This window comes from Triticum aestivum, chromosome 2B (genome assembly GCF_018294505.1).
Source record: "Triticum aestivum cultivar Chinese Spring chromosome 2B, IWGSC CS RefSeq v2.1, whole genome shotgun sequence".
NCBI lineage: Eukaryota > Viridiplantae > Streptophyta > Magnoliopsida > Poales > Poaceae > Triticum > Triticum aestivum.
The window spans coordinates 164,201,430-164,345,608 of NC_057798.1; positions in this window are offsets into that span (position 1 = coordinate 164,201,430).

Consider the following 144,179-nt stretch of genomic DNA (forward strand, 5'->3'; position numbering starts at 1 on the left):
GAACCAGGAAAAGATCTGCCGATATTGGAGCAGACGCGGGAGGCCGATCCCCACGAGACAGAGAGCTCCAAGAAGATGGAGGCAGCCACCAAGCCGACCCCATATACGCTCATGGCCACTACTGAGATGGTCAACACCCCGTTTGAGGTTACAGCCCCCGTGGCACTGCAGGACCAGTTTTCCCCCTTCGAGGATGTGTCCCCCCCGCTGAGCTGCCAAGGTGATTTTCTTCTTTGCCGATCTCGATTGTGGTTTTTCATCTAAGTATGTGGTGATTAATAATGCAAAATTTTATTAGCTTCGATGCCATGCTATACATAGTGGTTTAAATAACTTGTGTTTCTTATACTGAAAAGTAATTCATAATTTGTGTTTGTTTCATTTAGAACCCTGATGGAGACAAGGATTGTGTGGTTGCACATGTCACTCGCTATGAGGCGGATGACCTGAATGTACACACTGGGAAAACAGAGTTCTTAGGCTGTTGGATCCTAGAAGCCATTTGCGGTTATACCAATGAAGAGTTGTATTTCAGCCTCACTGTTGTCAGGCGTGTTGTCCATGGTGTACTGAAGCACAAGAAGTTCAAAGCTACTCCTTCATTTGTGAGGCATACTGTTCTTGTCAAGCTTACGCAGGAAGATGATGTGGCATGCCTGCACAAACAAGTTTATCAGTGGCAAGGCCACAAGGTTGTCTTCATGAAGGTTCACAGGATTGAGCTGCTGCGGGACGTCCTCGATGATGTTCATGGCAAGTTCCGTCTTGTGTCCAGCCCAAATTAGATCGAGGCATGAAATAGTTGCCCCAGCTAGTGTTTAATAGTAGTTTGGATTGTGTCTAATTATCCGAACCTTGCCTGTTATCGACCCCTCTCGCGCTAGTACTCTGTTTGGATCTGTCCATGGGAACTTCTGCTACTTTTGTTTGCCCGTGAATCATGTGAGAACCATCGTAATTGTTGCCGAAACAGATGCGTCCTCACTAGTTTTTTCATGAATATGGCATGGTGTCACGGTTTATCATATGAGCAGTGTGTGTTTTGATGAAATAGAGCACTCGTTTGAGAACTGTGCGTCGACGTATACATAAGTACTTGTAAACACTATTGGTGCTACCCCACTTGTAAGCAGTTGTGCAAAACATGGCACATTGGCTCAGCTCGCTTCAACACTAGGCTATCGACCAGCTAATAATCAACAATCTGCTGTCTGACATATAAGTAACTATGTATCTTGCTACAGTGGTTCATGCAGTTAACTGAGGCCACAATGTAAATTCCAAACATTCACACGCTAGTCCAGCGCCCATGTGGAACACTCACATTAAACGCGTCTTCATAAAAAACATGAAAAGCATAAGTTAAGCAATTTTATACATCTAAATGATTCATAGAACATAACAAACATATACTAGTTCAAAGCAAAAGATAAAGTTGTGAGAAGGTTTACAAATCAGGAAAAAACAAGCAAGGCTTCTCTGAGCAAAGGGCCTCCTGGCAGGCTTAAATTTCCTGGAGTTCACTCTGGTTTTTTCTTGTTGCCACCATCCAGGGTTAGGTTCTCTCATTCCAGACTAACCAATTATAATTATGGTCTCAGCTGGAATGCTGAACCGAACCATGCAGTGTACTGACCAGGTGAAATTCTTGTGCATTCCACTAAATTTAAGCACCGCTATTTGCAGAAATAAGCAGACCACAATGCCTCTTGGCCGCGCACCTGTCCAAAAAACCGCTGTGCAGCCATGCCAGCTAGTCCTTGGTCCATGGATGAACTGGTAGAAAGTGCATTCCGGACTAGGATGCAGTTGTTTTCGCTCGTCCCTGCACTTCAACCAGGAAGTAAAACGTATGAATCAGCTTCTTTTAGATTGCGTTGGTCATTCTACCTTAGTTACTACCAATGTAGGAATACCTTGAAGACTGGAGGTTAGACGATGGCAACAAGGGATAGCCATCTCATTTTGCGTAGTTCTACTAAAACTAAGGTTTGTGCTTTTGATTGCGTGGATAGAAACGATACGGAGACAGACATCCCGAAACGATATGGAGACGGACATCCTTGTTTCACTACTAGAGAAAAGCTTAGTAGTGGCGCTAGTTTTTTACATACCAGTAGCGCGGGCACCCGTGCTACTGCTAGGGCGCTACAACTATTATTTAAAAGTAGCGCGTTTCTGAACAAGTGCTGCAGTTAAAATACTTATTAGTAGCGTTGCTTCCTCCACCAGCGCTACTACTATCATCACGTAGTAGTAGCGCCCTATTTTCTCCCCATGCTACAACTAGGCAAATAGAAATAAAAAATAAAAAAAAGCAGTCAGGTGCAATATTCATGGGTCCAGTGCAAATAAACTAAGTTCACAGAACCATCTCACAAACATTAACGACAATACCACATTTAATATAACCACACAATCTCACAAACTCATATAGTAGTCAACAATGCATGGATAGATCATAGTTGATAAGTCTACTAGGTAGTCATACTAGCATATATATGGTTCAACAGCCACACGCATGCATATGACGTTCTAGATGATTGGAGCACCACGCTACTGCTAAGCCCACCAGCTGTAGCGCCCTTCCAGAACAAACGCTACAGCTAAGTGGGCTACAGATGCTGCCCTGCGGCCCATGTAACAGTAGCGCGTCCCAAACAAACAAACGTTGCTGCTATATGTTAGTAGTAGCGTGTTTTCTACACAGCGCTACTGGTAATTAATAGTAGCGTGGGGTCACAAAAACTCGCTACTGGTAAACTTCTATCTATAAGCATTTTCCTAGTAGTGTTTGCGCGAATACGAAGTATGGTTATTTAAACAGTGACAGATATTTGCAGTGGCGTATGATTAACAGCAACATCTATTGTGTTATAATTGGCACTAGATTGACAGTATGAAGAGTCCTTAAGTAAGTAGCATCACATCACATCAACAATGCCACTAGATTAACATGCAGAACAATATCATTGGTATTACTATCATGAGAGTAGCACATGGTCAGTAAATGTGCAATCAAATTTGTGCAGTTCCACTAGGATGAAGCAATGTTAGCGGTGTGAGATTATTCGTAACTGCAAAAACACAACTCATGGGAAATAAACCAAGAAGGAAGCACTTAATAAAATGGTGGTGGCATTGCTTCAATTTATCGACAGCACTAGACCATTACTTATGGTGACATTAGGTGGCATTGCTTAATGCTTCATGTGATTTTACATTAACGGTAGAGATATGGGCGTAGGGACAGCGAGGGCATAAAGTGGTTAGGCAGATGTGGCTGCTGAGAGCGGCAAACACTCGGGCAGAATGTCTGCATTTGTCCCATTTTTTATCTCCTCGGCGACATTTTCCTATGTGAGAACAGGAAATCTAGACCTGCTCATTCTCATTTGCTTGTCCCCCAACATCCTGCTTATCACAGATAAGATTGATTAATGCCCGTAACAATCCATGTCCTTAACAAAGGGTGCATGCACGTATAGGTTGAGCGTGTGTCTTGCGTCGTGTGCTGTGTGCATGCAGGCGTGCGAGTGTTGCGTGCATCCAAGGGTACGTTTCCGTGTTGCATGCATGGTGCGTATGTGCGTGTGTTCGTGAGTGCATGTGTATGTGTTAGTGTTGCACGCCTGCATGCGTGCGTGTGTATGTTATGTGTACGTGTCAGTGTTGCACGACTGCATGCGTGCGTGTCTTGCATGCGTGCATGTGTACATGCGGGGTGAGGCTACACGTCAGTCGACTGACTTATTCATCTCTGATCATTAGATTTTGCAGCCGTTGTATACGAAATCAAGGGCCTCCGGTTTATCATCAAACTCGACCCCCCTGAGCCGCCAGCCACCACCGGCCAAACCTCCGGCCCCGCCTCCCGCGGCCGGCCCGCGCGGCCACGCCGCCCCGCCCTCCCCAAAACCAGTCCCCACCGCCAGTCCACCGCCGCACCAGCCATCCCTCTAGCCCCCCCCCTCCCCCCCCCCCGCGCCGAGCTTTTTCTCCGACGATCCCCACCCCACCACCAATCAACGCCCCCAACCACCGGCGACTGCCAACCAGAGGTCTCACGACTTCGAATACCCACCGACCACTAATTTATTACCATTTCTGTCCTTCATATACGCGCTAACTGGTGGGCCCTATGGTAATGTGCGCTGCTGAATGTGAACCGTTTGGCTGGTCAATTGATCGTGTTATCAACAAATTACAGAGCTGTATGGTGAGCCAGTGACCGTATGATCACCCTAAAATGTACTCCTATTTTATTAACACAGTACAGACTCAAACTACCATTTCTTTCTTTCATATACGGGTTGACAACTGGGCCCCACGGTTACGTGCCCCGATGGTGCAACACTAGTTGCGCCGCGTGGAATGTTTGACTGGTCAATTGATTGTGTCATCAACAATATACGGAGTTGTACGGGTGAGCCAGTGACCGTATAATCATGACATGTATTTGTTTAACACGGTACAGACGCAAGGGCTCATATATACGCGCAAGCACTCACCTCTATAAGCGCACACACGTGGACCCTGCCCCTATGAGCACCTTCGAGAGAGTGGGCCAGCATATATGATCTTGAGATTTTACGAAGTCACCATAGGTGCCTCGTAGTCGAGTGGAACGTCTCATCCCACTCAACGCACATCGCCGGAAAATACTGAAATTAAACACAAGATAAATGCGAGCCCCGGGACTTTAACCTTTTTGGGCTCGAGAAACCACTGTCCTCCTAACCATCCAACCACATGTTGGTTAGCACGACAAAATGTATGTGGTGACCATTAAGCTTATTCTGAAGTCCAGTGACCATATCGTGCTTTCGCTTCAAATACAATGACCGCAAGTGTCGTGAACAAAATACGGAGCACGCATTAAATGCAAAGTCTGTCAGTGTCATCAACAAAATATGGAGACGTATCGTGAGCTAGATACCGTTATACTATTGTATATGCTTATTTTCTTAGTGGCCGATTGCGTGTGTGGTGTGGTGGGCACATCATTTCTAGTTGTGGTGGGTCAACATGAAGACTCATGGGGTGGTTCCATCCTGCACCACATATAGGTTGGACCAAGACACGTTATACGAAGACCCATGTGGAGGACTCGGCGTACAACATGAAGCTACCAGAGTCGGGGAGGACTCTGTCACCATTGGTGATAAGCCTACTATATATGATTTGTAACCCTAGGCCCCAGTATGTTATAGAATCTTGGGGACTAGTTCGTCGATAGTATACACACACGCACAATGTCTGGTATTCACGTGTACTTTGTACACACCCCTATCACTAATATACAGTACCAGGAGTAGGCTCTTTCTTCAACTGCAAGGGTCCGAACTAGGGTAAAACTTTTCCTCGTATTACCATCCAGCCTAACAGTCAGGGATATCCTACCGAATGATATGATGAAATCATATCTGCCAACTACTAAGAGAGAGGTGCGTCGGGGGGGCAATGTGTGCGAGAGAGGCCTAAAGATAATGTGCATGCGGGAGACACGTAGGAACATATATGTGCGTATAGAGGGCTAGTATGGATCGTGCGTGTGTATATATGCATGTGAGAGAAATAGTGTTTTCCAACAGATATTAGTGAAAAGAGTGGTACATAGTAGTCAGAAAGAGAGAGAGAGAGAGAGAGAGAGAGAGAGAGAGACAGAGAGAGAGAGAGAGAAACAAATAGAGCATGTGCGTGAGACACCCCGACACCTTGACAGAGATTGTGAGCATGTGTGAAAGAGAATGCCGATGCATATAAAGTGTGCGCACTTATGCGTTAGATAGAGAGATATATAACACATTTGTGAGAACGGGCCAAGGCATAGTGCATCTACGTGTAAAAGGCGGTTCTACGCATTAAATTAAAATATAAATGGCATTATTATTTTTGGATGAGATCATGAATTTTGCAAATTGCGTATGGACGAAAATCGGTCTATCAGACACCCATACTCTATGGAATTCTAGCATGTGCATGTGTTTATTTCATATTATCGATCCATAGAGTGAGAGCGGTTTGAAATACAGGCAATGGATGCTTTTGCAATTCATATATAAACATTGAATTCTAGCATATGCATGTTGTTAGTGTGAAGCACTTTATACATTTGTCACTTGCATGGATACATTCCAAATTGCTAGCTACGAAATAGAATACATGTCGAATTCAACTTAAAGGGGGTTTCGAAGATTCGAATTCATAGGAAGTGCATTCGTCTACTTGAACCCGAGATAATGGCATTTGTAAATCAGATGTAAAAGGGGGCATCAATCTTTGTTGTGAGTTTGAACATGCTATATATATTCATACGCATATCTAACTTTTTTTTGTAACCAAGGAGATTATATCTGGAACCATGCATGAACTAAGCTAAGTTGCATATTTTTTAATATATACTCGTGTACAATGTATATTCAAATGTACCCCCTCCATTCCAAAATAATCGTAGCTTTAGGATTTTCAAGAGTAAAGATTTGTGAAGTTTGACAAATCCTGAAGGTTCAATTCAAGAGAACCGAAAACGTTAATGCTTCTGCTCCCAAATATTGAACGAAGCGCCAAATAGGCCTATGGTCACTCGAAACCGCGCGATACTAATGTTTGGTGGTAGGAAATTACTGTTCTGACTCTAGCCCATGTAGCCTATCGGCCCGATGTCCAAAGGTCTAAACCGGGGTAGGTTTGTAACTTCACCAAGACACCAATCTCAACCGCCTCCGAGAAGCATTCATACGCCGTGGGTGCCTAAACACACATGTGCTCGGCCAAAATCTATCCCGCCCACATTTGGGACACCTGAGATTACTGTCCTACCCCCAACCCGCAATATGTCAGAAATTGGGCAAAGTTTGTAACTTTCCCCAAATTTCAAACAAGCGCGTCTCAAACTGAAACATTGTTCCCCCTTAGTTCCCCGCCTCCCTCCGTTTCCCGATTCATACTCTGTGGGCGCCAAAACGTCCTCTCCACCAGCCACGAAACCCCAGCCTCCTCCGTCCTCCACCCCATAGAGGCCAATCCACCGCCGCCCTCCTCCATCACGCCGGAGCCGGTACCCCGACGTCGTCGTCCAACGCAACCGCAACCGCAACGCCCTCAAGGACTTAGCAGCTGGAGCCGAGGCAGAGTTTCCTCCACGGCACCAATGCCGACGTGTGTCGTACTAGAACCACTCCGACCACACCGTCCTGCGCCTCACTACTGCCGCTCCACTGTCGCAACCATCCACCGCACCGGAGCTGTTCCCGCTACACCGTCATTCGCCGCCTCGGATATTATTTCCCACCGCCGACAGACGGCCACCGCACCACACTCAAAAACTTGCCCATGGGTTCGTCCAAGGCTCCACCGTCCTCCACAACTTCTCGCTTCCAGCGAACCACAAGAAGATCGTTGGAAAAACAGAAGGAGGAAACATCACTGCCAGCAGAAAGAGGTACTCCTCTTCCCTTATTCGTGCAAATCTTACGTCTCTGCTCACACCGTATTCATCCCATGAAAGAAACTAGTTGAGCGCTTCTTACTACATCTTCTTCGTGATAATAAATGCACAAGGCTTCCTCCTTTACTATTTCGTCTTTGCTAGAGGTCAGTAGCCCGCCTGGATTTCAATCCAGGGTCAGTCGAACCGCAATTAAAAGAAGCAGCACCCGCTTAGATGCGCGGAGCACCTAGTCCGCCTGTTCCCCGGGGAAGCGGCGCATCGGTGTCTATCATAGGGGTGTGGGGCGCAGGAGCTGCTTACGCCCGATCTGGAGGTCGGCGGGGCTTGAATGGATGGCCGGGGGGTGGTGCCAAGCACGACGGTGCGGTGAGGTCGAGGGGAGGGCGCAGGCAGGGGAGGAATACTGGGCTGGTGGTCGCTGGCGTTTCGAGGAAGATCGTCAACACTGACTGGCTGGAGGTAGATGAAGGCGATCTGCCCGTTCTTTGTACATCGGACGGTGCAGAAAAAATGGACTGGACTATTTGTTTTCAGTCGACTGTTATTATCATAGAATCCTGTAGTAATTTAGTGTGCCATGCATGTTGTAGAGCTATAATATGTCTCCCGTCATTTATTTCTCACCGACCTGCTATCTGCTACCTTTACACTGTACTAATTGTGCACACACTTCACCCATACTCACACTATTTTTTTTATGCATGGGTATTTCAGACTCTGACGCAGTGTTGATGAATGCAGAAAAGAAAAGACAGAAGTCGCTCCAGTGTAATTCAAAGATAAGCACTAAGCGTTTCAGCGCTCTAGTGGGTGCAGTGTCAGCAGTTGGAGACAGTAAACGTAGCACTGCAGTTGATGATCTCAATTGCCACACACAACCATCCCAGGTGCTTGCTTTAACTTCGCACTGTCAAATGTGGTTCCATGTTGCATATGGTGTCCAGCTTGTATTGCTTCCAATTTAGTTAAATTGCATCTGCTTACTTTACACATTATACCTTTGATAATGACATGCCTTCCTGTTTTTGATACATACTACATATGTCTAATCGCCATGTTCGTACATCAAACTAATGCTCTTTTGTATCCCTCGTCAATCTTATGATGAGACAGTCACCCAGGTGGGTTACTGTGAGACGCCCTACTCGTTAAAGAGTGCAGTGTCATCCCCCCCACATGATTCTCAAGAAACAACAAGCCTAAATGAAGATAGTCAATGTAGCTCTCTAGTTGATCACCGCAACTCCCCCACACCACCATCGCAGGTGCTTGCTCTTACTTGGCAGCGTGATATGTGGTTGCATGTTGCATATGGTGTCTACCTTGGAATGCTTCTAATTAGGGTAAATTACATCTGCTAAGTTAACACATTATACCTGTGAATATGACATGCCTTCCTGTTTTTGGTACATACTACGTCTTTCTACTAACCATGTTCTTACATCAAACTACTTTTCTTGTGTATCCCTCATCATTCACTTCTGACGATACACCTTCAAGTAGACTGTGTAATTTTGGTTGCATCTTGCGTATCATTTCAAACATGTATTGCCTCTAATTTGTTGAAGTGCCACTTATAATGAGACACATCTAACTTGTTAGAGTGATTTTGGTTAGATCTTTCATATGGTGTCTAGATTGCATTGCTTCCAATTTGTTGAAATGCCTTCTACTTAGCGTTTTCCATACATATTCCATCCTCCTACAATGTGGTTGCCATACATGAAAGTTGTGTTTGTCAGTATCATGCATCAACGAATTTGGAAGTGCAAATTTCATTCATTTTTCTTGTGTGTTTACTTGACAAGGCAAAATCTGAAAGGACGAAGGCACGGAATGATGGTGGTCCTCTGGAGCAACCGAAACAGATGATCTCTGCAGATTCTCCTGCTACTCATACTGTAGTGCTAGTTCCAAATCTCATCTCCCCTACTCCACAACCCAAGGTGCTTGCTCTAACATGGCAGTGTGATATCTGGTTGCATGTTGCATATGGTGCCTAGCTTGTATTGCTCCTAATTTGTTAAATTGCATCTCCTTAGCTTACACATTATACATGTGAATATGACATGCCTTCCTGTTTTTGGTACATACTACATTTGCCTATCACACCATGTTCTTACATCAAACTAATGTTCGTGTGTGTCCTACATCTATGCTTATGATGAGACAGTCACACGCGTGGGTTAATATGAGACGCACTACTCTTATAAAGAATGCAATTTCATCCTCTCCACATGATTCTCAAGAAACAGCAAGCCTAAATGAAGATATTGAATGTAGCTCTGTACTTGAAGACCGCACTTCCCCTACACCACCATCACAGGTGCTTGCTCTAACTTCGCAGTGTGATATGTGGTTGCATGTTGCATACGGTGTCTAGCTTGTAATGCTTCTAATTAGGGTAAATTGCATCTGCTTAGTTTACACACTATACCTGTGAATATGACATGCCTTCCTATTTTTGGTACACACTACATCTATGTGTTAATCTTGTTCTTACGTGAAACTACCTCTCTTCTGTATCCTGCATCAATCACTTACAATGAGTCACCTTTATTCGTTGCATATTGCATATTATTTCTAGCATGTTGCCATGTATTGCTTCTAATTTGGTCAAATACATTTGTTAGGGCACCCTTTTAATTTGGCAGAGTGATATTGGTTTCATCTTTCATATGGTTTCTAGCTTGCGTTGATTCTAACAAGTTCAAGCACCTTGTGCTTAGTTTACACTTTATACAACATACATGTCAATATGTCACGATGTTCTGTTTTTCATACATATTCCATCCTCCTATCATGCGGCTGCCTTACATGAAAGTAGTGTTCATCAGTATCATGCATCAATGAGTTCCGAAGAGCAAATTTTATTCCTTTTTCTTGTGGGTTTGACTTGACAAGGCAAAATCAAGAAATAGGAAGGAAAAGAGTAAGGAAGGCGATGATGGTGGTCCTCTGCAGCAACGTAAACGGAGCATCTGTGTCGATTCTCCTTGTACTGATAGTGCATTACAAGGTCCAAGTCTCCGCTCCCCTACTCCACCATCCAAGGTGCTTGCTCTAACTTGGCAGTGTGATATCTGGTTGCATGTTGCATATGGTGTCTAGCTTGCATTGCTCCTAATTAGTGTAAACTGCATATGCTTAGCTTACACATGATACATGTGAATATGACACGCTTTCCTGTACATCTTCTTAGCTTACACATGATACATGTGAATATGACACGCTTTCCTGTTTTTGGTACATACTATATCTGTCTATCACACCATGTTCTTACATGAAACTACTCTTCTTGTGTATCCTGCATCAGTCACTTATGATGGGACACCTTTAAGTTGGCAGTGTGATATTGGTTTGCGTCTTGAATATGATTTCTAGCATGTATTGCTTCTAGTTTGATGAACGCCAGCTATGACGAGGTAGTTTTAATTTGGCAGAGTGATATTGATTCCACCTTCCATATGGTGTTTAGTTTGCAGTACATCTAATTTGTTGAAGTGCCTTCTGCTTAGTTACCACATCATAGGTGTGAATATGTCAAGCCGTCCATTTTTTCGTACATATTCCATCCTCGTATCATGACTTTGCCTTTCATTAGAGTAGTGTTCGTCAGTATCATGCATGAATGAGTTCTGAAGAGCAAATTATATTCCTTTTTCTTGTCGGTGTGACCTCACAATGCAAAATCAATAAACTTGAAGGAAAATGGCAAGGCATTGGATGATGGTGGTCCTTCCGAGCAACTGAAACGGAGGTTCGCTACAGATTCTACTCCGCCATCCTCCCAACAAGATTCGCAAGACAACGCAAGGCTAGACAGTCAACGTAGTTGTGTAGATGATGAGCACATCTCCCCTACACCATCAAAGGTGCTTGCTCTAACTTCTCACTATTATATGTGGTTGCATGTTTCGTATGATGTCTAGCTTGTATTGCTTCTAACTTTGTTGAATTGCATCTGCTTACTTTACACATAATGCCTGTGAATATGACATGTGTTCCTGTTTCTACACCAGACTACTGTTCTTGCATATCCCGCATCAGTCACTTATGATAAGGCACCTTTAAGTCGCCACTATGATATTGGTTGTGTCTTGTATATGATTTCTAACATGGACTGCTTCTAATTTGTTGAAATGCCATACAGTTTGAATTTGGCAGAGTGATATTGGTTGCATCTTTCATATAGTGTCTAGCTTGCAGTGCTTCTAATTTGTTGAAGTGCCTTCTGCTTAGTTACCACATCATAGGTGTGAATATGTCACGCCATCCTGTTTTTCATATATATTCCATCCTCGCATCATGTGTTTGCCTTTCATCCGAGTAGTGTTCGTCAGTATCATGCATGAATGAGTTCTGAAGAGCGAATTTTATTCCTTTTTCTTATCGGTTTGACTTCACAATGGAAAATCATTACAGCTGAAGGAAATTAGTCCGACAGTGGATGATGGTGGTCCTTCGGAGCAACTCAAACAGGGTCTCTACAAATTCTACTCTGCCATCCTCCCAACAAGATTCGCAAGACACAAGGCTGGACAGTCAACGCAGCTGTGTAGATGATGAGCACATCTCCCCTACGCCACCATCACATGTGCTTGCTCTAACTTGGCACTATTATATGTGGTTGCATGTTGCATATGATGTCTAGCTTGTCTTGCTTCTAACTTGAATTGCATCTGCTTACTTTATACATAATGCCTGTGAATATGACACGTGTTCCTGTTTCTAGAACATACGTGTACATGATGAGCACATCTCCCCTACTCCACCATCACAGGTGCTCTTACTTGGAACTGTTATATGTGGTTGCGTTTTCCGTATGATGTCTAGTTTGTATTGCTTCTGATTATGTTGAATTGCATCTGAGTAGCTTACAACTTATGCCTGCAACGATCACTTACCCGTAAGACACATTTAAATTGGGACTGTGATGTAGGTTGCATCTTGCATTGTCTTCTAGCTTGTACTGCTTCTAATTTATTGAAATGGCACTTACGACGAGACACTTTTTACCTGATAGAGTGATATTGGTTGCATGTTCATATGGTGCCTAGCTTTCATTTCTTCTAATTTTGTTGAAATGCCTTCCGCTTACTATTTTTTCATACATATTCCATCCTCCTATCGTACGTGTGAATATGAAATGCTGTCTTTTTTTTGTATATATTCCATCCTCATATCCTGCGCTTGCCTTACATCAAAGTAGTGTTCGTCTGTATCATGCATCAACCAGTTATGCAGAGCTAATTTTATTCATCTTCTTGTGGTTTTGACTTCATAAGGCAATATCAGAAAATAGGAAGGAAAAGAGTAAGTTAGGGGATGTTGGTGGTCCTCCGCACCGACGCAAACAGAGACTCTTTAGATTTTCCACTGCTACTGCTAATGAAGTTGAAGTCCCAAGTCTACATGATGAGTTCATCTCCCATACTCCACCATCGCAGGTGCTTGCTCTAAGTTGATCGTGTGATAATTGGTTTCGTGTTGCATATGTTGTCTAGCCTGTATTTCTTCTATTTTAATTAAATTGCACCTGCTGAGTTTATACGTTATACATGTGCATATGACATGGCTTTCTGTGTCTAGAATACACTGCATCTATCATACCATGTTCTTACATCAAAGTACTGATGTTGTGTATCCCGCATCAGTCACTCATGGTTGGACTCTTTTAACATGGCAGTTTGATAGTGGTTGCATCTTGGATTGATTTCTATGTTGTACTGCTTCTAATTTTCCGAATTGCCACTTATGACAAGACACTTTTAACTTGGTAGAGTAATATTGGTTGCATCTTTCATATGGTGTCTAGCTTGCATTTCTTCTATTTTCTTGAAAATCCTTCTGCTTAGTTTGCACATCGTAGCTGTGAATATGTCATGTCGTCCTGTTTTTCTTACATATTCCATCCTCATACGGTTGTCTTACATCAAAGTATTGCTTGTTTGTATCATGCATCAATGAGTTATGAAGAGCGATTTCATTCTTTTGTGTTGTGGGTACGGCTTGACATCGCAAAGTCAAAAAAGAGTAAGGAAAATAATATAGTAGGGAGTGGTGTTACTCGTCGGGTGAAACGGAAAAGGATCTGCCGTCGAGATTCTGCTGGTACTTATAGTGCAGTAGAAGGTCCAAGTCCACTGGCTAAATCTACAAACACAGTATCACCTGCTCCACCAGCTGCAGCATCCACTTCAACTGTACTAGCATCTCAACGAGTTACTTGTTCGTTTGCTCCGGAACTGGCTAGTTCCCAAGCTGCCTTCACACCTAACACTACTTCCGAAGCACTACTGACACAACAGGACTTGGCAAGATCAGATGAACCTCATGAGCATCAACACTAAGACGGTACGTGACTGAGTCAAGTTGCAGTTGCATGCTCCTTTATATTTACTCTCACAGTTTGATGTACACTAACACTTTCCATATTCGTTGTTGAACTAGCACCACGGCGCAAGCGGAAACATACATCGTGGATAATGCTTGACATATTAACAAAATCTAAAGGAGGAAGAATGGAGATCCATTTTGAGGCAGGTTTAAAAAGGCCACGTGATGCTATAGAGTCAGCCATGTTAGTATCAGAGGCAGCCGTTGCCGTTAGGTGTCATGCACGTATCCTCCCAACGTGGATCCAGTACAGGAATAAGAAAGACAATACCCAGTTTAACACCTTCCTTGACCATTTATCCATAAATAATGTTATTCATCGCAATTAGTAATATTGTCTTGCTCTGTCCCATACTTTCTAGCTTCCTCCTAATAAGACTCACATTCTTTTTTCAACAGATGAGGTTCAAGTTGGACCCGAAAGATGATGCAACTAAACAAGCATGCACTCATGTTTTTCAGTCTGCTCTGCGACAGTATCGGTACCACCTTAGAAAATCTCACTTTGAAGGCAAGGCTAACAATGAAATCGCCCAAACATCTACAGTGGAATATATTACAGATGAAGACTGGACAACCCTCGTTAAACACTGGTCTGATCCAAAGTATCTGGTAGGCTATATATATTTGATCAGACCGAACTTGTATTTATGTATGTGCGTTACAAGTGTATCTTGTTCTAGGCTAACTGTTTGAAGAACAAAACCAACCACTCTAAAGTGAAATTCCAACAGACAACATGATCTCGTAGCTATATTGCACACTGCGAGGCTCTTGTAAATAGCTGCTAGTTCCTTATTTTTTTGTGCCATATTATCGTATCTATATTGACTTGTTCCAAATATAGAGTAAAGCCCGTGTGGACCAAAAAGAACCTGAACCGAATGCAGTGCAAATCTTCAAGGATTGCCACACCAGCAAGATGAAGGGCATGAGCACACCAGTTCAAGCCGCTGTTGTAAGTCCTTACTCCTCCTGCCTTTGAATTGATTGGTACTGTGATGTGTTCGTTTAACTACGTGGTTTGCAGCCAATGCCAGTTACTCTATTCACTTTTATACACAGTTGTCTTAACGTATCATTTCACATTACATGGCATGTTTGTTTTATATCTGTTTGCCCATGATATGAATGATGTCATACTATGTTCATCCTACTTTAAACCATGTCTCTTTATCCTTAGATGTCAACGAATGTGATGAAATAGACAATACAGTAGGCATGCTACATGGACATATCTTCCAAAAGTGATTTTATTATGTAGTTGGCACTACAATACATGCTAATGTATTACAGTAGTTCACAAAAATAAGTTATGTATAAACGTTTAACCTACTTTGTTTGTTTTTGTTTCATTAGTAACTTAGGTGACGAGGCTACCACAGGCACAATGTCACCTCTTGCTACAGTGCATCAGTATCTCTCCACTAACAGTGCAAAAAGGACCTTCCTACGTAATTCTAGGTTGGTTGTCAAGGTAACCTCATCCAAATCGCCTACTGAATAAAATCTTCCTGCTAGACAGAGTGATATATCTGTGCTCCAGACACAAGTCCAATCCCTAATGGGCGTCGTTTTGGAAACAAGAATAGTGGTTGACAAATGTCGTCAAGATATGAATGGTTTTGAAACCAGACTATCAGACATTTGCTTCGTTGTTCAAGAGCAATGGCGAAAAAAAGGTGAAGATCGTGCTGCTCCATCAGATTCTACAGCTTGAAACATTAGCACTCAGGTCAAATGATCTGTGCTTCTATACATCTGATGGTGCTTTTATCTGGAAGGACTGTAAACTTTATGCCAACAGGCCTTTTGTTGTATGGTTGGAATTTATTTTGTTGAGATACAACATTTATGATGCTGCCACAGGCTGCAGTAATTATGACACTATTTTTGTATCGTGTAGGTTTATCTTAGTAATGTATTCGGCCGAAAGCTTCGTAGGAACACAACATGCCAATATTCGTCGGGCCCATTCCAATTGGGCTAAAAATGATTACGGGCCGAAATTGGCATGTAGCCCACTAAAAATATCTGGGCCTAAATCAGCATAAGCTTTCATATTTTTCTGGTAGGCCTGTGCCCATAGTGGGCCTTTAACAGGCCTAAACATAATTTGGGCTGTCAGTAAAAATAGGCTGCTTATAGGTGTAAATATCTCGAGCCCATAAAATACATGGGCCTTTAATAGAACAAAAGTGAGATTGGGCCCTGATTGTGCCAAATAACCCACTGGTCCTAGCAGGCCAAAATTGTGGCCCATTTACGATGTGGATCTTTGACAGGCTGAAATTCGGACGGGCCGTAAATGCGCCGACCTAATACACGGGCCTTTAACAGGCCAGAACTTAAGTCGGGCTAGATTATTGTCAATTTTATATGGGCCGTTAATGGGCCTGATATGACGTTGGGCCACATATGGCCCATGGTTTTCGTCCGGCGTTAAAATGCCGAAAGTGGCCGAAATCTATAGTGGGCTTCTAACAGGCCGAATGTCAGACATGGCCGAATATGACCCAAATCCTTCACGGTCGTTTATGGGCCGAAGTTTTTGAAGGCCTGTAAAAGGCCCAAATGAAGCACGACCTTTAACAGGCCAGAAATACACCGGGCCATAATTTGGCCCAATTACTTAGTGGACTGTTAACGAGCCATAAGTGACCATGGGCCGCGTTGATGACAGTTTATGATAGGTCGTTGACGGGCCGATTTTACAGAGAATGTTGGGCCTTTAGCTGGGCTGGCCCATTTTGGTCTGCAAAATCTTGTGGGCCTTTAGATGGGCCGGCCCATAGTGGTCCGCTAAATCTTGTGGGCAATTAGCTAGGCCGACCCATTATGGTCTGCAAAACCTTGTGGGCCTTTAGCTGGGCCGGCCCATTATGGTCCGCTAAATTTTGAGGGCCTTTAGCTGGGCCGGCCCATTATGGTCTGTAAAATCTTGTGGGCCTTTAGCTGGGCCGACCCATTATGGTCCGCTAAATCTTATCGGCCTTCGGTTGAGCCGGCCCATTTAAACTATTATGGTAACACTTCCGCACTGCATGCTCAATGCAAGTGCACGTCATTGTTTAAACGAAGTGTGCTGCAGTGCTGAGGCGAGTGAACTTCCCATGGTAAAAAACTACATGCGGTGCTTTTTGGTACTGTTTTTGCTCTAGGTTTTTAACCGCTAATCGGAACGAGGCGTACAATATACCGTTGGAAAGCTATGGATTAGACGCAACTTCGCCATGTTGAACACTTTTCGAGATTCCTCACGGTTTAAGAGCGGTTTCAAAAACGGCGCGGCGGACGACGAGTGGCAGTGAGCGTATTTTCGTGATTTTTTTCTAAACCACTCGTCAGAATAAAGCAAATGATACGCCGTTGGAAAGATATCGTCGAGGCGCATCTTTTTTATATCTATTATTTTCTATAATTCCTTACCGTTTAAGAGCAGTTTCAAATTTACTAAATCACGGAATTCTGTTTTTTCAAATTTTTGGTACTGTTTTCACTCCAGATTTTTAACTGTTTGTCGAAACGAGGCGTGTAATATACCGTTAAAAAGCTATGAACCAGGCGCAACTTTCATATGTTGAAATATTTTTGAGATTCCTTACGATTTTAAATTAATTTTGAAAAAGGTGTGGCGGACGATGACTGGCAGCGGCCGTTTTTCATCAATTTCTTTCAAACTGCTCGTCGGAATGATGCAAATGATACATCGTCGGAAAGATATCGACGAGGCGCAACGTTTTCATGTAGAACAGGCTCTCTAATTCCTTACGGTTTAAGAGTAGTTTTAAAATTACTAAAATGCGGATACTGTTTTTTCGCGACACCAAAGTCGGCGTGTGTACTTCATCCGACAGAAAACCGCACTGCATCGGACGAAAAACCGCACTGTATCAGACATGTTAGAGAACTGCATGGTTTATTTTATTCAGACATAATTTTTTCAAGGACGAGAAAGTAGAGTGCACTTCACATCGGGTGTAAATGAACCACAACACTATCAAGAAGTGAACCGCATTACTTTTTTTCCGCTTCCGTAACAGTTTATTTGCACTTACGGGATGAACAACATCATACGGCCGACCGCAGTGCTTGAGACTGAAAACCGCACTGCATCGGACGGGCAAGCAAGCTGCATAATTTCTTTTGTCGAACGTAAAATTTTCCAAGAAGAGAAGTGTACCGCGCTTCATGTCGGGTTTAAGTGAACCGCAACTCCATCGAGAAGTGAACCACATTATTTTTTCCGTTTCCATAACATTTTTCTGTACTTCACATTTGAGATTAAGTGAGCCGCGACACTACCCAAAGTGAACCGCATGAGTTTTCCCTAACTTTTTTCATACTTATTTTTTTACACAAGCAAGTGGACCACATGGACCGAGCGAGTGAACTATATCTAGTAAGAAGTGAGCTTCTTTTGAGAAGTTTTGGTTTCTGTTTAACTTATTTGATAAACTCATGTCGACTACATGATCATTGTTTGTGAGCTGCATAAATGGGGCAAGTAAACTGCATCAAAAAATACATTTTGCATCAAAAGAATGTTATCGCCCACCAACATTCTTTGAATAATTTAACAAACAAGTTAACCTCACAAAACAAAAATAAAGTACTTCACAACCGAGCTAAAAAAACTGCACTATCTATGGCCGCTCATGATCCTCATAGACACAATACATCAATCCATTGGTTTACACAGACACACACATATATACACAGAAAATCAGCACTGGCGAGATCAAAAGAAAATGGACTTCGTAAGTTAACGGCATGATACGTCAACTGGCATCAGCAAGTTCATTTAGTCTGAGTGTGCAGTGCACTTCTTTTCTCTTTCTATGCTTCTTGGCTTCTCTCCAAAAGAAACACAACACAGAAATAAGTGCGTGACATCCCCTCTTTTTTTTTGGGCTGTTGACGCTGCCAGCAGTATCCTTCGGCAAGGGAGGATGCTAGTTGGAGGGAGTTGTGGAAAGAGGGATGTGACTAGGGAGCTCGCTACCGCCGATGGGCGCCAACACAGGGGAGGAGGCGAGCGAACAGCAGTGCTGCGTCAGGGGGGAGTGGGGATGTACTACGCGTGTGTCGATGTGCACTGCACGGAGGAGGTGAGATCTCGGGCCAGCCGAACTACACAGCTGCCCTTCCTCCTGGAGCAGCACCAGGCGGAGTCTCGCTGCAACGGCCGCCGCAGCACGAGCCCCCCTGCTCAAGGGAGCGTTGGACCAGGACACCACCGGATCCAGCGATGCAGCGGTGCTGGGAGTCATTGTGGGCGGCGGGGAAGGTGGTCCTCCGAAAGGGATTTGGGTACATGGGAGGAAGAGAGGAGTGGGTGCCGGGATCCGAGGGCCGTCGACGCGGCGGAGATCAAGGGCTTGCGGGGAGGCAGGGTGCGGCGCCTCAACGGGTGGGTCGGGTAACCGGGCGGAGCGGGTGCATGTGGTGCTGGGATCTGGGGCGCCCCCAACGAGGTGGTTGCCTGGGTGGGGGACGCGCCGCCGCCAGTGGTAGCCGAGGGTGGGGGCATCGCCGGGGGCCGCGACGCTCTGATCCGGCATCGAGTAGTTGTGGCCACCTTGGATCCAGCAAGGTTGAGGGCGGGGGCACGCCGCGGATGAAGCTGGCGCCAAGGGAGGTCGTGCACGGCGCGGTGGCCGAGAGTTTGTTGTCGGATGTCGCCTAAGGTCGGGGGTGGGAGAGAGGTTGTGGAGGCCTCGTCGGATCCTGTGGCGACCGGATCCCACATGGCCGCTGGGGGCGCCATAGGTTGGAAGGGGTTGGGGCGCGACGACCATGGAGGTAGGTAGGTGCGCGCCGGTCGTGAGAGGGGGTTGGGGGCGCGTCAGTCATGGGAGGGGGTTGGGGGTGCGCCGGCAGCGAGAGGAAGTGGGAGGAGGGTTGTGGTGCGGGGGTGGGGAAGATGGGTAGTGCGCTCTACGGGTGGGGTGGGATGTTTCTTTTTTTGATCTACGTTGTGTCCTGTTCGTTTCGGGGTGTTAGCAGAATAAGCACATGTGTTGTTAGAATAAGGTCTTAAGGGGTGTTGTTAGAATAGACCCACCCTATATATATATTAGCAGAATAACTATTCTGCACACCACTTCGGCACTGCACGCTCAACAGAAGCGCACTGCATCATTTTGACGACCAACACTTCAATAGAGACTAGTGAACTTCTCGTCGGAAAAAACTGCGCGCGTTAATTTTTCGGTACTGTTTTCGTTCTAATTTCTTAACCGTTTATCGGAATGAGGCGTGTAATATACCGTTGAAAAGCTATGGATTAGGTGCAACTTCGACATGTTGAACACTTTTCGAGATTCCACACGGTTTAAGATCAGTTTTGAAAATGGTTCGGCGGATGACGAGTGGAGCGTTTTTTTGCTTTTTTCTAAACCGCTTGTCGGAATGAAGCAAATGATACGCCGTTGGATAGATATCGTTGAGGCGCATCTTTTTCATATATAAATCTTTCTCTAATTCATTACGGTTTAAGAGCAGTTTCAAATTTACTAAATCGCGGACTCTGTTTTTCAAGTTCTTAAAAATTTTCGGTACTATTTTCGCTCCAGTTTTTGAACTGTTTGTTGAAACGAGGCGTGTGATACGCCGTTGGAAAGCTACGAACAAGGTGCAACTTTCATATGTTGAATTGTTTTGAAATTCCTTACAGTTTTAAGTTAATTTTGAAAATCGTGCGGCGGACAACGAGTGGCAGCGGCCGTTTTTCGCGAAATTTTTGCAAACCGCTGGTCCGAATGATTCAAACAATACTCCGTTGGAAAGATATCAACGAGACGCAACTCCTTCATGTAGAACACTCTCTCTAATTCTTTATGGTTTAAGAGGAATTTTGAATTGACCGAAATGCGGACACCCTGTTTTTCGCGACACCCAAATCGACGTGGGTACTTCATCCGACAAAAAACCACACTGCCTTCCGACCAAAAACCGCACTGCATCAGGCCGATAAGTGCACTGCATGATTTCTTTTTTGTGGGACATAAATTTTCCCAAACGAGGTAGCGAACCGCACTTCTTTAGACTAAAACCCGCACTTCATCAGACAGACAAGTGCACTGCATGATTTCTCTTTTGTGGGATGTAAATTTTCGCAAACGAGGTGGAGTGCACTTCACGCCGAGCGTCGGTGAACCGCAATACTACGAAAAGTGAACGTCGAGGCTTCCAAATTTTCCGAGAAGAGGTGGAGTGCACTTCACGTCGACCGTTGGTGAACCACAATACTACGAAAATTGAACCTCGAGACTTCCAACTTTTCCGAAACAAGGTGGAGTGCACTTCACGTCGAGCATTGGGCCTGGAAGTGGACCGCAGGGACAGAGCGAGTGAACTACATCTAATAAGAAGGGAGCTGCTTTTGAGATGTTCTTGTTTGTGTTTGCCAAGTGGACCAGGGAAAAGTTATATAGCGAACAACACAAGAGAACAAAGTGAGCTACAAAGCATACACAACTACTGATAGTTTTACACAGTCACACACCCATATAATATCTGCACTCTCCACCGGCCGAACGGCACAAAATTCCACGGGGTACACTTTCACTAAGACAAAACCATCATGGTAATGAAGTGCCGTTTTTACAATGAACTAATGAAGTGCAGTTTTCAACAACAACAAAATTGAGGAACGGGCCATCCAGCTGAACTGCATCACTTCACATTTAATGCAAAAAATAAGTAAACTGAACCTCAATAGCAAACCACAGCGGACTTCATTTTCCACCTTTTTCTGTTCAAAAAAGCACAAAAATCAATGAAGTGCAGAAGAGCACTATGCATCTCCTGATGCTCTACTCGCCATGCTTGCAGTAGGCCGCGGGGAAGGGCGATGCAGTTGGCAGAGGAGGCCCATGGGAACCTCCAAATCGATCCAGCGAGCTGCACACGATGCACCCATGAGCTGCACCCCAAGCGAGTGAAATATAAAATGACTAAAAAAACACGGTGGCATGTAGCCACCACAACGAACAGCAATCCTGCCTGATGCCCAATCTGCACTGCATGAGGAGTCACAGTGCAGTGCATGCCCATGGGCCGTGCTGATCCAGCAACGGAGGATGGGAGGTGGAAGAGGGGGACAGAGGGGCGGCGAACCACAAACTTGGCGGTGCCTGCGCGGGTACTTGGGGCGCGATCTAACCGGGGGTGCCTGGATCCATCGTCGAAGGTTGAGGCTGCTGTGCTCATTGGTGTGATGGAGGCGGGGCCTGGCAGCGCAGCGCTGTTTCCCGGCACGGCAGGGAGGTAGCCAACGGGGAGGGGGAGAGAGGCGAATCCCACGGGGACGACGACGCTGGAGGCGGACCCCACCGGATCCCATGGGGACGATGGCGCTTGAGGCGGATCCCACCGGATCCGGCATCGGGAGAGGCCGTGGTGGTGTGGTGACCACCAGGGATGGGGAGGAGGAGTTGTTCTGGTCAACGGAGCAGGGGGCAGTGGCCATCCAGGGAGAAGTTAGAAAAGGTGGGGGAGAGGAAGCTTGGGGTATTGGTTCGCCATGGGCAGGAGCAGGGCCATTGACGAGGGGAGCTCACGCAGGAGAAAGATGGCGCCACCATCGGGCCCCTACCGCTCAGATCTGACGCCATGGGGTGTGATTTCTGGGAGTCATGCGATGGCGCTGGAGATGGAAGGTGAGAGCGGTGGGAGGTGGGGCGGGCAGGGCGATGGGAGCCGGGGAGTTACTGGGCAGCGTGAAGTCAGAGTGGTGGAAGGCGGGGATGGCCGCGGCGGCCGAACAGGGAAGAAGAAGGTGGCATGGAGAGGGAGTGGGCAGGCGGCGCAAGGTGGTGGGAATGACCCGCAGAAGAAAGTGGGGATAAGGTTGGGCGTGGTTGTGGGTGTAGATATCTTTCTGATGCGGTTCGCTTCGGGTCTGTCTGAAGTGTTAGCAGAATAAGAGTTTGGTGTGCACAATAAGACTCTAGAGGGTGTTATCATAATAGACCCACCCTATATATATATATATAGGTGTTCGGTGTGCGTCACCGGCGAGCGTTGTAAACCTCCTTTTTCTGAGCTATATGGAGTTAAGTTTCTCGTATTTAGCTTTAAGTTTCTTTACCGTGAGCTCTACAGAAGGGTCACCAAATTTGTGTTGCGCGACTCTGAGGGAGTCCTGGATTAGGGGGTATCTGGACAGCCGGACTATATACATCATCCGGACTATTGAAGCGTGAAGATACAAGACTCAAGACTTCGGCCCGTGTCCAGATGGGACTCTCCTTTGCATGGAAGGCAAGCTTGGTGATCCGGATATTGTGTTTTCTTCCTTGTAACTGACTCCATGTAAACCCTAGCCCTCTCCGATGTCTATATAAACCGGAGAGGTTGGTCCTTAAAAGGCCGATCACAATTACAGTCATACCATCATAGGCTAGCTCTTAGGGTTTAGCCTCTATGATCTCGTGGTAGCTCTACTTTTGTACTACTCATATCTTCAATATTAATCAAGCAGGAAGTAGGGTTTTACCTCCATCAAGAGGGCCCGAACCTGGGTAAACATCGTGTCCCTTGCTTCCTGTTACCATCAGCCTAGACGCACAGATCGGGACCCCCTACCCGAGATCCGCCGGTTTTGACACCGACATTGGTGCTTTCATTGAGAGTTCCTCTGTGTCGTCGCTGCAGGGCTTGATGGCGCCTTCGATCGCCAACAACACGCTCTAGGGGGAGACTTCTCCCCGGACAGATCTTCGTGTTCGGCGGCTTCGCACTGCGGGCCAATTCGCTTGGCCATCTGGAGCAGATCGACAGCTACGCCCCTGGTCACCTGGTCAGGTTTGGAAACTTGAACTACATGGCTGATATTCACGGAGACTTGTTCTTCGACGGATTCAGGCCCGTGCCAGGAGCATCGGACAGTCGCGATGAGCACGGCCTAGACCTACCGTCGGACCATGTTCGAGTTATCACCCCCGCAGCGGCCCCGGACCTAAATCCGGAGCAGGCTGCGTCGCCTGAGGACGGAGGGATGGCCCCGCCCCGCAGGCTACACACTCATCGGCGGTGGATCCAAACACAGGTCCTGCCTTTGTGGAAACCTGTGACTCCGGAGCCCCGGACTCAAATCCGGTTGACGGTTCCAGTCCGCGCGCTCTCGAGCCAGCCAAGCTAGGTTGGGCTCCGATAATGGAGTTTACCGATGTGGATATCTTCCAGCACTCACCCTTTGGCGACATGTTGAACTCGTTAAAGTCTCTCTCTTTGTCAGGAGGCTCTCTGCTGAACTATGTCCGGCTTGAGTGGGAAGCAGGCGACGAAGGAATTCGCCGCCCACCCACCACCCACTTCATTGCCATGATTGATGATTTAACCGGCGTGCTTAACTTCGACTCTGAAGGCATCAAAGGTATAGACGATGATGCAGGAGAAGATTCAGAATCTCTCGGGCGCTGGACTACTACCTCGTCACACGATATATACATGGTGGATACGCCCAAGGAGGACGATAGCGGCAATCCGAAAGATAAAACTCCCAGGCAAAAGCCAAAACGGCAATGCAGATGCTGCTCAAAGTCCAGCAACAGTAAAAATAGCGACAAGAGAACAAGAAGGATCGACATACCAGTAAACTCTGAAGGAAATAACGACCATGAGGACCCAGCGATGGAGCAGGATGAGCCAGGTCACACCGAACCAAGTTCGGAGCAGACGCTGGATCACAATGATCCAGAGGGACGAGTTCATCAAACCGCCCCAGGACAAGAACACAGTCCGGACAATGATGCATTCCTCATTCCGAAAGAACGCATGGAACGAGATAACCTCCATAGAAAGCTTATGACCACAACGAGAAGTCTAAAGAAGCAGAAGCAACGGCTCAAAGCCGCACAGGAAACTCTTAATCGCAGATGGAATGAAGTGCTAGACACTGAAGAAAGATATGGCGACGATCGCCATACAAAGAGCTATCCAAAACGCAAGCTACTTCCAGAATTCAACGACGAGGCCGTTCCACCAAAGAATAATACGACCAGGAGACCAGACGCACCACTTAACAACCGCAACAGAACGGCTGCTGACGCCATGCACGATATACGTGAGCGTCTGGATAAGCAAGCTGGCGCGGCTAGGTCCATCTACGGATCTAAAGGACACACCCCGGCGAGGGACTATGGTCACCAGAATGATCATCCAAGCCAAATACCAGTTCGGAATAAACACCGGACACAACAACAGCCGACCGCATGCCACAGCGCGTCCAGATACAGAGGGGCTGCTCACCCCCTGTGCTTCACCGACGAAGTACTGGACCATGAAATCCCACAAGGTTTCAAACCTGTGAACATAGAGGCATACGACGGAATGGCAGATCCAGGGGTCTGGATCGAGGATTTTATCCTACATATTCACATGGCTCGTGGGGATGACCTCCACGCCATCAAATACTTTTCCCTAAAGTTGAAGGGACCAGCTCGACACTGGTTGAAGAGCCTCCCCGAAAATTCAATTGGCAGTTGGGAGGAACTCGAGGACGCTTTCAGGGCCAATTTTCAAGGGACTTATGCCCGGCCTCTGGATGCGGACGACTTAAGCCACATGATTCAACAGCTTGGAGAGTCTGCCCGCAAGCTTTGGAACAGATTCCTCACTAAGAAGAATCAAATTGTTGATTGTCCGGATGCCGAAGCCTTAGCAGCATTCAAACACAGCATCCGCGACGAGTGGCTCGCCAGACACCTCGGCCAAGAAAAGCCAAGGACAATGGCAGCCCTAACAAGCCTTATGACCCGCTTTTGCGCGGGTGAAGATAGCTGGCTAGCCCGTAAAGGCACCAGCGACCCCAGCACATCCAAAATAAGGGATGGCAACGGGAAGCCACGACGTAATAAAAATAAACGCCAAAACAAGGAAGAGAGCCCAGATAACACAAAGGTTAATGCCGGATTCAGGGGCTCTCGACCTGATCAGCAAAAGAAGCCATCTAAAGGCAGTAAAGAGGGGTCGTCCGGTCTGAATAGAGTCCTAGACAGACTGTGCCAAATTCATGGCACCCCTGACAAACCTGCGAACCACACGAACAGAGAGTGCTGGGTCTTCAAGCAGGCCGGCAAATTAAATGCCGAACACAAGGGAAGGGAAACACCAAGTGAAGACGAGGATGAACCTCGCCAACCGAACACTGGGGGACAGAAAAAATTCCCGCCAGAGGCTAAAACAGTGAACATGATCCACACGACTTGCACATCCATGAGAAGGCACGAACGCGTGCATAGAGACGCGCGCGATATAGAGCCCATCGTACCCACATCTAACTACTGGATGTCTTATCCAATCACCTTCGATCACTTGGACGGCCGAACTAGTATTCGGCAAGGAGGATCAAAGGCCTTGGTGCTTGACCCAATAATCAACGGATACCGTCTCACCCGTGTCCTCATGGACAGCGGCAGTAGCCTCAATTTAATATACGAGGACACTGTCCGCAGGATGGGGATAAACCCATCCAGAATTAGCCAAAGCAACACCGCCTTTGAAGGGGTGATCCCAGGCGTTGAAGCCTATGGCAGGGGCTCCGTCGTACTGGAGGTAACATTTGGCTCCCCAGGCAATTCCATAAGCGAAGAACTACTCTTCACCATCGCACCCTTCCAAAGCGGCTATCATGCATTGCTTGGAAGAACGGCCTTCACCAGCTTCAACGCATTACCGCACCATGGCTACCTTATACTCAAGATGCCCGGTCCACGCGATGTCATAACCGTTAACGGAATCACAGAGCGCTCTTCACGCGCAGAGGAACACGCGACGTCCCTAGCGGCCGGACTATAAGCGGCCTCCAATATTAAAAAGCATGACTGGTCATTAAGACCACAAACACGGTTAGACGAGTCTGGTAGCCCAGATAAAATTGAATCAGGGCACCCTATATGTAATCCCATAGCGGACACCAGGGGCTATAAATATTTAATACAGCCCCACACTTGGCTCAACCTTATTGGCAGGCCAGCATCTTACACTTTTATTATCCATCGCATACTTACGTTGTACTCTCTTATGAGTTCTCCTTTTCACAGACAACGTTTGTGCGATACCCTTCCAGGATACGGCACAACGGAGATAAAGGTGCAGACGTCTAGCAGGGCCCCGCTCAATAGGTTTCTTTTTAGATTAAGCCCCTGTGTAAACCTTTTCTATTGCCTCTTGTTTTTTAACCATCCCATGGGTTCCATACCCACAGAGGATACTGCCGTTATTGGCATTTCGCCATGATAGATCAACGCACGTACCTGGAAACACAGGGTTTATAATGAATGGGCATTCTTGAGCCCATCATCTGTTATGAAGTCCGAATACCTTCGGGAGTGTTCGGCGTCACGAGTTTGGCCTTATATGCATCAGCTCCGAATCATGTCTTTGGTCAAATGTTGGGTTTGCCCGGCTCCTGGGTTTGCCGCCTTATGTTCCGTTATTATCGGCTAAGGTGGCCAAAGGAGAACTACTACAATTGTGCCCTGGTTATTCCGGACGAGCACCTCAATAGAGAAAGCCGAAAACTGGCTGTCATGATACAGCGAGAGACTATTCAACCACTAAAAGACTTATCGAAATCTTTAGGATCCCTCCGCATTACCGGAGGACTGTTTCCCGGTCATGTACACACGCACCCGTATTCGGATGCAAGCGAAGGTACCAGGGGCTACATAGTTGCCCCACTGTTAGACTCCCATGGCTAAGTGAAAGTATTACAGCTATATAGTCCGGTTGCCTAATTCGACGTGCGATCACCTCCTTAATGGACCAAGACGTTGGATCAAGTGTGATTAAGCATATTTTTCGCGAACACCCCCGCATTGTATGCGTGGGGGCTGAAGCCAACGACTCCTAACTTTCAGATCACGGGAACACTATTCTGATCAGGGGATGAGAATAATATTCTGATCACAACCTGACCTGCCCCGATAGTAGTACGTTGAACTTTCCTGTGAACTAGGTTAAACTTCCACCAACATTGCCCAAATGGAGCTTGCGATATATCATTGGAAAGCTATGGACACCAGTATCATGACCCAACTTAAATTTTTGGCAAAATGTAAGCGGTTTAAGAGCAGTTTTGAAAACTGTTTTTTCTTCACACAAAAAATGTGAATCGTATTTTCGATCGCATTTCTAAACCGTTTATCGGAATGAGGCATATAATATGGTGTGGAAATCTGTTGCAAAACCGCTACTTCCACATGTTGAAAGTTTTCTCTAATTCTCTATGGTTAAAGAGTAATTTGGAAAAACGTAAAATTTTGCAAATCGAACAGCCGAGTTCGTATTTTTAATGTAATTTCTAAACGGCTAATCCAATTGAGACATATAATATGGCGTTGGAAAGCTTATGAAAATGTGCTACTCTTTCATTTTGAAAGTTTTTTATAATTTTGAACAGTTTAAAAGTAATTTAGAAAACGGTACCAGTCCTACCGAGTTTGTATTTTCAACCTAATTTTTTAACCGTGCGTCCGAATGCAGCAAATGATATGGCGTTGGAAAGCTTGAATAAATGTAGAACTTTTTGGTATGTATTATTTCTCCCAGTTCTTTATGGTTGTAAGTCAGTTTTGAAAATGGCCAAAAAGGTATTTTCGCCGTATTTTCTACAAACTTTATCGGAATGGCGCAAATAATATACCGCTGAAAAGCTATGGAAAATGCAAAAGTTTTTCATGTTGACAGTTTTCTCTAATTCCTAGCCGTTTTCAAGTAATTTTAAAAACAGCGAGATCATTCGTTCTGCCTTTATCGCGAAACAGATTCGCCAAAAATGCATCACGTGAAGTACCTGAACTTCTCGGTATGAAACCTTGAACTTCACTCTGTTTTTCACGTGCTTTTTTTCCTCGTATATATCTATCCAGTGCTCCTAGCTCTAGATCCACTCACCGGAATTGAGCAAGTGATATACCGATGGAAAGGTGCTGTAAACACACAACTTTCCGGTGTTGATCATTTTTTCATACTCGCAACAATTTTAAAAAAAATTCATCTGAAATTCATCCGGAGTAGTAGTTGAACTTCATGCTATTTCACGTTGAACTTCTGTGAGGTATTTTTGTTTGTACACGCGCGTGAACTTCCCTCTGTACGAACCCGACCTTCGGGCTATCTTTGCAACCGTGGCTTCCCCCGCGAATTATTCTGGTTAGTAGTGTTCTATATTATGTTAGTGTAATCTAGAAAGATTTTTTAGCAACTAAATACTGGTTTTAAATAGAAATCTCGCTTGCTGACGGATTTTGCTCTCGGGTCGTGATGAAATTGCGTTTTTTTGCAATTTTACTGCCTGATTTGTTCGACCTGAACTTCCCCTAGTGCTAGGTTGAACTTCCGTCAACATTGCCCAAATGGGGCTTGCGATATATCGTTGGAAAGCTATGGACACCAGTATCATGACCCAAATTAAAATTTTGGCAAAATGTAAGTGGTTTAGGAGCAGTTTTGAAAATCGTTTTTTCTTCATACAAAAAACGTGAATCGTATTTTTGATCATATTTCTAAACTGTTTATCGGAATGAGGCAAATAATATGGCGTTGGAAAGCTGCTGTAAAACCGCTCCTTCCACATGCTGAAAGTTTTTTCTAATTCCCTACGGTTATATCGTAATGTGGAAAATCATAAAATTTCGCAAACTGAACAACCAAGTTCATATTTTTGTTTCCATTTCTAAACGCCTAACGCAATTGAGACAAATTATATCGCGTTGGAAAGCTTATGAAAATGCGCTTTTTTCTCACGTTGAAAGTTTTTTTCTAATTTTGAATGGTTTATGAGTAATTTAGAAAATGGTACAAGTTCTACCAAGTGTGTATTTTCGATATTTTTTTATCATATGTCCGAACATAGCAAACGATATGGCGCTGGAAAGCCTGAACAAATGTGAAACTTTTTGGTATATATTGTTTCTCCAAATTCATTACGGTTTTACGTTGATTCTAAAAATGGCTAAAAACGTATTTTCGCCGTAATTTCTACAAACTTCATCGGAACGAGGCAAGTAATATACTGTTGAAAAGCTACAAAAAATGCGAAACTTTTTCATGTTGATGGTTTTCTCTAAATCCCAGCCATTTTCAAGTAATTTCAGAAATGGCGAGATCACTCGTTCTGCCTCTATCGCGAAACAAATTCGTCGAAAATGCATCGTGTGAAGTACTTGAACTTCTGTGGCAGTTCTGCTTGAACTTTACTCTGTTTTCACGTGCTTTTTTTTGCTCGTAGCTCTTCATTCACTCACCAGAATTAAGCAAGTGATATACCGATTGAAAGCTGCTGTAAACATGCAACTTTTCCGTGTTGATCATTTTTTTGTACTCGCGACAATTTAAAAGTTTTTCATCTAAAATTCATTCAACTTAGTAGCTGAACTTCCTGTTATTTTCATGTTGAACTTTTATGACGTATTTTTCGTTTGTAATTTTCTCATTCATTCGCAGTGTTACACAAAGGATATTTATTTTGTACAAACCTCTTTCATAATATATTTTTTAACTTTCTTCGACCGAGGACTTGAACTTATAACAACAAAATAAACTAGACCTTGCCTTTTAATTTATTTTCTCATATTAAACACACACCATGTAGTACACGAACTTTTTCCATTTTTATAATTTGAATTTGTTTAAATCAAATTGCTCCCAAATAATAACTGAATTTCTTTGTGGACTGAGAGATTTATTTTAAAACGCAAATAACATTTTGTGTATGTTTTTTTAACATGGAGATATAGGGCGAACCTCTCTTGCAAGAATTTTTGAACTTCCCCGAATAGAGCACTTGAACTTCTTTCAACAAATATTCTAATCTTTTATTTTGCTATACTTTTATTCTCACCTGAAATGCATTCCTTGCAGTACTTGAACTTCTCGATGGTTTCACCTTGAACTTCTGTCACATTTTTGTGTATATGTCGAATTACACGCAATTGAATGTTTGACGTCTTTTTTTGCCATTTTAAAACATGTAATTGGAGGTCGGACGTTCCGCAATATAAATTCCGAACAGTGCACAGAGTGTACGTGAACTTCTTGCAACAAATCAGAGTTTTTTATATACTTCAAACTTCTCTGTTATTTTAATTTCAACTTCTTAGTGATATTCTTAGGAAGGAAATATGTTTTAAATAAGCATCAAACATTTTTTTTGTAAATTGAACTTCATAGTTTTATTTTTCTTAAAAATGCTAATAATTTAAGTTTCTCGTATACATCGAACTAATCCTCTATTTAAATTTGAACTTCGTCATTTTTATTCTTTAGTAACAAGGAACATCTGAGATTTTGTAAATATCGAACTTCTCTATTTTCATAATTTGGACTTCTTAGTTTATTTCTTTTAGTAATAGAAATATCCTTGTTTTGTAATAATTATTGGACCGTCCATTTTTTAAACTTGAACTTCTAGATTTTTTTTGTTACTTAAGAAACGATGGAAGTACTTTTTAATGATTTTTGAACTTCTTTATTTTTAAAATTCGGACTTCATGTTTTTCATTTTCTAAGTGCTATTTTATTTTTGAACAACTACGTTTATTTTCGTTTGAACTTCTTGTGATATTCTTTAGCAGATTTGGATTTTCCGGCTTTTATAAATTGGACTACAGTATTATTTTAATTTGAGTTCTTGTTTCCATTCTTTAATAACGAGAAAATCTAGCTTTTTTATAATCATCGAACTGATCCTATTTTTTAATTTGGACTTCTTGGTTTTATTTCTTTTAGTAGTAACGGAAAAACCCTATTTTTTTAATAAACATCGAGCCACTCGATTTTTTAAAATTTGAAGCTCTAGTTTTAAAAAAACTTTTTAGGTACATTTTCACCTTTTTAGGTACATTTCTTCAATGTCAGGTTTGATTTTCCCGAACCTCCCGAATTCGGTTTATTATATGCATGAACTTTTCTAGGGGACAATACTTGAGCAATTTTTTAAATAGCATTATGTTACGTGTGAACTTTGCATTTTTACTCCTCGGGGACGCTGCATTTCTACTCCTCAGGGATGATCATATAAGCATCAGGAACCAGAGAACATGTACTTTTCAGTACATCTTTTTCAGAAATGCACCTTTTTTCTCTATGCGAACTTCAACTTTTTTATATCAGAGCTTCATTGTGAATAGTGTTACTCGTGGGGTGGGTGTTTGAATTTTTTGTTTTTTAAATGGGAAATCATTTTTAATAAATTTGTTTGAGATGTTCCATTATTTTAATTTGAACTTCTTTGTTTTACTTTTTAGTAACACAAAAAATCTGAGTTTTTTGTAAACCTCGAACTTCTGTGTTTTTTTAAATTTGAACTTCGTAGTTTTATTCTTAGAAAGAAAAAGTAACATTTTTTAGAATAAACATCAAGCCACTCTATTGTTTTTGTTAATTACTAACGGGAAAAAATGGTTTTCTTTTGTAAACATCGAACCACTCTATTTATTTTATATGAGCTTCTGAGTTTCTTTGAAATGGGAATAGTCAGATTATTTTAAAAATGAACATCGGTTTGTTTTTAACTTTGATTTTCTTGAATTTGTTAGAAACATGGAAAACAAATTATTTTAGCACCCGATCCCCCTTCTTTCATCACTAGCAGTGTTCCTGTAGATACTATTTTCTCGCAGGTACTATGTGCTGCAAAGTACATCCATGCACAAGGCCCTTGAATCAGAATAATAATAAAAGATTTTCGATGCAAATCACACAAAAAAGTAAATTGAGGATACATGAAGTCATGCATCCATTATCCACAATGAAATACTGTACAAAGTAATTTCACAAGTCTATACCCTAGCATGGATCTCCCGTACATATGTTCAGTGGTAGAACTCAGCGAAGCATGCATAACAAAAGCTATAAGAGATATCAGCAGTGGTTAAGCGATAAAGATTCAAGCTTTTCCCATGATTGCACTGTACATGCTCAGAGATTTTTCACCAGCATTTTTAAGTGTGCTGCCATCTAAACCTTGGCTCTAGTTGTCAATACATGCTTCAGACTCCATAGATCAGCAGCTAACTGATGGGATCCATGAATTCTGAGATAGCAAACACTGAAATACCATATAGATGTACATTGTAACAGAGTGCAAAGGGCTACACCTACCTACTTACCTCGTGTTAATGGATAAGTTTGTCTGTACTTATATGCCATTTCAGGCAACTCAGCTGCTCCCTGCACTTTATAGCAAAAACGCACCTAATGGACAGACATACTAGTGCAAGGTAGCAGAAACAAGATATTAGAATCACTTCATAGAAGATAAAAATTGTGAAGTCACTTCATAAGAGGCACTGAATGGAGATACCTACAGGGCATGTACGACGGTAACATTGTGTTCAACCTCCTCTTCATGCGTTGACCGCATCGTCGGCTGCACGAATGCCACCACCGTGCCCACATTCACGGTCGCTGCCAATAAGAAAGATGGCTCTTGGATCTTCAGCTAGCCAGCAACTCGAACTTCAGATTTCATCCGAACACCACGTTCAGACTTTTCACAAAGTAAGCAATGTCAATTCACCTAGGGATTCCAGCAAACATAAAACATGTGCTCCAAAAACTCTCTTACCCTTAGATTTCCAATTCTCTCGCTGCCATTTTTACTCGAACTGCCATGAGAATTTTACTCGACCTGCCATGGATGCTCTATGACCACTTTGATGGTGAACAACAGTAGCATCAGTGGCAGCAGGACTAGTCTGTCGACAGGCTCGTTGGAGTTGTGCTCGAGGACGAAGGAGCCTGCCTGAGCACCAGCGCTCCCACGCATGAGCATCCGCCAGATCCAGTGGGTCACGGCTATTGAAGGCGGCTGGAGATGGCCGTGCTCAAGGAAGAAGGAGCTTGCCGTAGCAGCACGGCCTCTCCCGCGTGAGCATCCATCGGGCCCATGGGGTCGCATCTGTTGGAGGTGACAGGAGACGACTGCGCTCACTGGATTGGGTGAACTTCCCAAGCCTCGGGGGTTCAAATGTATCCAGCTCGCCGTGCAGGAGGGGACGCCGAAGAAGGGAGCGGTGGTGGCGCTTTGAACTTCGAGCTTGCTGTGCAGGAGGGGCTCGCCAGGAGGAGGTGGGGCGGCGGCATGGCAGAGGAGGCGGGTCCGCGATGCGGCAGAGGAGGCTGGCCGGGGGCGCGCCAGAAGGAGGCGGGTTAGCGGCGCGAGTAGGAGGTGGCACCCGGAGGAGGCAGGGGCGGCGGCACGGCGCGCAGGGCTGGTGGGCGCCGAGGGATTGGGGCGGGCGCGGGGGTTGGTGGAGGTCGGGAGGTGGGAGACGCCGGGGGGTATTTTTCCTTTTTTTTAGTTTTCTGACGCTCTCCTATTCGAGTTCGGGAACATCTAATCCGCCCCTATATAGGCGAGCTATGATCAGAATAACTATTCTGATCCTGTGATTAGAATAGCCACACAGGGGACACAATCATATTTTCAGGCAAACAATATAAATATAGCCTCATAATCAAAATAAACATTGTTTTTACAATGATTCGATTCATCACTCGAACAAGACATTCTTCGAGCACTGCGCGTTAATTAGGCGGGCACCTTCTGTGACCTGTGCCAAGTAGTGCTCGACCAGATATTGGCCCCCTGCCGGATCCTGGGTCGCTATAATGGTGGCCTCCATATCCGTCCAATAGACTTTTACGCGGGCAAGGGCCATTCGCGCACCCTCTATGCACGCCGACCTTCTCATGGCGTCGATCCGAGGCACGGCCCCAAGGAATTGTTGCACCAAACCAAAGTAACTGTCTGGCTTAGGCCCCTTCGGCCAAAGATGGTCTATTACAGACCGCATTGCAAGCCCGGACAGCCTATGAAGCTCCGCTACAATAGCCATCTTGTCACTTAACGGCAGTGGGTGAGTGGGAGCATTGAATTGCGACCAGAAAAGCTTCTCCACTTCCTTATCACCCTGATCCTCGAAGAACTTGGCAGCGTCAGCTGTACTCTTCGCCAAATCCGCATATGCGTACGCAGGACTCCAGCGTCCATCCAGGGGAGCATACTTTGGATCGAAAACTTCGTCCGCAGCAAGTAGGAGCCCCAGCCACGATTTTACCATCCTGTTGAAGCTCCTCCCGCGCACCCCTGAGCTCGGTCCATATTTCCTTGGTGGCATTAAGTTCCTTGTTTAGGTCGGTCGAACTATCCATATGATCCTTTTTAAGGAGCTCATACCGGTCAGCGACATTTTTTAACTCCACAGCTATTTCGGCTATCTTTTCTTTGCTTCGGCAATGAGTAGCCTGTTCGGCTCTCAAATCATCGGCCGCTTTTAGGGCAACCGCATTGCTAACCCGAGCTTGCTCCTTGACTTGGGCAAGTTCCGCCCTCAGGGCCTCCACGGCAGCAGCACCATCTGTAGTCCAAACATATTACATTAATATCATACCACCTTCATATTTTCCTATACAAGTGAAGGTAGAGCACATACCTTGTGATTTGTCCAGCCGCTCGTTCACCAGCGTGATATCGGCATCAACCGATCCAATCTGCCTCGTTAGTTCGGCAACTTCAACGGACTGGTCGGCGGCCGGACCCATAGGTACTTGCACGTATTTACAAAGCAATCATTGATTTATGATCCCCCGTTTGTCGCATAGGGCAGGCAACCAGAGTCTCAGGGGCTACTATCTATATGGAGCACACCTAGTGCATGCCTCACAGCCAAAAATAGTGTATTTTTCACTACATACCTCAAATCCTTTGAACAGGCTTGTAAATGCTTCATTCAAACCGCTCGTAGCGGATGAAATCTTCTTGAGCACCGCGCTCATTAATGAGCGGTGCTCCTCCAAGAGCGTAGCTCGCTCCAGTAGGCCTTTCAGTACGTCTGGCCGGACATTGAACTGTGCTGGACCCTTCCCATTGCCCCTCGTGGGAGCCAAATGCTCCGGGCTCAGGGCGACTAACGCATTGGCTTCTGGCTTCGGCAGATCCGGACTCCTCCGTGACGACACCTCGGTGTCGCCCACTTCATGAGGCGGAGAGGTGGGTGGGGTCTCGCTCTCCATCATCTCCAGAGGAAGATCCCCCGAAGACAAACTCTGTTGAGAAGAGCTGCTAGCCGGACTGCAAAAGACAAATCCTGGTTATTGATCTAGGAGAAACGCAGTACCTTTGAATTAATGATTGACTTACAGCTCGGTGGAGGGCTGGCCCGTTGGCGGGCATGACGCAGTGAGGGTGCCAGTCGGGGCAGGGGCCCCTGGGGATACCTTTTTCCCTGGTTTGGGCGTCTCCGTCTCCAAGTCTTCGGAGGCAGCCCTCTTCTTCCCGCGTGGGGAGGAGGCCTTGGCCTCCCCCTCCCAACTATCCTCCTTAGGGGAGGTAACAATTCCCCCAGTTCGGATGTGTAGCATGTGAACTTCGGTTTCTTCGTTCTTCCCCTTGTCTTTCCCTGAGGGCATTCTGCTGAGCACCCGGTCAAGCATCTTGGCCATGGCGGGACCAAGCGAGCCTTCGGGAAGTGGCGCCGGACACCTGATTCTCTCTACCTTGCTGAGCCATTCCTGGCCACGAATGATTTTCAGAATAAACAATTATGACAAATACAAAACAAGGTGTCTAGTATCAAGGTTACTTACTTGGGTATCTAGGCGATTGCAACTTAGGCCCGCATCCTCGATGGTGTCCGGACACTCTACTTTCGGTCCGAAGAATAATTTACACATCCCTTCGAGCTTCAAGCCGAAGAAGTGCTTAACAGTCCACGGACCCTCTGGATTGAACTCCCACATCCAGAAAGGCCGGCGTTGGCACGGCAACATCCGTCGTATTAACATCACTTGCATTATGCTGACAACGTTAATGTCCCTTTCAAGAAGCTCTCGAATGCGTCTCTGCAGTACTGTTACATCGCCAGCGGGCCCCCAATTCTGTCCTACGTCGATCCAAGACGCTAGTTGTGACGGAGGGCCCGAGCGGAACTCGGGGGCGGCCACCCACTTTGTGCCTCTGGGAGCCGTGACATAAAACCACCTCCGTTGCCATACATCGGATACTTCTGGGAAAGAACCCTATGGCCATGGGGCATCGGCGTTCCTGCTTATTATGGTACCTCCACACTCCACATCTCGCCCCTCGATCATCTTCGGCTTCACATTAAAGGTCTTGAGCCATAAGCCGAAGTGTGGAGTGACATGGAGAAAGGCCTCGCATACAATGATGAATGACGAGATATGGAGGATAGTGTCTGGAGCTAGATCACGAAAATCCAACCCGTAATAGAACATGAGCCCCCTCACAAAAGGATCGAGGGTGAGGCCCAAGCCATGGAGGAAGTGAGGAACAAAGACGACGCACTCATTGGGCTCCGGTGTAGGGATGACCTGCCCTGGAGCAGGAAGCCTGTGCTGGATGTCGGTGGTCAGATATCCGACCTCCCTAAGCTTCGCAATGTCCTCCTTTTGAATCGAGGAGGCCACCCACCGGCCTTGAGGGTTGGATCCGGACATATTGAAGGATCTGGGGTGTTTGGGCTTAGGTCTCGGGTGTTAGAACTTGAGGTGCGAGAAGGCGCGAGGGAGGTGGAAAATAGGCATAGGCCTTGACCCCTTTATAAAGGGGGTGAATATCAAGAGTCCTCAGCGTGACCGCTTGAGACTTATCCAAAAGTACAAAGAGTCATACCAATGGTCGTCATGGGGTTACACACGCCCATATTGATGGAAAATCCCGCGATAAGAGGAACACGATCTCTGCTGTGGCAGGATGTGCCAATAAAATCGCCTCGCAACGCGGGTCGAGGTGGGGCAAGAAACGCCGGTTCGTGTCGGACCAGGCCATGATGCAAGGGCACGACGTATGAAGATTGCCAGCAGATCAGATTTACGCTATGTTCCCTACAATGGTATGTGAAGATCATCTTGCAGATCCAGACACGGTTTGAGTGTTCGATAACTACTTTGGAGTATTCGGAGAAGGAACCCGCCCTGCAATGTCGAAGACAAGACTGCGCACCGGACTCATCGTCATAGAAGTCTGGTTCAGGGGCTACTGAGGGAGTCCTGGATTAGGGGGTATCCGGACAGCCGGACTATATACATCGTCCGGACTATTGAAGCGTGAAGATACAAGACTCTAGACTTCGGCCCGTGTCCGGATGGGACTCTCCTTTGCGTGGAAGGCAAGCTTGGCGATCCGGATATTGTGTTTCCTTCCTTGTAACCGACTCCATGTAAACCCTAGCCCTCTTCGGTGTCTATATAAACCAGAGAGGTTGGTCCTTAGAAGGCCGATCACAATTACAATCATACCATCATAGGCTAGCTCTTAGGGTTTAGCCTCTACGATCTCGTGGTAGATCTACTCTTGTACTACTCATATCTTCAATATTAATCAAGCAGGAAGTAGGGTTTTACCTCCATCGAGAGGGCCCGAACCTGGGTAAACATCGTGTCCCTTGCTTCCTGTTACCATCAGCCTAGACGCACAGATCATGACGCCATCCATCGGCCAAAGTATATTTGATGTTCACATGCAAAGTCTTTTCTAGAACGCATGAAATGCATTCACATGACGAGGGTTGAGATATGAGGGTATCAAGCCCATCGCCAAAATCACCTCTTTCGAGCTTGATGTTGTTAAGTTTCCTAATTAGGCACTAAGTTTGTTCTCCATGAGCTCTAGGAGTACGTGACGGGGGAGGGATTGTGGGAAAATGTGCATCGAGTCAGTCATATACCAAAGGATACACGAGATTTGTTTGTCAGCAGTACGTCGTCTATGTATAGGGTGACATTCTATCTTCTGACCTTGTAGACATATACATACGTTGCTCACTGCAGGGACCCAGAATTCTTACCTCACGAAAAAATCCAATCCCAGCACTTCCCTTTCATAATATATTAGACCACTTATTAGACATAGACACATCCAATGAGGACTGAGATACCCGTCTATCGGGAGTTGCTACTAAAATCACATATGTCGAGCTCCCTTGTAGTTAAGTTTCTCAATTTTAGCACTAAGTTCCTTTTTCATAACCTCTATTGAGCAGGTGATGGGAGAGGGGTGGTTTCCAAATGTGCATTGGCCATCCCTCGATAGAAGAAAATATCTGATTTGCCTATGACAAGGCACTAGGTGCAAATTTCTCACGACAAGGCAAAATCTCTCAACCAGTGCCAGCGAAGACGGATGGTGATCAAATGACCCTTGATATTTGCAGCATATGGATGTGTAGTTCATTAAAACTAGGCAATATGTGGAATATATATATATAGGTGTGTGTAACCGGTGAGCGTCGGAAACCTCCTCTTTTCGAGCCATATGGAGTTAAGTTTCTCATATTACCCCTAGGCAGGTTGTTCATTTAAATGAGGCACTAGGTGGTGTGTATATATATATATATATATATATATATATATATATATATATATATATATATATATATATATATATATATATAGGTGTTCGGTGTGCGTCACCGGCGAGCGTTGTAAACCTCCTTTTTCTGAGGCATATGGAGATAAGTTTCTCATGTTTAGCCTTAAGTTTCTTTCCCGTGAGCTCTATAGAAGGGTCACCAAATTTGAGTTGGACGACTCCTCGTTCGACCGAATGGTACACGTGATTCTCCCACGGCTGACGAGCGTTGCCTAATTCCAATTTCAAGCCCTATCATGTTAAGTTTCTTAATATTCTTCACTAAGTTTCTTTCTGATTTTTGCACCCTTCAAAATTTCCACATGGTTATTAAACCAACACCTCATGATAAGAGACCATTGTTTATATTTCAGGTCGGTACTCGCTGTTGCAAAATCTCTCAATAAACATGAGAGGAGAGGGATGGTTACCAAAGGAGCATCGCGCCATCCATCGGCTGAAGTCTATTTGATGTTCATGTGCGAAGTCTTTTCTAGAACGCATGAAATACGTTCACGCGACGAGGGTTGAGATATGAGGGCATCAGGTCCATCGTCAACATCAACTCTTTCGAGCTTGATGTACTTAAGTTTCCTAATTAGGCACTAAGTTTGTTCTCCGTGAGCTCTAGGAGTACGTGACGGGGGAGGGATTGTGGGTAAATGTGCATCGAGTCAGCCATATACCGAAGGATACACGAGATTTGTTTGGCATCAGTACGTCATCTATGTATAGGGTGACATTCTATCTTCCGAGCTAGTAGACATATACATACGTTGCTCACTGCAGGGACCCAGAATTCTTACCTCATGAAAAAAATCCAATCCCAGCACTTCCCTTTCATAATATATTAGACCACTTATTAGACATAGATACATCCAATGAGGACTGAGATACCCGTCTATCGGGAGTTTCCACTGAAATCACATATGTCGAGCTCCCTTGTTGTCAAGTTTCTCAATTTTACCACTAAGTTCCTTTTTCATAACCTCTATTGAGCAGGTGATGGGAGAGGGGTGGTTTCCAAATGTGCATTGGCCATCCCTCGATACAAGAACATATCTGATTCGCCTATGACAAGGCATTAGGTGCATTTTCTCACGTGCCTGTAACATCCCAAATTTTCAATTTGGAATGTTATACACTAGATCATCATTGCATGTCATATTTTATTGCTTTTGGCTTGATCCTAGAAATCCTACGCAACTCAAGGACCCTCGGAGAGAGTTGGGAATTTCGTTAGTTTCATATTTGAGTTTTCTCAAATTTTGAAAATAGGATCATTTGATTTTATTTATTTTATCTTCAATTATTTCTATCATAAATATATGAGAGCATGAATGAAATGACTTTCCCAAAAATAAAGAAATATTATGGATTTAATAAAAAATCAAATAAGATTTTATTTTGGGAGTTTTTGGCTATTTTATTTGAATTTATGAAAATAGCACGTTTTTCAAAACTGCATTTTAGGGCCAAGAAAGTGTTCATCTTGTTCTAAATATTTTATTTAGACGGTGAAAATTTATTTTGGCATTTTTAGAATTTTATTTTATTTTCTAGGATTTATTTAAATTTCGGCGGAATTTAAAAAAAACTGTTCGGACCGACCGGGCCGAAGGCCCAGCCGGCCTAGCCGCCCCGCCGCCTCGCTCGCGCCGCCGTGGCCGAGCCGGACTCCGGCTAGGAGTCCGGGAGCCGCCCACCGCTGCCCTGGCCCCCTCCCCAAGCCGAGTTGCCCCCCCCCCCCCTTTAAATAGACGCCGCCGTCGCCGCCCTCCTCACCCCGCCACCCCGACCCGCCCCGCCTCCCGACCCGCCGAGCCGCCGCCGCCGTTCGCCGCTGCCGCCCGAAGCTCCGCCAGAGCCGCCGGACCTCATCGGAGCCCGACGAGGTAGCCGCCGTTCGTCGCCGGTTTTCTAAAGAAAACTGATCCGTTTTGTTTACAAAACCCTAGATTTTTTAAATCGGTTTTTTATTTTTTTTTCGGTTTACTTATTTAGCGAGCGTTCGCTCGTTCTTTCATTTTAACGGACGAGTTCACCATTTAGTTTCAGTTAACGAACGTCCGTTCGTTAAACTGTTCGTCAGTTTTTCTTTTTCTCGGATTTTCTGCGATTATTCCAGATCGCGATTTCTGATCCGATTTTCGTTTTAGTTTTTCTTTTCGCTCGTTTGTCGAAATCAGGCAATTCAAGCGCCTAGAGTTTCTTCTAGAAACCCTCTTTCCGTTTAACCAACTCAAACAAGTTTTTGCTACTGTAAAATTTGACTTAGGTCCAGATTAGTAAATGAAGCTTGTTTCTTTCGCCGTTTGAGTTCCGTTGCTTCGTTTGTTCTGTATCTTTTTGCAAACCGGAGTTCCTAAGTTGAACTTTCTAGTTAGATCTCTTATTTTAGTTTTACCCGTGCATTAGATGAGTACTTATTGTATGCTTGTTTTCTTATTTGTTTGCGATAGAGTATCCGGAGTGCGCCGCTTGCTACTTCGAATCTCTAGGTTTCACGGATCATGAGCAAGGCAAGTAACACTTTGATCATACCTTTTTACTACCCAGTTTTATTGCATTTGATCAATCCTCAAACAATTGCATGATTAGGATCTGATTAATATGTGGGTTTTGGGAAGTAGATGAGGTAGTGCCTATTACCTGTTATTTTATCAAACCTTTGGGAGTTACTTCTACGTTTGCTTATTTTTTTCATGCTATGCTAGTAGACGTGGATTGGGTGAGTGTATCCATGACAGATGTGAGATTGTTATTTAATGGTTTATTTAAGGTGGCAACTTTAATACACATCTGGGTGGATTGAGGCACCTGGGTATTCCAGCGATTGCCTGTTTCTTTTATGGACCGCCACCCAGGCTCAAAGGGATCATGAGATTATTCATGCTAGGAACTTCCATGTGCAGCCACAAGCTACTATGGGCACTAGCATAGTTGATTAAGTCGTGCGAACTCTTACAATGGTAGACTAGCAGATGTAGGGGAAAGTAGGTGTAACTGTCTACCCGATCGTAAGGTGCTAGAACTTCTGAAAGACTATGTCTCGGTCATCCGTTTCCCAAACACCATGTAGTGCAAGAAATATAACAGAGGAGATCGAGTCTTGTGGGTAAAAGTGCGCAAACCTCTGTAGAGTGTATAAACTAATCATGGTTAGCCGTGTCCCCGGTTATGGACATTTTGAGTATCTAGTATTTGGATTATCATGTGAATCTCATCATGTTACTTTAATTTTAATTTGTTGGGTTTTAATGATGATGCTTAATTGGGATTGAGAGGGTGTCTATCTTCTCAATGTCTTACAACCACCATGATAGTTAAATAAAATTTATTCCTTTGCAGTAGGGAAAAATGGCTTTATGCAAAACTGTAACTATAGAGCTTTCCACCAGCCATATATGCATGTAGTATAGCATATTTCTGTTCATTACTCTCTATGTGTTACATTGCCAGCATATTCCATGTGCTGGCCCGTTTTCGGGCTGCAACGTTCATGTTGCAGACTTTTTAGACGACGAGTAAGGTGCTTTAGGTCATGGTTCTATACTCAATGATGTCGTTGGAGTTGATGGACTCACTTATCTTCCAAGCCTTCCGCTGTTATCGTTATTAGATGGCCTTAAGCCATATTTATTGTAAAAAGTTCTCCTTTGGAGACATTCGATGTAATAAGTGTGTGATTGCTACTATGTTATAAATCCTTCGAGTATTGTGCGTGTCAGCATTACTGATCCAAGGATGACACTGAAGCACAAAGATCAGACTGTTTGAGGTCTGGTCGCTACAAGATGGTATCAAAGCACACGCTGACTGTAGGACATGACCACTAAGCTAAAGCCCTAGATCACTACTCACTCTTCTCATTTTTGACTCCTCACCTTTTCTACTCTTTTAGGATGGCGGATGCAAGGAACAAGTTCATGCAACCGGATAAAGATACACCCTTTGGACGCCACTTTAAGGAAGTCACTAAGTATCTGAGCATCGGAGTACCAAGCTTCACCGGGACCTACAACGCCACTTTACCAGAAGAGGAGTGTTGGATGATTCAAGTTCAAGTTTCTGGAAGGACGTTCATGCCCGTCACTGAGCCCATAGAGTTTTCCTTTGATGCACCAACCTGGAGTCTAGGAAAGAGCATGGCAGCCCAGATCACAATGGGACACATTGGAGAAGTTTACCACAAGGATCTCAAGGGTACTATTTACCAGATTTGTGGGCACCAAGATGAGCAATGGGAGATGATCAGCACCAGGAAAGATAGACCCATTGCAGCATTCATCCAGGAGTTAAACCAGCACATTCGTCACCAGGAGAACCAGATGTGCGCAGGCATGATAGATCTGAAGAAGGCTATGACCAAGAACATGGAGTTGGAGGAAGAACTCAAGTCTACACACGATGGATATGAGGAGGAAATAGCAACACTCATGGAGAAGAATGAAGACCTGAAGAAAAAGCTAAAAGTGTTTATGGGATTTCCCGTGACTGGAGGAGAAGATGATGATTGCACTTGTCCAGAAAACTACATCATCATCGACGACACCGACTCGGACCCAGACGATAGCGATGATGACTATGTTGACGAAGCTGGAGTAGATATCATGGAGTCTTCAACGGAGCAGTTTTTCTAGTCGACCACCATAACAGTAGTAGTATTTCCCCCATTTATCTAGTATAACCCGAGCACTTTTGTATTGATAGTTAGACCGTTGTATGCCCTTGTTTGAATTGAATGAAGTGATATTGTTTGCATTTGTATCATGTGCATATGGGTAGTGTTTTATCTCTAGACCTCATTCTATTCTGTATTCTCATCTTTTCCAAACCCTCAGATGCCTTCGAGACGCGACAATGGATTTGCTTTCCCACCGGAGCTCACTCAGTTGATCCAGCAGCAGAATGCATTGATGCAGTTACTAGTCAAGAATCAGAATCAAGGGAACAACAACAACAACCCACCACCACCACCACCTGTTGATCACTTAACCCGTTTCCTTAGACTAAATCTGCCGGTGTTCTCCAGTAGCACCGAGCCGATAGTTGCAAATGATTGGCTCCGCAAGACAGGGAGAGAGTTGACCACTGCAGGATGCACGGATGCGGAAAAGGTGCGTTTTTCCGCACATCAGCTAGATGGACCCGCAGCATCATGGTGGGAGAATTTCACGGCCACTTATCCTATTGACACTGTCACATGGGATCAGTTTCAGCAGGCTTTCCGTACTGCCCATGTTTCAGCAGGAGCTATGGCCATGAAGAAGCGTGAGTTTCGCAAATTGCGCCAAGGAGGATGAACAGTTGGCCAGTATGTGGATGACTTTAGTAAGCTAGCACGTTATGCCCCAGATGATGTTGCTACGGACGCAGCTAAGCAGGAGAAGTTTCTGGAAGGACTGAATGATGAGCTGAGCATGCAGTTGACGGTAGCAACTTTCAACAACTACCAGGAGTTGGTAGATAGAGCTCTCATAATTGAAGGGAAGCAGCAGCAGATTGACAACCGCAAGAGGAAGTATGGACAAGGGAAGTACAATTCTGGAGCTTAGCAGAAGCCACGTTTTACCCCAAAATCGGGAGGACATTTTCAGCATACCCATGGAGGAGGGAGCTTGCATAATCATAATGGCCCCAAGAATGGGAATGGGAATGGAGGAAGCAATGGCCAGAACAGTACCAACCCATCAACCCCAGCCAAGAGAGACCTGAGCCAAGTCACTTGCTATAAGTGTCAGAAGACTGGACATTATGCCAATGAATGTCCTGAACCCAGAATGGAAATGGAAATAGAAGCTCTGAGAAGAAGCCGAACCCTTTCAACAGAGGATAGGTGAACCACGTTAAAGTGGAGGAGGTTGAAGCCCAGCCAGATGCAGTAATAGGTAAGTTTTTGGTTAAGTCTTTTACTGCACTCGTTCTTTTTGATACTGGTGCATCGCATTCATACATATCAAGGGGATTTGTGGATAAGTATAAACTGCCCACGAAGGTTCTTAGAACACCTATGTTAGTAAGCTCACCAGGAGCGGAGTACATGGCCAGTCGAGGATGTTTTCAAGTGCCATTGAGTATAGGTAGGCATGTTTTCCCCTTGAATTTAATCATTTTAGAATCCCAAGGTTTGGATGTGATTCTCGGTATGGATTGGCTATCAATGTATGGAGGAAACATCGATTGCGCCAGTAAGTCGATTTTGCTTACCACCCCAGAAGGGAGAAGGATCAAGTATGTATCACGGTATGAGCCGAAGAGGACACAAGTAAATTCCTTATCAGGAGTTGTACAAGAGGAAGTACCAGTGGTGAAGGATTTCCCTGATGTATTTACAGAAGAGTTGCCAGGCATGCCACCGGATAGAGACATTGAGTTTTTGATTGAGCTTTTGCCAGGCACAAGGCCGATATCTAAGAGACCATACAGGATGCCCGCACAAGATTTGGAGGAAATTAAGAAGCAAATCAAGGAATTATTGGATAAAGGCTATATTCGCCCAAGTTCTTCACCTTGGGGATCGCCAGTGCTTCTTGTGAATAAGAAGGATGGATCGTTGAGGATGGTTGTTGATTATCGAGGATTGAATGAAGTGACAATCAAGAACAAGTACCCATTGCCGATGATCAATGATTTGTTTGACCAGTTGCAAGGAGCTAAGGTATTTTTCAAGATCGATCTGCGATCAGGATACCACCAGTTGAAGATTCGAGAGCAGGATATACCTAAGACGGCTTTTACCACCAGGTACGGGCTGTATGAGTATACTGTTGTGTCATTTGGTCTGACTAACTGATACGTCCATTTTGCATCATGCTTTTATACCAATATTTATTGCATTGTGGGCTGTTATTACACATTATATCTCAATACTTATGGTTATTCTCTCTTATTTTACAAGGTTTACCATGAAGAGGGGGAATGTCGGCAGCTGGAATTCTGGCTGGAAAAGGTGCAAACATTGGAAACCTATTCAGCACAGCTCCAAAAGTCCTGAAACTCCACGAAACCTCGTTTTGGAATTTATAAGAAATACACCAGGGGGCCCACACCCTGTCCAGGAGACAGGAGGGCGCCCCCCCTACAGGGCGCGCCCCCTTATCTCCTGGGCCCCCTGGTGGGCCTTCGGTATCCATCTTCTGCTATTTCAGAGCTTTTACCCTGGAAAAAATCATGGGCAAGCTTACGGGATGAAACTCCGTCGCCACGAGGCGGAACCTTGGCGGAATCAATCTAGGGCTCTGGCGGAGCTGTTCTGCCGGGGACCTTCCCTCCGGGAGGTGGAAATCATCACCAACGATCCTCTCATCAGGAGGGGGTCAATCTCCATCAACATCTTCACCAGCACCATCTCCTCTCAAAACCCTAGTTCATCTCTTGTATCCAGTCTTGTATCAAAACCACAAATTGGTACCTGTGGGTTGCTAGTAGTGTTGATTACTCCTTGTAGTTGATGCTAATTGGTGTACTTGGTGGAAGATCATATGTTCAGATCCTTTATGCATATTATTACTCCTCTGATTATGAACATGAACATGCTTTGTGAGTAGTTACGTTTGTTCCTGAGGACATGGGTGAAGTCTTGCTATTAGTAGTCATGTGAATTTGGTATTCGTTCGATATTTGATGAGATGTATGTTGTCTTTTCATCTAGTGGTGTTATGTGAACGTCGACTACATGACACTTCACCATTATTTGGGCCTAGAGGAAGGCATGGGGAAGTAATAAGTAAATGATGGGTTGCTAGAGTGACAGAAGCTTAAACCCTAGTTTATGCGTTGCTTCGTTAGGGGCTGATATGGATCCAAATGTTTAATGTTGTGGTTAGGTTTACCTTAATACTTCTTTTGTAGTTGCGGATGCTTGCAATAGGGGTTAATCATAAGTGGGATGATTTTCCAAGTAAGGGCAGTACCCAAGTACCGGTCCACCCACATATCAAATTATCAAAGTACCGAACGCGAATCATATGAACGTGATGAAAACTAGCTTGACGATAATTCCAATGTGTCCTCGGGAGATCCTTTCTCATTATTAGTAATTGTCCAGGCTTATCATTTGATACATACAGTATTGGACCACCTTGCTGCACTTTGTTTACTTTATTTACTTGTTACTTGTTACCATTTATCTTATCACAAAACTATCTATTACCTACTATTTCAGTGCTTGCAGAGAACACCTTATCGAACCGCTTATCATTTCCTTCTGCTCCTCATTAGGTCTGACACTCTTACTTATCAAAAGGACTACGATTGATCCCCTACACTTGTGGGTCATCAAGACTATTTTCTGGCGCTGTTGCCACGGAGTGTAGCTCTTTTGGTGAGTGGAACTTGGTAAGGAAACATTTATATAGTGTGCTGAAATTTTTTTGTTACTTGTTACTATGGAAACTAATCCTTTCAGGGGCTTGTTTGGGGTATCTTCACCCCAACTAGAAGAGCAAAGAGTTTCTCCTCAACCTACTAAACTTTATGAAAATATTTACTTTGAGATTCCTTCGGGTATGATAGAGAAACTACTAGCTAATCCATTTGCAGGAGACGGAACATTGCATCCCGATTTACACCTTATCTTTGTGGATGAAGTTTGTGGATTATTTAAGCTTGCAGGTATTCCCGATGATGTTGTCAAAAGGAAGGTCTTCCCTTTAACTTTTAAGGGATATGCATTGATATGGTATAGGCTATGTGATGATACGAGATCTTGGAATTATAAGCGCCTGAAGCTGGAATTTCACCAGAAGTTCTATCCTATGCATCTTGTTCATCGTGATCATAATTACATATATAATTTCTGGCCTCGCAAAGGAGAAATCATCGCTCAAGCTTGGGGGAGGCTTAAGTCAATGTTATATTCATGCCCCAATCATGAGCTCTCTTAGGAAATGATTATTCAGAACTTTTATGCTCGGCTTTCTCTTGATAATCGCAACCTGCTTGATACTTCATGTGATGGTTCTTATATGCTGAAGACTATTGATTTCAAATGGGACTTATTGGAAAGAACTAAACGCAACTCTAAAGATTGGGGTTCCGACAATGGTAAGGAGTCAGGTATGACACCTTAGTTCGATTGTGTTAAATCTTTTATGGATACCGATGCTTTCCGTGGATTTAGCGCTAAGTATGGACTTGAATCTGAGATAGTAGCTTCTTTCTATGAATCTTTTGCTACTCACGTTGATCTCCCTAGAGAGAAGTGGTTTAAATATAATCCTCCTGTTGAAGTGAAAGTAGTTGCACCTATTACAGTCGAAGAAAAGACTATTACCTATAGTGATCCTATTGTCCCTACTACTTATGTTGAAAGACCTCCTTTTCCTGTTAGGATAAAGGATCATGCTAAAGTTTCGACTGTTGTTTGTAAGAGTAATACTACGACTTATACACCTCCTGAGAAAATTAATGTTGAACCTAGTATTGCTATGGTTAAAGATCTCTTGGATGATGATTTAGATGGGCATGTTATTTATTTCTGTGGTGAGACTGCTAATATTGCTAAACCAGATACTAAGACACGTAGACCTATCATAGGAATGCATGTTATTTCTGTTAAAATAGGAGATCATTGTTATCATGGCTTATGTGATATGGGTGCTAGTGCTAGTGCAATACCTTATACCTTGTATCAAGAAATTATGCATGACATTGCACTCATTGAATTAGAAGACATTGATGTTACTATTAAGCTTGCTAATAAGGATACCATTAAACCCTTTGGGATTGTTAGAGATGTTGAAGTTTTGTGTGGGAAGGTTAAATACCCTGCTGATTTTCTTGTTCTTGGTTCCCCACAAGATGAATTTTGTCCCATTATTTTTGGTAGACCCTTCTTGAATACGGCTAGTGCTAAGATTAATTATGAAAAGAATATTGTCACTGTTGGCATAGATGGTATCTCTCATGAGTTTAATTTTGCTAAGTTTAGTAGACAACCTCGTGATAGGGAACCACCTAGTAAGGATGAGATTATTGGCCTTGCTTCCATTGTTGTTCCTCCAACTGATCCGTTAGAACAATATTTGCTAGACCATGAAAACGATATGTTTATGAAGGAAAGAGAGAAAATAGATGAATTGTTCCTTAAACAGGAACCTATGCTGAAACATAACCTTCCCGTTGAAATTCTTGGGGATCCCCCTCCACCCAGGGGTGATCCCGTGTTTAAACTTAAACCATTACCTGATAATCTTAAGTATGCTTATCTTGATGAAAAATAAATATATGCTGTTATTATTAGTGCTAACCTTTCAGAGAAAGAAGAAGAAAGATTATTGAAAACTCTGAAGAAGCACCGAGCTGCTATTGGATATAGTCTGGATGATCTTAAGGGTGTTAGTCCCACGTTATGTCAACACAAAATTACATTGGAGGACGATGACAAACTAGTTAGAGATCCTCAAAGACGATTAAATCCCAAGATGAAGGAAGTGGTAAGAAAGGAGATACTAAAGCTCCTTGAGGCAGGTATTATTTATCCCGTTGCTGATAGTGAATGGGTAAGCCCTGTCCATTGTGTTCCTAAAAAGGGAGGTATTACCGTTGTTCCTAATGATAAAGATGAATTGATCCCGCAAAGAATTATTACAGGTTATAGGATGGTAATTGATTTCCGTAAGTTAAATAAAGCTACTAAGAAAGATCATTACCCTTTACCTTTTATTGATCAAATGCTAGAAAGACTATCCAAACACACACATTTCTGCTTTCTAGATGGTTATTCTGGTTTCTCTCAGATACCTGTGTCAGCGAAGGATCAATCTAAAACTACTTTTACTTTCCCTTTTGGTACTTTTGATTATAGGCGTATGCCTTTTGGTTTATGTAATGCACCTGCTACCTTTCGAAGATGCATGATGGCTATATCCTCTGATTTTTGTGAAAAGATTTGTGAGGTATTCATGGATGATTTTTTCGTTTATGGATCCTCTTTTGATGATTGTTTGAGCAACCTTGACCGAGTTTTGCAGAGATGCGAAGACACTAGTCTTGTCCTGAATTGGGAAAAGTGTCACTTTATGGTTAATGAAGGCATTGTCTTGGGGCATAAGATCTCCGAGAGAGGTATTGAAGTTGATAAAGCCAAAGTTGATGCTATTGAAAAGATGCCATGTCCCAAGGACATAAAAGGTATAAGAAGTTTCCTTGGTCACGCCGATTTTTATAGGAGGTTCATTAAGGACTTTTCTAAAATCTCTAGGCCTCTGACTAATTTATTGCAAAAAGATATTCCTTTTGTCTTTGATGATGATTGTGTAGAAGAATTTGAAGTACTTAAGAAAGCTTTGATCACTACACCTATTGTTCAGCCACCTGATTGGAATTTACCCTTTGAGATTATGTGCGATGCTAGTGATTATGCTGTAGGTGCTGTTCTAGGGCAAAGAGTCGATAAGAAAATTGAATGTTATCCAGTATGCTAGTAAGACTCTTGATACCGCCCAAAGAAATTATGCTACTACTGAAAAAGAATCCTTAGCAGTTGTGTTTGCATGTGATAAGTTTAGACCTTATATTGTTGATTCCAAAGTTACTATTCACACTGATCATGCTACTATTAAATATCTCATGGAAAAGAAAGATGCTAAGCCTAGGCTCATTAGACGGGTTCTCTTGCTCCAAGAATTTGACTTGCATATTATTGATAGAAAGGGAGCTGAGAACCCCGTTGCAGACAACTTGTCTAGGTTACAGAATGCTCTTGATGACACACTGCCTATTAATGATAGCTTTCCTAATGAACAATTAGCGGTCGTTAATGCTTCTTGTACTGCTCCTTGGTATGCTGATTATGCTAATTACATTGTTGCTAAATTTATATCGCCTAGTTTCACATACCATTAAAAGAAAAAGTTCTTTTATGATTTAAGACATTACTTCTGGGATGATCCACACCTTTATAAAGAAGGAGTAGATGGTGTTATTAGACGTTGTGTGCCTGAGCATGAACAGGACAGATCCTACGCAAGTGTCACTCTGAATCCTATGGAGGAGACCACGCTGGAGATAGAACTGCACACAAGGTACTACAATCTGGTTTTTATTGGCCTACTCTCTTCAAAGATGCTCGTAAGTTTGTCTTATCTTGTGATGAATGTCAAATAATAGGTAACATTAGTAGATGTCAAGAAATGCCTATGAATTATTCTCTTGTTATTGAACCATTTGATGTTTGGGACTTTGATTATATGGGACCTTTTCCTACCTCTAATGGTTATACACATATTTTAGTTGCTGTTGATTACGTTACTAAGTGGGTAGAAGCTATTCCAACTAGTAGTGTTGATCATAACACCTCTATTAAAATGCTTAAAGAAGTTATTTTTCCGAGGTTTGGAGTCCCTAGATATCTTATGACTGATGGTGGTTCACATTTTATTCATGGTGCTTTCCGTAAGATGCTTGCAAAGTATGATGTCAATCATAGAATAGCATCTCCTTATCATCCGCAGTCTAGTGGTCAAGTAGAGTTGAGCAACAGAGAGCTCAAATTAATTTTGCAAAAGACTGTGAATAGATCTAGAAAGAATTGGTCCAAAAAAATTGATGATGCATTATGGGCCTATAGAACTGCATACGAAAATCCTATGGGTATGTCTCCATATAAGATGGTCTATGGAAAAGCGTGTCATTTACCTCTTGAACTTGAACATAAGGCATATTGGGCTATTAAAGAGCTCAATTATGACTTCAAACTTGCCGGTGAGAAGAGGTTATTTGATATTAGCTCAATTGATGAATGGAGAACCCAGGCATATGAGAATGCCAACCTTTTCAAAGAAAAAGTCAACGCTGGCATGATAAGAGGATACAAAAGCGTGAGTTTAACGTAGGAGATTATGTATTATTATTCAACTCCCGTTTAAGATTTTTTGTAGGAAAGCTTCTCTCAAAATGGGAAGGTCCTTACATTATCGAGGAGGTCTATCGTTCTGATGCTATAAAAAATAACAACTTCGAAGGCACGAGTCCGAGGGTGGTAAACGGTCAAAGAATTAAACATTATATTTCAGGTAATCCTATCAATGTTGAAACTAATATTATTGAAACCGTAACCCCTGAGGAATACATAAGGGACACTTTCCAGAATGTTCCAGACTCCGAAAAGGAATAAGTATGTGGTACGGTAAGTAAACCGACTCCAAAACGACTCCAATGGCAATTTTTATCAGTTTTGGAATATTTAAGAATTTTAGGAAGAAAGAAGTAGTCCGAAAGGGACACGAGGCCCCCACGAGAGTGGAGAGCGCCCCCCCTCCCCCTACTGGGCGCGCCCCCTGTCTCGTGGGCACCTCGTGTGCCTCCCGGACTCCGTTTTCTTGCATGTTACGTATTTTGGTCGGTAAAAATTCATTATATATACTCCCGAAGGTTTTGACCACTGTACCTCGACAAAATCCTCTGTTTTTGTTTTGAGTTGTTTCTGCAGCAGATTTGGAGCAAGATGTAGTCCCAAGATTCGGAGGGAGAGAGCTATATGGCTGATTATATCACAAACCCAAAAGCATATGGGGATGTGGAACATTATGGCTGGACCACGGAGGAAGAAGAAGATTATGATAAAAAAAGGGGAAAGAGGAGACAAGCTCCGATGAAGAGTACGATCCACTACCTCAACCTGGCGATAAGCATGTGGAGTTCAAGAAGTCAAGCCTCCCTAAGGTCCAATCTATCCCACCACGTTTTTTGTAGGACAGCAAGGCGGCATTATGCAAAAATATAATGAAACTTGAGCTCGAGAATGAGGATTGGAGGGAGGAAAATTTTAGACTCAGACACAAGCTAGAGAAGAAAAATGTAACAACTCCACCATCACCACCTCCGAGGACATAATCACATGGGTATGGGCACTCCCCTTGGCAACCGCCAAGCTTGGGGGAGGTAACAACTGCCAAGCTCGTGTCGCCATCACACTCCTATCTTTACCATTTTATTTAGTTCGATCCTTTTAGTAGTATCTTGATCTAGTAGACTGAGGTTTTAATATCAAATAGTTTGAGTTTTGCTTTGTGATCTTTTTATGTAATCGAGTCCGTGAGCTATCTATAATAAAGATTAGTGTTGAGTCAAGGGCTTTGCTATGTTGCTATGATCTTGAGAAAGTAGAAAGAATAAAAGAGTTCATATTGATCTTATGGATAGTGATAACTTCACACATAGAAAGTATGAGGCATAAAAATTGTTGAGAGTTGATGAACGTAGCCTTGGTCATCGTTGCAATTAATGGGAAGTGATAAGGAAAGAGGGGTTCACATAAAAATATATTATCTTGGACAGCTTTTATATTTGGGAGTACTCATTAAGTATGACATGCTAAAAGAGTTGACGTTGGACAAGGAAGACAATGTAATGGTTTATGTTTTCCAACATCTCAGTTAAAGTATATTGTCATTGACCTACCAAACATGTTGAGATTGCCTTTCCCCCTCATGCTAGCCAAATTCCTTGCACCAAGTAGAGATACTACTTGTTCTTCCAAATATCCTTAAACCCAGTTTTGCCATGAGAGTCTACCATACCTACCTATGGATTGAGTAAGATCCTTCAAGTAAGTTGTCATGTTGCAAGCAATAAAAATTGTTATCTAAATATGTATGACTTATTAGTGCAGAGAAAATAAGCTTTGTACGAACTTGTTGTGGAAGTAATAAAAGCGACGGACTGCATAATAAAGGTCCACATACAAGGGGCAATATAAAGTGATGTTCTTTTGCATTAAGATTTCGTGCATCAACCCTAAACGCACATGACAACCTCTGCTTCCCTCTGCGAAGGGCCTATCTTTTAGTTTATGTTTTTACTTTATGCTTGAGTCAAGGTGATCCTCACCTTTCCCTTTTTCATTTTATCCTTTGGCAAGCTCCTCATGTTTGAAAGATCATGATATATATATCCAATTGGATGTAAGTTAGCATGGGCTATTATTGTTGACATCACCTAAAGGTGAATACGTTGGGAGGCAACACAATAAGCCCCTATCTTTCTCAGTGTCCGGCTGAAACTCCATAACCACAAGTACTGCATGAGTGTTAGCAATTGTAGAAGCCTACGAGATAGTTGAGTATGTGAGCTTGCGGAAAAGCTCTATTGTTGACTCTTTCTGATGTTACGATAAATTGTATTTGCTTCAATGACTGAGATTATAGTTTGTTAGTTCCCAATGAAGTTTTTGAACCATACATAACATTGTGAATTGATTGTTACTTGAGCATAAGAAATCATATGATAAAATCTATTTATGTTGTTGTTATACGAATGATCATGATGCCCTCATGTCCGTATTTTATTTTTATTGACACCTCTATCTCTAAACATGTGGACATATTTTTCGATTTCGGCTTCCGCTTGAGGACAAGCGAGGTCTAAGCTTGGGGGAGTTGATACGTCCATTTTGCATCATGCTTTATACCAATATTTATTGCATTATGGGTTGTTATTACACATTATATCTCAACTCTTATGGCTATTCTCTCTTATTTTACAAGGTTTACCATGAAGAGGGGGAATGCCGGCAGCTGGAATTCTGGCTGGAAAAGGAGCAAACATTGGAAACTTATTCTGCACAGCTCCAAAAGTCCTGAAACTCCACGAAACATCGTTTTGGAATTTATAAGAATTATTTAGCAAAAGAAATACACTAGGGGGCCCACACCCTGTACAGGAGACAGGATGGCACCCCCCCTACAGGGCGCGCCCCCTATCTCCTGGGCCCCCTGGTGGGACTCCGGTGTCCATCTTCTGCTATTTCAGAGCTTTTACCCTAGAAAAAATCGTGGGCAAGCTTACAGGACGAAACTCCGCCGCCACGAGGCGGAACCTTGACGGAATCAATCTAGGGCTCTGGCGGAGCTGTTCTGCCGGGGGACACTTCCCTCCGGGAGGTGGAAATCATCACCAACATCATCACCAACGATCCTCTCATCGGGAGGGGGTCAATCTCCATCAACATCTTCACCAACACCATCTCCTCTCAAAACCCTAGTTCATCTCTTGTATCCAATCTTGTATCAAAACCACAAATTGGTACCTGTGGGTTGCTAGTAGTGTTGATTACTCCTTGTAGTTGATGCTAATTGGTCTACTTGGTGGAAGATCATATGTTCAGATCCTTTATGCATATTATCACTCCTCTGATTATGGACATGAACTTGCTTTGTGAGTAGTTACGTTTGTTCCTGAGGACATGGGTGAAGTCTTGCTATTAGTAGTCATGTGAATTTGGTATTCATTCGATATTTTGATGAGACATATGTTATCTTTTCCTCTAGTGGTGTTATGTGAACGTCGACTACATGACACTTCACCATTATTTGGGCCTAGAGGAAGGCATGGGGAAGTAATAAGTAGATGATGGGTTGCTAGAGTGACAGAAGCTTAAACCCTAGTTTATGCGTTGCTTCGTTAGGGGCTGATATGGATCCATATGTTTAATGTTGTGGTTAGGTTTACCTTAATACTTCTTTTGTAGTTGTGGATGCTTGCAATAGGGGTTAATCATAAGTGGGATGCTTGTCCAAGTAAGGGCAGTACCCAAGTACCGGTCCACCCATATATCAAATTATCAAAGTACCGAACGCGAATCGTATGAATGTGATGAAAACTAGCTTGACGATAATTCCCATGTGTCCTCAGGAGCTCCTTTCTCATTATTAGAAATTGTCCAGGCTTATCCTTTGCTACATAAAGGATTGGGCCACCTTGCTGCACTTTGTTTACTTTATTTACTTGTTACTCGTTACCATTTATCTTATCACAAAACTATCTATTACCTACTATTTCAGTGCTTGCAGAGAACACCTTACCGAAAACCGCTTATCATTTACTTCTGCTCCTCGTTGGGTTCGACACTCTTACTTGTCGAAAGGACTACGATTGATCCCCTACACTTGTGGGTCATCACTAACGCACCTGCATATTTCATGAACATGATGAACAAGGTGTTTATGGATTTTCTTGATAAGTTCGTCATGGTGTTCATTAATTATATTCTGGTCTACTCGAAGAATGAAGAAGAGCATAAGGAGCATTTGCGTTTGGTACTTGGGAAGCTCAGAGAACATCAGTTATATGCCAAGTTCAGCAAATGTGAGTTTTGGTTGAAGGAAGTAGGATTCCTCGGACATGTTATATCCGGAGAAGGAATAGCAGTACACCCCACCAAAGTTGTCACTGTGACAAATTGGGTAGCACCAACAACCGTTGGAGAGATCCGGAGTTTTCTTGGACTCGCAGGATATTACCGAAGGTTCATTGAGAATTTCTCGAAGATTGTGAAGCCCATGACGGAGTTATTGAAGAAGGATACCAAGTTCAAATGGACTGAGGAACGTGAGGCCAGTTTCCAGGAGTTGAAGAAACGTTTAGTTACATCACCCATGTTGATTCTGCCAGATCGACGCAAGGATTATGAGTTGTATTGCGACGCTTCACGTCGAGGACTTGGAGCAGTGCTTATGCAGGAGGGAAGAGTTGTTTCTTATGCCTCACGACAGCTTAAGCCCCATGAGTTGAATTATGCTATGCATGATTTGGAGTTAGTAGCTGTAGTGCATGCATTGAAGACTTGGAGACATTCTCTCATTGGAAATCATTGTGAGGCGTACACGAATCACAAGAGTTTGAAGTACATTTTCACACAGAAGGAGTTGAATCTCAGGCAAAGGAGATGGTTGGAGCTCATCAAGGACTATGATATGAGATTGCATTATCACTCCGGAAAGGCTAACATAGTAGCCGATGCGTTGAGCCTCAAGAGCCATGTCAATACACTCTTGACTGGAGAGTTACCGGAGGAATTAGCCGAGGACCTTCGCGAGCTATGTTTGGAGATAGTTCCAAGAGGCTATGTAGCAGCTTTGGAGATTCAGTCTACCTTGATGGATAAGATCAGAGAAGCTCAGAAGACTGACAAGGAGATTGCCTCTATAAAGAAGAAGATGAGCAAAGGAAAAGCTAAAGGATTTGGTGAGGATGAGCACGATACCTTATGGTTTGAGGACCGTGTTTATGTGCCTAACGATCCAGAGATCAGGAAGTTGATTCTATAGGAGGCCCATGATTCGCCATACTCGATTCATCTAGGAAATACTAAGATGTATTTGGATATGAAAGACACTTTCTGGTGGACCGGAATGAAGAAGGATATTGCGGAGTACGTAGTAGTTTGTGATGTATGTCAGAGAGTGAAGGCAGAGCATCAGAAGCCAGCAGGATTGCTACAGCCATTGCCGATACCCGAATGGAACTGGGATAAACTAGGCATGGATTTTATCATAAGATCCCAGGATCCGCTCAGGCTATAACTCGATTTGGGTTGTTGTCGATCGTTTGACGAAGGTAGCGCATTTCTTCCCAGTAAAGACCACTTACACCAGTGCTAAGTTGGCAAAAATATACATGACCAGGATCATATGTCTGCATGGAGTTCTGAGGAGCATTGTATCAGACAGAGGAATCCAGTTTACCTCAAAGTTCTGGAATCAGTTGCACGAAACTTTGGGTACCAGGCTAGAGTTCAGTACAGCCTTTCATCCGCAGACAGATGGACAGACCGAGAGAGTCAATCGGATTTTGGAGGATATGCTGAGAGCTTGTGCGCTAGATTATGGATCTAGTTGGGACGACAATTTTCCATATGCAGAGTTCTCTTACAACAATAGTTATCAATCCAGTTTGAAGATGGCCCCTTTCGAAGCCTTGTACGGAAGGAGGTGCAGGACCCCGTTGTTGTGGGATGAAGTTGGAGATCACCAGTTGTTTGGACCAGATTTGATTAAGGAGTCTGAACAGAAGGTGAAGTTGATTCGCGATAGGCTCAAGGTAGCCCAATCCAGACAGAAGAGCTATGCAGATTCAAAATGCAAGGAAACAGTTTACGAAGTCGGAGACAGAGTTTATCTACGTGTGTCCCCACTTCGAGGAGTTTAGCGCTTTGGAGTTAAGGGAAAGTTAGCGCCACGTTTTGTAGGACCGTATAAAGTTTTGGAGCGCATGGGAGAAGTTGCTTACAAGTTGGAATTGCCCGAAGGATTGTTAGGAGTTCATGATGTGTTCCGCGTATCCCAGTTGAAGAAGAGCCACGCGGAGATGGCTGATATACCACTGAGAGATACGGTGCCGCTGGAAGCGATTCAGTTGGATAGTGATTTAACCTACGAGGAGAAACCAGTCAAGATTCTCGAATATGCCAGCCGAGTCACCCGCAGCAAGATTATCAAGTTTTGCAAAGTTCAGTGGAGCCACCACACCAAGGATGAAGCCACCTGGGAGCGAGAGGAAGATCTGCTGAAGGACCACCCTCACCTATTTTCTAGCCAACCCGAATCTCGAGGGCGAGATTCATCTTAAGGGGGGTAGGTTTGTAACATCCTAAAATTTCAATTTGGAATGTTATACACTAGATCATCATTCCATATCATATTTTATTGCTTTTGGCTTGATCCTAAAAATTCTACGCAACTCAAGAACCCTCGGAGGGAGTTGGGAATTTTGTTAATTTCATATTTGAGTTTTCTCAAATTTTGAAAACAGGATCATTTGATTTTATTTATTTTATCTTCAATTATTTCTATCATAAATATATGAGAGCAGGAATAAAATGACTTTTCCACAAATCAAGAAATATTGAGGATTTAATAAAAAATCAAATAAGATTTTATTTTGGGAGTTTTTGGCTATTTTATTTGAATTTAGGAAAATTGCACGTTTTTCAAAACTGCATTTTAGGGCCAAGAAAATGTTCATCTTGTTCTAAATATTTTATTGAGATGGTGAAAAATTATTTTGGCATTTTTAAAATTTTATTTTATTTTCTAGGATTTATTTAATTTTCGGCGGAATTTAAAAAAAACTGTTCGGACCGACCGGGCCTTCGGCCAGCCGGCCCAGCCACCCCGCCGCCTTGCTCGCGCCGCCGTGGCCGAGCCGGACTCCGGCTAGGAGTCCAGGAGCCGCCCGCCACCGCCCTGGCCCCCTCCCCAAGCCGAGTCGCCCCCCCCCCCCCTTTAAATAGCCGTCGCCGCCGCCCTCCTCACCCCGCCATCCCGACCCGCCCTGCCTCCCGACCCGCCGAGGCGCCGCCGCCGCCATTCGCACTGTAGACGCCGTTCGCCGCCACTGCCGCCGAAGCCCCGCTGGACCTCACCGGAGCCCGATGAGGTAGCCGCCGTTCGTCGCAGGTTTTCTGAAGAAAACCGATCCGGTTTTTTAGAAAACCCTAGATTTTTTTTAGTTTGTTTTTTTTAGTTTTTTTGATTTTCTTATTTAGCGAGCGTTCGCTCGTTCGTTCGTTTTAACGGACGAGTTCACCGTTTAGTTTCAGTTAATGAGCGTCCGTTCGTTAAACTGTTCGTCAATTTTTCTTTTTCTCGGATTTTCCGCGATTATTCCACATCGCGATTTCTGATCCGATTTTCGTTTTAGTTTTTATTTTCGCTCGTTTATCGGAATCAGGCGATTCAAGCGCCAAGTGTTTTGTCTCAAAACCCTCTTTCCATTTAACCAACTCAAACAAGTTTTTGCTACTGTAAAATTTGACTTAGGTCCAAATTAGTAAACGAAGCTTGTTTCTTTCACCGTTTGAGTTCTGTTGCTTCGTTTGTTTTGTTTCTTTTTGCAAACCGGAGTTCTTAAGTTGAACTTTCTAGTTAGATCTCTTATTTGAGTTTTACCCATGCATTAGATGAGTACTTATTGTATGCTTGTTTGCTTGCTTGTTAGCGATAGAGTATCCGGAGTGCGCCACTTGCTACTTCGAATCTCTAGGTTTCACGGATCATCAGCAAGGCAAGTAACACTTTGATCATACCTCTTTACTACCCAGTTTTATTGCATTAGATCAATCATCAAACAATTGCATGATTAGGATCTGATTAATATGTGGGTTTTGGGAAGTAGATGAGGTAGTGCCTATTACCTATTATTTTATCAAACCTTTGGGAGTTACTTCTACGTTTGCTTATTTTTGTCATGCTATGCTAGTAGACGCGGATTGGGTGAGTGTATCCATGATAGATGTGAGATTGTTATTTAATGGTTTATTTAAGGTGGCAACTTTAATACACATTTGGGTGGATTGAGGCACCTGGGTATTCCAGCGATTGCCTGTTCTTTTATGGACCGCCACCTAGGCTCAAAGGGATCATGAGATTATTCATGCTAGAAACTTCCGTGTGCAGCCACAAGCTACTATGGGCTCTAGCATAGTTGATTAAGTCGTGCGAACTCTTACAGTGGTAGAGTAGCATATGTAGGGGGAAGTAGGTGTAATTGTCTACCCGATCGTAAGGTGCTAGCACTTCTGAAAGACTATGTCTCGGTCATCCGTTTCTCAAACACCATGTAGTGCGAGAAATCTAACGGATGAGATCGAGTCTTGTGGGGAAAAGTGCACAAACCTCTGCAGAGTGTATCAACTAATCATGGTTAGCCGTGTCCCCGGTTATGGACGTTTTGACTATCTAGTATTTGGATTATCATGTGAATCTCATCATGTTACTTTAATTTTAATTTGTTGGGTTTTAATGATGATTCTTAATTGGGATTGAGAGGGTGTCTATCTTCCCAATGTTTAACAACCACCATGATAGTTAAATAAAATTTATTCCTTTGTAGTAGGGAAAAATTGGCTTTATGCAAAACTGTAACAATATAGCTTTCCACCAGCCATATATGCATGTAGTATAGCATATTTGTGTTCATTACTCTCTATGTGTTATATTGCCAGCATATTCCACGTGCTGACCCGTTTTCGGGCTGCAACGTTCATGTTGCAGACTTTTCAGACGATGAGTAAGGTGCTTTAGGTCGTGGTTCTATACTCAGTGATGTCGTTGGAGTTGATGGACTCACTTATCTTCCAAGCCTTCCGCTGTTATCGTTATTACATGGCCTTAAGCCATATTTATTGTAGTAAGTTCTCCTTTGGAGACATTCGATGTAATAAGTGTGTGATTGCTCTTCTGTTATAAATCCTTCGAGTACTGTGCGTGTCAGCATTACTGATCCAGGGATGACACTGAAGCCCAGAGATCAGACTGTTTGAGGTCTGGTCGCTACAGTGCCAGCGGAGACGGATGGTGATCAAATGACCCTTGATATTTGCAGCATATGGATGTGTAGCTCATTAAAACGAGGCACTAGGTGGAATATATATAGGTGTGCGTAATCGGAGAGTGTCGAAAACCTCCTCTTTTTGAGCCATATGGAGTTAAGTTTCTCATATTTACCCCTAAGTTTCTTTCCCGTGAGTTCTATGGAAGGGTGACCAAATATGAGTTCACCGACTCTATCATGTTAAGTTTCTCAATCTTCTTCACTAAGTTTCTTTCAGATTTTTGTGCCTAGACAGGCTGCTCATTTAAATGAGGCACTAGGTGGAATATATATAGTTGTTCGATGTGCGTCATCGACGAGCGTTATAAACTTCCTTTTCCTTAGCCATATGGAATTAAGTTTCTCATATATATCCTTAAGTTTCTTTCCGTGAGCTCTACGGAAGGGTTACCAATTATGCGTTCGATGACTCCTCGTTTGATCGAATGGTACACATGATTCTCCCGCGGCAGACGAGCGTTGGACGACTCCTCGTTCGACCGAACGGTACACGTGATTCTCGCGCGGCAGGCGAGCATTGCCTAATTCCAATTTCGAGCCCTATCATGTTAAGTTTCTTATGTTCTTCACTAAGTTTCTTCCTAATTTTTGCGCCCTTCAACATTTCCACATGGTTATTAAACCAACACCTCATCATAAGAGACCATTATTTATACTTCAGGTCGGTACTCGTCATTGCAAAATCTCTCAACAAACATGAGGGGAGAAGGATAGTGACCAAAGGAGCATCGAACCATCCATCGACCGAAGTATATTTGATGTTCACGTGCAAAGTCTTTTCTAGATCGCATGAAATACGTTCACACAACGAGGGTTGAGATATGAGGGCATCAGGTCCATCGCCAAAATCACCTCTTTCGAGCTTGATGTAGTTAAGTTTCCTAATTAGGCACTAAGTTTGTTCTCCGTGAGCTCTAGGTGTATTTGACGGGGGAGGGATTGTGGGCAAATGTGCATTGAGTCAGCCATATACCGAAGGATACATGAGATTTGTTGATCATCAGTACGTCGTCTATGTATAGGGTGACATTCTATCTTCCGAGCTTGTAGACATATACATACGTTGCTCACTGTAGGGACCCAGAATTCTTACCTCACGAAAAATATCCAATCCCAGCACTTCCCTTTCGTAATATATTAGACCACTTATTAGACATAGATACATCCATTGAGGACTGTAATACTCGTCTATCGGGAGTTGCTAATGAAATCACATATGTCGAGCTCCCTTGTAGTTAAGTTTCTCAATTTTAGCACTAAGTTCCTTTTTCATAACCTCTATTGAGCAGGTGACGGGAGAGGGGTGGTTTCCAAATGTGCATTGGCCATCCCTCGATAGAAGAACAGATCTGATTCGCCTATGACAAGGCACTAGGTGAAATTTTCTCACGATAAGGCAAAATCTCTCAACCAGTGCCAGTGGAGACGGATGGTGATCAAATGATCCTTGATATTTGCAGCATATAGATGCATAACTCATTAAAACGAGGCACTAGGTGGAATATATATAGGTGTGCATAACCGGTGAGCGTCGGAAACCTGCTCTTTTTGAGCCATATGGAGTTAAGTTTCTCATATTTACCCCTAAGTTTCTTTCCCGTGAGCTCTACGGAAGGGTGACCAAATATGTGTTCGCCGACTCTATCATGTTAAGTTTCTCAATCTTCTTCACTAAGTTTCTTTCTGATTTTTGCGCCTAGACAGGCTGCTCATTTAAATGAGGCACTAGGTGGAATATATATAGGTGTTCGGTGTGCATCACCGGAGAGCGTTGTAAACCTCCTTTTTTCTGAGCCATATGGAGTTAAGTTTCTCATATTTAGCCTTATGTTTCTTTCCCATGAGCTCTACGGAAGTGTGATGCCCGGATAATTAAGCTACAGTAAACCTCTGTTAATGATGCCACGTCACCACGGCTATTGTTCCTAATCTCGCGTTAGTTCGAAACCGATTCAAATTCAAATTCAAAATCATGTCAAACAGTAAAACTTTTCAAACATTAAAACTAAAATGTTTGGGTTGTGCCTAATAATGCATAGGTATTTATGGTGGAGAAATCACACTTCTATAAAATGTTAGACTACTCTAAAATGACTTAAACAGTGGCAAAAACAATTATTTAAACGCTTTAAAAAAATTAAAACAAACGAAAACTACTTTATTTCAAGTTCCCAACTTAATGTGGTTGTGGTGTAATTAGAACTACCAATTTAGGATCTATTGCACTAATTAATAAAACTAAATAAACTTAAGAGATAAGTGAAAACAGAAAAGAAATAAATAAATAAGAAGATTAACAGAAAAGTAAAAGAGTAGAAAGACCCCCCCCCCTACTGGGCCTCGACCCACCAGGCCACCGGCCCAACTGGGCAAAGGCCCAACCGGCCGAACCACCCACTCCCTTATCCCCCCACGCCCTGAAACCCTAACCCCCCACCACGCACTCCCGCCCCTCCCCCCACTCGCTCTCTCCCCCCACTCCCCCAATCCAGATCGGGATCAGGGCGACCATGCCCCCGCCCCCGTCGACGACACCACCCAGGATCACCGTCGCCTGCCGTCGCCGTTGAGTCCTTGCCCCTCCTCTCCCTCGCGCGACGCCCGCCGAAACCTTCGGCCACGCCTCGCGCCGACCGCGCCACCGACTGGATCGCCACCTCACCGTCGCCGGAGCAACCTCGCCGGCCTGCCTCCTCCACAACGCCGTCGTCCTCATCGACCACCCCGACCCCCGCTGCCCTTTTCCCTACCGGCGCCGTGAGATTCCCCACCCTCCTCTCTCTGCCGTACCGCGCGCCCGCTTCGCCGTGGCCGCGCCCTCTCCCATGTTGCTCCCTCGTCCCGTGCACGTGCCACGGCACCCGCGCTTGCGCCGTGCTGCCGTGCCGCACGCACGCCCCCGCATCACCACGCCTCCCCCGCCGCCTACCGCTGCTCGCCTGCCGGTGTTCTCCGCCACCTCTGCTGACCGGTGTCGTGGGAGCCGGCGACAGCGCCGATGGCCTTGCTCGAGTCCCAGCACCTGGGCTCTCCCTAGTCGGGTGCGCCCCTGTCGACCACGCCGGGCTGCGCCCGCGCCCGTAACCCCTGGCGCCCGCTAAGGCCCTAGCCCAATGACGCCCCAAAACGTTTTTTTAAAAGAAAAGAAAATAAAAATGAATTAATAAAATTAATAATTAATAAATTAATTAGTGAATTAATTAATTTAAGTAATCTTGTTTAATTAATCTAATGAACTAGTTAGTTTAATTAAACAGTAACTAGATTAGCTAAATCCTAATTAACCTAAATAGAGTATGATAGGTGGGTCCCGCATGTCACTTTGACCCAGTCAACGCCCTGTTGACTGCTGACATCATGATGACGTCAGCTTACACTATTTTGGATAAAGTTGATTTAAAATAAATAAGTAAATGTTAAAAATGATTAAATCTTTTAAAATTAATATAAAATACACTGTAGCTCACATGGAAAAACTTTGTACATGAAAGTTGCTCAGAACGAAGAGACGAATCCAGATACGGAGCCAGTTCGTCCGCCACACATCCATAGCATAGCGAACACACAACTTTCCTCCTCTGGCTCACCTGTCCGAAAACGCGAAACACCGAGGATACTTTCCCGGATGTTTCCCCCTTTCGCTGGTATCACCTACTATCGCGTTAGGGCACACCTAACACCGTTCATTGTCATGTCATGCATCGTCATGCATATGTTTGCTTTTATATTTATTGTTTCTTTCCCCTCTTCTCTCGCTACACACTGAGACCGACGATGCTGCTGCCCAGTTCGACTACGGAGTTGACGACCCCTACTTGCCAGAGCAACCAGGAAAGCCCCCCCTTGATCACCAGATACCGCCAATTCTTTTCTATACCGCTTGCATTAGAGTAGTGTAGCATGTTACTCTTCGGTTACTCCTATTCTGTTGCATAGCCTGTCATTGTTGCTACAGTCGTTGATACCTTACCCGCAATCCTAAATGTTTAGTATAGGATGCTAGTTTATCATCATTGGCCTACATTCTTGTCAGTCTGCCTTGCTATACTATCGGGCCATGATCACTCGGGAGGTGATCACGGGTATATACTATACATATATACATACTATACAGATGGTGACTAAAGTCAGGTCAGCTCGTTGAGTACCCGCAAGTGATTCCGATGTGGGGGTTGGAAGGACAGGTGGCTCCATCCCGGTAGAGGTGGGCCTGGGTTCCCGACGGCCCCTGACTGTTACTTTGAGGCGGAGCAACAGGGCAGGTTGAGACCACCTAGGCGAGAGGTGGGCCTGGACCTGGTCGGCGTTCGCAGTTACTTCATAATAACACGCTTAACGAGATCTTGGTATTTGATCTGAGTCTAGCCACTGGCCTATACGCACTAACCAACTACGCGGGAACATTTATGGGCACTCGACGTCGTGGTATCAGCCGAAGCCTTCTTGACATCAGTGACTAAGCGGTGCGCACCGGGTTGGACTGGAACACCTGCTCTTGTATAAGGGAGGCTAGGTCTGCTCACCGGCCGCGTACGCAACGTGCAAGTGTGCAATGGGCGATGGGCCCAGGCCCCTGCGTGCATAGGATTTAGACCGGCGTGATGACTTCTCTGTTGTGCCTAGGTGGTGCAGCAACGTGTTGATCTTTCGAGGCCGGGCATGACCCAGGAAAGTGTGTCCGGCCAAATGGGATCGAGTGTGTTGGGTTATGTGGTGCACCCCTGCAGGGAATTTTATCTATTCGAATAGCCGTGTCCCTCGGTAAAAGGACGACCCAGAGTTGTACCTTGACCTTATGACAACATGAATCGGATACTTAATAAAACACACACAGACAAGTTCCAGAGACATTCGTGTGATCGCTTTCCCACAGGGCGACGAGGGGAGGATCGCCGGGTAGGATTATGCTATGCGATGCTACTTGGAGGACTTCAATCTACTCTCTTCTACATGCTACAAGACGGAGGCTGTCAGAAGCGTATTCTTTGATAGGACTAGCTATCCCCCTCTTATTCTGGCATTCTGCAGTTCAGTCCACCGATATTGCCTCTTTACATATATACCCATGCATATGTAGTGTAGATCCTTGCTTGCGAGTACTTTGGATGAGTGCTCACGGTTGCTTGGCTCCCTCTTTACCCCCTTTTCCCTCTTCTTCCCGGATGCCGCAACCAAACGTTGGAGCCCAGGAGCCAGACGGCACCGTCGATAACGACCCCTACTACACTGGAGGTGCCTACTGCTACGTGCAGGCCGCTGACGACGACCGGGAGTAGTTTAGGAGGATCCAGGGCAGGAGGCATGCGCCTCTTTCGTTCTGTATCCCAGTTTGTGCTAGCCTTCTTAAGGTAAACTTGTTTGACTTATGTCTGTACTCAGATATTGTTGCTTCCGTTGACTCATTTATGTTCTAGCACTTGTATTCGAGCCCTCGAGGCCCCTGGCTTGTAATATGATGCTTGTATGACTTATTTTACTTTTAGAGTTGTGTTGTGATATCTTCCCGTGAGTCCCTGATCTTGATCATACACACTTGCGTTCATTATTAGTGTACGATTGAATCGGGGGTGTCACAAGTTGGTATCGGAGCCGACTGCCTGTAGGAATACCCCTTCCACACTCCTTGGCCGAAGTCGAGTCTAGTCACTACAAAACTTTTACTAACATGGCTGTGAGTCTTACGGGCCCACGTCGCCATTGGGTGGTATTAGAATCTTTTATTCCTCGACCTATATTCTGGTACTCTAATCTCTCTTCTATTCAGGTTAAAATGATTTTACAAAAATCTAACTTTAGGTTCTCGAAAATACTCTCTCTTGGAGTGCCCTTTAGTCCAGATGATCGCCCCCTGCACCAGATGATTCCGAAAGTACTCGACGATGTTCTCCTGACTTTGTGCCATCACCTTGGTAATTCCCTTCCATCGATACACCCCTATGGATAACCACATATAGTTGCCATTCATACAATCATTTCCCGTTGATATTGTTATTACAAGATACCCCGAAATTCTCTCCGTTTTTCCGAGAATACTCTGTGCCTACTACCTTGCAGTTCTTTGTCACATGAATACTCCTAAGGATAATTGCTCGCACTTATCAAGTATCCTCTCATCTCCAGTTATTCATATGTTTCATATGATACTTTGAAATACTATCAGATCTTCTGAAAACATCAACAACCTCTTGCTCTTATAAATCTTGCTTGCTTGCATTGTGATTAATCCCATAAGTCTGGTAATCTTATTGGCATCCTTTGTCATTATCATTTTGAGTCCATTGATTCAATATGTTGCGAATGCTTGCAATCCTCAATCGGATCCTAGAAGTCATCCTTCCCGCTCAGATGTCATTATGAACAAGGGCTGGTTCTTGACCAATCAAGTTGTCATTGAATGTACCCCTAAGCCTACTCAACTTATCCATCCTTAATCAGAGCGTTTGGTTTTGATCCCTTGAATTGAAAATCATAATTTCTTTGCATTTGATCCTTGAATTAGTCAGTTGCTTCTATAATCCAATGCCTTCGCAATGTTTCTTCCTATGGTTGTGTGCCGATGCTCACATCAGCTCCACTATGGACCATCGGATCCTTTGTTCAAATATCACCCGACAATGTCCTTCATATACAAAAACCTCGAGAAGTTCTTTCCCTGATACATAATGCCTTCGGTAAATTGTATCCTCTCATTTTGTTACCCATGCTCTACCATCAAGCTTGTGTTACTTACTATTGAAGCTTGTGGTATAAGTTCCCAAGATGGCCCTAAGGGTTGAACCTATGCCTTTCCTAGATCCGGGTAAACCCGAGAACTATCACGAGTCATACTCTTCTGGTGTTTTGCTAGATAAAATTTAAATATTACAACTTCTTCGAAAAAAGAGAAGTGAATGAAAGGTTATGCATTGGAGAAGTGGGAGTCGACCTTGAACTTTGTGTTCATGCCCATGGACACGATGTAGATCCTATCATGAAAGCTTCTTGTAATAATAACTATTTCCCTGATATAATATGCTTTGGTATCGGTGAATTGATCCTTTGCAATCATGCTTCCGACCATATGTTCTTCTTTGATCCCATTTCTCATGCAAGTTTAAGCACTTGTCTTCTGTGGATCAATACCCTGGTCCAACCTCTACTTTGATCTGTCGTCGAGTATTACCCCATGGTATCTCGAGATTATCACGAAACTGCATAACTTCGTATGAGTTCTTCATCAAGTACTACATTCCACTGATTCAATTTTTTCTCTTTTTCACGGGCTCTGAGTTATTAAACACTCAAAAACACCGATAACTAAATCGAGTTCACGTTGCGATTCAACAAGTATTAGAACTCTTCATTGCTTACAAATTTAATACTCGATCACATCATTCCTAGCCTAATTGGCTATATCATTACCATGCTGATTTTAACTATGCTACCTAGTCCTTATTCCCGGAGCATAACTTTCAGCGATGAGCTAAGCTTACGTCGATCTTCCTTGTCTTATCGTTTCACCTCGAACGGCAAGCTTGATTCCGAGTTGGTGTCGTATCCATAGACCCAATCATCTTTCACTGCATTAGTCCTTTTGCTAGATGCAGTCGTTGTCCTATTGCTTCTTCGTGGAGCCTCTCGACAAAATTTGTCAGAATCATTCAACATATTGACTCCTTCCTAGATATCAACTGAATTCATGATGAGAAATACCAGCTATCGGTGTCAAAACCGGCGGATCTCGGGTAGGGGGTCCCGAACTGTGCGTCTAGGCGGATGGTAACAGGAGACAAGGGACACGATGTTTTACCCAGGTTCGGGCCCTCTTGATGGAGGTAAAACCCTATGTCCTGCTTGATTGATATTGATATTGTGGATGTTTACAAGAGTGGATCTACCACGAGATCAAGGAGGCTAAACCCTAGAAGCTAGCCTATGGTATGATTGTAATGGTTGTTGTTGTGTCCTACGGACTAGAGCCATCCGGTTTATATAGACACCGGAGAGGGCTAGGGTTACATAGAGTCGGTTACAATGGTAGGAGATCTACATATCCGTATCGCCAAGCTTGCCTTCCACGCCAAGGAAAGTCCCATCCGGACACGGGACGAAGTCTTCAATCTTGTATCTTCATAGTCTTGGAGTCCAGTCGATGATGATAGTCCGGCTGATGATAGTCCGGCCGATGATGGTAGTCCGGCTATCCAGACACCCCCTAATCCGGGACTCCCTCAGTAGCCCCCGAACCAGGCTTCAATGACGATAAGTCCAGCATGTGTGTAGTCTTCGGCGTTGCAAGGTGGGTTCTCCTTCAAGTTCCACGTACCTGCCGAACAGTGTCCGGCTTCCTCATCAATGTTGGCGTCTTGGCTTCTACGCCCAATAATGGCCTTCTTCCACACGCCGCGCGAATGTGAAAAGCCAGGGTGTCTTTTATGTTTTACCCCCTAGTTGCGCGAATAATCTGCCTATAAGGGAGGCAAGAATCCAGATCCAAATCACCATCTTCCTCCCGCAAATACTCATCGGAGCGCTTTCGACCAAGAGTCCATTCCATCATGGACCGTCAACGCGGCTCCTCTTCTCGCGCTCCCAGCCCTTTGCCAGTAGATTGGAGGAGATGCTCTGTTCCGCACAACGAGCTGGTGAAGCTCCAAGCGGGGCGATATCTCCCTCCGGCCTTCATGGTTCCGGTTCGAGCCGGGCTGGCCACCTACAAAGGTGGGAAGAAAGCGGAGGTTACCCCAAATCCCAACAAAGGGGAGCGGGTATGCTTCGTCCCCTATCTGATAAGGGGGCTCGGATTTCCTGTACATCCATTCCTCCACGGGCTCCTGGAGTTCTACGGACTCCAGCTTCATCACCTCACGCCCGCCTCAATCCTGCATATTGCGGGTTATGTAGCTACTTGCAAGCTATTCCTGGGCGTCGAGCCCCACTTCACACTGTGGAAGAGGTTGTTCTGCCTTGTACCCCGCTCTCACGAGGGGTCCATATATCAAGTGGGCGGCTCCGAAATATGGCGCATCGCCGGGACCGGATATCCATCCGGAACCCCTAAGAAGGCGTCCGAAGACTGGCCTTCGGAATGGTTTTATATAGAAGACGCTCCGCTGCCGGACCCTGTTCGGATCGGCCTCCCGGAGTTCAGCAATGCTCCTCTGAAGAAACGCCTTAGTTGGCGTCCGCGGAGCCCCCAACTGGAGGAAGACAAGAGTGTCCATTATTTGATGGGCCGAATAAGGTTACTGGCCCATGCCGGGTTGACCATGATTGGAGTCATGGCAACATGCATTATGTGGGGGGTGCAGCCACTACAATACAGGGGCCACCCCATGTGGGATTTCAACGGGGAGGACGATGCCACCCGTCATGGCCGCAAAGGGCCGGATTCGGTCGAAGATCTGGTGACGATCCTGTCCGGCCTGTATAAGGGGGAGAAGGAGGATTTCCTTTGGACGAACCCGTCAAATGGGTTCTCCATGAATAATCCCCGGCCTTGGGTAAGCGAACACTCTGCATGCCCGACCCATGCTTTTTGAAACTTAAGTTTCTTATATTGTGTTCTTCTCTCGATGCAGGAGCTGCGCCGGATCGTGAAGGACATGCTAAGTCCAGCTCCGCAACCCGAGGACCCAGAGAGATCCCGGGATCCGGCCTCCGAAGAGGATCCGCAACCCGAGGATCCACCAGCTCAGCATGGACAATGCTTTAGTCGCCATCACGGCCGACTATCCCGGACTATATCCGGCTTCCCAGGTGATTGCGACCGAAGTCCTGACACCGTCATTCCTTCCTTTCCTATTTCTGACCACCGTATACGATGGCGCTGTGCAGGAGGCGCCCCTAGGGCGAGAAGCCGAGCCCGCGGTGGCTGGCCAGCAAAGGCCAGTCCGGACCAGTAGGCGGAAGAGGAGCACGGCGCGGACTGAAACATCGCCGCAAAGGTGTAGCTCACAATTCATAATTTAGAGCAACGTTCCTAGGAAGCGTTTGAGTGCTCATGAGTTTTGTAGGGAAAAAAGCGTCCGCCGGACTGCAGGCGTGGAGGTTGCCAATCCAACCTCTACCAGCCAGGCTCCAGCACCTGGTCTGGAGGGGGAGGCGAGCGCAAGGCGCGAGCCGGACATTCCTCCGACGGAGGATGCCGACAGACTGTCCGCCACCAAGTCTGAGGTGGAGAGTGCCCTGAATCACAGGCGCCACCGGACAGTATTTCGTGACGCGTACTTCTCCCCCGAGGCGTTGAATGCCTTTAACGCGGGGGACGCGCACCTTCGTGCTGCTCAAGATGGTTTTACCAGAGCCACGGAGCAGTATGTAAAAGACATACGGGTAAGAGAATTTAATAGTTGTATATGCCAGTAGCCCCCGAGACTTAAAGTAGTTATATTAACTGATTTAAGGATCATATGAAACGTAGGATCTTACCGAGAAGAATACCCAACTGTCTCAGGAGCTGCAAGAGTGCAAGGCCCAACTTGAGGCCGCACTCTCTGGCACAGGAGGAAACACAGGGACCTCTCCTGGTAACGCATTATTTTAGAAAGATAAGTAGCGTTTGGCATGTGCGCAAGTCTAAAAAATGACGTTGCAGGTGCTGCCGGACAAGATCCGGACAGGCAAGAACTTCTGCGCCAACTAAAGGCCGGCGAGAGGGTGCTGCATAAGGTGCAGCATGAAAGGAACAAGCTACAGGATTCCCATGCCCATCTTGGAGAAGAGCTGAAAGGCGTTCGGGCCGAGCTGTCGGGCTCCGTTAAGGAGAATCAGCGGCTTCGTCGCGGCATCTATAGTAAGTGCTTGAGCAAACTCCTTTGAAAAGAAGAGTTCGGCGAGGAAGTCAATTTAAAAGAATATGTCTGCAGGTATGCTCACAGGTCGCCCTGCGGAGGAGATGCCCGTATCAAGGGGTGACCAACCTCCCGAATTGTTGCAATTGATCGAACGAGTTCGGCAGGCAATGAGCGGCGTCATCCAGGCTTTATGGCCAGCCTTCTCCTTACCCGAGGGTCTTGGGGAGCTTGCGGAGAAGCTTCAGGGAGTGCGGCAGCGCTTCCATTTATGGAAGATTTCGGCCTGCCGCCAAGGTGCCAGGGAGGCCTGGGCCATGGTAAAGACACGGTACAAGAAGGCGGATCCCAACCACATGGCCGAAGTCGGACCTGTGGGGCCCGATGGGAAGGAGATCCCTGTGAGTTTAGTATACAGCCAAGTAGAGTTGGCCGCTAAATTTTCCCAATAGGACTATAAATTAGACAGCCTGTTAGACGGGATTGAGGAAGAATACAATCAGTCGATTTGACAATGTATTATAAAATGACATGTAAAATGCCTTCTAGCCGGATTATAGATCGTTTGTCTTTGCCGACCTTTTCGCTTCGACCTCGAGACCCTAGAGTCCGGAGTGTGTCCGAATACCTTCTCGGTTATGAAACAACTAGGGTATGCATGGAGACCAGGCGTAGGGGTCATTAGTGCTTTATCAAACAAGTGCCCAACTAGTTGTGTTATATTACATGGGTAGTAAGAAACATCTTCCAGGGAGAATAGTTCCGTTAAGGGTTCCTTTCCTCTGGGGGTGGCATGCCCTAAAGTGCATGTCCGGACTGCGAAAAAAGCAGAAAAACATCTGGGGGCAGATAAATAAGTAGACAAAAAAATCATCTTTTAAGTCACCGACCGAATATTCCCTTAAGAACGCTAGCTTTCGGCTTCACCCAGTCTGAGGTACACATCCGACTGACCCGGCAGTAACAATCGCAGAGGTGCTCCCTTTACCTCCTAGACGAACAATCGGGAATGTAGGGGTAAGCACAGGAGCCAGGCAACCCAGCTTGGCCAAAACTTAAGTCATATCGATGCATATAATGGTGAATAAAAGGTACATGTGGAGGCTTGACACATGTGTTGGGCATGAAGCCCTTATAATTAAGCTTCTGGTAAAGAAGCCCCCAGGTATAATGAGTGCCGATAGCACATCAATTGCGCGCGAACATTGCGCAAGTAGGCCCTTTAAGGCTTGGATGAATAGGGTTGAGAAGAAAAAGATAAACAAAAGGCAGCTGAAGTAAAAAAATTTGGACGGGGGGAAAGGGACGAACTCTTAGTCCGGCGCTAGGCATAGAATCTTCGGAGGCGGGCTGCGTTCCATGGGTTTGGCTCGAGTCGGTTATCCGATGCATTTCGTAGACGGTACGCTCCGCCGGTCAGGACTTGATCGATGATGAAGGGGCCTTCCCATTTGGGCTTGAGCTTGTCCTTTTTCTTGTCCGGCAGGCGTAGAACCAGTTCGCCAACGTTGTAAGTCTTGGCCCGTACTTCTCTGCTTTGGTATCTTCGAGCCTGCTGCTGATAGAATGCGGAACGAGCCTTGGCGACGTCGCGTTCTTCCTCCAATGCGTCCAAGCTATCCTGTCGATCCAACTCGGCTTCTCTTTCTTCGTACATGCGCACTCGAGGTGAGTCATGAATTATGTCGCAGGGCAAAACTGCTTCTGCGCCATATACCATAAAAAATGGTGTGAATCCGGTAGTACGGTTAGGCATTGTCTGCAGCCCCCAGAGCACGGAGTTGAGCTCCTCTACCCAGTGCATGTCAGATTTCATAAGGGACCGCACTAGTCTGGGTTTGATGCCGCTCATTATTAGACCATTTGCTCATTCCACTTGACCGTTGGTTTGAGGATGATAGACTGAAGCGTAATCGAGCTTGATGCCCATATTTTTGCACCATGATTTAACCTCATCGGCCATGAAGTTCGTGCCGTTATCGGTGATGATGCTATGGGGGACACCATAACGGTGTACTAACCCGGATATAAAGTCTATCACTGGTCCGGACTCTGCCGTTTTAACTGGCTTGGCCTCTATCCATTTGGTGAATTTATCCACCATGACCAATAGGTACCTTTGCTTGTGGGTTCCCCCTTTAAGTGGTCCAACCATGTCAAGCCCCCAGACCACGAACGGCCAGGTAATGGGTATAGTTTTGAGGGTGGTGGGTGGCATGTGGCTCTGATTAGCAAAGAGCTGACAACCGACGCATCTTTGGACTAAGTCCTGAGCATCTGCTCGGGCCGTCGGCCAATAAAATCCTGTAAGGAATGCCTTTCCTACAAGGGCCCGAGCTGCGGCGTGGTGTCCGCCTAGTCCGGCGTGAATTTCAGCCAGGAGGTTTCGCCCTTCCTCTTCGGAGATACACCTTTGAAGGACACCGGTTGTGCTTTTCTTAAAGTTCTCCCTCATAGACCTTGTAGGCTTTAGATCGCCGGACAATGCAGCGGGCCTCATTTTGGTCTTCGGGAAGCTCCTGCCTAAGCAAGTAGGCGAGGAACGGTTCTGTCCATGGGGTAATTACTGCCATTATGTCGTGGGCGGAAGGTGTTATGTCATCGGGTGAATCGCCGGTTGGTGCGGCTTGTTCCGGTTTGTTATTTCCGGACTCCTCTTCCCATAGTACAGATGGCTTGAAGAGCCGTTCCAGGAAGATGTTACGAGGGAGAGCGTCGCGTTTTGCGCCGATGCGTGCCAGTACGTCGGCTGCTTGGTTATTATCCCGGGCTACGTGATGGAATTCTAGTCCTTCAAACCGAGCTGACATTTTTAGGACAGCATTGCGATATGCTGCCATTTTCGGATCTTTGGCGTCAAAGTCTCCGTTTATTTGGGATATTGCGAGGTTTGAATCCCCGCGCACCTCTAGGCGTTGAATGCCCATGGAGATTGCCATCCGGAGACCATGTAAAAGGGCCTCATATTCGGCTGCGTTGTTGGAGTCCATGTTCATTATCTGAAGTACGAATTGGACTATGTCCCCGGTCGGGGACGTCAATACGATGCTAGCCCCCAATCCGGCTAACATTTTAGAGCCGTCAAAGTGCATAGTCCAATTGGAGTATGCGCCGTACTCTTTAGGGAGTTCGGCTTCGGTCCATTCAGCGACAAAATCAGCCAAAACTTGTGACTTTATAGCTCGCCGAGGTTTGTAAGTTATATCAAATGGTAAGAGCTCAATGGCCCATTTTGCAATCCTGCCCGTCGCATCGCGGTTGTTTATAATGTCGTTAAGTGGTACTTCAGAGGCCACTGTTATCAAACACTCTTGAAAGTAGTGTCAAAGCTTCCGGGATGCCATGAACACCGCGTATGCTATCTTCTGATAGTGCGGGTAACGGGACTTGCAGGGGGTTAACACAGTGGATACGTAGTATACTGGTTTTTGAAGAGGGAATTTATGCCCTTCTGTCTCTCGTTCGACGACGAGTACCGCGCTTACGACTTCATGCGTTGCTGCGATGTATAACAACATTGGTTCGCCCAGGTTGGGCACAGCCAGGACCGAATTTGTTGCCAGTATGGCCTTTATTTCTTCGAGTCCGGTGGTGGCAGCATCCGTCCACTCGAAGTGTTCGGTGCGCCTAAGGAGGCGATAGAGGGGCAATGCCTTTTCTCCTAGACGGGAGATAAAGCGGCTTAGAGCCGCCACACATCCAGTCAATTTTTGTATTTGCTTGAGGTTTTTTGGGATATTTAGCTGTGACAGAGCTCGGATCTTGGCTGGGTTTGCTTCAATTCCTCTACCGGATACGATGAAGCCCAGCAGCTTTCCAGCTGGTACGCTGAAAATGCATTTTTCCAGATTCAGCTTGATGTCATATGCTCTGAGGTTGTCGAATGTGAGCCTCAAGTCGTCTACTAGAGTTTCGATGTGTTTAGTTTTGACGACTACGTCGTCTACGTATGCCTCTACTGTTTTGTCGATCTGGGTAGCCAGACATGTTTGAATCATGCGCTGATATGTTGCGCCGGCATTTTTAAGTCCGAAGGGCATCGTGTTGAAGCAGAATGGTCCATATGGAGTAATGAATGCCGTTGCGGCTTGATCCGCTTCTGCCATCTTGATTTGATGATAGCCGGAGTATGCGTCCAGGAAGCACAATGAATCGTGCCCTGCAGTGGCATCGATGATTTGGTCGATGCAGGGGAGGGGGAAGGGATCCTTTGGGCAGGCTTTATTTAGGTCTTTGAAATCGACACATAGGCGCCAGGATTTGTCCTTCTTTGGTAACATTACCAGGTTTGCTAGCCGATCCGGATGTTTGATGTCTCTGATGAATCCGGCTTCCAATAGTTTGGCTAGCTCTTCTCCCATTGCCTGTCTTTTGGGTTCGGAAAATCGTCGAAGAGCCTGTTTGACTGGCTTGAATCCTTTTAGGATGTTTAGGCCGTGTTCTGCCAATCTGCGTGGGATTCCGGGCATATCCGAGGGGTGCCAGGCAAAAATGTCCCAATTTTCCCGAAGGAATTCTCGCAGTGCGGCGTCTACATCAGGGTTCAATTGTGCCCCGATGGAGGCCGTCTTTGTCGGGTCCGTTGGGTGGACCTGGAATTTTACTATTTCATCTGCTGGTTTAAAGGAGGTGGACTTGGATCTCTTATCGAGTACCAAATCGTCCCTATTCACCGTCGAGCGCAGCGCGGTGAGTTCCTCTGCCGCTAGGGCTTCGGATAGTGCCTCTAAGGCTAATGCGGCTGTCTTATTTTCGGCGCGGAGTGCTATGTCCGGATCACTAACGAGAGTGATTATTCCGCCGGGCCCAGGCATTTTGAGCTTCCTGTACCCGTAATGGGGTACGGCTTGAAAAATTGTGAATGCCTCTCATCCTAATATAGCGTGATATCCGTTGTTGAACGGGGCCACTTGGAACGTGACTTCTTCGGATCTGTAATTGTCCAGCGAGCCAAATACCACATCGAGTGTTATTTTTCCTGTGCAGCGCGCCTCCCGGCTAGGGATTATTCCTCTAAAGGTTGTGCTGCTTCGCTCAATGCGGCTCCAGTCTATTTCCATTTTTTGAAGGGTTTCCTCGTAGATGAGGTTTAATCCGCTGCCGCCATCCATGAGGACTTTTGTAAGTCGAAAGCCGTCCACTATTGGACTAAGTACCAGTGCGGCTGGAGCTCTGGCTATTCGGAAATTAGGTTTGTCGCTGGCGTTGCAGGTGATGGATGTGTCGCTCCATGGATTGGTTGTTGCTACTTGGTAGACTTCGGCGAAGCTGCGGATTGTTCTTTTCCGCATATTATTTGATGCGAAAGTCTCGAAGACTGTTGATACCGTACCAATGTTGTTGGAGTGGTTTTCCGGGGCTAGAAGCTCCTCTCCACTTTTGGCCACCTGCCGTAATATCCAACATGCTCGAAGGCTATGTGTTGGGACGGCGCCTTCTGTACTGTGAATTTTACAGGGTCCGCTAATCCATCCCTCCAGTACGGTTCTGTGCCCTTTATGGGGTTTTTGCTTTTTGGTTTTTGTATATGGTGCCTGAGTGTAATGCACCCTTTTGTTGCGGACTAGGGTTGTATTCGGGGCCGGATTGTCCCAAAACTTATTTTCGGTTGTCCGGAAACTCTCCATCGCACAGTACTTTCGTACTATGGACGCCAGGTCGGCGAAGCATGTAATTTCACGACGGCTGATGGCGTTCAAGATTCCCTCGTCCGTGCAATTATTGCAAAAAATTGAGATTGCATTTTCCTCTCGGCAGTCCTTTATCCTGTCCATAACCAGGAGGAATCTGGCCCAGTAGTGATGTACTGTCTCAGCGGGCTCTTGCCGGATTAGAGAGAGATCGCATATGTCTGGGCGGGTGGGTGGAATTAAGTCCGGAACCCTACCCATCTCAAGGCTCGAGGGCCGAGAAGTTTCCAAATTTGGAAGCTTGGATTGCTGGACGTTGTCCAACGAGTCTGGTCCGATGCCTGACTTTAAGTTCAGTGCTTGATCGAAGTCCGTCCCTCCGCGGGAATCCGGCATGGGGGGTTCGGGAGCCCGGACATGACTAGTTTTCAATACAGGAGAAGAGTCGCCGCATTGTTCCTCTACCACTGCAATGTGGTGGGTGACCTGGGGAGAGTTAATCTCTCTCAGATCGGTTTTAAGCCCAATCTGATTGTAGTCTGTAGCGACTCCCAGGGCGGCGATGCGATCCAAGAGCTCGTTTACGGATGAGAGCTCTATTGGATCCAGCCGCTCGGCGAATTCCGAGCTGACGCGAAGATTGCTTTTGATGACTTGAGAGGTCATTGTCGAAGCGGTGGCCGGACAGGCGGTCATAAGAAAACCACCTAGCCGGATAGTTTGGCCGGCGGCCAAGGCTCCTTTGGCGAAAATACCGTCCTTGAAGACGGGAGGAGGCATCCTTCCTATCGGTGACGGCACAGAGGAACTCTCAATGAAAGCACCAATGTCGGTGTCAAAACCGGCGGATCTCGGGTAGGGGGTCCCGAACTGTGCGTCTAGGCGGATGGTAACAGGAGACAAGGGACACGATGTTTTACCCAGGTTCGGGCCCTCTTGATGGAGGTAAAACCCTACGTCCTGCTTGATTGATATTGATATTGTGGATGTTTACAAGAGTGGATCTACCACGAGATCAAGGAGGCTAAACCCTAGAAGCTAGCCTATGGTATGATTGTAATAGTTGTTGTTGTGTCCTACGGACTAGAGCCATCCGGTTTATATAGACACCGGAGAGGGCTAGGGTTACATAGAGTCGGTTACAATGGTAGGAGATCTACATATCCGTATCGCCAAGCTTGCCTTCCACGCCAAGGAAAGTCCCATCCGGACATGGGAAGAAGTCTTCAATCTTGTATCTTCATAGTCTTGGAGTCCGGTCGATGATGATAGTCCGGCCGATGATGGCAGTACGGCTATCCGGACACCCCCTAATCCGGGACTCCCTCACCAGCCTTGCCCTCGATGATTTGTGTTATCATTGAGCACATCCTTGTCTTCCCTCAACACAAAATGTGTTCATGTTTTGGAATGAATCTTGAGTTCCTTGCTATCCAGCATCTGTTCGTCTTCACCTTGGAGCATTACCATCTTTTATGTCAAGAAGGTCGTGAGAATTGCTCCGCCTCTTAAAATTTCTTGGTATAGTGATACTTCTCACCATCACCATTCTTTCTTGGTCCCAATTTTGATTCTAACCGGAATGCCAACAAGTGAACGGTGCTGCTTGGATTCTGTACTCCTAGCAACCCTATTGCTTTGGAGATAATGGTCGACAGTTTATTCTTAGAGTATTTGATAACAAATCACCATTCTAACCATTGATCGTGCTACCTAAGCCCATATGTCGGGTGCACCTTTCAACCATTTTTTTAATTGTGTATGATTTCCTCGAGCATACATCATTATATCATTTGATTTGACTAATGATATCTCCTTGTTCTCATAATTTTGTAAACCCATCTTTTGGAAGTCTTGATAAATTGTCACTAAGTTCATCCGCTACCTCCTTATCCCTTCATTGGTTTAATGATGAGCTCTTATTTCAGAACTCGCTTCCATAGTACATTTCCCGAGGATCTTACAATGTCGTCTCGTCAATTTGTTTTGCACCTTTTCTTCTCGGACATCCTGAGTCTGGGGTATCCTAACACCAATCAGATCTGAATCTTGGTCAGATATGATGGTTGGAACATATTACCAAGAGTTATAACATCTTTACATGACCCAGTAAGGTGATGTCAAACCTAGCACACCTGACCGGAGGACCTATTGTTATAGTTTGCTTTTCTGCGAGGTTATCCATTCTTCCATGAGGAAATTGTAAGACTTATTCTATAAGTCGCCCCTGATGGATCCTTTGTATATCCAAAGTCCGACCTTGATTGAAGACCATGTCAATGCTATCTCGAAGCATGTCTGTGGTACTCCGATCTTCAATAAAAATATTTGAAGCACAATGCTAAATTTTCCTTGTCAATTATCCAAAGACCATTGTATGGGTAATGTCATGAAATTTCTCTCCCCTTACCTTAATGGTTTTCTACTTTATATCCTATCATGGATATCATGCTCTGCTTGTCCTTGGGAAGGATATACCCCTGAAGCACATTTTCCTTTCCATTGTTCTGTTTAGTCGGATAATCGCTTTTTCCTTTCCATTGTTTGTTTAAACCTTTCTTGTAATCTAGTTATCTGAGCAGTGATAATTCACTGCTTAGATAAGCTCCTTGTTGTACCACTCTATCAGTAAGACCCCATTACTATTGTTGATGACATTCTGGTAACCATCAATGGACGAGAACTTTGCCTATTGGTCCGCCTCGTTCAACGAGCAGAAAAATGGTTCTCTTCGACCCTCGCCCTTGGTACCGATGTTGTTGCCGACATAACTGACAGGCTATCCTCTGACATGCCTTGCTTACATGATCGTGCAAGACATTGCTGCCCTTTCTACTTTTAACCCACATGGTGGGCCCATAACCCACAGTTCCATAGGATCGAACCTGACTCTCCTGTACCCCTTGTTTCCAAAGATATTCCTCACGCGTGCCTTTGTATGTAATTCATGAGCCACCTTTCGAGAGATCACCAATTCTGGTATCCGAAACAATACTTATGTCCATTGTTCTGAACCCCTTTCACACTCTGTTTCAGGCATCGAACGATTGCCTGCCTGCTTGAAACTTCCCATGATACCTCTTTATATTGCTCTCGATATTTTCTTAAGTTTCAATTCGAGAGTTACTTCCCGCCACCTTCCCTGATGTTATCTACCACATAGTCAACCTTGAAGAGGTCCATTCTCCCAGAATACCCCTTTCTCAATATTGGAATCAGCTACTTTGCCATCAGCCAGATCTTTGCCGTCCGCTAGCGGACGGCAAAGAAGCTCTTTGCCATCAGCTACCGAAAAGCGGAGGGCAAAGAAATGGCAGACGGCAAAGAAGCTCTTTGCCATCGGCCAGATCTTTGCCATCAGCCAGCTGACGGCCTAGCTAACGGCAAAGAGAGAGGTGGCCCCCACCCCCCCCCACCCCACCCGTTTAGAAAAAACTTAACGCCCCACCTCTTTGCCGTCTGCTAGCAGACGGCAAAGAGAGATAAAGGCGGACGGCAAAGAGCAGAGTAACTAACGGACGCCACCCCCCCCCCCTGCCCGTTACTCTCTCTTCTCTTCCTCTCTCCTCCCCGACGCCCCGCCCTAGCTAGATCCACCGCCGCCCCTGCCGCCCGGCACCGCCCGCCCCCCGCCGTCGCCCCCGCCCCGCCGCCCGGCGCCGCCCCCGCCCCCGCACCCTTGGCCCATCGCCCCACCACCCCTCCGCCCCCACCCCACCCGCCGATGCCCCGTCGCCCCACCACCCCTCCGCCACCCGCCGCCCGGCGCCGGCCCAGCCACCGCCCCCGCTTGCCCCGTGGCCCCACCACCCCTCCGCCCCCACCCCACCCCACCCGCCGACGCCCCGTCGCCCCGCCACCCGCCGCCCGGCGCTGCCCCCGCCGCCCGGCGCCGCCGCCCGGTGCCACCTGCCGACCATCCCATTGCTCCGGTGAGGGACCACTTCTTTTTTTTCTTCTTTTTTTTCATTTTTTTGCTGTTTAATTGTTAGTGCTAGATTGTGTTAGTGTTAGTGTTAGAAAATAATTAGAAGAAGTAGAAGAATTAGAAGTAGTAGAACAAGAAGAAAAGAAAAGAAGTAGAAAAAAGATGAAAAAGGAAAAAGAAGAAAAGAAGTAGAAGAAGAAGAAAGGAAGAAAAGAAAAGAAGTAGAAAAAACATGAAAAAAGAAGAAGAAGAAAAGAAGTAGAAGAAGTCGAAGAAGAAGAAAAGAAGAAACGAAAAGAAGTAAAAAAGTAGAAAAAAGATGAAAGAAGAAGAAGAAGAAAGGAAAGAAGAAGAAGAAGAAGAAGAAAGGAAAGAAGAAGAAGAAGAGAAAGAAAGAAGAAGGATAGAAGGAAACACCCCGACCCCTGACCCCGACACCACACCCCGACCCCCTGACCCCCCTGACCACGACACCCCGACCCCGACACCCCGACCCCCTGACCCCTGACCCCGACACCCCGACCCCGACACAACACCCCGACACCCAGACACCCCGACACCCGACCCCCTGAGGCCGACGGGGTCTTATATTTGTGAATTATTAGTAGGTCATATATTTTTCGATTTTGTTATGAAAAACATCATATATAATTGTGTTGATCGGGTAGATTTAAATGTGCAGTTGTTTCACCGCTGCGAGGTTTGGTGTTCGACGACCTCGCCGTGCGTTTGACGAGCTCTGCCCCTTCGTTCGTGGGTGAGCACAAATGACATGTCCTCCTCCCCCATTAATTATTTGCTCTGTTCCGGTGTTCGTGCCGATGAAATTTGATAGCTAGCTATATATGTGTCTTGAATCATCAGTATGCGTAACCAATATGTGTCTCCCATTCGAAAGTGTCATAGTTATAAATATGCATGCATTTGCATATTTATAACCTTGATTCTTTCGAATTGTCCAACGCTATCCATGGACAACCCGAGTATGTGTAGATTGGGTTCGTATTCCCATATGCTTTGCTCCAGATCCGACGCATAAATTTCGTCAGTGCCTCCCTTGTTGTTCTCCGGGTACACATCCTCTCTGTTTATTGCAGAGACATGTATCAGGAGAACAGCAGGGAGGTGCTACCGAAATTTTGCGTCGGATCCGGAGCATAGCATGGGAAAATGAACCCAATCTACACATACTCGGGTGGTATTAGGACCTATCATTACCTATTAGAGTGTAGGTTGCATGGACATAATAAAATTGACAAAGTAGATCAACTGATGAATATATACATGGTGAATTATATATATATATATATATATATATTGTTGTGTGTCCAGTAGCTCTGAAAGTCAAGATGAGTGATCATGCGTGGATGTATACTGGTCACACTGGTCAAAACAAATGGAGCGCTGAATGGTTCACAAAAACCAAGGGGTTTGTGCAAGCTGCATTTGCAAATGGCCAGAGCAAAAACTGGTGCCCCTGTTTCCGGTGCGGCAATTGGGAAAAGAGGACAGAGGCTGAAATAGGCAAACACCTTTAGAAGAATGGTTTTACGCCTAATTATAGGGTGTGGACATTTCATGGTGAGTCTGCCCAACGTGACCGAGCTGAGGTGGATCGTCGTCGCACTGACGAGCATGGTACCGGGATGGAAAACATGGTGCAAGACTATGATGATGCTCGGGATTCGGACGACGAGATGGAGGAATATGCAAAGGCCTTCAATGAAATGTTGGAGTCTTCAAAACGTCCGCTCCACGAGCACACTGAGCTTTGTCAGTTGGATGTCATCTCACAAGTAATGGCTCTGAAGGCTCAGTTCAACTTGGGCAGAGAATGCTACGACGCAATTATGACAGTATTTGGACGTTTTCTACCCAAAGGCCATGTAATGCCTGCAAACCTGTACCAGTCGGACAAAATCCTCCATGCACTGAAGATGCCCTATGAGAAGATACATGCCTGTGAGAAAGGATGTGCCTTATTTAGGCTTGACTATGCGGACTTGAACTATTGTCCCATTTGCAAGTCTTCCAGGTATATTGTGGTAGACAATGGTATGGGTGAGAAGAGACAGACCAAAATCCCCGTTAGTGTTCTTCGGTATATATCAATGTACCAAGACTTCAACGTCTTTTCATGGTCGAAGAGACGGCCAGACAGATGACATGGCACAAAACAGGCAAAAGAACCGAACTAGATGCAGATGGGAATCTGATGATGGTACACACATCGGATGGTGTTGCATGGAAAAAGTTTGATGAATTACATGCTGACAAAGCGGCAGATCCGAGGCATCCTCGAGTCAGCATCAGCACGGATGGGTTCAGTGTGTTTGGTATGACGGCAGCCCAATACAGTTGTTGGCCTGTATTTGTCTTTCCACTCAATCCCCCCCCCCGCCGGATAGATTATGCAAAGAAAGAACATTTTCCTGACGTTGATAATTCCAGGGCCCAACTATCCGGGGAAAAATATGAATGTGTCCATGCAACCGCTTAAGGACGAATTGCAAGAAGCTTGGGATAATGGGTTCAAGACATACGACACCTATAGCAAACAAAACTTCATAATGCGTGTCTGGTACATGTACTCGACGCATGACTTGCCAGCGTATGTGCTATTCGTTGGCTGGTGTGTGCATGGAAGGTTCCCGTGCCCCACATGCAAGGGAGCTCTTGAGTTTCGTTGCCTTCAGGCCGGTCGCAAGTTTTCTTGCTTCGACATGCATAGACAGTTCCTAGATCCTCGCCATAAGTTCAGGAAAGACAAGAAGAACTTCATCAGAGGTAGAGTTGTAAAAAACTCTGCACCACCTGCGTTGACAGGCCAACAGACCCTGGATCAGTTAAACGCTCTCAAGCCAGATCCAGAGCGTCCAGGGTACTTCAAGGGGTATAATTCTAAGCACGCCTGGACTCACAAAACATGCTTATGGGATCTGCCTTACTTCAAAGACCTCCTTTGCCCACACAACATCAACGTGATGCACACTGAGAAGAATATCGTCGGGGCACTTTTTGGTACATTATTCGGCATAGATGGGAAGTCAAAGGATAATACTAAGGCTAGAGTCGATCTGGAGGCGCTATGTGATAGGCTGTTACAAAACATGAAAGAACCGAAAGGAAAGCAGAACTGGACGAAGCCAAAGGCATGGTTCAATCTTGGAAGGCAACCTATGAGGGAAATTATCTTGTGGGTGAAAATGCAGTTGATGTTCCCCGATGGGTATGCAGCGAATCTAAAGAGGGGAGCGAGTCTTGATAAATTGAAGATATTTGGTCTCAAGAGTCATGATTGGCACATATGGATTGAGCGGGTAATGCCGGTGATGTTGCGTGGCTTCATCCCTGAGGATGAATGGCTAGTACTGGCAGAACTCAGCTATTTCTTCCATGTTCTTTGTGCGAAAGAACTATCGCCTGGCGTGCTAGAAGAAATGGAAGAGTTGGCGCCGGAGTTGATCTGCAAGTTAGAGAAGATCTTTCCACCGGGCTTCTTTAATCCAATGCAGCATTTGATTTTTCATCTCCCGACCGAGGCAAGATTGGGGGGGGGGGCCGTGCAAAATCGTTGGTGCTACCCAACTGAGAGGATGCAGAAGACGCTTCGAGAAAAATGTAAAAATAAACGTAGAATTGAAGCATCGATGGCTGAGGCATTCATCACTGAGGAGGTGGCAAACTTCGTGACAGCACACTACGAAGCCAAAAATCATCATTTGCATAATCCGAAGCCTCGGTACAATGCTGACGAGCCTAAAAAGGGTGGATCCAACCTCAGCCTATTCAAAGGGAATATCACACCAGCCAGTGTTTCAAATCCAGTATCTTTGGATAACAAAGAATGCGGACCATTTCGTTGTATATCTTCAACAACCTGATAGAAGTGCGGCCGTACATCGAGTAAATTCTCGGTACATTGTTTCGCAACTTCTATTTCCTTTGAACTGCTCTTATTCCTGGATATTTCATACAGTCGATACATCGCCCTATTCTCGTATGGAGCGGTGATCCAAAAGAATTCCATCGAAGAGTATGAGCTTCTCGCAAAGCAAGGAGGCGGCTATCCCAGTTTCATCTCTTGGTTCAAACAAACAGTAATTTCTATTAGACAATTTCATTTCATTCGCTAATTTGTGCGTAATGCAACAATCCTTTCATATTAAACTTGTAGGCTAATTCAGAGTCTATGGACGCCTAATTGAGACAAGTCACTAATGGTTTTGACTATAAGGTCCGTTCATTTGACAAATATGACATCAACGGGTATCACTTTCGTACCTATGGCAAAGAGTATCTATGGCCGACTGAAAGTCTACAAATTGTTGTGTATCTGCTATCGGCGAAGGAGGTACCGAGTATTATGGGAGAGTTTAAGCAATTTATGAACTTCTATTCTATGGTGAAAACCCACCGAATGTCGTAGTCTTCAAATGTTATTGGTTTACCCCGAAGGAGACTAGAAGGACTCATGAACATATAGGGCTAGTTGAAATCAACCAAAGCACCCATTTAGATGTTCCTGATGTCTATATTACGGCTCAACAGGCGACCCAAGTATTCTATCTACTGTGGGCCTGCCAAACTAATCCAAATCTGAAAGGTTGGGATGTCGTTTATGAAGTGTCGCCACGTGCTAGACTATCTCCCCCAAAGGAAGAGGATTATGAACCTCACATTAACCCAGACACATATGAAGGAGAATTCTTCCAAGAGACACGTCTTTCCAAAAAGCGTTTCAAGAACCGGTATACTTCACCCCAAAACATTGAAGTAGACAGCAACAGTGAATCCCACATCACCCCAGAGGAGGAACAAGAAGAGCCGGAACAAGAAGAGGTTACTGCTGCGGATGACCTGTCAATGCTTGACCGATTATGTAAAGGTGGCCTTACACATGTTGATGCCATTGAACCCTATGAGCCCGTCATTGATTATAGTGATGATGATGATTATGCATTTATTGATGATACTGATCGAGATTATTAGTAGTGTCAGGTATTCAATTTTTTTATATTGTACTTGATGATGATACACTTAAGTGATATACATATTATTATTCATGTTGGTATTTTTTTATGTTGTACTAATTTTGTTTACTCTTTGTCATGGCAGGTGTTGAAAGATGGAAGGGGAGCCGACTGAGGCCAAGGACAAACGTGCCCAAATTGAAGGTGTGCCACACCATCAAGGTAGCTCCAGCTTATATCATTTCGGGCCGAACTGGGTATGTGGTTTGCTTCATGATTAATGCAATTCATTCATCATGCTAGCTTGAGCCCTTTAATTACTAATTTACTTTGTTTCTCTCTTTCAGGCATGCTACAATAAGACGGATAAGGTCCTAGAGGGGTACGACCTGTATGCCATTGCCCACACTGCCTCTTACAAGCAAGTCAAGGGGAAGGCGAGGAAAGGGGAGGAGTTTAACCCGAGCCAAATTCCCATTGATCCAGAGCAGGTGATGATATCTGGTGGCGGGAGGTCCTGTGGCTCCATAGCCATTGATCCAGAGATTGCTCCTGAGACCACGGTGAGTTTAATTTGAATGGATGTTACTTGCTAGTCTTAACATTTGAGTGTCATCATGCTAACGAAACATTGGAAATGATCTTTGGTGCAGCGTAACTCCACACAAGCATCACACGATCCTTCTCCAGCTACTGGCACGAGCCAGCCCGCTCCTACACCTCCATGATCAAGGTAAGTTTCTCTAGTTTTTTGCTTAACAAATGCATAAAGACCTAGACTTAGCTTTATTTCCTCCAATATGCTTACCTTAATGACCTAGAATTAGCTTCTTTTCCTCCAAAATGACTTAATAAGCTTACTGACCTCCCAAACCAGCCATTTTACCTAAGTTAGCTCTAAAACGATCTATACTTAGCTTTGTTTCCTCCAAAATGACCTAAGTTAGTTATAATATGCTTAGTTAACTAGGTTTGCTCAATAATGACATGTACTTAGCTTACTTATGTAAAAAACGGCATAATTAGCTTAGTTAGCTCATAAATGATCCATTTTACCTAAGTTAGCTCTAAAATGACCCATTTTACCTTAGTTAGCTCATAAATGATCCATTTTACCCTAGTTAGCTTTATAAAATGACCCATTTTACATAGATTATCTCCAAAATGATCCATTTTACCTAGATTATCTCCAAAATGATCCATTTTACCTACGTTAGCTCTAAAATGACCCATTTTACCTACGTTAGCTCCAAAATGACCCATTTTACCTACGTTAGCTCCAAAATGACCCATCTTACCTACCTTAGCTCTAAAATGAACCATTTTACCTACGTTAGCTCTAAAATGACCCATTTTACCTACGTTAGCTCCAAAATGACCCATTTTACCTACGTTAGCTCCAAAATGACCCATTTTACCTACGTTAGCTCCAAAATGACCCATTTTACCTACGTTAGCTCCAAAATGACCCATCTTACCTACGTTAGCTCTAAAATGATGCATTTTACCTAAGTTAGCTCACAAACGATCCATTTCACCTAAGTTACCTCACAAACGATGGCGTGCTTCTTCTTCTAGTCTTCTTCTTCTAGTCACATTTTCCTAACTTTCTTATTTGCTATTTTGCAGATTTCATTCACTTCTCGGAAGCTAGCTTTCTATGATGGAGTGCTTGTTTTTTATTTCATTCTCTTCTAGTATTCTTCTAGCTTGCTACGATGGAACTTGCTATATTGATGAAACTTTGCATTGTAATATGTATGCGCAACTTCCTAATGGTTGCAACTTATGTGTATGTGCAACTTGCTATGTATGAAATGATGGAACTATATATGTATGTACGATGAAACTTATGTGCTGTTAAATAGCCCTGTGAAATATATCTATATATGTCATATATATTTGTTGTGAAAATTGTTGGATTTAAAAAAACAGAAAAAAGAGCCAATATGCAAGCTCTTTGCCATACGCCACCGACGGCAATGGGCTCTTTGCCAACAGCCGCGGACGGCAAATAAGGCACATGGCAGCCAACTGTGCTTCATGGGAGCTGACCCATTTAGTCAGTTTGCCTACAGTGGCAGACGGCAAAGGCAGGACAAATTTTGCCGTCAGCAGCGGACGGCAAAGTCCTGCCGTTAGCCACCTAATGGACTAATAGCGAAATTTTTGCCGTCTGTGTTCTTTGCCATTCGCTGCTGATGGCAAAGGCCCCTTTGCCGTCAGCCACCAAAAGCAGACGGCAACTTAGCTCTTTACCGGACCTTTCTTTGCCATCCACTTTTGCTGTCCGTGGCGGACGGCAAAGACCTTTGTCGTCCGCCATTCATGCCTTTGCCGTCCGCCGTGGCAGACGGCAAAGTAGCTGATTCCTGTAGTGTATTCTTTTATAAGTACGATGAAGTTCCCGAAGAAAGGATGCTGATTTCATCATGATAACCTGGAGCAGAGAAATGAAGACATCAGCGCTATGGATCGACCACTTCGAGAAGAGCAACCAAGACCGAGAAGATTTGTTAGGATTTCGTAACCAGACCTTTCCCCCTTATTCCACCTCTTAAATCTCGGGACGAGATTTCTTATAGTGGAGAAGATGTGACGCCCGGATAATTGTTCCTAATCTCGCTACAGTAAACCTTTGTTAATGATGCCACGTCACCATGGTTATTGTTCCTAATCTCGCGTTAGTTCGAAACCGATTCAAATTCAAATTCAAAATCAAGTCAAACGGTAAAAGTTTTCAAACATTAAAACTAAAATGTTTGGGTTGTGCCTAATAATGCATAGGTATTTATGGTGGAGAAATATCACTTCTTTAAAATGTTAGACTACTCTAAAATGATTTAAACAGTAGCAAAAACAATTATTTAAACGCTTTAAAAAATTAAAACAAATGAAAACTACTTTATTTAAAGTTCCCAACTTAATGTGGTTGTGGTATAATTAGAACTACCAATTTAGGATCTATTGCACTAATTAATAAAACTAAATAAACTTAAGAGATAAGTGAAAATAGAAAGAAATAAATAAAAAGAAGATTAACAGAAAAGTAAAAGAGAAGAAAGGACCCCCGCCCAACTCGGCCTCGACCCAGCAGGCCACCGGCCCAACCGGCCGAACCACCCACTCCCTTATCCCCCCACGTCCTGAAACCCTAACCCCCCCCCCCACCACCACGCACTCCCTCCCCCCCACTCGCTCTCTCCCCCACTCCCCCGATCCAGATCAGGATCGGGGCGACCACGCCCCCGCCCCCGTCGACGACACCACCCAGGATCGCCGTCGCCTGCCGTCGTTGTTGACTCCTTGCCCCTCCTCTCCCTCGCGCGACGCCCACCGAAAGTTGCAGCCACACCACGCGCCGACCACGCCGCAGACTGGATCGCCACCTCGCCGTCGCCGGAGCAACCTCGCCGGCCTGCCTCCGCCTCATCGCCGGCCTGCCTCCTCCACAACGCCGTCGTCCTCATCGACCACCCCGACCCCCGCTGCCCTTTTCCCTACCGGCCACGTGAGCTTCCCCACCCTCCTCTCTCTGTCGTGCCGCGCACCCCCTCCTCCGTGGCCACGCCTTCTCCCGTGTTGATCCCTCGTCCCATGCACGCGACGTACGCATGCACACGGCACCCGCGCCTGCGTTGTGCTGACGTGCCGCGCGCGCACACCCCGCATCACCGCGCCTCCCCCGCCGCCTACCGCTGCTCGCCTGCCGGTGTTCTCCGCCGCCTTTGCTGACCGGTGCCGTGGGAGCCGGCGACAGCGCCGATGGCCTCGCCCGAGTCCTAGCGCCTGGGCTCGCCCAAGTCGGGTGCGCCCCTGTCGGCCACGCCGGGCTACGCCCGCGCAGTAACCTCGCGAGCCCGCTAAGGCCCTGGCCCAATGACGCCCCAGAACATTTTTTTAAAGAAAATAAAATAAAAATGAATTAATAAAATTAAAAATTAATTAATTAGTGAATTACTTAAGTTAATTAATCATGTTTAATTAATCTAATGAACTAGTTAGTTTAACTAAACAGTAACTAGATTAGCTAAATCCTAATTAACCTAAACAGAGTATGACAGGTGGGTCCCGCATGTCAGTTTGACCCAGTCAATGCCCTGTTGACTGCTGGCGTCATGATGACGTCAGCTTACACTATTTTGGATAATGTTGATTTAAAATAAATAAGTAAATTCTAAAAATGATTAAATCTTTTAAAATTAATATAAAATAAACCGTAGCTCAGATGGAAAAACTTTGTACATGAAAGTTGCTCAGAACGAAGAGACGAATCCGCATACGCTGCCCGTTCATCCGCCACACATCCCTAGCATAGCTAACACGTAACTATCCTCCTCCGGCTCACCTGTCCGAAAACGCGAAACACCGGGGATACTTTCCCGGATGTTTCCCCCTTTCGCCGGTATCACCTACTATCGCGTTAGGGCACACCTAACAACGTTCATTGTCATGTCATGCATCGTCGTGCATATGTTTGCTTTTATATTTATCGTTTCTTCCCTCTCTTCTCTCGCTAGACACCGAGATCGACGCTGCTGCTGCCCAGTTCAACTACAGAGTTGACGACCCCTACTTGCCAAAGCAACCAGGCAAGCCCCCCCTTGATCACCACCACCTATTCTTCTCTATACTGCTTGCATTAGAGTAGTGTAGAATGTTACTGTTCAGTTACTCCTATTCTGTTGCATAGCCAGTCATTGTGGCTACAGTCGTTGATACCTTACCCGCAATCCTAAATGCTTAGTATAGGATGCTAGTTTATCATCATTGGCCCTACATTCTTGTCAGTCTGCCTTGTTATATTATCGGGCCATGATCACTCGGGAGGTGATCACGGGTATATACTATACATATATACATACTATACAGATGGTGACTAAAGTCGTGTCGGTTCGTTGAGTACCCGCAAGTGATTCCGATGTGGGGGTTGGAAGGACAGGTGGCTCCATCCTGGTAGAGGTGGGCCTGGGTTCCCGACGGCCCCCGACTGTTACTTTGAGGCGGAGCGACAGGGCAGGTTGAGACCACCTAGGCGAGAGGTGGGCCTGGCCCTGGTCGGCGTTTGCGGTTACTTCACAATAACATGCTTAACGAGATCTTGGTATTTATTCTGAGTCTGGCCACTGGCCTATACACACTAACCAACTATGCGGGAACAGTTATGGGCACTCGACGTCGTGGTATCAGCCGAAGCCTTCTTGACATCAGCGACTGAGCGGCGCACGCCGGGTTGGGCTGGAGCGCCTGCTCTTGTATAAGGGAGGCTAGGTCTCCTCACCGGCTGCGTACGCAACGTGCAGGTGCAATGGGCGATGGGCCCAGACCCCTGCGTGCATAGAATTTAGACCGGCGTGCTGACCTCTCTGTTGTGCCTATGTGGGGCAGCGACGTGTTGATCTTCGAGGCCGGGCATGACCTAGGAAAGTGTGTCCGGCCAAATGGGATCGACCGTGTTGGGTTATGTGGTGCACCCCTGCAGGGAAGTTTATCTATTCGAATAACCGTGTCCCTCGGTAAAAGGACGACCCGGAGTTGTACCTTGACCTTATGACAACTAGAACCGGATATTTAATAAAATACACCCAGACAAGTTCCAGAGACATCCCGGTGATCGCTTTCCCACAGGGCGACGAGGGGAGGATCGTCGGGTAGGATTATGCTATGCGATGCTACTTGGAGGACTTCAATCTACTCTCTTCTACATGCTTCAAGACAGAGGCTGCTAGAAGCGTAGTCTTCGATAGGACTAGCTATCCCCCTCTTATTCTGGCATTCTGCAGTTCAGTCCACCGATATTGCCTCTTTACACATATACCCATGCATATGTAGTGTAGATCCTTGCTTGCGAGTACTTTGGATGAGTACTCACGGTTGCTTTGCTCCCTGTTTTCCCCCTTTTCCCTCTTCTTCCTGGATGCCGCAACCAGATGTTGGAGCCCAGGAGCCAGACGCCACCGTCGATGACGACCCCTACTACACTGGAGGTGCCTACTGCTACGTGCAGGCCGCTGACGACGACCAGGAGTAGTTTAGGAGGATCCCAGGCAGGAGGCCTGAGCCTCCTTCGTTCTGTATCCCAGCTTGTGCTAGCCTTCTTAAGGCAAACTTGTTTAACTTATGTCTGTACTCAGATATTGTTGCTTCCGCTGACTCGTTTATGTTCGAGCAATAGTATTCGAGCCCTCGAGGCTCCTGGCTTGTAATATGATGCTTGTATGACTCATTTTACTTTTAGAGTTGTGTTGTGATATCTTCCCGTGAGTCCCTGATCTTGATCGTACACATTTGCGTGCATGATTAGTGTACGATTGAATCGGGGCGTCACAGGAAGGGTCACCAATTATGTGTTCGACGACTCCTCGTTCAATCAAACGATACACGTGATTCTCCCGCGGCAAACGAGCGTTGGACGTGACTTTATCATGTTAAGTATGTCAATCTTCTTCACTGAGTTTCTTTATGACTTTTGCGCCTAGGAAGGCTTCTCATTTAAATGAGGCACTAGGTGGAATCTTTCCCTAATAATAAAATATGGATTGACTCCTTGGGTTCACCGTCACAATACGCTTTTTTCTCATGTCATAATACGCTTTTATGGTTTGTGTATAGACAAAATCGTAATATAAATGAGGTGGTACTGATTTGGGGTCCATATGTCCTTGTGGAATTTTTCGTTTGTCCGTCGTGATAGGATTTTCGTACGTAGTAAAAAAAATAGTTCAGCCTATTTTCTTTCCGTCTCGCATACCCGATTGGGCTTCTGGCCATCCATCAGCAGCCTGCGTTGTGGCCCAACAACGAATCAGGCAAAAAATAGGTGCTGATGTCAGGTATCGAACTCACCACCTACCATTGGTACTCCTTAGGTAGATCCAACTGATCTAAGTCATGCTTACATAAAGAGAACAAGTTTCATATGTATTGTATAGTACCACCTCGCCTCTTTGCGTATAATTTCACCAATTTATATATGAGTACAAGTTGAAAACAATAAGCTTCTTGAGAGTAATAAGGAGAGGGAATTATGCGATTAAATTGGCTGAAGCACAACAGACACGCCATTCAAGGAGGGATTACTGGGAGAAAATGATTCCATTAAATGGGCTGATGCACAACGGCCACTCCATTCATGGAGCGATTAGCGGAAAAATGTAAGTGATTAAATCGGCTGATGCACACAACCACGCCGCTCTTGAGGCCAACTAACAATTTACTTTTAATATAATTTGAAGGTTTTGTTGCATATTACTGATAAAACACATATAATTTTCCACAAAAAAGACCACACATATAATACATATGGTCTCGATTTTTTTGACAAAAAATTGCAGGTGTCTACTGTCCGACTCTATCACGTTGGATGTTAAGGAGACCGTGGTGCAGGATACCTGTTTCAAATACAGTCGTGGCTCCACCCATTCGTGCTAACACCGTCGAGATAGAGGTCAGAATCATGGATGGCGACGGACGACTTATCAATACCAGGAAACCCATCTCGCTTGTTCTGTCAATTGCATACCTAGCATCGAGATCACATTTGCACGCGCAAAGTTTTTGGGTTTTGCGTTGAAACTAGAATTTTATCAACAATTCACATTGTTGTGTAACTTCCCTAACCTTCAAAGAAGAACTCCAAAAGTCACAGCCAATAGGCCATGTGTTGTCTACCAACTACAGCCTTAACGTGGCTAACACATTTTTTACTACGACCAATCTTAACAAGGTTCATCATCCATTCACCAGGAGGGCCTTGACTTCCTTCAGTACTTATAAGTTTAGTTGTTTAACTACACTATTATCTACTTCACGGTAATTGGTGATTTTGTTTGTAACGATGTGTGCATCAAGTTTGGTAATTGGTGATTTAGTTTGGACTTGGGAGGATGCATGCATCAAGTTTAACAAAGACTTGTGTCGGATAGATGTATAAGTTGGCCACCATTTGTGATGGTAGCAAAAATTAGAATTGACAACTTGGATGGTCCGGGCGTGCAAGCATTTATTTCTCCTGTTGCAACCCACTTGCACATTTGCTATGAAAAATAAATGGAGCGCTCTTGAACACAAGGAAATTTTATCTCGTCGCAACACATGGGCATGTGGCGGACTGAGATGAGGAAGGGGGGAATAAGTGGAGGCATGAGACGTGTAACAATCTCTTCCGTTGCAACGCACGCGCATTTTTGCTAGCATATATATGTGTGTGTGTGTGTTTGGTGTGCGTCACCGGCGAGCGTTGTAAACCTCCTGTTTTTGATCCATATGGAGTTAAGTTTCTCATATTTATCCTTAAGTTTCTTTCCCGTGAGCTCTACGGAAGGGTCACCAATTATGCGTTCGACGACTCGTCGTTCGATCGAACGGTACATGTGATTTTCCCGGGCAGATGAGTGTTGCCTAATTCCAATTTCGAGCCATATCATATTAAGTTTATCAATCTTCTTCACTAAGTTTCTTTCTGATTTTTGTGCCTTCCTTCAGCATTTCCACATGGTTATTAAACCAACACCTCATGATAAGAGACCATTGTGTATATTTCTGGTCGTTACTCGTCCTTGCAAAATCTCTCAACAAACATGAGAGGAGAGGGATGGTGACCAAAGGAGCATCGTGCCATCCATCGACCGAAGTATATTAGGTATTCACCTGCGTAGTCTTTTCTAGAACGCATGAAATACGTTCACACTACGAGAGTTGCTACTGAAATCACATATGTCGAGCTCCCTTATAGTTAAGTTTCTCAATTATAGCACTAAGTTCCTTTTTCATAACCTCTGTTGAGCAGGTGATGGGAGAGGGTTGGTTTCCTAATGTGCATTAGCCATCCCTCAATAGAAGAACATATGTGATTCGCCTATGACAAGGCACTAGGTGCAATTTTCTCATGACAAGGCAAAATCTCTCAACCAGTGCCGGCGGAGACGGATGTTGATCAAATGACCATTGATATTTGGAGCATATGGATGCGTAGCTCATTAAAACGAGGCACTAGCTGGAATATATATAGGTGTGCGTAACCGGTGAGCGTCGGAAACCAACTCTTTTTGAGCCATATGGAGTTAAGTTTCTCATATTTACCCCCAAGTTTCTTTTCCGTGAGCTCTACAGAAGGGTGACCAAATATGCGTTCCCCGACTCTATCATGTTAAGTTTCTCAATCTTCGTCACTAAGTTTCTTTATGATTTTTGCGCCTAGGCAGGCTGCTCATTTAAATGAGGCACTAGGTGGAATATATATGTGTTCGGTGTGCGTCACCGGCGAGCATTGTAAACCTCCTTTTTCTGAGCCATATGGAGTTAAGTTTCTCATATTTATCCTTAAGTTTCTTTCCCGTGAACTCTACGGAAGGGTCACCAATTATGCGTTCGGCAACTCGTCGTTCGATAGAACGGTACACGTGATTCTCCCGCGGCAGACGAGTATTGCCTAATTCCAATTTCGAGCCCTATCATATTAAGTTTATCAATCTTCTTCACTAAGTTTCTTTCTAATTTTTGTGCCTTCCTTCAGCATTTCCACATGGTTATTAAACCAACATCTCATGATAAGAGACCATTGTGTATATTTCAGGTTGGTACTCGCCGTTGCAAAATCTCTCAACAAACATGAGAGGAGAGGGATGGTGACCAAAGAAGCATCGCGCCATCCATCGGTCGAAGTATATTTGATGTTCACCTGCAAAGTCTTTTCTAGAATGCATGAAATACATTCACACGGCGAGGGTTGAGATATGAGGGCATCAGGTCTATCGCCAAAATCACCTCTTTCGAGCTTGATGTAGTTAAGTTTCCTAATTAGGCACTTAGTTTGTTCTCCGTGAGCTCTAGGAGTACTTGACGGGGGAGGGATTGTGGGCAAATGTGCATCGAGTCAGCCATATACCAAAGGATACACGAGATTTGCTTGTCATCAGTACGTCGTCTATGTATAGGGTGACATTCTATCTTCCGAACTTGTAGACATATACATACGTTGCTCACTACAGGGACCAATAATTCTTACCTCACGAAAAAATCCAATCCCAGCACTTCCCTTTCATAATATATTAGACCACTTATTAGACATAGATACATCCAATGAGGACTAAGATACCCGTCTATCGGGAGTTGCTACTGAAATCACATATGTCGAGCTCCCTTGTAGTTAAGTTTCTCAATTTTAGCACCAATTTCCTTTTTCATAACCTCTATTGAGCGGGTGATGGGAGAGGGGTGGTTTCCAAATGCGCATTGGACATCCCTCGATAGAAGAACATATCTGATTCGCCTATGACAAGGCACTAGGTGCAATTTTCTCACGACAAGGCAAAATTTCTCAACAGTGCCAGCGGAGACGGATGGTGATCAAATGACCCTTGATATTTGGAGCATATGGATGCATAGCTCATTAAAACGAGGCACTAGGTGGAATATATATATAGGTGTGCGTAACCGGTGAGCGTCGGAAACCTCCTCTTTTTGAGCCATATGGAGATAAGTTTCTCATATTTACCCCTAAGTTTCTTTCCCGTGAGCTCTACGAAAGGGTGACCAAATATGCGTTTGCCGACTCTATCATGTTAAGTTTCTCAATCTTCTTCACTAAGTTTCTTTCTGATTTTTGCGCCTAGACATGCTGCTCATTTAAATGAGGCACTAGGTGGAATATATATAGGTGTTCAGTGTGCGTCACCGGAGAGCGTTGCATATTTAGCCTTAAGTTTCTTTCCCGTGAGCTCTACGGAAGGGTCACCAATTATGCATTCGATGACTCCTCGTTCAATCGAACTGTACACGTGATTCTCCCGCGGCAGACGAGCGTTGGACGTGACTGTATCATGTTAAGTATCTCAATCTTCTTCGCTAAGTTTCTTTATGATTTTTGCGCCTAGGCAGGATGCTCATTTAAATGAGGCACTAGGTGGAATCTTTCTCTAATAATAAAGCACGGATTGACTTCTTGGTTTCATCGTGACAATACGCTTTCTTCTCATGTCATAATACGCTTTTACGGTTTGTGTATAGACAAAATCATAATATAAACGAGGTGGTACTAATTTGGGGTTCATACGTCCTTGTGGAATTTTTCGTTTGTCCGTCGTGATAGGATTTTCGGGGATTTCCTATTTGGCGCTGCAGGCGCCGGTTATAGCTATTTTCGCAAACCGGCTCCTGCAGCGGCGCTACCTGGGCTCGGCCCAACTTCCATTACTCCTGTTCTTTAATCTCTATATAAAAGAGCAAAAAAGCCGCGAAAGCTAGGATTGGAACCAGCGTCGCGCGGTTATCACGTATCGACCTATACCAACTCCACCACTTCACCAGATGTGGTAGGATACATGTTTTTGTCAATTTATTTGTTCTTCTTTTTCCTTTCCCTTTTTCTTTTGCTTTTTTCTCTATCCTTTTTTACTTTCTTTTTTGGAAATTCGTAATTGTTTTCTTCAAATAGATGGACTTCTTCTATAAATCCATGAACTGAATTTTTCGAAACTCGTGAACTTTTTTCAAATTGATGAACCATTTTCAGAATAGGGGAACTTATTTTTCAAATTTGATGAAATTTTTACGATTTTCTAAAGTTTTTCTTAAAATTGATGAACTTTTTTGCAAAATTGATGAACTTTTTCTCAAAATCGATGAACTTATTTTCAAAATCGATGAACTTTTTTCAATTCACATGAACTTGTTTTCAAAATCAATGAACTTTTTCAATTTAGGTGAACTTTTTCGAAAATCAATGAACTTGTTTTCAAAATCGATGAACTTTTTTCAATTTAGGTGAACTTTTTCCAAAATCGATGAACTTTTTTCAAATTTGATAAACTTTCTTCAAAATCGATGAACTTTTTTCAAAATTGATGAACTTTTTTTCAAAATTGATGAACTTCTTTTGAATCTGTAAACTGTTTCTGAATAAATAAACTTTTTCGAGTTGGTGAACTAATTTTTGAATAGGCGAATTTTTTTTTGCATGCTCATGAACTCCATCCGTAATATGTGAAGATATTTTCAAATAATTGGAAAATATAAATGCTACAATGTAATGCGTCTACATTTATATTCTTTAAATATTTCGCGCTGTTAATAGGCAATAGTAGTGACCTGGTGCAATGGCTAGCCTCTCCGTTTGGAAGCGCGAGGTCGCGAGATCGAATCCCACTCGGGATGTATTTTTGCCGGTCATTTTTCGCGTTGGTTGTTGCGCGAACGTGGGCCGGCCCATCCAGCGGCTGCTGCGGGCGCCACTTCTCTTGCGGGGCACTGAAGGCGCGGTATAGGAGCTCCCGGATTTTCGTACGTAGTAAAAAAAATAGTTCAGCCTATTTTCTTTACGTCTCACATACCCGATTGGGCCTCTGGCCATCCATCAACAACCTGCATTGTGGCCCAACAACGAATCAGGCAAAAATAGGTGCTGATGTCATGTATCGAACAGGCAAAAAATAGGTGCTGATGTCAGGTATCAAACTCACCACCTACCATTGGTATTCCTTAGGTAGATCCAACTGATCTAAGTCATGCTTACGTAAAGAGAACAAGTTTCATATGTATTGTATAGTACCACCTCACCTCTTTGCGTATAATTTCACCAATTTATATATGAGTACAAGTTGAAAACAATAAGCTTCTTGAGAGTAATAAGGAGAGGGAATTATGCGATTAAATTGGCTGAAGCACAACAGACACGCCATTCAAGGAGGGATTACTGGGAGAAAATAATGCCATTAAATGGGCTGATGCACAACGGCCACTCCATTAATGGAGCGATTAGCGGAAAAATTTAAGAGATTAAATCGGCTGATGCACACAACCACGCCGCTCTTGTGGCCAACTAACTATTTACTTTTAATATAATTTGAAGGTTTTGTTGCATATTATTGATAAAACACATATAATTTTCCACAAAAAAGACCACACATATAATACATATGGACTCGATTTTTTTTGACAAAAACTTGCAGGTGTCTACTGTCCGACTCTATCACGTTGGATGTTAAGGAGACCATGGTGCAGGATATCTGTTTCAAAAACAGCCGTGGCTCTGCCCATTCGTGCTAACATCGTCGAGATAGAGGTCAGAATCATGGATGGCGACGGACGACTTATCAATACCAGGAAACCCATCTCGCTTGTTCTGTCAATTGCATACCTAGCGTCGAGATTACATTTCCACTCGCAAAATTTTCGGGTTTTGCGTGGAAACTGGAATTTTATGAACAGTTCACATTGTTGTGTAACTATCCTAACTTTTAAAGAAGAACTCCAAAATTCACAGCCAATAGGCCATGCGTTGTCTACCAACTACAGCCTTAACGTGGCTAACACATTTTTTACTACGACCAATCTTAACAAGGTTCTTCATCCATTCACCAGGAGGGCCTCGACTTCCTTCACTACTTATAAGTTTAGTTGTTTAACTACACTGTTATCTACTTCACGTAATTGGTGATTTAGTTCGTAACGATGTATGCATCAAGTTTGGTAATTGGTGATTAAGTTTGGACTTGGGAGGATGCATGCATCAAGTTTAACAGAGACTGGTGTTGTGATGGTAGCAAACATTAGAATTGACAACTTGGATGGTTCGGGCGTGCAAGCATTTATTTCTCCTGTTGCAACCCACTTGCACATTTGCTTTGAAACATAAATGGAGCGCTCTTCAACATAAGGAAATTTTATCTCGTTGCAACACAAGTGCATGTGGCGGACTGAGACGAGGAAGGGGGGAATAAGTGGAGGCATGAGACGTGTAACAATCTCTCCCGTTGCAACGCACGGGCATTTGTGCTAGTATATATATATGTGTTCGGTGTGCGTCACCGGCGAGCGTTTTAAACCTCCTTTTTTTTATCCATATGAAGTTAAGTTTCTCATATTTATCCTTAAGTTTCTTTCCCGTGAGCTCTATGGGAGGGTCACCAATTATGCGTTCGACGACTCGTCGTTCGATCGAACGGTACACATGATTCTCCCGCTGCAGATGAGTGTTGCCAAATTCCAATTTCGAGCCCTATCATATTAAGTTTATCAATCTTCTTCACTTAGTTTCTTTCTGATTTTTGCGCCTTCCTTCAGCATTTCCACATGGTTATTAAACCAACACCTCATCATAAGATACCATTGTGTATACTTCAGGTCGGTACTCGCCATCCATCGACCGAAGTATATTTGATATTCACCTGCGAAGACTTGTCTAGAACGCATGAAATACGTTCACACTACGAGAGTTGCTACTGAAATCACATAGGTCGAGCTCCCTTGTACTTAAGTTTCTCAATTATAGCACTAAGTTCCTTTTTCACAACCTCTATTGAGCAGGTGATGGGAGAGGGTTGGTTTCCTAATGTGCATTGTCCATCCCTCGATAGAAGAGCATATCTGATTCGCCTATGACAAGGCACTAGGTGCAATTTTCTCATGACATGGCAAAATCTCTCAACAAGTGCCGGCGGAGACGGATGTTGATCAATTGACCATTCATATTTGCAGCATATGGATGTGTACCTCATTAAAACGAGGCACTAGGTGGAATATATATAGGTGTGTGTAACCGGTGAGCGTCGGAAACCTCCTCTTTTTGAGCCATATGGAGTTATGTTTCTCATATTTACCCCCAAGTTTCTTTCCCGTGAGCTCTACAGAAGGGTGACCAAATATGCGTTCGCCGACTCTATCATGTTAAGTTTCTCAATCTTCGTCACTAAGTTTCTTTATGATTTTTGCGCCTAGGCAGGCTGCTCATTTAAATGAGGCACTAGGTGGAATATATATGTGTGTTCGGCGTGCGTCACCGGCGAGCATTGTAAATCTCCTTTTTCTGAGCCATATAGAGTTAAGTTTCTCATATTTATCCTTAAGTTTCTTTCCCGTGAGCTCTACGGAAGGGTCACCAATTATGCATTCGACGAGTCGTCGTTCGATCGAACGGTACACGTGATTCTCCCGCGGCAGATGAGTGTTGCCTAATTACAATTTCGAGCCCTCTCATATTAAGTTTATCAATCTTCTTCACTAAGTTTCTTTCTGATTTTTGCGCCTTCCTTCAGCATTTCCACATGGTTATTAAACCAATACCTCATGATAAGAGACCATTGTGTATATTTCAGGTCGGCACACGCCGTTGCAATATCTCTCAACAAACATGAGAGGAGAGGGATGGTGACCAAAGGAGCATCGCGCCATCCATCGGCCGAAGTATATTTGATGTTCACCTGCGAGTCTTTCCTAGAACGCATGAAATACGTTTACACGACGAGGGTTGAGATATGAGGGCATCAGGTCTATCGCCAAAATCACCTCTTTTGAGCTTGATGTAGTTAAGTTTCCTAATTGGGAACTAAGTTTGTTCTCCGTGAGCTCTAGGAGTACTTGACGTGGGAGGGATTGTGGGCAAATGTGCATCGAGTCAGCCATATACCGAAGGATACATGAGATTTGTTTGTCATTAGTACGTCATCTATGTATAGGGTGACATTCTATCTTCCAAACTTGTATACATATACATACTTTGCTCACTTCAGGGACCCATTATTCTTACCTCACAAAAAATCCAATCCCAGCACTTCCCTTTCATAATATATTAGACCACTTATTAGACATAAATACATCCAATGAGGACTGAGATACCCGTCTATCGGAAGTTGCTACTGAAATCACATATGTCGAGCTCCCTTGTAGTTAAGTTTCTCAATTTTAGCACTAAGTTCCTTTTTCATAACCTTTATTGAGTAGGTGATGGGAGAGGGGTGGTTTCGAAATGCGCATTGGCCATCCCTCGATAGAAGACATATCTGATTCGCCTATGACAAGGCACTAGGTGCAATTTTCTCACGACAAGGCAAAATCTCTCAACCAGTGCCAGCGGAGACGGATGGTGATCAAATGACCCTTGATATTTGCAGCATATGGATGCGTAGCTCACTCAAACGAGGCACTAGGTGGAATATATATAGGTGTGCATAATCGGTGAGCGCCGGAAACCTCCTCTTTTTGAGCCATATGTAGTTAAGTTTCTCATATTTACCCCTAAGTTTTTTCCCGTGAGCTCTACGAAAGGGTGACCAAATATGTGTTCGCCGACTCTATCATGTTAAGTTTCTCAATCTTCTTCACTAAGTTTCTTTCTGATTTTTGCGCCTAGACAGGCTGCTCATTTAAATGAGGCACTAGGTGGAATATATATAGGTGTTCGGTGTGCGTCACCAGCGAGCATTGCAAACCTCCTTTTTCTGAGCCATATGGAGTTAAGTTTCTCATATTTAGCCTTAAGTTTCTTTCCCATGAGCTCTACGGAAGGGTCACCAATTATGCGTTTGACGACTGCTTGTTCGATCGAACGGTACACGTGATTCTCCCACGGCAAACGTGCGTTGCCTAATTCCAATTTCGAGCCCTATCATGTTATGTTTATCAATCTTCTTCACTAAGTTTCTTTCTGATTCTTGCGCCTTCCTTCAGCATTTCCACATGGATATTAAACCAACACCTCATGATAAGAGACCATTATGTATATTTCAAGTCGGTACTCGTCGTTGCAAAATCTCTCAACCAAAATGATCATTGATATTTGCAGCATATGGATGCATAGCTCATTAAAACGAGGCACTAGGTGGAATATATATAGGTGTGCGTAACCGGTGAGCGTAGAAAACCTCCTCCATTTGAGCCATATGGAGTTAAGTTTCTCATATTTACCCCTAAGTTTCTTTCCCGTGAGCTCTATGGAAGGGTAACCAAATATGCATTCGCTGACTCTATCATGTTAAGTTTCTCAATATTCTTCACTAAGTTTCTTTCTGATTTTTGCGCCTAGGAAAGCTACTCATTTAAATGAGGCACTAGGTGGAATATATATAGGTGTTCGGTGTGCGTCACTGGCGAGCGTTGTAAACCTCCTTTTTCTGAGCCATATGGAGTTAAGTTTCTCATATTTATCCTTCAGTTTCTTTCCCGTGAGCTCTACGGAAGGGTCACCAATTATGCGTTCGATGACTCGTCGTTCGATCAAACGGTACACGTGATTTTCCCGCTGCAAATGAGTGTAGCCTAATTCCAATTTCGGGCCCTATCATATTAATTTTATCAATCTTCTTCACTAAGTTTCTTTCTGATTTTTGCGCCTTCCTTCAGCATTTCCACATGGTTATTAAACCAACACCTCATGATAAGAGACCATTGTGTATATTTCAGCTCGGTACTCGTCGTTGCAAAATTCTCAACAAATATGAGAGGAGAGGGATGGTGACCAAAGGAGCATCGCGCCATCCATCGACCAAAGTATATTTGATATTCACCTGCGAAGTCTTTTCTAGAACGCTTGAAATACGTTCACACTACGAGAGTTGCTACTGAAATCACATATGTCGAGCTCCCTTGTAGTTAAGTTTCTCAATTATAGCACTAAGTTCCTTTTTCATAACCTCTATTGAGCAGGTGATGGGAGAGGGTTGGTTTCCTAATATGCATTGGCCATCCCTTGATAGAAGAACATATCTGATTCGCCTATGATAAGGCACTAGGTGCAATTTTCTCATGACAAGGCAAAATCTCTCAACCAGTGTCGGCGGAGACGGATGTTTACAAATGACCATTGATATTTTGTAGCATATGGATGTGTAGCTCATTAAAACGAGGCACTAGGTGGAATATATATAGGTGTGCGTAACCGGTGAGCGTCGGAAACCTCCTCTTTTTGAGCCATATGGAGTTAAGTTTCTCATATTTACCCCCAAGTTTCTTTCCCGTGAGCTCTGCAGAAGGGTGACCAAATATGCGGTCGCCGACTCTATCATGTTAAGTTTCTCAATCTTCGTCACTAAGTTTCTTTATGATTTTTGCGCCTAGGCAGGCTACTCATTGAAATGAGGCACTAGGTGGAATATATATCTGTGTTCGGTGTGCGTCACCGGCGAGCGTTGTAAACCTCCTTTTTCTGAGCCATATAGAGTTAAGTTTCTCATATTTATCCTTAATTTTTTTTACCGTGAGCTCTACGGAAGGGTCACCAATTATGCGTTCGACGACTCGTCATTCGATCGAACGGTACACGTGATTCTCCCGCCGCTGACGAGTGTTGCCTAATTCCAATTTCGAGCCCTATCATATTAAGTTGATCAATCTTCTTCACTAAGTTTCTTTCTGATTTTTGCGCCTTCCTTCAGCATTTCCACATGGTTATTAAACCAACACCTCATGATAAGAGACCATTGTGTATATTTGAGGTCGGTGCTCGCCGTTGCAAAATCTTTCAACAAACATAAGAGGAGAGGGATGGTAACCAAAGGAGCATCGCGCCATCCATCGGCCGAAGTATATTTGATATTCACCTGCGAAGTCTTTTCCAAAACGCATGAAATACATTCACACGGCGAGGGTTAAGAAATGAGGGCATCAGGTTCATCGCCAAAATCACCTCTTTCGAGCTTGATGTAGTTAAGTTTCCTTATTAGGCACTATGTTTGTTCTCCGTGAGCTCTAGGAGTACGTGACAGGGGAGGGATTGTGGGAAAATATGCATTGAGTGAGCCGTAAACGGAAGGATACATGAGATTTGTTTGTCATCATTACGTCATCTATGCATAGGGTGACATTCTATCTTCTAAGCTTGTAGACATATACATACGTTGCTCACTGCAGGGACCCAGAATTCTTACCTCATGAAAAATCCAATCCCAGCACTTCCCTTTCATAATATATTAGACCACTTATTAGACATAGATACATCCAACGAGGACTGAGATACCCGTCTATCGGAAGTTGCTACTGAAATCACATATGTCGAGCTCCCTAGTAGTTAAGTTTCTCAATTTTAGCACTAAGTTTCTTTTTCATAACCTCTATTGAGTAGGTGATGGGAGAGGGGTGGTTTCCAAATGTGCATTGGCCATCCCTCGATAGAAGAACATATCTGATTCGCCTATGACAAGGCACTAGGTGCAATTTTGTCACGACAAGGCAAAATCTCTCAACCAGTGCCAGCGGAGACGGATGGTGATCAAATGACCATTGATATTTGCAGTATATGGATGCGTAGCTCATTAAAACGAGTCACCAGTTGGAATCTCTACTACTATAGTACATCATTTTTTGAACATGGGGTACCCGTTCATCGTGTCCTAGAAGCAAAACCCTTAGTCGTCGATTCGTTACACCAGGTGAATCTCCACTGTTTATCAATACCAGACTCGATTGATCCAACTGCTGATGTTCCCTGGATTCGCGTTGTACGGACGCGCGCCAAAACGCTGCCAATCTGGATCTTCCAGAGTTTTCACGCACGTGCTGTTGGCCTGCAGCATAGCGGTCTGCTGCAGTGAAGAATTAAATATTCCAACAGCGAGTATTTACATGCACATGCTCGAACTATCTAGACCAGGTGCATGTAGAGGCTAGCAGCCTATACTACTACAGGAGCAATTTACATCTCACGGAGTGCTACAGGCATGGAAGCACCTTTTACTTTCTCAAAAGAAGTAGGGTGCTGTAGAAAAGACTGTACACATTTTGGTTTGCAGGTGAAGAAAAGAGTGTACACATGGCAATATTGTTGGTCGCTGAGAGAAATATTTGAAAAACCTGTAGAAAATTTTGATTTTGATTTGACTTTATTTTTCTTAACAGGATGTTAAGTTATTTAACACACTGTGAGGTTGAGGATACACAAAGAAAATAGATTTTATAAGAAACCTCTGATTTAAAGGTGTGAAAATTACTGCGTCAAACTAATTTACTATATATTTCAAATTTGAATTTTAAAAATATTTCACAAGCATGTCAATAACAATAACATTTCTCTTGGAAAAGTGTATGCTTTTTCTAAAGCATTCTTCGTATAGGAATTCATTGTGCTACTGTTGTTTGATGTGAATAGCAAAAAAAAAGTTTCCATGAGTTCCCACTCGAAGACACAAATGTACTTTTGAAATTTGCATGATAGTTTTATCATAAGGCGATTTAGTTTTAGTTTAAATGATTTAGTATTGTGATTACTCATAATAATATAACGTGCAAAGCACGTACAAATTACTAGTATATATAGGTGTGCGTAACCGGTGAGCATCGTAAACCTCCTCTTTTTGAGCCATATGTAGTTATGTTTCTCATATTTACCCCTAAGTTTCTTTCCCGTGAGCTCTTGGGAAGGGTGACCAAATATGCGTTCGCCGGCTCTATCGTGTTAAGTTTCTCAATCTTCTTCACTAAGTTTCTGTCTGATTTTTGCGCCTAGGCAGGCTGCTCACTTAAATGAGGCACTAGGTGGAATATATATAAGTGTTCGGTGTGTGTCACCGACGAGCGTTGTAAACCTCCTTTTTCTAAGCCATATGGAGTTAAGTTTCTCATATTTAGCCTTAAGTTTCTTTCCCGTGAGCTCTATCGAAGGGTCACCAATTATGCTTTCGACGACTCCTGTTCGATCAAACGGTACACGTGATTCTCCTGCGGCAGACGAACGGTTGCCTAATTCCAATTTCAAGCCCTATCATGTTAAGTTTAGCAATCTTCTTAACTAAGTTTCTTTCTGATTTTTGCGTCTTCCTTCAGCATTTCCACATGGTTATTAAACCAACACCTCATGATAAGAGACCATTGTGTATATTTCAGGTCGGTACTCGTCGTTGCAAAATCTCTCAACAAACATGAGAGGAGTGGGATGGTGACCAAAGGAGCATCGCGCCATCCATCGACCGAAGTATATTTTATATTCACCTGCAAAGTCTTTTCTAGAACGCATGAAATACGTTCACACTACGAGGGCTGAGATATGAGGGCATCAGATCCAGCCCCAAAATCACCTCTTTTGAGCTTGATGTAGTTAAGTTTCCTAATTAGGCACTAAGTTTGTTCTCCGTGACCTCTTGGAGTACGTGACGGGGGAGGGATTGTGGGAAAATGTGCATCGAGTGAGCCATATACCGAAGGATACACGAGATTTGTTTGTCATGAGTACATCATCTATGTATCGGGTGACATGCTGTCTTCCGAGCTTGTAGACATAAACATACGTTGCTTACTGCAGGGACCCAAAATTCTTACCTCACGAAAAAAATCAAATCTACACATATGGCGATCTCTAACTTTGATCCATGGAGATGGCTCCTCCTCCCAGCTCTCCTCCCACCTCTCCTCCCACCACCTCCACCCACACGTATGGCGATCTCTAACTTTGATCCATGGAGGGACTTCTACACTGGGATTTCTCCCCCGGGCAAGCGATGGAGGCGCAGGTGCGTGCAAGGTTTGGATCCGCAGTCCATTTTTCACCCTCTGCTTCGGCCAAGGAATTCTTTCTGGTTGTGGCCTTCTCTTCTGCCTTGTTTTCTCTTTCTGAAGAATCAGTGGGACTTTCTCTACAATGTTGTATTGGTGGATCATCCATTGGTTTTCGTGTTAAACATTTGGCTAGCAGACACTTTGGTTCTCTCTCGCTTCCAATAAAGTGGGGCATTTCATATATGGGCTTAAGGATCGCATTTGGCCAGATTTCATCTGTCATTTCAATCTTTATCGTCACAACTCTTGGAATTTCTCTTTGGAGAACTCTACATGGCATTCGGACCAGGAGCTCAATGAGATATCTTTACGCTCCCCTATGGCTATCAAATCTAATCTTGCATTTTTGCAAGCTAATCGTTTGGAGGCTGACTATTCTTCAAAAGAGTTAGTTAAATTCGGTTTTCCATCTACTATTGATCTCAACAAGCCTACTCATGGTGATGTTCTTGATGATACTATGGCCATTCCCAACACATCAGACATTCCCCAATCGCAGCCCAATATTATTTTTGGAAATTTTCATTCAAGACCTGTAAGTGATCCGGCCTTAGTCAGTGGCATTTGTTTTGGTAAATTTGAATCAGTCATTATTTCCGACAAGCAGTGCAAGGAAACAACATTTATTGGCACTAATTACAGAAATGAATGCTGGAATTCTATCCCAAATTTTATTCTGCTGCATATTTTGGACTATAGACAGGCTGGCTATAATGACTTGGAGATTGCCAAAACTTGGGATATTGGCTCGGTTCCACCCTCAACCTTTATCTGCAACAAATTGAATATTTTCTTTAAATGCAATTCTATGGGCCATCTGGGGTGGGAATGTCCTGAGTCTTTTGGCATCATGGATCAAGCACAACTTCAGCAGCCCGCCGACAAGACATCAAAAGGATTTGGGCCCCCAGCTTCCTTTGGCCCAACATGTGTAGTGTGCCTCTCTGATGGGCATGTGTCCTCTTTGTGTCCCTCGAAGCTATTTTGCACGCATTACAACCTGTTGGGCCACTCTTTCTCTGATTGTGGCAATTTAGATTGTGCATATCTTTGGTGGCAGCCTAAGATGGGCCCCTCTACTGTTCATTCCTTCCAGGAAAATATTCCCAACATATCCGCCCAGGCTACTCATATTCCAACTTCTGCCTTGGTCATTACTGATGCTGCTCCCCAAGGCCATGTCAAATCGCCGGTCAGTCGGAATCATATCCCCACTTGCCCTGCTATGTTCAATGACCAACTGAGGCTGCATCAAAAACTAGTAAGAAAATCAACACACTCCCTTAATTGTGCCGCCTGCGGTCTGACTGGACACCTGGCAATCTCCTGTTGGAGGAAGAGGGGGGCGGGGCTACTAGTTTGGCAACCCAAATTGACCCAGCCTGCCGCTCTGCATTCCATCTCCCCTGTTTCTTCCCCCTCGAGCTCTCCTCCACCTGCTACAATGGCCAACTACCCTGTGAATGTCGTCCCCTACATCCCCACGGGGATGACGATCGAGCTGGGGCCGAAGAACAGAGTGGTTCGTGGCGACATGGTGATGCATCCTATTCCCCCCCTCAACCATGATTTTCTCGCCATTGACGAGGTCAACAGACATGTTCCACATCATCAGAAAGCTGCTCTAAGGGAGGTAATCACTGGCTTGCTGCATGAATCCCATTTTTTCTCGTTTGAAGTTGATGATCATCCCCTGGGCATTGCTATCTTTGGGTTTGCAAATCCTTTAGTGCGTGATAATGTTGTGGGAACAACCTTTGAGATTGATGCCGAGGTTGAAGGGGATATGAACACTATTGTCTCTTTTGTGCCGCACGATGAAGCTCTGAATATGAGGCTCACCACCTATGGCCCTGCGGTTTGGATCCTGTATGTGGGCTTCCCCTATGATTATCAGACTTACCATTACCTGCATAGATCTATGGACAGCTTTGGTAGTCTCATGCATTGGCATAATCCGAGGGGTGACAGGAAACTTGTTCTGATCCGTGTAAAAGTCATTAGTCTCCGCCTTGTTCCAAAGAGTCTAGTAATCCGACAGCTGGGTGGAGATAGGCACTGTTGGACTGTTTGTGTCACCATGCTGCGTAGTAGTGACTGGAACGCGCATCTGCCTGAAGTTCCACCTGCAGGAGAAGATCCTCAACCTGACAATGGTATTCCACATCCTCTATACGGTGATGAGCTTACTGCTGAGCAGCTCTATCAGCTGCAACTCAATAACTGGATGGCCCAGCAGCGGGCTGCCAACAATGCTGCTGCTACAAACAATGATGAGGGTTTGCAGAATGTTGAAGTGGAATTCCAACCAAACTGGGGTGAATGGCCACCTTCTCCTCCATAGACACATGCGGCTTTGTATAACTTCCAAGAGTGGTTAGCCAATGAAGGGCTGCAGGTTCATAATGGTATCCATCCACCTAACAATCTTCGGGACAGCCCTGCGGTAGCATGGAATGACTCCATTTCCCTTCAGAGCAGCTCTGCCACTAGCTCTGATTCTGAGGCTTTGGTTCTTGTCCCAGTCAACATTTTACAAGCCTTGCAGCGAGGCAGTTCTTTGGTCTTTAGTCCTGCTCCCTCTCAAGATTTGGTGATCAGTAACAATTCTGCTGAGTCTGTCGTTGGCCCTCCGATGGCTCTGCAGCAATTCCAGTTCAATATTCAGGTTTCAAATGCTGGTATAAACATTAGCTTCTCTGCAGATTCTGAGATGATCAGCTCCATGCTTTTGAATGAGCCTCTGTCATATGTACATGTTAGCAACTTTTTGTCTAGCAAGATCATGCCTACTTTGGCCACCTTTGGGCCCTGGGTGCATGCTTATGGTATTAAACCTGCAAGTCTGAATATCCAGTTAGTTGTGACTAATACTGAAGATGGACAGTTGGATGCTTCTGCTACTGTCACCTCTCTTGATGCTGCAGGTACTTACAACTCTTTCACGCAGCTTTGGTCTATTGTTGCTAGTGAATCACCCACTATTCAGTCTAGCACAGTCACTATAACTGAGCTCAATGACGATCTGGTGACACCTTTTGATGGTGTAGCAATGACTGATCCAGATTCTGTGCTTGGGGACTCCTCTGTTGGAGTGTCTCAGGGCAAACGTGGTAAAAACAAAGCTCCAATCTCTGTCATGCAGGTTCACCACAGCAATCGCTCCAACAAGTATGATGGCTTCAAAGTGCCTCTCATCACTGACAGCAAGGCCAAGACCTCCAAAGTTAAACCAAGAGTGATCCCAAATATGGCATCTGCAGTTGTCATAACTGATTTGTCTGACGAACAATCTGCTGCAGTGCCCCCACCACTGTCAATCACTGAGATACAGCACTTTGGATCCACCAGGTGTGCCATTCCTCCTAAAGAACTCACTGAAGATGTGCTTCTTGCTGATCAGGAGGGGGGCCCATCAAATGCTTAATTTCGCTTGTTTTTTATTTTGCTTTTAAATGGTACTTCTTTCGAACTGGAACGTACTTTGTTGGAACGTCCGGGGCCTGAACTCAGACCCTAAGCTTTTGGCTCTATCGAACGCTATTTCCTCTAGTGGTTGTGCTGTGATTTGCCTGCAAGAAACCAAAAATCCCTCTTTTGATAATATGTTCATTAAGTCTTGCTGTCCTAAAAGATTTGATAAATATGCTTATATTCCCTCTCAAGGAGCCTCTGGAGGCATTGCAACAATTTGGAACAGCTCTATTTTCACTGGTACGGTTCTTATGGAAGAAGAATTCACTCTAGTAATTAAATTCAAATCCACACAATCGGCTCAAGAATGGACCCTTGTAAACATATATGGACCATGTCAAGGTGATCTCAGAGTGGATTACACAAATTGGCTCCTCAACTTAAACATCCCTGCTACTGAAGATTGGTTACTAATGGGTGATTTTAATTACATCTGAAGTCCCTCTAATCGCAATAAACCAGGTGGTAACATTAATGACATGATCACATTTAATGATTTTATCCGATCTCAGGGGCTCATTGAGCTTCCAATTAAAGGCAAGGCATATACATGGAGTAACATGCAACAGCAACCTTTGCTTGAACAACTGGATTGGTTTCTAACCACCACTAATTGGACTGTTACATATCCAAATACTTTGGTAAAACCCCTTGGGAAGCTAGTCTCTGATCACATTCCTTGTGTTGTGACCATTGAAACTACAATTCCAAAAAGTAACATATTCAGGTTTGAATCATTCTAGGTGCAACATCCAGGGTTTATGGAGCTTGTCTCAGAGGTTTGGAATAGATCAGTCAATTCTACTAATGCTGCCACTGTGCTATGCCACAAGTTTAAAATGTTAAGATATGAACTCAAGCACTGGAGTAAAAGGATATCTAAACTTAGCATTGCAATTGAAAATTCAAACTCCACTCTGGCAGATCTTGATGCTCGTGAAAATAAGAGGGTTTTGTCAATCCCAGAACGCAACTTTAGGACAATCCTAAAAAAGCACATTCTTCGCCTGTTAAATTATCAGACGCAATACTGGAAAAAAAGATGCACAATTCGCTGGGTTCAATTAGGAGATGAAGACCCAAAATTTCTTAAAGCCCTTGCTTCAGAAAGATACAGAAGAAACAACATAACCAATCTTCGGCTTGATAATGGCACATCTGTGGAAGACCATGCTGGAAAAGAGGCTCTTATCTACCACACCTACAAGGACAGGCTGGGTCTTCTCGTGGTTATAATATGAAATTTGATCTTCCTAATATCATCAAAAGAAGAGATGACTTGGACCTGCTTACTGCCCCTTTCTCCAAACAAGAAATCGATGATGTTGTCAAAGAAATGCCGGCCGATAGAGCTCCAGGCCCCGATGGTTTTACGGGTCAATTCATTAAATCTTGCTGGCACATAATCAAAGAAGACTTCTACAAACTTTGTGAGCAGTTCCATGACGGGACCCTAAACTTGGAAAGCATCAATGAGGGCTTCATCACACTAATTCCAAAAGTCCCTTCGCCTGAGACAGTTAACGATTTTCACCCTATCACATTGCTAAATTGCTGCCTCAAAATAATCACTAAGCTTTTGGCCAACCGTCTCCAAAAGATCATTCGCAAGCTGGTTCACCGAAATCAATACGGTTTCATCAAACGAAGAACTATACAAGACTGCCTTGCTTGGGCCTTCGAGTACATCCATCAGTGCGAAGTTTCCAAAAAGAAAATAGTTCTACTAAAACTTGACTTCGCCAAAGCATTCGACACAATTGAACATGGTGCTATGCTTGAGATTATGCAACATATGGGCTTCAATGACAAGTGGCTTTCCTGGATCAAATCCATTTTTTCTTCTGGTAAATCTTCAGTGCTTCTCAACGGTGTTCCAGGCAGGCAATTTCACTGCAAAAGTGGTGTTCGGCAAGGAGACCCCTTGTCCCCCCTCCTCTTTGTTACTGTAGCTGATCTCCTCCAAGCTGCCATTAATGACGCTTTTCGACAGGGGAAGATCCACCTGCCATTTGAAAGACATCGACAACTTGACTACCCTTTTATTCAATATGCGGATGACACAATAATCATCATGCCAGCATGTCCAGCTCAAGCACATACTATGAAAGGAATCCTTAATGATTTTTCCATTTCCATTGGTCTGAATATAAATTTCCATAAGTCCACACTCATACCGTTGAATTGTGATGATGACCTTACAAATGAGCTTGCTAACATCTTTGAATGCAAAGTTGGAAATATGTCGTTCACTTACCTAGGCCTTCTCCTGGGGACTGGTAAAACCTCTATTCAAGACCTTATGTCGATGGTATGCTCTGTGGAACAAAGATTATCTTCTACTCTGTCTATGATGTCATATGGGGCCAAGATCTCCTTGCTAAACACTGTCATCACATCACTCATAATTTTTGCTCTATGCACACTCAAATTTCCACCGAAAATCTTGGAATTATTGGACAAGATTCGTCGGAAATGTCTCTGGACAAAAAAGACTGAGCAAGCGGAGAAATGCAATTCTTTGGTTGCCTGGGATAGGATTTGTCGCCCAAAAGAAAGCGGAGGCCTCGGGATCATCAATTTAAAAATTCAAAGTGACGCTCTTCTCCTCAAATATTTACACAAATTCTATAACCATCACGACCTCCCTTGGGTTGATCTCATCTGGTCTACATACTACACAGATAAGATACCACATGCTTCTGATCCATGTGGCTCGTTCTGGTGGAGAGAGGTTCTCAAACTAACTCCAACCTATCGTGGCATCTCCAAAGTTGAAGTTAACCGTGGTGATAATGTGCTCATGTGGAAAGACCTCTGGCTTGATCAGACTCTAGCTGACTCACACCCAAGGGCCTTTTCATTTGCCAAGAATGAAGATGTCTCAGTCCAAAATTTTCTTCATGTCTCTTCCTTAGATGAGGCGTTCCATCTACCCCTCTCCATTGAGGCACATGCAGAAGTTCAGGACATCCAACGCCTTGTAGCCCATATTGTTTACACGATGATTTGACCACTAAAGACTTGTGGTCTTACTCATGGGGCTCCACAGAATATATTGCGCGAAGATTTTATAAATTCTGCTTGAGGGATGTCAAAGCTCATAAAACATACCAATGGTTGTGGAAGTCCAAAGTTACAATCAAGATAAAAGTTTTTGGTTGGCTCCTCCTTTCTGATCGCTTAAATACAAGAGAAATGCTCAAGAGAAGGCACTATAATGTGGGAGATGACCTAAATTGCCTCCTTTGTGGTCAAGCACAAGAAGATGTGGACCACATGGTCCTGAACTGCCCATTCAGCAAGTATTGTTGGTCAAAACTTGGGATGAACCCTGAACATCATACTACGTGGTTGACTTGGTTGGAAACGGCCAAGCAAAATTGGAACAAACCTATGTTCATGGAGGCCTTTCTGCAAGCATCTTGGAGTATATGGAAGGAGAGGAATGACAAGCTTTTCAGGAATATCAGCCCCTCCTATAATTCTTGGCTAGCTAGATTTAAAACAGACTTTGGCTTACTACAGTATAGGGTGAAAGATAACATGAAAGATTTTATCTTCCTACTCTTAGACTCCCTACCTTCTGACTAGTTTTGCTTTCTAGTCTTGCCTCCCCCTAAAACCACAAAGTGGTAAGGGGTGCTCTATGTATAGCTCTTGTACAATGTACAGTGTAACTTTTTGAAAGTAATATATCACAGTGGGAGACTCTCCCACTATCACAGGTTTCAAAAAAATTCCAATCCCAGCACTTCCCTTTCATAATATATTAGACCACTTATTAGACATAGATACATCTAACGAGGAGTCAGATACCCGTCTATCGAGAGTTGTTACTAAAATCACCTCTATCGAGCTCCCTTGTAGTTAACTTTCTAAATTCTAGCACTAATTTCCTTTTTCATAACCTCTATTGAGTAGGTGATGGGAGAGGGGTGGTTTCCAAATGTGCATTAGCCATCCCTCGACAAGGCACTAGGTGCAATTTTCTCACGACAAGGAAAAATCTCTCAACCAGTGCCAGTGGAGACGGATGGTGATCAAATGACCATTGATATTTGGAGCATATGGATGCGTAGCTCATTAAAACGAGGCACTAGGTGGAATATATATAGGTGTGCGTAACCGGTAAGCGTCGGAAACCTCCTCTTTTTGAGCCATGTGTTGTTAAGTTTCTCATATTTACACCTAAGTTTCTTCCCTTGAGATCTAGGAAAGGGTGACAAAATATGCGTTCGGCGACTCTATCGTGTTAAGTGTCTCAATCTTCTTCACTAAGTATCTTTCTGATTTTTGCGCCTTGACGGGCTCCTCATTGAAATGAGGCACTAGGTGATATATATATATAGTTGTTCAGTGTGCGTCACCGGCGAGCATTGTAAACCTCCTTTTTCTGAGCCATATGGAGTTAAGTTTCTCATATTTAGCATTAAGTTTCTCATATTTAGCCTTAAGTTTCTTTCCCGTGGGCTCTATGGAAGGGTCACCAATTATGCGTTCGACGACTTCTCATTCGACGGAATGGTATACGTGATTCTCCCGCCGCAGACGAGCGTTGCCTTATTCTAATTTCGAGCCCTATTGTCGATGTCAAAACCGGCGGATCTTGGGTAGGGGGTCCCGAACTGTGCGTCTAGGCGGATGGTAACAGGAGACAAGGGACACGATGTTTTTACCCAGGTTCGGGCCCTCTCGATGGAGGTAAAACCCTACTCCTACTTGATTGATATTGATGATATGGGTAGTACAAGAGTAGATCTACCATGAGATCAAGGAGGCTAAACCCTAGAAGCTAGCCTATGGTATGATTGTTGGTCGTCCTATGGACTAAAACTCTCCAGTTTATATAGACACCGGAGAGGGCTAGGGTTACACAGAGTCGGTTACAATGGTAGGAGATCTACATATCCGTATTGCCAAGCTTGCCTTCCACGCCAAGGAAAGTCCCATCCGGACACGGGACGAAGTCTTCAATCTTGTATCTTCACAGTCTTGGAGTCCGGCCAATGATGATAGTTCGGCTATCCGGACCCCCCTAGTCCAGGACTCCCTTAGTAGCCCCTGAACCAGGCTTCAATGACGACGAGTCCGGCGCGCATATTGTCTTCGGCATTGCAAGGCGGGTTCCTCCTCCGAATAATTCATAGAAGATTGTGAACACCAAGATAGTGTCCGGCTCTGCAAAATAAATTCCACATACCACCGTAGAGAGAATAATATTTACACAACTTCAATCTGCTGACGTACTTCGTAGCATGACATCACGCCACGGCCAAGCCTTTACTCGAATTGTTTTTATTGTTCCACCTCAGCTCGTTTAGCGAAGCGGTTTCCTTGGCACGTCTTATCAAAGCAGAGATCGTGCCCCCTTATTCCGGGATTCTCATCAATACGGATGTGGGTAACCCAACCGCGCCCGTTGCCACGCCCCCTCCATCGAAGGCGAGTTCCAAACGGTCCCTGGGACGGCTCTTGGTATTCTACCCCTTTATAATGAGACCAAGGCATGTTCCTTTTCTTCAATCCTTAATCGAATCCGCCCCTCGCCCCGAGTTCCAACACCCAAGGCTCCAGATTCGGGCGCCTCGGACCTTCGACAATGTCCGGCTCCGACCTACAGGGCTGGTGGATGCCCTCTTCCGTCACGGAAGAGGACGTGCTAAAGCTGAGAGACGCCAGGTATCTAACCTGCGAGATTTCGCATAGGCTGCCCGCCCAAGGGCAAGTTATTCCCACCCCCGAGCCTGGTGAGAGCGTGGTGTTCATGTCTCACTTCCGTCGGGGTTTAGGCTTCCCGACGGACCCCTTCGTGAGGGGGCTCATGTTTTATTATGGGCTGGAATTCCATGACTTGGCTCCGGAGTCCATCCTCCGCATCTCATCTTCTCCACACTACCCCTCACTTCGGATTGTGGCTTAAGACCTTCAACGTGGAGCCGAAGATGATCGAGGGGCGACAGGCAGAGTGCGGATGGGCTGTTATAAGCAAGAGGGCCGATGCTCCATGGCCCGAGGGCTCTTTTCAAGAGGAGCTTGGTTTGTGGCAACAGGAGTGGTTCTACATCACCGCTCCCAGGGGCACCAGGCAAGTGGCGCCACCTGCCTTTCGCTCGGGCCCTCCGCAGCGGCTGGCATCATGGGTCAACAAAGGGCTTGACTGGGGGCCGTCCAAGGACGTACCAATACTGCAGGGCCGGATTCGAGACCTCCAAGAGAGGGAGATCAATCTGGTTGTAGTGGTGCAGGTTATGCTGATCCGATGCCTTCTGCCCTGCAAACGTCGCCCTCTCCGGCTGTGGGAATTCAATCCGGAGGGACCGCGAGCTCTTCGCCACTTCATGGGTGCGACGCCCGTGGAGATGTACAAACTGTTCTTCGGATCACAAGAGATGTGTCCGGACTTGACCGAGGATGCCGACCTAAGCTGCAATCGCCCGGATACTCAAGTAAGTAGTTCCCGTACCCGGACGTGCTATCTGTATATTCATCATAATTCTTGCTCTTTAAAAAGTTGTCTCCTGAACAGGAGTGGATGGCAGAAGCAAAGCTAATAAGGTGTCCGGCCCCCCTCCCTGAGACCACGCCGGATCCCGTGTTAGCCAAGATGCTGGAGGCTGTGCCTTTAGAACAGGGCGAAGGGGGAAACAGGGAAGCTACCGCCTCTGCTAAAGAGGCTCTCAAGAAAGGGGGGATCGAGAATCCCTCCCTCCAGGGGGAGAAGAGGACCGCTTTCAAAGATCCGGAGGCCAAGGCCTCGAAGCGGGGGAAGAAATCTTCCCTGGAGGGTCCTGCACCAGGAGAAACCCCGGCCGCACTATTTCCCCAAGGGAATCGGCCCTCCAGCGAGCCGTAAGTAGAAAAGAGAAGTTTTGTAATAAGGGACATCCCTGTCTTTATTTCTGAGGATAACCGAAGTTCTTACCTTGTAGTTCGGATCTCAGCCCTTCTCAGCAGAGCTCATCTTCGGGGGATCTTCGTCCGGAGATGATGGAGAGCGAGACGCCTCCATCTACCGCACCGTCAGGCGGGGCGGACGACCCTGAGGTGTCGTTGCGGAGGGTCTCCCCAAGTCCGGCGGGGCCGGAGAGTTCGGCACCAACTGGTGTACGACCGCGAGAGCTAAAGGATCTGCTCAAGAGGGCGTCTATCCCAGAAGATCACCGTACATTAATGAGTACGGTGATTGAAAGGATTTCATCCGCTGAGAGAGGGTTGCATGAGTCCGTCAGAAGTTTACTGACGGGGTTTGAGGTACGTAAAAATGACCATACTTTTTGACAGTTTTGCGCTTAGAATGCGCCCTGTATAGATAGTAGCCCCTGAGACTCGGTATGTTGCCGAAAACGACAGCGTGCCGAGGATAATAATCTCAGTTATAAGATGTCGCCCTTCCCGTACAGGTGGCGGGGCGTTCGGTGGCCAGCCGGACTGATGTAGTTGCCGAACTGAAGCGGTAGCTTGACGTTGCGGATGCGGACATCGTGCTGGTCAATAAACGACTTGACGAGTCACAAGGTAGGTGGCTTCTCCGCGGTCACCTAGTAAGGGAGCTGATGCCCATGCCTTACAACATGTATGCTTGATGCAGATGGCGCCGCTGCTATGGAGGAGCTTCGGGCGGAGCTTGCCCGAGCCAAGGAGCAAGCCAGAAAAAGTGATGCGGCTGCCTCGAAGGCGGCCGAAGAGCTAAAAGCCGAAAAGGCTGCTCACTGTCGAAGCAGGGAGGAGATGGCCGAAATGGCCGTGAAGCTGAAGGATGCTACCGACCGCTATGAGTTTCTTGAAAGAGAACGCCGAGCGGAGCAAGAGGACCTGAAAAAGGCCACTGCCGAAGCCAAAGATGCCCGCTCCGCGATGAGGGCTATAAAGGAGGAGCTGCGTCAGGCCGGGGATATTGCGGCTAGAAAGCCCTTTCTGCTGCGTAGGAAGTTCACGGACCCGAAGTATGCTCAGTTGGGCCAGTTGTGGGGTGCGGAGGATGCTTATCTGAATTTGGCAGCGAGTGCGGCGGACGCAGTCGTGCACTTTCGAAGCCAAAAGGATCACGAAATGGAAGAGCTCTTTTGGTCTCAATTCCATAATCCGGAGCGTCCACTTCCGTTAACCGATCGGTTGGCTGAGTGGGCTGAGCTGAACAGGTTGTCCGGACTTGCCATGAAGGATGTCGTGGCTCATCTGTGGCCGGACAGGCCTGAGCCGAAGAGTTATTTTAGCTTGGTGCAGCAGTTCCTTGATGCGGCGCCGCATATCAAGGCGATGAAGCGGTCGGCATGCATAGAGGGTGCATGGATGGCTCTCGCCCGTGTCAAAACATAATGGGCAGAGATGGATGCCACCGATGTTGCATCCCGGGTTTCGGACAGAAGCCGATTACCCGCCGAACACTATTTTGAGGAAGTCCTGCAAGGCGCTCGTTTAATAGAGTCGCAGTGCTCGAAAAACGTTATGTTCAAATGACATGTATGATTTGTAAAACCATATTTATAATATAAGGGCTTTTTATACTTGTGCGTTTCAAGTATTGAAATATCTCCTGTGCGGCCGTTAATGTATATATATATATAACCTGAAAGATGGCAGTCTTCGGCTTCAGCCCCCACGCACATGGTGCGGGGGTGTTTGCAAAAAAGCGCATTTTCACACTTAATACAACGTCTTGGTCCTGTGAAGGAGGCGATAGCGTAGCAAACTAGGCAACCGGACTATAATGCTTTATCACTTTCACTTAGCCATAGGAGTTTGATGGTGCGGCTACTATATAGCCCCTAGGGGCACCGCGCTCTCCGAACTCGGGGCGCGTGTGTGCCTGACCGGAAAACGGTCCTTCGTCAAAGCGGAGGAATTCTAAAGATTTCGATAGTCGATCGAGTGGTTGACCAGTCTCTCGCTATATCATGACAGTCAGTTTTCGGCTTTCTCTACTGAGGCGCTCACCCGGCCGAACCGGGGCATAATCGCAGTAGTTCTCCTGGTGCCGCGTTAGCCGATAGAGTGGAACGTAAGGCAGCAAAACACAGGAGCCGGGCAAACCCAACATTTGACCAAAGACACGATTCGGAGCTGATGCATATAAGGCCTAACTCGAGACGCCGAACACTCCCTAAGGTATTCGGTCTTTATGATAACGAGCAGAACAATGCCCTAAGCCCCTAGTGTCCAGGTACGCGCGAAAACTTCTGACGCGGCCGATGCCAAAACGCCAGCCTCCTCCTCGGTTATGGTAAGAAACCGGGGGATGTGTATCAACAAGAGACAGTAAGAAAGGTTTACGCAGGGTCTTAATCTGAAAAGAATCCTTGTAACGGGTCCCTGCTGCATGTCTGCGCCTGTGTCTCCTTTGTGCTGTATCCTGGACGGGTGTAGCATGTTGTTCATCTGTAAAAAGAGAAGAACTTAGTTTGGAAAAAGGGCGTGCGAAAAAATGTATTTAAAACAGAGCATGATTTAAAAAATGAATAAAATTGAGCTTTATTGGCTCTCATTGTTCATGCGTGCAGCCCCTTGTAAAGGGGTGCGCGGCTAGTAAGCCCCTAGTTTATTTATACCGGGCTTGTCTAACCGTGTCCGGGGTCTGAATGACCTGTTTTAGGAGCTTTGACCAGCAAGGCCGGATTAGTGTGTGGCTGTCAAGGCAGTCTCACGTTCTTCCGCGGTTTAGGAACACTCGAAGTTACCTTTTAATGAGATGATACCGCGTGGACCGGGCATTTTAAGTGTAAGAGGCGCGTAATGCAGTATTGCGTTAAAGCGGGCGAAAGCTTCGTGTCCCAATAGTGCTTGATGGCTACTTTTAAATGGGGCGATATGGAAGATTAGCTTTTCGCGCCGGAAGTTGTCGGGTGAACCGAACACGACTTCTAGTAGTAAGGAGCCCGTACAATTGGAATAAGGGCCTGGCGTTACTCCTTTAAAGAAAGTGTTGCTATGGCGAATTTTGGTAGGGTCCATCCCCATTCTGCGGATTGTGTCCTGGTATAGCAGGTTTATATCGCTGCCGCCATCCATTAGGACTTGTGTAAATTGTAGTCCGTCGATTATAGGATCCAATATCAAAGCAGTCCATCCCGCGTTTCGAATACTTCTGGAGTAATCCTGATGGTCGAAGGTAATTGGTTTTGACATCCAGTTTCAGGACTCCACTGGGGTGGACTGTGCGGCGCGTACTTTAGTAGGTGCCGCCCTATTTTTCCTTGTTATCACTTGAAGTGAACTCAATGTTTTGACTTCTCGTGGGAAAGTCTTTTGTTTTCCGGCGCTCTGCTTGTGGGGTTCGTCATCGTCCTCACTTGGTGTGTCGAGCCCCTTGTGTTCGGCATTAAGTCGGCCGGACTGCTTGAAGACCCAACAATCTCTGTGGGTATGGTTTGCAGGCTTCCCGGGGGTACTGTGGATTAGACATATCCTGTCCAAGATTTTGTTTAGGTTGGATAGCTCATCATTGTTGTCCTTAAGAGGCAGTGTTTTGTTGTTCGGCCAAGAGCTTTTGAACTCGGCGTTGACTGCCATGCTCTTTGGGCTATTTTTCTTAGTCCAGCGCTGGTCTTTTCTGCATCGTGGTTTCCCATTTCCATCCCTGACCTCAGATGTACTCGGGTCGCTGGTGCTGCATCTTGCCAGCCAGCTATCTTCTCCCGCGCAAAAGCGGGTCATGAGGCTTGTTAGTGCGGCCATTGTCCTTGGCTTTTCCTGGCCGAGGTGTCTGGCGAGCCATTCGTCTCGGACGTTATGTTTGAAGGCTGCTAAGGCTTTGGCGTCTGGACAGTCGACTATTTGGTTCTTTTTGGTGATGTAGCGACCCGACCCGAATGGGTCAAGTCTCTGTGCTTACGTGTCATCCCTGGATCGGTATGCTGACACACACAGTACTCGAGGATTTATAACAAAGGTAAATCACATGTATAAAGTAGCGTAAATACTATTACCCCAATCCAAAATAGCGAAAGTAACAAGGTTGTGGATTCCCATCAACACCAACGGCAAAGTTGAGTATAGGAAATCGTAACCCTAACGTATCACTTACTTGTCGTAAGATCCTGCAACATGAGACGTTGCAGCCACAGAGGGTCAATACATTGAATGTACTGGCAAATTCACACCATAGAGTAATGATGAATAAAGGCTATCACTACATGCATATTTGGCTGGTGGAAAAGCTCTATGGTTACAGTTTTGCGTAAAGCCAATTTTTCCCTACTACAAAGGAATAAATTTATTTAACTATCAAACATTGAGAATGGTTGACAGCATTCTCAATCCCAATTAAAAGTACTCATTAACAACCCAACAATATTAATTAAAGTAACATGATGAGATTCACAGGAATATCAAGTACTAGATACTCAAGATGTCTATAACCGGGGACACGGCTAATCATGATTAGTTTGTACACTCTGCAGAGGTTTGCGCACTTTTCCCACAAGACTCGATCGCCTCCGTTTGATTTCTCGCACTACATGATGTTTGAGAAACGGATGACCGAGACATAGTCTTTCGGAAGTGCTAGCACCTTACATGTGGGTAGACCGGTACACCTACTTTCCCCTACATCTGCTAGTCTACCCGTAAGAGTTCGCATGACTTAATTACCTATGCCAGAGCCCATAATGGCTTGTGGCTGCACACGTAAGTTTCTAGTTTGAATAATCTCATGATCCCTTTGAGCCTGGGTGGCGGTCCGAAGAAAAACAGGCAAGTCCTGGAAACCCAGGTGCCTAGACAGGCAAGTCCTGGAGTAACCAGGTTCCTCAATCCACCCAGATGTGTGTTTAAGTTGCCACCTTAGATAAACCATTAATTAACAATCTCACATCTGTCATGGAAATTCACTCACCCAATCCACGTCTACTAGCATAGCATGGCATAATAAGCAAACGTAGAAGTAACTCCCAAGGGTTTGGTAATAAAACAGGTAATAGGTACTACCTCGTCTACTTCCCATCCCACAATTTAATTAGATCCTAGTCATGCAATGTTTGAGGATTGATCTAATGCATAAAAACTGGGTATGAAAAGGGATATGGTCAAAATGTGAACTTGCCTGCAATGTTGATGAAGATGATTCGCACTCAAAAATCTTGATAGTCCTACTCGTCACACTCCGGTCAATCTATCGTGATCAAACAATGGTAACCACACATAAGCAGTCACTCAAAAAAATCGGAAAGAACGAAGAACACAATTCGGAAAACATCAAAATCAATCAAATATTTCTTGCAACATAAAACAATTTCTAACCGTACCAAAATTAAGTGAATTTGGCCTTATCAGAAAGTTTAGTTCAAGAGCTTTGATTTGCAAAAAGAATCAACTCCAACGGAGTTACAAAACTCAAGTTATGATCAAACGAAGTTCAAATTAAAATCTAATCTAATTCAAATTTTAAACTTCCAAAAACATCTTTAAGTTGTTTTACTGGATAGAGAGGATCATAACGAAAAAGTGGGCGTTGGTTTCGTTGGATTTGGATAAACGAGTAAAAAGATGTGGTCGTTTTAAGATTATGGACTAATCTGTGAAGAAACTAATTACATACGGGTCCCTGGCAGAAATTAACAGAAAAAGAAAAAGGCTAAAAAGCGAACGTTCGCTGCCGAATGCTAACTAATGGAAACCGTTCGCTAAGGAGATCTAACCGGGGAACGTTCGTTAAATAACTAGACTTAGAAAAACCGGGTTTTTAAACGGTAAACCGGAAAAAAAACTAAACCCTAAATAGAAATAAACCGGACCGGGCGGTTTACCGGTTTGGTTCGACGGCGGCGGATCTCCGGCGAGATGGCGGCGGCGGCAGTGGTTCGGATTCCGCCGGGGCGGCGGCTCCGGTCGTCGAGGGCGTCGGAGAAGTGGTCGGGGAGGGGCGGCGCGGCGAGGCGAGGAGGTTGGCGGCGTCGGCGGTGGTTCCCGGTGACGGAACGAAGCGGGGCGGCGGCGACGGATCTCGCAGGCGACGGCGGATTTCGAGGGGTGCGGCGACGGCTGCGACGCGATGCGGAGAGGAGAGGGGAGGCGGCGGCGCGAGAAAAGAGAGAGAGAGAGGCCCGGGGCTGCGGCTTAAATAGGCGGGGAGGACCTCGGGAGGCGTGGAGGAGGGGTAAGGCGGCAGCGGGAGGCCAGGGGGAGCACGACGGCGGCGTTGCGTGCGCGCTCGGGAGTCAGGGACGAAGGCGGTGGCACGCTGGGCCTTGGCCTGGCTTCGGCTGGGCCGGCCCAGTAGGTGGAGAGAGAGTTTTAAAAAAAAACATTTTTCTAGCAAAACAAAAAGAAACGCAAACTAAATAAAAGTTTTACATAGGCATATAATATATCAAAATTTTCAGAAAAATATTTTCTACTACTTGAACATTTTTCTAAAGTCAAATAAAATACGCACAAATTCAAATAAAGCAAAGAGTGCTTCTGCCCTAATAAAATCCAGTAAAAATCATTTTAAAAATTCCAAAATTAATTCAAATTTATTTCTCTCCAATTTTTTGATGTAGGGAATCATGTTACCCTATTTTCCATATATTTTATTTTTGGAGAAAAATAATTTGAATAAAACTCAAATAACTCCAAATTGAAAAATAAATTCAAAAGAACTTTGAATTTAATTCTTTGAAACTCCCAACTCATATTTCATATGTTTTAAAGAAGTCATTTTATCTTCTCTCATGAAAATCATGGAGTTGCATAAAGTTTCTGAATTTGAAAATATTTACAAATGAAATTCAAATATTTTCAACACCCCTTTTCATTTAAATAAATGGAAGAAGTCATGTCATCTTCTCTCCAGGGTTTTGTGATGAAAAGAATTTGAATTCACGAAGATCATAAAATGCAAAAATGAAAGTTTGGGAAAGTCCTTTTATTCCCTCTCATTTAACTTTTAAAAAGTTTCGAATTTCACTCAATCAATCAAACAATCAATCAAATCTATCTATTTAATATAACATTCCAAAATTTAGAATTTTGGGATGTTACAAACCTACCACCCTTAAAATGAATCTCGTCCTCGAGATTCGGAGAGGCTAGCAAGAAATAGGTTAGGGTAGGGGGTCTTCTCAAAATCCATCGATCGTCTCTGGGGTCTGGGGTGCTACCACCCTTAGAAACATGGTTACGGTTCCATCAAAACTCATATACTCCATCCTTATTGTTGACAGTGTCGGTCTTCCCAGATCTCGGAAAATTCCTTCTCTGGGCTCTTCCGGTAGTGGCATAACTTTTCCTTAATACTTCTGTCCTTTCATCTTGGTACGGTTATACCGAGACTGGGTCTTCTTAGCTGACGGGTCTGGCGCCAATACTAAACAACTATCGATATCTCATGGTGGTCAACAATTTATGGTTTCTCCTGCAGAAAATGGGTCTGGGCTTCATTCTCACCGTATATCCTACGATTGGCAACAACTGCCGTGTACAAGGGAAAATACTTATACCATTCTAAGGTTTAAACAAGGTTTTGATCGTCGTCTCTCTACTATAAGTAAGTCGCTCAGATTTACCATCCCACATAGCAAGGCGAATAATAAGAGTAAGTCGGTATGGTGATCAATCCATCCCGCACCCAAATCATTACCTTGTATTAGCGAATCTCGCATGCTAACACTCGATCATCCTCGCAAGCATTGCAGAATTTCTCCTGTCAACGAACTAAGTTCGGATAAATCCATTGTTTCTGCAAGCCAAACAAACATCTATCGTTCCTTAACAACTCTCAGGTTTTGCGTAAACTCCTATAGGATCGTCTATCGATAAAATCGTAACTCCTTCCAGGGTTTTTCCTTCAGCAAGAGTGTGCTTGCTTCTTGGCAGGTCCTGGGGCCTGTGGGTTATGGCCCATCTAATCACTTGCAAACCTTGAACTCATCATCGGGGCAACTGATCGTTATTCCAACATTCAACTTCCATCTTCCTAGCATACGCAAAATCCATCCGATTGTAATGTCTTCCTTCCTTCTATTGGCACCAAACTAGGACGTGATTACTCAAACTCATCATGGAATTTCCATTGATTCATATTTCCAACATCATAGCTCCTTTATATCCAATAGTAATTCATCTCTTCATCCTCGTGGGGTATCCCACATACCAAGATAAAAACTTATACTTATGAAGTCCATACTCCACTTCGTGGAACATCATTATCCTTTCCAGGGTCAAGCGTCCTTACTGGGGAATATTGGCCATCTCTGCATGGCACTTCTTCAACTGGGAAACGTGAAACACATCATGAACTCCTGACAGTCCTTTGGGTGACTCCAACTTGTTGGCCACTTCTCCCATACGCTCCAAACTCGGTATGGTCCTACAAATCTCGGGGCTAACTTTCCCTTAACTCCAAATAGTTTAACTCCTCGCAGAGGGGACACACGAAGGCATGCTCTGTCTCCAATTTCATAGACTACCTCCTTGCATTTTTGAGTCTGCATAAATCTTCTGCCTGGACTGAGCTACCTTCAGTCTATCTCGAATCCACTTAACATTCTCTTCTGACTCCTTGATCATATTTGGTCCAAACAACTGACGGACTCCAACTTCATCCCACATCAACGGTGTCTGGCTCCTTCTCCCATACAATGCTTCAAAAGGGGTCATCTTCAAACTGGTTGGGTAACTGTTGCTGTATGAGAACTCAGCATAAGGTAGATTATCATCCCTACTAGATCCATAATCTAGTGCACACGCTCTCAACATGTCCTCCAGAATCTGATTGACTCTCTTGGTCTATAAATCTGTCTGCGGATGAAAGGCTGTAGTGAACTATAGCCTAGTACCCAAAGTGTGGTGCAGCTGATTCCAAAACTTTGAGGTAAACCGTGTTCCTCTATCTGATACGATGGTCCTCGGAACTCCATGCAGACATATGATCCTGGTCAAATATATCTTGGCCAACTTCGCACTTGTATAGGTGGTTTTCACTGGGATAAAGTGAGCCACTTTAGTCAAGCGAATCAACTACTACCCAGATAGAATCATATCCCGTTCAGGTTCTGAGAAATCCAGTAATGAAATCCATGCCAAGCTTATCCCCACTTCCATTCGGGTATCGGCATACGCTATAGTAATCCTGCTGGCTTTTGATGCTCTGCTTTTACTCTCTCTGGCATACATCACCTATGACTACATACTCCGCAATATCCTTCTTCATACCAGTCCACCAGAAACACTCCTTCAAATCCAAATACATCTTGGTGTTTCCAGGGCGAATCGAGTATGGTGAGTCATGAGCCTCTTGAAGTATTTACTTCCTGATCTTTGCATTATTGGGCACATATACACGGTCCTCAAACCATAAGATGTCGTGCTCATCCTTACGAAAACCTTTGGCCTTTCCTTTGCTCATCCTCTCTTTTATCTTGGCAATCTCTTTGTCATACATCTGAGCTTCACGAATCTTTCCCAACAATGTAGACTAAACTTCCATTGCTGCAACAAAACCTTCGGGAACAATCTCCAACCGAAGTTCCCTGAAAATCCTCGGCTAACTCCTTTGGTAATCCTTCGCTTATGAGGGTATTCGTCCTTGTTTTTCTTTATGGTTGTGTCCTATTTCTCCACAAAGCATGTATGCACAAGGTTTCTTCATATCATTTCCATAAGGCTTCAACTTCTAGGACACAAGCCGAGACTTTGGCAAAGTCAACTTAAATTCCTTCCAAGTGGTTACTCTTTGCCATCCATTGATGTTTTGGTACATCCTCCACCAAGTAGCAGCAACTCTTACAAAGCACTGAAGAGCATGCTGGGTCATATCTTTTCTGGCTATAGGGTTATTCTTCATGTGATCCTCCATGTACTGAATCCATTGGTCTGTCTCCAATTGACTCATCGGTCTAGAAAATATAAGCTCATCTCCATTCATCCTCTATTAGGTCCATGGGTTTTGGGTGGGATAAGAGAGATAGAGAGGGATGCACACAGTACAAACAATAGTTTTGAAAAGACGGGTTTTATTATGGCTGTCGGAAAAACAACAAACAAATGACAGCTCACAATCGTCGCATCTAACGTAAGTATATAACAGGGGTTGGGTCTCCTAATGGTCTATAGATCTCAATGTCATCAACTCTTCAAGTCTTGGTCATGTCTCCGATGGCTCCTTCTGATCATGCTTGTCCTTCTCAAGTTCTTTTGCCAAATCATCTCTGTTGACGAGAAGTCTCTCGTGACCTCCTTTAATGTTCTCGAGTTGCACTCCAAACTTCTGGGTTACAACATCCTTATCATGAACCATGGTACTACTGTTCTTCAGTTCCTGACGAATCTCCGGTATCTCGAGGTTTTGTTCCTCAAGCTTGTCTACTTTCAGCTTCAAGGTCCTGAGTTCTCCACAAAATGCTCCCTTATCAAATACATCTTCCTGAAGGTCCATCTTAAACTTCCTGTTGTAATACTCCAGATCCTGGTGATACGCCAGCTAAGGTTAAAATTCCAATGTTAGCTGATAGATGTTCCATTAGTCTTCTACCATCCAATTCTTTCGAAAGATGCATGCTTAACACCTCACGGTGACAATAACATGAGCGAGTAATAGCATCATGGATATCCATGTTTATGACTATGTCTCTGCCATGAGCTATCATTCCATAGTTGATATCTCCTTTCTTGGGGCTTTCTTGACGAAAGCTTTGATTTCTAATGCCCCATGTTCAGTTATTTCTCCGATACACCTTTATCTCGGGTATTGACAGCTTCCATAGTCTGTCAAGTTCCATAAGTGTAGCCTTCTTTGGTCATAAAAATCTGGAAATTCTTCAGAGCCTTCAAATTTTCCTAGTCTTCAGAGTCTTCAACAGTTGTAGTTTCCATTATCATAATGTATGGTAAAATCCTCTTCATTCCGAATGGTCTTAGTTGTCCGATATCTGGTCCTTCTTGGAGTGGTCTCATCAGTCGAATCTTTGAGGAGTCAAAAGGGGAAAGGGGTATGGTCTCACTAAAAGGAATTTTTGAATAATCTCAGAAGAGAAGAGAGGTAAAAGATTCTTTTGAAAAGAAAGTTGTAGAGAAAAATCGATCCTATGGGCTTGCCAGTTTCTAGGGTCACGTCCTACAGTCAACATGTGCTCTGATACCATCTTGTAGCGACCCGACCCGAATGGGTCAAGTCTCTGTGCTTACGTGTCATCCCTGGATCGGTATCCTGACACACACAGTACTCGAGGATTTATAACAGAGGTAAATCACATGTATAAAGTAGCGTAAATACTATTACCTCAATCCAAAATAGCGGAAGTAACAAGGTTGTGGATTCCCATCAACATCAACGGCAAAGTTGAGTATAGGAAATCGTAACCCTAACGTATCACTTACTTGTCATAAGATCCTGCAACATGAGACGTTGCAGCCACAGAGGGTCAGTACATTGAATGTACTGGCAAATTCACACCATAGAGTAATGATGAATAAAGGCTATCACTACATGCATATTTGGCTGGTGGAAAAGCTCTATGGTTACAGTTTTGCGTAAAGCCAATTTTTCCCTACTGCAAAGGAATAAATTTATTTACCTATCATGGTGGTTGTTAAACATTGAGAATGGTTGACAGCATTCTCAATCCCAATTAAAAGTACTCATTAACAACCCAACAATATTAATTAAAGTAAGATGATGAGATTCACAGGAATATCAAGTACTAGATACTCAAGATGTCCATAACCGGGGACACGGCTAATCATGATTAGTTTGTACACTCTGCAGATGTTTGCACACTTTTCCCACAAGACTCGATCGCCTCTGTTTGATTTCTCGCACTACATGATGTTTGAGAAACGGATGACCGAGACATAGTCTTTCGGAAGTGCTAGCACCTTACATGTGGGTAGACCGGTACACCTACTTTCCCCTACATCTGCTAGTCTACCCGTAAGAGTTCGCACGACTTAATCAACTATGCCAGAGCCCATAATGGCTTGTGGCTGCACACGTAAGTTTCTAGTTTGAATAATCTCATGATCCCTTTGAGCCTGGGTGGCGGTCCGAAGAAAAACAGGCAAGTCCTGGAAACCCAGGTGCCTAGACAGGCAAGTCCTGGAGTAACCAGGTGCCTCAATCCACCTAGATGTGTGTTTAAGTTGCCACCTTAGATAAACCATTAATTAACAATCTCACATCTGTCATGGAAATTCACTCACCCAATCCACGTCTACTAGCATAGCATGGCATAATAAGCAAACGTAGAAGTAACTCCCAAGGGTTTGGTAATAAAACAGGTAATAGGTACTACCTCATCTACTTCCCATCCCAGAATTTAATTAGATCCTAGTCATGCAATGTTTGAGGATTGATCTAATGCATAAAAACTGGGTATGAAAAGGGATATGGTCAAAGTGTGAACTTGCCTGCAATGTTGATGAAGATGATTCACACTCAAAAATCTTGATAGTCCTACTCGTCACACTCCGGTCAATCTATCATGATCAAATAATGGTAACCACACATAAGCAGTCACTCAAAAAAAATCAGAAAGAACGAAGAACACAATTCAGAAAACATCAAAATCAATCAAATATCCCTTGCAACATAAAACAATTTCTAACAGTACCAAAATTAAGTGAATTTGGCCTTATCAGAAAGTTTAGTTCAAGAGCTTCGATTTGCAAAAAGAATCAACTCAAACGGAGTTACAAAACTCAAGTTATGATCAAACAAAGTTCAAATTAAAATCTGATCTAATTCAAATTTTAAACTTTCAAAAACATGTTTAAGTTGTTTTAATGGATAGAGAGGATCATAACGAAAAAGTGGGTGTTGGTTTCGTTGGATTTGGATAAACGAGTAAAAAGATGTGGTCGTTTTAAGATTAGGGACAATCTATGAAGAAACTAATTACATACGGGTCCCTGGCAGAAATTAACAGAAAAAGAAAAAGGCTAAAAAGCGAACGTTCGCTGCCGAACACTAACTAATGGAAACCGTTCGCTAAGGAGATCTAACCGGGGAACGTTCGTTAAATAACTAGACTTAGAAAAACCGGAAAAAAAACTAAACCCTAAATAGAAATAAACCGGACCGGGCGGTTTACCGGTTTGGTTCGACGGCGGCGGATCTCCGGCGAGACGGCGGCGGCGGCAGTGGTTCGGATTCCGCCGGGGCGGCGGCTCCGATCGTCGAGGGCGGCGACGAAGTGGTCGGGGAGGGGCGGCGCGGCGAGGCGAGGAGGTTGGCGGCGTCGGCGGTGGTTCCCGGTGACGGAACGAAGCGGGGCGGCGGCGACGGATCTCGCCGGCGACGACGGATTTCGAGGGATGCGGCGGCGGCTGCGACGCGATGCGGAGAGGAGAGGGGAGGCGGCGGCGCGAGAAAAGAGAGAGAGAGGCCCGGGGCTGCGGCTTAAATAGGCGGGGAGGACCTCGGGAGGCGTGGAGGAGGGGTAAGGCGGCGCCGGGAGGCCAGGCGGAGGACGACGGCGGCGATGCGTGCGCGCTCGGGAGTCGGGGACGAAGGCGGTGGCACGCTGGGCCTTGGCCTGGCTTCGGCTAGGCCGACCCAGTAGGTGGAGAGAGAGTTTTAAAAAAAACATTTTTCTAGCAAAACAAAAAGAAACGCAAACTAAATAAAAATTTTACATAGGCATATAATATATCAAAATTTTCAGAAAAAGATTTTCTACTACTTGAACATTTTTCTAAAGTCAAATAAAATACACACAAATTCAAATAAAGCAAAGAGTGCTTCTGCCCTAATAAAATCCAGTAAAAATCATTTTAAAAATTCCAAAATTAATTCAAATTTATTTCTCTCCAATTTTCTGATGTAGGGAATCATGTTACCCTATTTTCCATATATTTTATTTTTGGAGAAAAATAATTTGAATAAAACTCAAATAACTCCAAATTGAAAAATAAATTCAAAAGAACTTTGAATTTAATTCTTTGAAAGTCCCAACTCATATTTCATATGTTTTGAAGAAGTCATTTTATCTTCTCTCATGAAAATCATGGAGTTGCATAAAGTTTCTGAATTTGAAAATATTTCCAAATGAAATTCAAATATTTTCAACACCCCTTTTCATTTAAATAAATGGAAGAAGTCATGTCATCTTCTCTCCAAGGTTTTGTGATGAAAAGAATTTGAATTCACGAAGATCATAAAATGCAAAAATGAAAGTTTGGGAAAGTCCTTTTATTCCCTCTCATTTAACTTGCAAAAAGTTTCAAATTTCACTCAATCAATCAAACAATCAATCAAATCTATCTATTTAATATAACATTCCAAAATTTAGAATTTTGGGATGTTACAGGTGAGTAACCTGTTCCAGAATTTGCGGGCTGACTCTCCGGGCTGTTGAGTTATGTGACTTAAATCGTCTGCATCCGGAGGGCGGACATAAGTCCCCTGAAAATTTGCCCGAAACGCATCCTCGAGCTCTTCCCAACTTCCAATGGTATTTTCTAGGAGGCTTTTAAGCCAATGCCGGGCTGGCCCTTTGAGCTTGAGGGGTAGGTATTTTATGGCATGGAGATCACCTCCTCTAGCCATATGTATGTGTAGGATGTAATCCTCAATCCAGACTCCGGGGTCTGTTCTTCCGTCGTATGCCTCTATGTTTACGGGCTTGAATCCCGCTGGAAATTCATGATCCAATACCTCATCGGTGAAACATAGGGGATGTGCGGCGCCCCTGTATTTGGGTGTGCCATTATTTTCGAACACTCGACGTGTTGTTTTACTCCCAGGAGCCTTCCTTCTTGGCCCGTAGATGGACCTGACCTGGCCATCCTTTTTGTGAGGATCCTTATGTGGATTGTGTGCCAGCTTGTGTGCGGCACCGCTTGCCGCTCTTTGTTTGTCATGTGGTCGTCTATCCGACCGGGCAACCCCTTTGTTTTTTGATTGTGGGGGCTCTATGGCCTCTTCGTCAAATTCGGGTAATAGTTTATGCTTCGGGTAGCTCTTTGCTTGGTGACTATCACTGTATTTGTCTGCGGTCTTGAGTACTTTGCTCCATCTCATTCTGAGTATGTCTTCCGCTGTTTTGAGCTTCCGCTTCTGCTTCTTCAGACTTCTTGCAGTGGCGACGAGCCTTTTGTGGAGGTTCTTATGCTCCGATGATGTGTCCGGCGTGAGGTCATCCGGACTGTTGCTTTCGCCGGGGATGGGTTGCTTGTCCAATTCATCCTGTTCGGACGGTTGCTTAGTGGCATGTTCGCTGTCCACTGGTTCGCCCTGCTCTATGGCTGGGTCTGTATGGGTGCTGTTGCTGTCGAGGCGGGACTTCAGGCGGCGCTTGCGTCGTCGTTTTGGCTGTTTTTCGGGGGAATTATCCTTCGAGATGTCCCGTTGTTCCTCGTTATCGCTTCCCTTTGGTGTATCCACCATGTATACATCGTGGGTTGAGGTGGCTTTCCAGTGCTCTATGGGCGCTGGTTCTTGGTCGTCTCCGGCATCGTCGTCCATACTGTCGATATCTTCGGAGTCGAGATCTAGCATGTCGGTTAAATCATCGACAGTGGCTACGAAGTGGGTGGTGGGTGGGCTTTGAATTTCTTCGTCGTCCGCATCCCAACCATCCTGGCCATAATCTGGCCAAATCTCTCCTGATAGAGAGAGGCACTTTAGCGCATTCAGGATGTCGCCGAAAGGCGAGTGCTGAAAGATGTCCGCAGCGGTGAACTCCATGATCGGCGCCCAATCGGATTCGATTGATAAGGGCGCGGGAGGTTCGGAGTCCGGCGAGGAATCCGGCACCTCGGAGTCACGAGCTTTACAAGGGACAGGGTCGGTATTCGGCTCCATCGCCGTAGAGGTAGCAGCCCCCGAGGCGGTGTCTAGCCACCCATCCTCGATCTGCACAGTCGGCTCCGAGTTAAGGGTCGGAGCGGACTCTCGTGCGGCCTCCAGGGTACTGTCCGGCAGCAGAGCTAAATCATGCCCATCGCGACAGTGCGGCACGGTCGGCTGTGGCTCGAATCCATCGAAGATCAAGTCTCCGCGGACATCGGCCGTATAGTTCAAACTTCCAAATCTGACCTGATGGCCAGGGGCGTAGCTTTCGATCTGCTCCAGATGGCCAAGCGAATTGACCCGCAGTGCAAAGCCGCCGAATACAAAGATCTGTCCGGGGAGAAAAGTCTCGCCCTGGACCGCGTCGTTGTTGATGATCGAAGGAGCCATCGGGCCTATGGGCGACGACACAGAGGAACTCTCAATGAAAGCACCAATGTCGGTGTCAAAACCGGCGGATCTCGGGTAGGGGTCCCGAACTGTGCGTCTAGGCGGATGGTAACAGGAGACAAGGGACACGATGTTTTTACCCAGGTTCGGGCCCTCTCGATGGAGGTAAAACCCTACTCCTCCTTGATTGATATTGATGATATGGTAGCACAAGAGTAGATCTACCACGAGATCAAGGAGGCTAAACCCTAGAAGCTAGCCTATGGTATGATTGTTGTTCGTCCTATGGACTAAAACCCTCCGGTTTATATAGACACTGGAGAGGGCTAGGGTTACACAGAGTCGGTTACAATGGTAGGAGATCTACATATCCGTATTGCCAAGCTTGCCTTCCACGCCAAGGAAAGTCCCATCCGGACACGGGACGAAGTCTTCCATCTTGTATCTTCGTAGTCTTGGAGTCCGGCCAATGATGATAGTTCGGCTATCCGGACACCCCCTAGTCCAGGACTCCCTCACCTATCATGTTAAGTTTCTCAATCTTCTTCACTAAGTTTCTTTCTGATTTTTGCGCCTTGCTTCAGAATTTCCACATGGTTATTAAACCAACACCCGAAGATAAGAGACCATTGTGTATATTTCAGGTCGGTACTCACTGTTGCAAAACTTCTCAACAAACATGAGAAGAGAGGGATGGTGATCAAAGGAGCATCGCACCATCCATCAGCCGAAGTATATTTGATATTCACACGCGAAGTCTTTTCTAGAAGGCATGAAATACGTGCACATGACAAGGCTTGAGATATGAGGGCATCAGGTCCATCGCCAAAATCACCTCTTTCGAGCTTGATGCAGTAGATCTACCACGAGAAGAGAGGGACATGTGGTATGATTCATAGTATATGATCTGATTGACAATGTTTTCTTATGAAAAGCTTTTGATCTATTCATAACTTCATGGCAATATAAACAACATCAAAAGTGATGAAATTGAATGAGTAATAAAATAACACTGTGCGCTTCAATGGAAAATAAAACTGATGCAAATTTAGTAAGGAATATTAATACCTATCGCAACATTCAGGAAAAAAAATCCTAGTTCATGTTGGCCGGGTCCAGAAATTATGTCACGGGACAACGGAGGCTTATGTAAAAAAAGATGCATTATTTGAAGATCACCACAGGGGTATGATTCGAAGTAAGTTGATATTATTGACAACATTTTGTTATGAAAAAACTTTTGTTTTATTCATAACATCATGACAATATAAAGAACATTAAAATTAATAAAATTTATATCGTGTACTTCGACGGAAAATAAATTTGTCACAAATTTAGGAATATTAATTCCAATTGCAACAATCTACCAAGCATTAAATCATTGTGCGACCTCTCCTTTGATTACGAGGACTCCTTCCTATAAATTCCTTCTTTTTGTTTAATGCAATTCCCAATCGTTGTGCAATGTCCTCCTTTTATTCTTTAGATCCTATGCTTGTGCGCCTATCCATAGATGGTACGGTGCAGCTTCCTTCTTATAGTGATGCAATGGCAGCTGCATTTAATCCTCCAGATTTGTATTTCCCAAAGAGGAACAATTTTTCAAATTTCAAAACAAAATTTGGAAACACAAACAACTTTTGAATTTCCCAAACATTTTGGAATTCATGGCATTTCTTTAAAGCACAAACATTTTCCGAATCTTGAGAACAAAATTTGAAACTGAGAACAAATTTTTTTTGACCTGAACTGAGAACAAATTTGGAAGCACGGACAAATTTTTTAAGCACAAACATTTTTTGAATCTTCAGAACAAATTTAGAAATGGAGAACAATTTTTAAAGCACGAACATATTTTGAATCTTGCGAACAAATTTTGAAAACTCCCGAACAAATTTGGAAACGCAAACAATTTTTTCAAGCATGTACATTTTTTGAATCTCGAGGACAAATTTTGAAATAGAGAACAATTTTCAAAAATCCCGAACAAATTTGGAAGCGTGAACAATTTTTTAAAGCACAAACATTTTTTTGAATCTTGAGAATAAAAATAATTTTGAAATAGAGAACAATTTTGAAAAATCCCGAACAAAATTGGAAGCGCGAACATTTTCTGAAATCCGGTATATTTTCTGCATTTTGAAAGTTTCGAAATTTTTTGTGTAACGGGAACAAATTTTGAATTGGAGAACATTTTTTCGAAAACTGAATTTTTATGAAATACGAACAAAATTTGAATATTTTGAATTTATTTTTAGAAAAAGAGAAGAAAAAGAAATGGAAAAGAAAGAAAACAAACAAACAAAAAAATCAGGAACATTTTTCGAAATTGTGAACAAAATTTTGAAAATGTGAACACTATTTCAGAAATATGAACAAAGAACATTTTTGAAAAGCTTAAAAAGAAAAAGGAGAAAATATTAAAAAGTAAAAAAAATAAGAAAAAACGTGAAAAAAAGGAAAGAACAGAATAAGACTGTGAAGAAAAACCAGAAACAACCAGTAGAAGGAATAAAAGTTTTTTGAATTAACGTAAACTGGTTTTAAGTTTGTTGTTGCCTTTCACTTCTTAAAACTTAGCATTGTTTTCCTTACACATCGAGGAGCTAGGCGCGGTGGCTACCGCGGCGCGTACTTATTCATGAGGTCGTCTGTTCGAACCCACTCAAATGGGCCGGCCCAGGGTGAGCTGCGCCCTGTGCGTCGCGCTGACTATTTGCCGCAAAATACGGCAAATAGGAAAATCCTTCTAGTTGGTCATGGTAGTCAGAGTGATATTGCGAATTGTATGTAGTTCGAATCCCAGGTTAATGTATATTTTCTGCTGCATTGTTATTAGGTAGAAGGCCCAACTTAGTAGCCACTGGGCCACAACGTTGCGCAGCCCACATACGAAATTCTGGGTGAATAATTTATTTATTTATTTATTTGCGGAAAAACTTCGAATCTATTCATCTTCAATCATGGCAGTACAACGAATACCAGAAATAAAAATTACATCCAGATTCGTAGACCACCTAGCGACGACTACAAGCACCGAAGCGAGCCGAAGGCGCGCCACCTTCATCGCCCCTCCATCGCCGGAGCCGGACACAACTTGTTGTAGTAGACAGTCGGGAAGTCGTCGTGCTAAGGCCTCATAGGACCAGCACCCCAGAACAGCAACCGCCGCCGATGAAAAATAACGTAGATCGGAAGGATCCAAACCGAAGACACACGAACGTAGACGAACAACGACGAGATCCGAGCAAATCCACCAAAGATAGATCTGCTGGAGAGACACCTCCACACGCCCACCAACGATGCTAGACGCACCGCCGGAACGGGGGCTAGGCGGGGAGACCTTTATTCCATCTTCAGGGAGCCGCCGCCGTCTCGCCTTCCTGAGTAGGACACAAACCCTAACAAGATTGAAAAACGACTAAAAACGAAGCCCTCCCGCCGGCCCTTGCCAGGATCCACCGCGCCTCCATGGCCCTAGGGCCACCGGAGACGAGGCGGACCTGCGCCGGCGCCGGCGAGAGGTACAAACCCTAACTTTCTTTCTTGGGAATAATTTATTTATTTACGTATGCATAAAAAATTAGTACCACCTCGGATAGAACAAAATATCTGCGACATACGAAAAACATCTTAAAAATATGTTGACGGACCAAACCATGATGGACCAAACCAAGAATATCATCTCCCTTTAATAGTAGGTATAGAGGTATAGATATAGATATAGATATAGATATAATGGATAAGTAGAGCAGGTGAGCTCATTCGCCCTAACGCCGCTCCAATCTAAAAAAAATTACTACTAGTCCATGATTACATTTATTTATGTTATTTTTCTTCTCTCAGTTATTTTCTTGGCTTGCCAAACTCCAATAGTAATAGGTGTGACGAATGCTTGGAGATTTTTTTTTCATGAATATGCAAAAGGCTTGCATATCATTCTATTGATAGAGAGAAAGAGATGGTATTGATCGTGGCATCACGGAAGACCGTGCACGCATAGGCCGCGATAGCGTTAGCACGATGGCACGAACTAGGGATTGCACACCCCCAAAGAGAAAGTCTGCGTCTAAGGGATAATGGTTCCTGGTCTACGAGCGCCCGCGTGAACCCAGCCGCAAGCCTTTTCTTTGATCACGTCAATGAGCCGGTAAACCAAGCGCCGCTCCCCATCGAAGATGCAGATATTATGTTCCTTCCATATCCGCGATGCTGTGAGAATGAGGAGGGATCCCAATGAAACCCATGTTACTATCACTAATAGAAAAATGGTCTAATGTAAAATTCATTAGTCCCGGTTTGCAATTTAACCGGCAATAATGTGATCATTAGTGCCGGTTCCAACGGCCAGGCGGGCGGCGCTCATTAGTACCGGTTCATGCCACGAACCGGTACTAAAGAGGTGGTGACCTTTAGTACGGGTTGGTGGCTCCAACCGGTACTAAAGGGGGGGGGGTCTTTAGTACCGGTTGGAGCCACCAACCGGTACTAAAGATGGTGGCATTTAGTACGGGTTGGTGGCTCCAACCGATATTAAAGACCCCCCTTCCTTTAGTATCGGTTGAAGCCATCAACCGGTACTAAAGGGTGCGCTGCCACCCGCAGTGCACAATGTTTAGTCCCATCTCGCTAGTTGAGAGGAGCTCGCACCGGTTTATAAGCCCCGCCGCGGCTACCATGTCGATCTCCTCTCTAAGCAGGCCTTTGTGGATCTATTGCAAGTCTTCTGCCCTGTGGGGCCTACTGGGCTGTACGGGCCTGCATCCTGGCCCAACTAGAGATTGGGTTTCCAGTCGTATGCAGGTCGTGCCGGCCCAGTAGACTGGCTGTTTTTGCTTTATTTCAAAAAAAAATCCTTACCAACCGGGACTAAAGGTCCCTCATACCACGGCGCACCTCGTGCCACGTGGTGGGCCTTTGGTCCCGGTTCGTGTTGAACCGGGACTAAAGGGGGACCTTTAGTCCCCACTCTTTAGTGCCGGTTCCAGAACCGGTACTAAAGGTCCTTACGAACCGGTACTAAAAATCGTTTTTCTACTAGTATATGGGGAAGGTGCATCAGTAATGGCTGAAAGGGGGGAAATTCATCTAGACAAGCTCCCTATATACATCACAAATTAACACAAACATTATAATGCACATCATCATGTACATGTGGGGGATTTTTTACTTGCTGGATTCTTTCTGTCGGCGGGAACGGGTACACGGAGAAGGAGACTTGGTGCTGCCAAGCTTGGGATCCGCTGAGCAGGCTTTGGGGGTGCTCAGGGGCTTGTCGCCGTGCACTTGCTTTCTTGGGCACACGGGCTCTCGTTGCGGCTAGCCACCCCGGAGATTGGGGAGGGGGACACATCAGAGAGGCCCATCCCAATGGAAAATGGCAGTACCCATTATTTGGCATGATGCATAACAGGGATTGTGCGAACACGCACCCTCCCTTCCCGGGCGCGCTAGTTTGTGCGGCCCACTTTCAAGCGTGGACCCCCCCCCCCCCCCCCGGTGTTCTTTGCTTTTACTTTTGTTCTTCTCTTTTCTATTTTTGTTTTATTCTTTGTTAAAATAATTTGGGATCACAAAAGGTTCTAAACTTTTATAAAATTGTGAATTCTGAAGAAAATGTTCAAGAAATCTTAAATGTGAATGGATTCAAAAAATTCATGATTTCTAAAAAAACTTAACGTATTTCAAAATTGGTTGAGACATTAATAAATGTTTATGAACATGGAAAAATGTCCGCTTACTCAAACAATGTTCATGATTTCATAAAAAATGCAGAGGAAAAAAATCGTGTAGTCAAAAAAATGGTCATCATCTTTTAAAAATGTTAGAGAAATTCAGAAAAATAGTTGCCGATTTAAAAATGTGTTGACAGTTTCAAAAAATGTTCGTCAATTTTAGAAAATGTTCAGTATATTCAACGAATGATCTAGGATTTTTGAAAAATAAATTCCAGAATTTCAGAAATTCTTCACAGATTTGAAAAGTATTCATGAACTCAAAAACAAAAAAAAATCTAAAGTTTCATTAATTCTTCCCAAATTTCAAAAAATCATCGCCGGTTCAAAATTGTTCTGGAAGCCCAGTATTTACGAGTTGGTGCAATTCTTACAAAATTTGATGTTGAAATGGACTCTGTAGCTATCCACATAAGAAAACTTCCGTGACACAAACTTATGCACCACATGGAGTTATGCTGTTCGTATAGAATTCTTGCAGCAGCAAAATAAAACAACTTAAACAAACACTAAATATTAATCACACTCAGGCATTATGGCAAGCATTTCGTCAAGCAATTATTGGATATATCAAAAGGCCATTTGTTATGCTGGAAGGTGTAGATTACATAAAGGCATGCTATGTTGGGAATCGTTGCATGGAAATAAAAAATATGCACACGCAACGATCTATACATGAAGATGCATAGCAACGAGGGGGAAGAATATGTCTATGTACCCTTCTAGACCGTAAGTGGAAGCGTTTATTCAACGCGGTTGATGTAGTCGTATACTTTCGTGATCCTCTCGACCAAGTACCTAACGCACGACACCTCCGCGTTCTGCACACGTTCAGCTTGGTGTCATCCTCGCCATCTTGATCCAGCAAGTGGGGCGAGGTAGTAGATGAGTTCCTACAGCATAACGACATGGTGACGGTGGTGGTGAAGCAATCCCATAGGTATTCGCCTAAGCACTGCGACGATCTGGAGCGGAGGAGTAAACTAGAGGCGGAGGGGTGCCGACACACGGTGTGGAATAAGCTGTCTCTTGTGTGGCACTCCTCCCCACATATATATAGGTGTTGGAGGGGATGAGGCAGCCCTTTTGGCGCCCAATAGGTGTGGTGGCAGCCATAGGGCTCCTCCCTTTGGTGCTCCCCTTGCCAAATAATGGCACAAGGGGGAAGGAAAAGGGGGCACCTCCTTCCTCCCTTCTCTGGGATATGGTAAGAGGGGGTGGTGCCCCTCCTTTACCATGTATTAGGTGCGACAGCCTCAAGGGTGGCGCACCAGCCCATATGGGCTGGTGTGTTCCTCTTTACATTGCCCAACAAGGCCCAATACACTCTCGGTGCCTCCGGAACCCCTTTCCGTATTCCGATAACTTCCTGGTGCATTCCGACAACATTTTGGAGACCAAACAGCATCATCCTATGTCAATCTTTACCTTCGGAGCTCCTCGTCATGTCCGTGATCTCATCCAAGACTCCGAACAACATTCGGTCACCAAAACACATAACTCATATAAAACCAAATCGACATCGAACATTAAGCGTGCTGACCCTACGGGTTCGTGAACTATGTAGACATGACCGAGACACTTCCCTGGTCAATAACCAAGAGCGGAACCTGGATATCCATATGGGCTCCAAGATAACAAACAATATACGCTGCCTCCCCCCCCCCTGATATTTCAAAGAGGCAACATAGAACTATATGAGTTCCATGTTAACATTTGGAATTATTCTGGGTTAGTTTGGACTTTATCATACATTAATTGTATTTATGGTCATTTAATGTGCATAATTCAAATTTGAACAATAAGCACATGCTCCAGTGGGCCAAAGTTGGTTGAAAAATCACATGTATGTCCTTGGCTGAATTTCCAGGTCCCATGCAAGAAATGAGAATGAAATTCAAACATCTGGGCATCGTGGCTCGGCTGGAAGGATTGAGAAACTTGGTTTTTTAATACATGTAAATCCCAAACACTCCTAAAAACCATGAAACTTGGCATGGTGTCATGACATGGTACCAACATGCCATGGTAAATTTTTTGGCCGAATTGGTACAAGCTTTTGTATAAGCTTCTCTCAAGAAGGCTCGTCGTTGGAGAGGGAAAGTGTCACCTCCGTGTGCGAAACGACATGCACTGCCTTCTCCCGCCTTAATTTTTTTACACAGGCAGATTAGACCAAATAGAAGTATCGTGCCGAATTTTGGAATTATTCCGGTTCGTTTGGCCTTTTCATACATTAATTGAATTTCTGGGCATTTAAGATGCATAATTCAACTTTGAAGTACAAGCACATGTTCCAGTGCACCAAAGTTGGTTGAAAAATCACATGTTTGTCCTTGGGTGAATTTGTAGGTCCCATGCAAGAAATGGGAATGGAATTCAAATATCTGGGCACTCGTGCCTCAGCTGGAAATGTTGAGAAACTTGGTTTTTTAATCCCTATAAATCCAAAACACGTGTGAAAATCACGAAACTTGGCATCATGGCTGGACATGGCACCAACATGTTGTGGTAATTTTTTTGGCCGAATTGGGATAAGCTTTGGTATAAGCTTCTTGCAAACCGGAGCTTCTCTCAAGAAGGCTCATGGTTCCGAGAGGGAACGTGTCACCTCCGTGTTCATACGTACACTACCTTCTCTCACCTTAATTTGTTTACACAGGCAGATTAGACCAAATAGAAATATCGTGCTAAATTTTGGAATTATTTCGGGTTCGTTTGGCCTTTTTTGTTCATTAATTGAATTTCTGGGCATTTAATGTGCATAATTCAAATTTGAACTACAAGCACATGCTCCCGTGCACCAAAGTTGGTTGAAAAATTAATGGTTCCGAGAGGGAACGTGTCGCCTCCGCGTGCGAAACGACATACACTGTCTTCTCTCACCTTGATTTTTTTACATAGGCAGCTTAGACCAAATAGGAGTTTCATGCTAAATTTATGAATTATTCCGGGTTTGTTTGGCATTTTTATACATTAATTGATATTTTGGGAGGCATTTAATGCACATAATTCAAATTTGAAGTACAAGTGCATGCTCCAGTGCACAAAAGTTATTTGGAAAATCATTTATGTGTACTTGGGCGAACTTCTAGGTCCCAAGGAAGAAGTGGGAATGGAATTCAAACATCTGGGAGTCTTGGCTCTGTCGAAAACATCGAGAAACTTGATTTTAAAATTCCCGTAAATCCAAAACTCGCCTAAAAATCATGAAACTTGGCATGGTGTCATGACATGGCACCAACATGATGTGGTAATTTTTCTGTACGATTTGTGAAAGCGCACACATTAAGAATCAACAAAGTCATTTTGGAACAAGTGATGTCAAGTTACAAATCGGAAACACAAGTATTATTGAAATTGTGGGTGTTCTACCTACCAATTACGTACTGCCACGCGTCCCCTTTTTTATTGGCTAGCAGGTGTCATGCGGGTAACTATTTGAGTACGGGAGGTGTGCGATCCGACCCCTGGAGGTGCTCATCGGGATGATAGCCCTTTGACCTCTATCCGCGGCCCACCTCCCTCCTAACATCTCCATTAATGGTACCCGAGCCCCTCTTTCATGATGTGGCTATGTCTCACTCGACTAAGATTTAAGAAAGAAAAAAGAAAATCTGAAAAGGAAGTTTTGCTCGGATCTTGATGTAAGATCCGACGGACCTATATAGCATCGACTGCGACTTATATCAAGAATGATGAATATAAGGACTATATAGTGGATAATAATTGTCTTACATATTTAGGAAGATAACTAAAAAAGCCACATGCGGCAACGCCTAAAATACACACGGGCAAAAGAAGAAGATAATGATCTGTGGGAACTAGTCTCCGAGGCGAGCGGCAATGAGCTCTTTCGTGTCCTCAAGATGCTGCTTGAGAGCGTCCACGGATTTCCCCATCAGCCTTTGGCTCTCGATGCAGAGCATGTCATTCTCATCCATAAGTTT